The sequence below is a fragment of the Sphaerodactylus townsendi genome, linkage group LG06 (genome assembly GCF_021028975.2).
Source record: "Sphaerodactylus townsendi isolate TG3544 linkage group LG06, MPM_Stown_v2.3, whole genome shotgun sequence".
NCBI lineage: Eukaryota > Metazoa > Chordata > Lepidosauria > Squamata > Sphaerodactylidae > Sphaerodactylus > Sphaerodactylus townsendi.
The window spans coordinates 78,727,798-78,871,976 of NC_059430.1; the positions used below are offsets into that span (position 1 = coordinate 78,727,798).

The 144,179-nt window shown below is 41.5% G+C and overlaps 2 protein-coding genes across 3 annotated transcripts; both read left to right on the forward strand.

The window, feature by feature from the left end:
• Positions 1-1,868: 1,868 nt before the first annotated feature.
• On the forward strand, positions 1,869-38,697 carry TTLL8 (tubulin tyrosine ligase like 8). 2 transcript variants are annotated; one of them, XM_048502470.1, is made up of 14 exons: positions 1,869-2,575; positions 3,360-3,455; positions 8,934-9,025; positions 14,623-14,779; positions 17,055-17,122; positions 19,784-19,912; positions 20,867-20,981; positions 24,145-24,261; positions 26,646-26,826; positions 31,434-31,582; positions 32,272-32,518; positions 34,298-34,733; positions 35,643-36,111; positions 38,573-38,697. In XM_048502470.1, the coding sequence occupies exons 1-14, from the start codon at positions 2,500-2,502 to the stop codon at positions 38,581-38,583; spliced, it is 2,343 nt and encodes a 780-aa protein (XP_048358427.1). In that variant the 5' UTR covers positions 1,869-2,499; the 3' UTR covers positions 38,584-38,697. The 2 variants fall into 2 exon arrangements, 1 of the variants encoding a protein (XP_048358427.1); XR_007244943.1 differs by lacking the exons at positions 3,360-3,455; positions 8,934-9,025; positions 14,623-14,779; ... (8 more) ...; positions 35,643-36,111; positions 38,573-38,697 and adding an exon at positions 2,674-3,285.
• An 8,015-nt stretch (positions 38,698-46,712) lies between these two features.
• IL17REL (interleukin 17 receptor E like) lies at positions 46,713-86,189 on the forward strand. The gene is made up of 13 exons (XM_048501588.1): positions 46,713-46,882; positions 65,681-65,708; positions 69,600-69,749; positions 70,617-70,726; positions 73,144-73,258; positions 76,489-76,533; positions 77,776-77,915; positions 79,845-79,916; positions 80,144-80,198; positions 80,943-81,106; positions 82,878-82,922; positions 84,093-84,150; positions 86,062-86,189. Exons 1-13 carry the CDS (start codon positions 46,760-46,762, stop codon positions 86,187-86,189), a joined length of 1,233 nt encoding a protein of 410 aa, XP_048357545.1. The 5' UTR covers positions 46,713-46,759.
• The last annotated feature ends 57,990 nt before the right edge of the window (positions 86,190-144,179 follow it).

Here is a 144,179-nt window from a genome sequence, read left to right on the forward strand (position 1 = left end):
CAACTGGTCTGAACCAGCAGGGTTCTTCTTATGCCACATGCATGGTAGAAAATCAAAGAAAGATACAAAGGGACTTTCTACAATATAGTAAACATAGATAGATGATAGATAATCGATCCAAATGATTATCCATAATTTTTGACATGTTCTGAACAAGCTTTGAAGGTGAATAAACTCACAAAGTAGGATGACTGTTTCTTCTACACAACCAACTCCTGACTTAAGAGAACAAGATGGGAGTCTTCTTACCAAAAACACACTCATCCAATTATAGCATTTAGAAGAAAAACATGAGGCTGCTCAAACAGAATATGGACTCCTCAATAAGTTGCCAGTCAAAAATTATGTCAGATCTTCAAAGTAAAGCCAGACTTACACCATCACATTGATAATGTTCACTCTGAGTATGTTATCATAATTGGGGAGCATTGAGCCAAGATGAAAGAAGAGGTTGAGATTAGACCAAATGCTATGTTCATCTCAAGATTGTGTCAGCGTGGAAAGAGTAATTCATGCTTTTTCTAGAGTCTGAAATCCTCCTGAAACCTCTGAGCAGTCTTCCTATTGCTTGTTTGCTGTCAATAATTTCAAAGTGTGCAAGTAAAAGACTGACTAGCATTGAAGCTGAAGTAATGAAGTAATCAGTCCATGTTAAAATGGATCATAAACCAGTCTTTACACAGATGCCTGCTTTAGCTACAGCCACCCTACCCAGAATGCACAGGGTTGCCTATCTGCAAAGGTCACAATGGTAGTGTGGGGGGGGGGGGAGGATATGTAGCTCTTTAGTAAAGAGGAGAAGGGACTAAAGGAGGAGCCTCAAGTGTCACCAAGTACAGCAGCTTTGCTTCTCTCAGGAAATATTGGAATTTGGAAGCGAAAAGTCAAGGATTCTATCTGTCATGGTGAGCCTTTATAAGACAAGAAATTAATATTGCTTGAGACCCCATGTAGGACACAAATTCTTGGAATGGTGACTAAAGTGACTCAGAGCAAATGAAAACACAGAAATCTTTGGTATGTTTTAACATGCTCCAAGAAATTTATTAATAGATCAAAAGTTCATGAAAGAAATCCACTGGCTTCCCATATTAATCTACAAAAATCAGTTACAGAAACATGAGCAGAGCTTTCTCTTCTGGAACAATTAGAAATGGTACATAGACAATCCAATTGGTGGTACAATGATTCCATAAGCAAAAGTTGGCTTGAAAGGGGTTGAGCAAGAGGAACTGAATTCCTGGTAGATAGCCTGTGCTTCCTTAGCGAAGACTTCTTCATGCATTAAGAACTGTGGCAACAGATACTGTTTAGTGTTGTGAAGCATTATTTTGCTTCCAATTTGAAATTCTATTTTGATTAAGAGAAGATAAATGGAAAATAATGGATGCATTTCAGTGACATGTTTCTTCCCTAATCATTTTAACTGGTACATTGTCATTTTCACCGGAACTATTATAATGATTGATTTGGATGGTTAATGAAATGCACTTGGATGGTAAGACATGTATTACCTCGTGGTATTTAACAAAAATAAAGATGAATTTAGACGATGCACAAGAATCCATGCCAGTCTTTCTCTCCTTTTGTCTCAGCAACTTAATACAACTTGAATTTGAAAACTTGTTTTGTGCCCAGCACCACCAAAACTCATTCAGTGTACATGTCCATATGAAGACAACCACCTGCAGACTTTGAACTTTACCTTGAAGTAATTTATCCTGCCTTCCTTTTTTGCACTGAATATCTGATGAAGAATTTTTAGAAACTTGAAAGCTCCCACACTATTTTGTGATGTTTTAGTTGGTCCTATTAAAAGGTATTATATAACTTCTCTTTTTGAATTTTATCTGATGACCAGTGCAGCTGCTTGCACCCCTTGTAATTAATTTATGTAATTAATTTCCCAACCTGGAGCTGGCGATCCTATCTGCAACATCTCTGTAATTAATTTATTATCTCTGTGATTAATTTACTATAATTAATTTCCCAACCTGGAGCTGGCAGCCCTATCTTTATCTTAAGATTCCAAAAACTGCAGACCACAGGAGGCCTTCCATCAGCATTTGCATTATCTTTTTCATCATATTTTTTAAAAAGTATGCTGGATATCACACTTGATGAAGCTTGTTTATTGTTCTGTGATATTTTTCCAATCCTAATACAAAATCCCATAAGAGTTCAGTTTTGGATTTTTGGGGAGTGGATCAAAACAAGTACAGTTTCTATCTTGGAAAGGAAAACATTCCTGAACAAAAGTAATCTTCTTAAATTGTATTGTTTTCATCAGGCAACGGATACATAGAGAAAGAGAAAGGGAAAGAGAGAGAGCAAGAACAAAATAAAGTTTTATTCCAAGAAAGTGCATTACTATAAGATTAATCTATTATATTTTATTTGAATGTCAAGACTCTGTTTGTATTCATGGAAGAAAATTAAAATAATTTCATGTTTCTTAATTTGCAGGAGTAAAGCAAGCAGTGAAATCATAATGACAGCATGAACACTTTTCAAGCTGAAAGAAAACCACTCCTGGTACCTATAGATAAAGAAACAAAATATGAAGGAGAAAATCGTTAGTATTTACAAATAATCTTTTAAAAATGATAACAACATATAGAAAAAAACTTTATATTGGTACAGAATGTGGTTTGAAAATTCTTCTTTCCTCAGGAATCTTGGAGAACATAATGTTCCAGTACTGGAAATCACATGCTGAACAATAGGGGTTGAATCCTATGACTACCTTCCCCCATCTTCTCCCAACAGAAATAGACTTTCTTCAGCAAGCAAACATCGGAGGGAACCTTACTCCATCAGAATAAGCAGTTCTCTAATGGAGGAAGACTTTTCCTATTGAAGGAAGACTTAGCAGAAGAGAATCATAGCATCCAGTCCTAGGTTTAGCCTGATTATAGATCAGCATGATGTTCCATAACAGTGACTTTATGTTCTTATGCTTCATTAAGAACACTCAAAGGAAGCTAGACTACCATCTCATGATACATATACTTATAATAATGTTTGTCCAAACTGTACATTTTTAAAGAGTATATCTAGAACGATTTTGTGTGAAAAGAACCATCACAAGATACCCCTTGAATCATCAGAGCACTAATGTCTAAATTCAAATTTATGTTCTGTCAGGAACTGACATTATTATTGCTGTATTGATTTCTGTTTGCAACAAGTCTCTTTCACCAATGTGCTGGATGGTCTTGTTCTCACTGCTGTACGGTCACAAATGAATATGGTATTATATTTCATAAATAAAATATCATGCTGGATCTCAATTGTTTTTTTTATATATTCTATCTCAGTAGCTGTAGTTTCTTCTGTGCATTTTCTTTTTCTAATAGGACTGACAAAGGTGGAACTACCTCTTCAAAAATTTCTGAACATCACAGTGGACAAGTGCCTTCCTGTAGTTTCTTTCCATCAGGGAATGTTTCCTGGTATGTCTCCATAACCTTTTGCTTGGCATTCTTGACTATTTTGAATGTTATGCTATTGATGAACCCATTTGCAATGTACTGAAAGCAAATGAGGAGCAAATAAATGAGAAAAAATGGTTTCAAAATAGCATTCAATAAAAGTTTGAGGTTAACTAATGTGCACAATAGGACCCACTCAGAACAAAAGGGATTCCATATAGACTATTCCACAAGTAATTTAATGGGATAGGACCAGTGGTGGGATACAAAAATTTTAATAACAGGTTCTGATGGTGGTGGGATTCAAACAGTGGCGCAGCCGCACACTCACACCTCCAGTCCCTATTGGGCAGGGAGGTTGCTTTAGTAACCCCTTCTCGGCACTCAGAAAAAATTAGTAACCACTTCTAGAGAAGTGGTGAGAACTGGTTAGATCTTACCTCTGGATAGGACACTCGGAAATTGGATTCAAGCCTTTCTGAAATCATTGAGAATTGACCCTTTGGTTATGCAGGGTGTTTGAAACTTTAACAATGCTATTCAAATGGTAGGGGATGGAGAGGTGCTGAAGCTGTGCTGGAAGTGATGAAAGGGTTGCTCCAGCATTTATGCAAACTGGCATGCCTGCTAGCATCAAGGGACTTACGTCAGACAGCAGACAGCCGCTGCAGCGCCCAAACCCAGAGAAAGCCCCTTGCTTAGGAAACAACCAAACCTAACAGATACCTAACACTGGGCACAATCCAGTCGACATTAAGCCCTTTTGAACCGCATAAATAATATGTCCACATGGACAGGACAAGGGATGCCAGTCTCCAGGGCAGACCTGAAGATCCCTTGGAACAGTTCTACTCCTATTCACAGAGATCAGTTCCCCTGGAGAAAACAGATACTTTAGAGGGTGGACTCTGTCATTGTGCCCCACTGAGGCCCCTGTACTTCCCAGGCTCCATCCCCAACTCTCCAGAGGTTTTCCATCCTGGATCTGGCAACCCTACTCCCCATCCCCTGCCAATGGCCGGGGGGACCTAATAACCCCAGCAGGACATCATCTTACTCACATATGTGTGCGCCTTGTGGGAATCACATCAAACTGAAATGTTTCAGGGCATGCATACGAAGGACACCCCCCGTTGTCTGTATGTGTGAATGGAATGGAAGACCAGCAATCTATATGGCTGATCATCTCCAGGCACCATATCCACAGCACATTTTCATCTTGCCCTTACTCCAAGAAGCTCAAAGCACTTGCCCTTACTCCAAGAAGCTCAAATCATTGTTGTTGACTCTTCCATTTTATCTTCAAACCAATCCTATGAGGTAGGTTAGGCTGACAGGATTAGGCTGACAGGGTGACTGGTACAGAGTGTCATCAAGAGAATTTTTCAAATAAATTACTGTCTTATGCACCATGATGTCACTTCCAGGGAACACCTGAAAATGGCATTAGGTAGCTCTAAGAATCACAGGAAACATCATTGTAAAACCATAACGTTTCCAGCAATTCCTAGAGCTAATCATGTCATTTCCAGGAAACCTGTATACCTCTTCCCCCCTCCCTCCCCTGCAAGCTTCTGCCACTTTCCAAGCATGGCTTGTTAATCCTAGTTGTGGTGTTTGAACTTGGACCTCTCAAATCTTAGTCCAACACTTAAATAATGTATGCTGTCTGAAGCTATATAATCAATCAGGTGCTAATCAAGGGGTAGGGCAAGTGTTTACACCATCCCACTTTGAGTAATGATTGATCCACTTAAGAATTCTAATAATAGACTTTTAAATTCTGAGATATAACAGCATTCATTGGAAGAATGTCTTGTTTTAGAATACTTTTGCTTAAGAAAACTAACTTAGGCTGATTCCGCATGGGCCAAAATCAGCAGTGTGAAAATGGTGTAAACCTTTTTACACCATTTTAAATCCTTTTACACTGTTTTCACACTGTTTTCACACTGCTGTTTTTGGCCCATGCGGAATCTGCCTTAGATATTGGCTCATTCCGCACATGCAGAATAATGCACTTTCAAACTGCTTTCAGTGCTCTTTGAAGCTGTGCGGAATGGCAAAATCCACTTGCAAACAGTTGTGAAAGTGGTTTGAAAACGCATTATTTTGCGTCTGCGGAAGGGGCCATTGAGCTATCTCCAAGCTGCACCACTGCTCTGCCCACCCAGGATCCCTCCGTGTTCAGCATGGATTCTTCGAGATCACCATCATCTTTATCATGAAGTGCTTCTGGGATGAGGGGAACTTTCTTTAGACACTGCAATAGTTCCAGTGATCTGTTAGTGGAGAGTGTTGATGGTTGTGTTTCCCACTTTCCTCTCCCCCACTTCTGTAGTCTTTAATGACCCCTAGAAAGTTAAGGTTGTGGAATCTGCATGAAAAATTAGCCATGCTGGTTAGTGGGCTGAAGTGACGAAGGAGAAAGAGTCACTGTCCTTCCTGCTACTTCCATCCATTGAGTCACAGGTCTGTAAGAGGGAAGCCCCCCCCTTCCTTCTCCTTATTGCATCTCCTTGAAATGCCTGCCTGTTAGTTTACTCTTGTCCTACAATTCTGGGAATCAATTCTCCCAGTGTTAGAGTAGAATGTAAAATCTTGTACATTACTTATGTGAGCATAATCCAATCTACTGTTACTGAGTAAGAGGGTGTTTAAAGAGTTGTAATTTGAGGAATGTATATTTGGTTGAGGGAGATGAACTTAAAAACTTATTAATGTTCTATTCAGCTTATAAATTTCTGATGCTAACAGCATGTAGATAATTAAATGCCTCTTAGATCCCAACCTTTTCTGGAAATGAGGCATTCCCACCTAGCAAGAAAGGCTTGCCTATGGCCCTGTAATCAAAGGGGCGCAACCAATGGCTAGTTAAGGCAAAAACAATGGCTAAAGTCCCTTTTCTGGTAACAAATACATGAATCTAACAGTGCTATCATAGCTTTCCTCCAGTTTTCCTAATGTCTTCTCCGCCTTATTTACTTCTCACTAGTGGATTCCGCACAGCAAATATATAACAGGTTGCAGTTGTTATAAAGGAACCCATTTTCCTTTTTCCCATTTACATGCATGCTGTGCAGGCAGTGATTGGAGCCCATGGAAACAATCCAGATTGTTTTCGTGCCTTTGTACAGATAAGCTTCTTTCCCTTTTTAATTTCCTGTAACACATGCGTAACTTTGCAGGCATACAGAAATGAGCCCCTGCAGCCATGCCGATTGTCCCACAATACAATAGGCTGCACCTGCGTAGCTGCGCATGTGCAACATGCACAATAAAAGAAAAAGGGATCTACCTGCAATGGCAGGGCAATAATGAACATATTGCTGCAACTGGCGGATTCTTTTTGATTGTGGATGGCGTAGTGGAAGGGAGGGAAATAAAGCGCCTCCTGCCTGGCTGTTTGTACAGGAGTGGCTCCAATTTGGGATTTTGCAAAAGAACTGCTGGTTTAGTGATTTTTGAAAATCCTGGGCTGGGGGAAATGAAATGGGGCAAACTCATTTTTGGATGGGACCTGTGCAAAATCCCCCCCCCCCCCAACAATTTGTATTGCGCTCTACACCCATTATATTTGCCCTGTGAGGTCATCCACCACTGTGAAACTAAACCACTGGCTCACAAGCATGACTGTAAGTAAAAAGAAGTTTAGAAACTTACCGCATTTGCGAGGAAAAAATTCAATGTGGGTCTGGACCAAGACTTTTATAGTAAACCCACAGTGACTTAAGATCCTCAAGAAGGAGGTTTGACTGCACCTGTAATTAAGGAAAGCTGATCTGGGATAGCAATCCCACAATAACCTTTTTTCTGAAATAACCTCAGGAATAGAATCTTTCAGCTTCTTCAGCTGCAACTAGCATGGAATGTTTCTCATTGTAAATGTGTTTGTTTCCAAATCTCTCCCTTGGCAACATTCCAAATGAGGAAATGCTCCAATAAAGATTCAGTCTGTTGAGGGCAGTGATGTAGAAACCAGGGAATAAGGCTGGGCACAGGATTTTACCTGTTCTTCAATATCTTTGGAAAAAATGTACATTGACTTGGATCATGCAGTCTTGAAGAAGAAGACACTAACAACTGTGGATACTTCTCTCATCCTTTTTCATCCTGCATTCTCTTTCAATCCAGGAAAAGTTAATTCCTGGGGCTGTAGGAGATAGCCATGGGTTAGGGTTACCAAGTCCAGGTTGGGAAGTTCCTGGAGATAGGGGGAACAGTACTTTAGGAACAGTACAGTTTTGGTAGTGGTCAGAGTTCAGATGGTATAATGCAGTGGTTCTCAACCTTCTTAATGCTGCGACCCTTTAATACAGTTCCTCATGTTGTAGTGACCCCCAACCCTAACATTTATCCATTTACAGATGGAGAACACTGATGCAGAGAGTCCTAGGCGACCCCTGTGAAAGGGCCGTTCGACCCCCAAAGGGGTCGCGACCCACAGGTTGAGAACCGCTGGTATAATGCCATATAGTCCACACTCCAAAGTCAGTATTTTCCCTAGGGATACTGACCTTTATCATCTGGAGATGAATTGTAATTCCATGCCTTATCTGGATATTGGTTAGGGGTTGCATCGAGGAGGTCAAGCTGACACTAGCAGAAGATGGAAAGAGGGTGATTTCACCCCTCCCTCCCATTCTGCATGTCTCTCTGGGTCCCAGGACTTTGGGGATCAATTTTTTCAAGATCAGAAAGGACCGCTGCAGGGAGGGAAATGCAGAAACAATATCCAATCCTTGAATACAAGGATTGTGGGATCCAGCCAACTTATATGTATTTTGACTTTCTATTATTTTATTCATTTACATTTCTATTCTTTTCAATGGGAAAAGAATTTATACCTGTAACTTTTAATTTTTTTAAACCAAACTGGGAGCCCCATTTGGGGGGCAAAATAGCTTGTGGAGAGGTGAAACTGACAACCTGCAGCCGCTGCCAGCCTCCCCTGGTGTGGTGCAGGACACTGTGCCAGCATCCCAGCATCCCTACCGCCATTTTTGGTGCAGTGGGGTGGCCCGGGGGTGTGGCTGGGGTCCTTTTGGCCAATTGTTGAGTTATGCCAGCAGCGCAAAATTTGAAGGGTTTCAGAAGTCTATTCAGCCCCATAGAGGTTTCTCAGTGGTGGGGAGGTTGTTTTGTTTTGCAAACCTTCCCTGCCACTGGAAAGCCTTTCTGGGAGTGGTCAAATGGCATGGTTGCTGCACCACAGCTGCCCACCTCACCACTTGGGTGGGGCTGTGGGATTCTTAAAGAGCTGTAATTCTCATAATGAGATGTTCCACGCAAATTGCCAGCAGATAGGAGAAAGCATACCTATTTTAAACCTGAAATGAAAAATGCCTCTACTTGATACTACAATCTGGCACCAAATTTTGGTGTTTATATAGTTTGTAAATGTTTAGGAATGAGAACCAATTTAAGCCAATTTTAGATTCCTCTTTTTGAATTTAACCCTTTGCAAAAGGTAATCTGCATTGTTCTTTATATTTTTAGGTCTAACTCCGAAAGTTGTGGATGAATTGCCACCACCACCCAAAATAGACAAATACAAGCTGGCAAGATTTTTAACGGAAAAGGCCGTCAGGGTATATGGGATTATGTATTTTTGTTAACACTGCTTTTTTAATTTACTGCATTTCTGCCTCACCTATTGGATTCATGTAATGATTTTATAGCAACAAAGGATAATGATCGTGGGTAAGAGAACTGTCTCTCATGAAGTGACCAGGTAGCAATTGTGCTTCATGGTCTTCTAGCAGTCTCTCTGCTCTCAGGTTTACAATGTGTTATGGACTGGGCCCTCTATTGGTGCCCCAATGTTGTATAAACCTCTGAGAAAGGATTAGAGAGGCACTTATCTCTAGGGCCTTCTGATGGATCTGTAAAACAGAGCTGTTAAAGAGAGCTTATGTGGTAGCTTGAACATTATTGATTTGATTTTTCTGCTTAATAGTGTTTTTGTAGTAATTTTAAATACATTACTTTTGTATATACTGTTTGCTGTAATTAACCACTAGTCTTCAGTCTGTGTTGAGATAAAGCTGAGATATATAAATACCCCAAATAAATAAATAAATAGGTAGTGTATTATTGATCTTGAAATATGAAAACAGAATGAATACATGATTCCACAAAACTCAATTGTAACAAGATCAAGGAAATAAAACATTATTCCCTTTGTCAAATTAAGCACTACTCTTGGCTTATTTTTTTTCTAAATCCTGATCATAATAAGCATTTGCTAGTTTCTTTCAAAATCATTTAACTTTTCTACCATCCTTTCTAATTTTGACTGTATATATTAATTATTTTGATCTTCTGGGGCCTGTCATTCAACTAATGCACACACTAATTTTTAAATTATCCACCATCTTTCCACCAATGAGGATCTCAGTCAATAACTAGACATAATTTTAATCAATTCTCTTCAAATGTTTTTCATGAAATAGCTAAAACACCCATCTCTGGTTTGAACATTCATGGAAGGGCAGAGCAGGGGTGTATCTGCCTGGGGACATGGGGTCAGTACACTCAGGCTGGGATAAAGCAAGCTTTGTAGATTATCTCAAAAACCTGTAAATCCTATTACCCAAAAATTAGAATGAAAGGAAAGGAATACATGTGCATACTATGGAAAAGGATGCCTCTGTCAAATGACTGATACATTTCTCAAAACTATACAAATCTATGCCAGCTCACTGATATTATAAAATGAATGTTGTCTAGATCCAGATCCACCTCTTGGGAGGTTCTGTTGTTTTGCAGCCCCGTATGAGAGTTCAGAGGAATGTCATGGACCCCATAACGGATCCAAAAAGATACAGAAGAACTCTATGCATTGTTGTGCCCCTGATGACATTGCTGGGGACTAGGGGTGACTGGCCATGTGTGGAAACTGGTGGGAGTCTGGTGGGCAGGGACATGGGGAATACGCTATCAGTGATGGAGTGATTCATTTCTGGGGAAAACCCAGAAGTTTTCTTCAGGAACTGCCAGAAACTCTTGCTCACTGTGATTAATTTTTTCTGTCCCACTGGCTCCTGGAGTACTTGCAACCAGTGGCTGCTGGGATTGGGAGATCACCTCTCCCAGTGGGCGTATGGCAATCCCATTGGGAAAACACACCAAGGTCCACAGGTCTTGGGGACTGGTATGGGCCGCTTCCGCACAGAGGCGGAAGCGGCTGGGTCGGCGTAGTCCCAGAAAGAACCGGTGGACTCACCTGGTCGCCCGGTGAACTTACCTGGTTGCCCGGTGGACTTACCTGGTCTCCGGCCCTCCGGCGCGTCGCTGGGGCCTGGGGACACGCTTCTCCTGCCCTGCGCGCCTGCTTCAGCGTCGCAGAGCAGGGGGGCGTGTCCCCAGGCCCCGGCGACGCGCCGGAGGGCCGGAGACCAGGTAAGTGACGGGAGGGAGTGTGGGGGGGGGGAAGCGCCTGGAAGCCGCTGCCGTTCTCATGGCAGCGGCTCCCAGCCGGCGTTTCCAGGAAAGTGCGCTTCCAAGCGCACTCTGGAAATGCCAGCTTGGCGCCGGTCGGGCGGCGCGGCTGCGCAGCAGCTGCACCCCCTGTGCGAATGGCTCCCTGGGGACGGCGTTTTTGCCGTCCCCAGGACGCCATACAACGCCCGTGCGGAAAGGGTCATGTATTTATTAGCCTTACTGGGTCCTTCCTAACATTCCTTCTCCTTGGATGATTTTGTGGAGAGTGTGAGAAGAATGCCAGAAATATGGACAGCTTCCAGGACTTGATTATTAGAGCCCTACTTACAACCTGTGTCTCTACTGACCTGGATGGGATCTTTTAGGCCACCCTTCACTACATCTATTACTGTGGTAGGCTTGCCAGTGCCCTAATATTCTGTGGCCCACTGCTGCTAGAAGTGATGGCAGGAGAAAAATTTAAAAATGGCAATGTTGCATGAGCCATTACATCACTTCCAGGGAAAACATGGACATGAGCTACCCTCGGGGGAGGGCAGTTTATAAATATAATAAATATAATAAATCATCATCATCATCATCATCAAATCCAGGTTTCCTCAGGAAGTCCTATAATGGCAGATGCCTAGCAACCCAAGTGGCAAGGGTAAAAAAGAATCATGTGTTACCAGGAGCAGCAGTGGTGTAGGAGGTTAAAAGCTTGTGTATCTAATCTGGAGGAACCGGGTTTGATTCTCAGCTCTGCCGCCTGAGCTGTGGAGGCTTATCTGGGGAATTCAGATTAGCCTGTACACTCCCACACACGCCAGCTGGGTGACCTTGGGCTAGTCAGCTTCTCAGAGCTCTCTCAGCCCCACCTACCTCACAGGGTGTTTGTTGTGAGAGGGGAAGGGCAAGGAGATTGTAAGCCCCTTTGAGTCTCCTGCAGGAGAGAAAGGGGGGATATAAATCCAAACTCTTCTTCTTCTTCTTCTTCTTCTGGTAGCAGATATTAAATGTACCACATAACTCCATTAGGTTGCTCTGCAGCAGACTAACATGGCGACCCTTCTGGAATTTACAGCAAGGCTGGGACAAAGTAGAGGCATCCAGGTATCACTGAAGGTTTAATTACAGCAAACAGCATGATACCAAAAATTCTTTGGCCATGAAGGCAAAAGTCTATGAAAACATGTATATCTTGGCTTATCACACTAAGACCCACTTAGAGTGCCATCAAACAGGAAAGTTATATTAGCATCTGTCCACTCCAGAGCTCTCTCAGTGATGGTTCCTGTCTTTTTCTGTTCAATCAAATCAGCATCCATTAAACAGCTACACAGAATTGAAGCAATGAATCAATAAACCATCATTTCAATGAATAAGTAAAAAAACCACCCTTCATGGTGACCATGAAACTTTTTGAGAAGGTGAATGCAGACAAACATCATGGGAAGGGGGGTGGGGGGATTGAAAACATTCTGAAAATGTTCTAGGTGGCTTGTGTGGAAAGGTTCTTAAAAGCCCAGGGTAAGCAGAAAACATGTCCTCCAAACATCAACATGAATGTAACTCTTATCTCTAGCATAGATCAGTTTGGTCAAAAAAATGTTACATGATCTACAGAAAAAGAGGAAAAGTCCTCTATCTTCAGATTTACAAGGGATAACTTCTGTTCAAAAAGCTGGACCAGAGAAAGTTATAAGAGTCCCTAAAGGTAATAGTTCCTGTGTGATAGAATTTCTCCAGAATTCTATGGCTCCTGTGGCATAGAGCCATAGATGGTTGTTATACGTTTCTTTTACATCAAGGGCCATGAATTTGTCCCAGCAGCCATCAACGTTTTCAGTGCCAAGGTAGCCCAGCAACTGTTTTATCAGGTATCATTATGGATAGGAGCTTGGAACCACTCAGTTGAGCAAATTCGGTCTTGCTTCTTATATAAGATACTAGGTGTCCCCCATTGTGTGCCATGCTGCTTTGTGTTTTGAAGCTGGTCAACAGCTTCTTGATACTAGGGCATGGTTAGTGACCTTCAAGTTCTGAGTACATTTATGCTTCAAGCTGGAGGTCCCAAGTTTGAAACTTTGCCTGTCCTTCAAAGATTTGAGTGGTGGGCTTGCAAAGAGGCCAAAATATTTACTCTAGGTCAGTCACTCAAGGTTTTGGCAATTTTACCAGCCAATGAAATCCTTCAGAACTTGAAAGGAGGTTTATTGACCAAGAATATCTGAATCTAACCAGAAAAGCCAGTAAGTTCTGTTCCCCACTCTACTTTGGAATATACCCCAAGGTAGCTTGTATAGCAAAACATTTAATACAACTAACAGAGCTCAGGCAGTGCCGAGCCTTTACTCGTGCAAGATGTAACATACTCTCATCAGCTTTGCTGCAATTCAGACAGTTGAAAATTCCCCATCATGAGAGAGTTTGCATATGCATCATGAATTGTGTAGAATCGCTCAAACGCAGGCTTTTGTACTGCCCTCTCTGTGACACAACCAGATTAAATTTTTCTGCAACAGGTTCTGGCAAAGAAAAAAAGTTTGTCAGACCAACAAAAAAATCTTATGCCTGTTAAATAATGTTGTAGCTAATATAACCGAGACAACAGCCACAGTTCTATGTCTCACCATCTTGATGCATTTTCAAACTTAGTTCTATAGCACTGCAGCTAATTCTTAAACTCTGTTATATTATGCATGACTTCTTTTCCCTTGTCTGTCTTTATGCTGATATGCCAATAAAGGTTGACTTGACTAGAGCCATAGAGACAGAACAGCATGCTTGTTGGGAGACCTCTGCATCTTTCACATTTAATTGGCAGTGCAAGATAAACAGTGCAGTCCTAAACACAGTCACAACCTTCTAAACCCATTAGGTTTAGAAGGGTGTAACTTTGTCCAGGATTGCACTGAAAATAATCTAGATGGTTCCCCCAGTAGACAATTATTTTTCAGGAGTTTGAAGATGTTGTGTTACATGTAGGATTTAATTGTTCATGTCTTTTCATGTTTCATGTCTTTTGAAGATAATTGTAACCTTCCTTGAGTCCTTTTTGAGAAAAAGGCAGATGAAACATGCCTCAAATATATCTTTCTGATCTTATAAATTATCGAGGGGATGTTCCAGATGTGGTTGCAAACACTGCCCAAAGATATCAACTAGACACCATAAGTCAAAGCAGCATAAAGCATGCTTCAACCCATTTAACTTAATGGGATTCATTACACTTAACTCTTGTGTTGGATACATACCTAAGACTGCACTTCTCTGATGGGAAAAAATTGAATTAAAGCTCTAAACAAAGTTGAATCTGTACGCAGTAGTTCCACTTTAAGCCATGATAACTTTAGAAGGGGCTATGGGTCAGTGTTGAATGTACATATGAAGCTGCCTTAAACTAAGTCCATCCAGACCAGTATTATCTACTCAGAATGGCATTAGCTTTCCAGGTCCTAGGCAAAGGTCATCACTTGCTACCTGATTTCCTTACCTGGAAATGCTGGGAATTACAGAAATTATAAGTCAGTGTGAATAAAAGCTGCTTAAGGTACCAAACATTGTCTAAGGCATGAAATACTATAATGAAAAGAGACGTTACACAGCTAGAGGACACTGTATTAAAGAAATATCTCTTACAGAAGAGACCTCCTGAGCCTGTTCCATTATATTACTGTTCTAATCTCTCCTGAATATTTCTGTTCTGCACATTCATTGATCTTCTTTCATGTTGACTCAAATGTATTTGCTTTGATTTTAGGAAAAAAAAATATTTTCCATTTCTGGACCGTACCCTGTAATCCGTAATTCTTTAAGGAAAAGAGGGTGGGTGGAAAGAAAGTACCTCCTTAAAAATGACTCTCATGAACATAAAGAAGATGGGAATGAAACAGAATGTGACAATGGTGGGAAAAGCGGTAGGAGTTTATATATCTTTTCATTCACTTTGAAGTTGGGATATAAGCCTTGGAAATAAAATTTTCAGATTTCACTTCCCTGTTCTGATTGATTAAAAATAAGCATGGGTACAGTGATAGTCTTTAAAGCTCACACCTGATGTTTATCAAAATACTCAAAATGCATGTGATTTTTTTACAGGCTTTCCCCTCTACCCCTATATGATTAGATTCTAATGCCGTGGTGGCAAACCTATGGCACTCCAGATGTTCATGGACTACAATTCCCATCAGCCCCTGCCAGCATGGCCAATTCTCCATCTCTTGCTTAATTTCTAATAAAATCTTGTGGGGCTCAAGTCAATAAGGAGGAAAGATGGAGCACTGACTTCATATCCCAAAGGCTTAGGTTACAGGACTCACGATGGTTATTAGAAATTGAGATAAATGTTTTGTATATGTTTCTTACATTGTATATGACTTCTTACATTGCAAGCAAACTCTGGTACTCAGGCTTGCTGAACTTGAGTTAAAATGAATCTCTTCCTCCCTCTCATGGCCAGTCCAGTGCTAATGCCTAGCAGAAGATTGCAGGGGAGTGGGGACCTTCATAATTGAGATCACACTAATTGGAATGCAATGTCGTCTCTGGAGTGAACTGAGGTAACAATATCACTTCCAGTTTGTGCAGGAAGTGATGTTGGAGTGTTGGTGTGGCACAGATTTCCTCATTTGGCTTCCATGGAACAGCATTGGGCCCTGAGTTTGCCGAGTGGGAGACTGAGTTCCCCTAATTACCATATATGCCTTGTTTCAATTGTTTAGTTGCTGGCACAATCCGAGATGGGAGTATAATTTCAGGTACTTTCAGAGAATGTAAAGTAATTGCTCAAACTAACTATTCAAAGTGCTGGTTACTAATTGTAAGCCTGCATGACCTGAGACCCTAATGCTTTTTGAACTGCATTTTCCAAGTATACTCCCAGGGGTCAATTTTGTGCTTCTTGACTACTTGTGCTGACTTACTGTCTTTATAGCAACAGCTAGGTTTAGGATTGCCAGGCCAGCTGATTGTCACTGTGCCAGAACATGTGTGTATGTGTGGTGGGGGGAGAATTGTATCACTTTTGGGTGACACTCTGGGAATCTAGGAAGAAATTGCAAATGAATCTGAAAGTGATGGGTGATGCTCTAGAAATCCCCCCAAATATTTATGGTCTTTTCCATAGCTGCTTGAGGAAATCCACAGAGCATCCTCATTACTTCCCAGTTTAGATGCATTCACTCCCATTTCATCCTGCTGAGACAATCAGTATTGTTGCACGAATTAGTAGATTAGTAGGCAGATACTGGGGGCAGGCAGATGACAACCCTAGCTGGGCTTTTGTGGTGGTAAGTCCAGTCCCCTGAAATGGCCTACTGGAGGGGGTATGGAGGGCACCTTCACTTTCTGCCTTCAGGAAGACATGTAAAATGATTTTCTTTCAGAGGATGTAATGGATCCAATAGCCGTGACAAAGGATTCCTACCCTTTAGCACCACTGTAAAGGAATTCTTGTCCTGTAAAAGGATCCTATACCCTTTATACTACTGAAGAATAGTTCAGAGAGCAACTCAGCAGCAGGGCACAGGCACACCCCGCATACACATGCACACGCACACACACAAGCTCTTTGGGCTGTTCCTGTCAGCATATCTCATGCTGCCACCTTTGAGGGAAATTTAGCATTGTGAGGAGATCTCACTTTCCCCTTCAAATCTGTTTACTCCTGACAGTCTGGTTTAAGTGCTCTAAAAGAGACTCTGTGAGGCTTTTTAACATTAAAACAAAGTTGGAATGTTTATTTACAGGATTTCTTAGATTAGTTGTTAAAAAGATATTTAAGTTTTACTTTTTCTTAGGCAGGAATAATTGGATGTTACAGACAGTTCTTAGTAATTTACTTTAGATGTGTCAGATAGAATGTTGATTCAGTTCAAATAGATCTTCCTTCACTCAGTTACATTCTTCAGGGTAAACCTTCCTACACAGTCCTGAACAAATACCTCCAACTATTCATCCTTTCCATCAAAGAGTATTCACACTGGGCTAAACAGAGTAACTCTGCCGATATAAAATACTCTCTGGTCCCATATCTACGGGCTGTCTCTGCATAGACTATATCTATAAAGTAGGATGTAACTATTTTAAACAAACACATATTCTTTAAAATGTTGTTTACCTTGCTTTGCTGCAACCTGTTTGTCTGTAGTAAACTTATTTCTGTTCTATTGTTTTATATGATTTCCTTTAAAGAAAGCAAGCCTGCCCTGCGTGAAGAAGAAATTCCTTATAACACTTCAGGCGACATCCATGATATAATGGTAAGATTATAAAAGTTATTATTGTAATATTTTGTTCTGGGGATATCATTTCCTTGGTTTCAGAATGATAAAAGACTATGGGATTTGATTTAGTCCAGTGCTCATCATTTTGTGATGACCAAGTACACTTATTCTGATTTATACTCAAAATGACAGATTATTTACTTTTAGAATGTGTAAGAAGATAAATTAACTGCATGTCAAGCCAGATATGCCCTGGAATTTGGTCTCTGAAATGAACATAGATTTTTTTTTTAAAAAAAATCAATTCTCAGTCATGCAGTTATAGATATGGACTCCCTGTCTAGACCTGTAAATTCTGTTCCCCCCGTTCCTTGGCATCCGATTTGGTCCTGGTGCAGCTGAATACTTATTTCTCCTCTCTGAGCCTAAACTCCACTGGTCCCTCTCTTTAGCCAGCTGTAATATCCTGCCTTCTTCTTTAAGACAGGGAAGGGTAAAAAAGGAACCACATCTTGAAAGACTGTGCATTTGTGAGATGCATTGTGAAGAATTTGTGGACCATGTTTTGCATCACTGTCCCCTTTACCCTATCTGAGTGGCACAGATAAATGGATTGACCAGCAAAAGACTGTATATTTATTAAATAACAACTCTGGAGCTATCCTAGAACAAGGTTTCTCAAACTGGTTATTAATAAGCGATCTTAATATAATTAAGTTATATATAGTTTTTATCTTTTTAAACCTTTTTATATTTTCTCTTGTGTACTAATGATATGCCATTAAAGGTCTATTGTATTGTATTGGATATGGACTCCCCAACATATGTCTGGCTTGATCCTACCTACCATAGAACCCATTATGTCTGTTCAAGGTATTTTGAAACCTTCAGCAAGTTAAGGCTGCTGCCATCTTATGCTACATCCTGAACAGCACATCATGGGATAATAGAAAATAATCTACTGGTTACACAACACACTGCTGGTTTTCCCTCTCCCCACTTCCTTCACTCCAGTCTCCTGTTGTCCCTCACCCTTTAGAGAGCATATCTTCCTTATCGACATCCTGTCTTTCCTTCAATATTTGAAAGCAAGCCATGCACAGCCAATAGGGCTCTCCAAGCTCTTAAAATTTCTTCATCTCATACAAGTATGAGTGTCATTTTGGTTGCCTTATAACTGAATCGTATAGGGAGGTATCTCCAGTGGTGGGATTCAAATAATTTAACAACCGGTTCTAGTGGTGGGATTCAAATAATTTAACAACTGGTTGTATACAAGCACCATTTTAACTAATTCTGCTGAAGTGGTGCGAACCTGCTGAATCCCACCACTGGGTATCTCACATTCTCAAACTACTGTGTCACTGTGGCAAAAAAAAAAAAAGTTAGCTTCCCTGTCCTAATACTGAGTGGGCTGTTTGATGCTCCGGAAAGGAAATTAACCTCTTTGTCATGGCTCTGTGCTGGTGCAATGGAATATCAGGCATATATCTTATTGTCCAAGAAGCTTGCTGTGGCAGCTGAAAGGATGCCTTAACTCATGAGGGAAACTCACAAGAGTTTAAGGACAAGTATTGCAATATTGAAAGAGGGATGATAATCAGATGAGGGCACCCATTGATTCTCATCCGAAGGAAGAAGGATGAGAGTGAAGAAGACAAGACAGAGAATGTGTGACCCAAAACATGTTTAATTATCTCCCCTGTGGAATAGATCCAGCCTGTGCATGGATCACCCTATGATGGCCTCCCCGACCATAGGGAAAAATGTGCTGACCTGCATCATCACCACAGCACCCTTCTCATGGTGCCTCAATAAGCTCTTTGAGCAGGGTGCTGGGAGAAATGGCCCAGAACTTATGCCCTATATTTCTGGGCGAGTCACTGATTACTTCTGGATGGAAGAAGGTAAGTTCAGAGCAGTGACTCATGTAGAAATGTTCCTGGTAGCCTCTTCTCAAGGTGAATAGTTCTGTGATAGTTTTAGATGAAGGTTGATAGAATAACCCCAAATTAAAATGACTTTGAGTATCAAGTCCAATTAAAACATGTTGGGAGACTACAAAAATCTTGTAAGGTTTCTAGTCAAGCATGCTGCTAGAATTGAGGCAGCTGTTTGACAATGTGTGATCCAAAGGGGTGCAAAAAGGTGATACCTACTAGGCTTTTGGAAGTACTCTGTGCTTCAGTAAGGGAGAGGAAAGCTTTGGGGGAGACCTAAGTGGATGGCATGCAGGAAACACATTGGCAGGCACCACTATCACATGTTTAGCCTCTTGCTTCTGTTTCCCCAATGATGTCTCAGTCTGATACAATGTGACTGTTTAGTTGCATCAGCTATGGTAGGCAGGGTTTCCTTATTCCATAACTCTTCATCTTTAGCCAGTCTTATGAAGGAATGAAAAACTGTATTGTCAAAGGCTTCAGATCCTCTGAAGATGCCAGACACAGATGCAGGCGAAACGTCAGGAGAGAATGCTGCTGGAACATGGCCATACAGCCCGGAAACCACACAGCACACCCGAATGAAAAACTGCTTTCATTTGGCTCTTGGTTACTAGTTGTAGAGTGTTCATGAACAAATAAACAAACTGCTTTTGTCATAACACAGCAGGGAAAAAGGGCAGTTCAATAATATTGGTTGTCATTGACCATCATTTCCCACGTGGAATCATAATACATAATCTTTTTTGGCCAGTCTAGGTTGGTAAGAAATGAAGAAACTTTCTTCTATTGGACTATAAAAAGAGATGCAGTTGATTATTATAGTCTCCACAGTGATCAGATGCTCAATCATTATGCAAGAACAGGCTCCTTTACTACCAAAGTGAGTATTGTAAATACTGAAGAGGATCTTTAGATGATGACATCCTTCAGCCAGTGGGGTATAGTGGTTAGGGAAATGTCTACATTTGGAAAAATCAGGTTCAAATCCCCACTCTTCATGAAGCTCCCTGGGTGACTTAAGGCCAGGTACTCTCCTACTGCATCTCCTACTACAGTGTTTCCCCAAATATAAGACAGTGTCTTATATTAATTTTTGCTCCCAAAGATGCGCTATGTCTTATTTTCAGGGGATGTCTTATATTTCTGTATTCTGTTTGTCAGGCATGCTTCCAAACAAAAACTTTGCTATTTCTTACTTTTGGGGGATGCCTTATAGTTCGCACTTCAGCAAAACCAATACTATGTCTTATTTTCTGGGGATGTCTTATATTCGGGGAAACAGGGTATATCACAGTCTTGTGATGAATGAAATGGAGAAGTAGAGAATCATGTTCTAGGTATTTAAGCTTCTTGGAGGAAATATGAGACAAAAATCTCTTAAACTAACAAATTATCCCAACGTGGCCAATCTTGTAATCTTGTGTACCAGATTTTACAAGAACCTACTCCCTGATCATGATGGATCCAGACTACATTGGCAATTCCCAACAATTCTTTCTCTTCATTTCAGACCTCCTTCTTGTCTTTTCTCAAGGTCCCCTATTCCACGGGAACACCATTTTGTAGAGATTATTGGCTACAATGAGAGGTTGAAGGGAGGAAAGTTCTGTTGAGCTGATGGGAAATATAGTTTAGATTCAACTTGATATCATTATACTCTACTAAGTTACTTGCTTGGAGCGCATCTAGCCCACCCAGCCAAAGAATCCAACATGCCCCCTTCCCTCACACACAAAAATGTTGCTTCCTTGGAACCATATAACTATGCCTCATCTTGACTTGTATACAATGCTAAAACAGCAAATTGTAACTAATATATTTCTTTCATTTAAAGATTGGAGTTTGTTTGCACATGAGGAATTTGCCATGGTATGTGTCAGCAAACCCAAATGCTTTCTTCCCTCGATGTTATGCCATTTGCATTGATGATGAAAAATATGATTTTATCCGTAAGTTTAATTTCCTGTTTTAGTCTTAAAAATATTACATAGTTATAAATAACTGAGTATTTTATGTTTGCTGCTTAATATGTGTGCTGAATTATTTTGTTGTATGTCCCAGGGTGGGGAACCAATCAGTAAGTGTTTGGGTGGAACTTGCTATGCAAAGATGTGGTTGATAGTATTGTATTGCGAGTGGTTGATAGTATTGTATTGCAATTATGGGAGGTCCCCCAAAGGACCTCCCATAATTGTTCCCGCAATATTGGTTCCCCACCCTGGGACATGGACAATATTGGTTCCCCACTAAACATTCCCTTCTCACTGGACAGTGTGTAACAGACTTCCCTCTGTGATACACCTCTGAAGATTCCAGCCACAGATGCAGGCGAAACGTTAGAAATAAGATCCACCAGACCACGGCCACACAGCTCAGAAAACCCACCACAATCAGTTGAATCCGGCCATGAAAGCCTTCGACAATACATCCCTCTAGAGTGTTTCCAGACTAGGACCCATTATGCAGGCAACCATTCTAATAATAAATAAAATATTTTAAAAGTGTTACATTGCCATGCAATGGTATGAGTGTTTCCATATTCTGTTTTCTTGTCTTGAATTTGCTGTTTCTTCTGCGTGTTTTTAACAAATCTACACATGTTTTGCTCCCTCTAGTGGTTGATTCAATATCACACCTACTTGTATGAAGAGTAAAAACCTGCTTCATAAATCATTAGTGAAATAATATAGATTTAATATTCTTCTATATTAAATCAACCACTAGAGGGAATAAAACATGTGTGGCACTTTAAAAACTACACTGAAGAAACAGGAACTTCAGGATGAGGAAAAAAGATTGCAGAAAAGCTCCATAGCCAGGAATGGGTAGGACAGCGTAACAGCATTTCTGTGACGAGTTATTGTGTTTCACATACATTATCTCTGCAATCCAGTCCAATCTCTTTCTTTCCTTCACTACTAATTTTCCTGTGTCACTAGAAGATTTTGTTACCTCACTTGGTTCAAAAATTTCATGAACCTGTCTTATTGATTTTGTGATTTTTGCCTACTGGTGCCCAGCTTGGGGTTGAATAAGAGTGGTCACTTTTTTCCTGATATTTTTTGGGGTTGGGTTTAATAGCCCCCCAAATTTTCAACCCCCTTCCTCCCCCTATACTAGATATTGGATTTTCAGGATTTTTTCAAAACGTTTTGGGATATTAAATCAAAACCCAAAAAACATGCCTGCCTCCAAACTCAGCATGGGTCTTGGAGGCAGTAGGTGGCCATGTGGAGTTTGGAGGCAAGCACATAGTTAAACACTGGGTCCAGCCAGACTGAGCCCAGCTTTTAACAGAGGTGAAGTCTACAGTTTAAAGCTGGACCCAGCCAGGCAGAGCCTACAGTGTAATGATGAACTTGGCCTAGCCGGGTCCAGTGTTAAACTGCAGTCTCAGCCTGGCTTGGTCCAATGTTGAACTGCAGGCTCCATCTGCAAAGACCAAATGAACTATGACGTTGGTATGCACAGTTCAACGCTGAGCCTGGCCAGGCTGCGATAAGAGAGGAAGGAAGGGAGACAGGAGAGGGTTTTTTTAAAGGTAGTGGGCTAAATGGCCCTGAAAATTCTGAAAAATTCAGCATTTTTTGGGATCTGATTTTTTACTCCCTTTTATTTTTGCCTTTTCCCCCAAAGTGAAATAAACCCTGAAAAATGGCCCCATGCCTCTCCTGTTCTGACCTAGCCACAGTGATCCATGCAATGGTCACCTCCAGACTTGACTATTGTAACTCGCTTTATACTGGCCTGCCTTTGACTGTGATCCAGAAACTTAAACTGGTTCAGCATGCGGCAGCCAGGCTCCTCACCAAAACATCTAGTCGGGACTGCATTACACCGGTCCTGTACCATCTTCACTGGCTGCCCATCGAGTTCCAGATCATGTTCAAAATGTTGGTCTTAATTTTCAAGGCTATAAGTTGTCTTGGGCCTGCATATCTGAGGGACCACGTCTCCCCGTATTGCCCCGCTAGGTCCCTCCGATCCTCAGAGGAGAACCTATTGGAGGTCCCTGGCCTGAAAAATATCTGGCTGGCCTCTAAAGGGCCAGGGCTTTTATGGCCCTGGCCCCATCTGGTGGAACAGGCTCCCCAGGGAGACTAGGGCCCTGCGGGACTTACAAAGTTTCTGCAGGGTCTTCAAAATGGACCTGTTTCACCAGGCATTTGGACAGCTGGGTTGATTGTGGACCCATTACATCTAGGCCTCCTGTGGGCACAGTTAGGATGGGTGGGTTTTTATAACCATCTGCCATTGAATAGTTTCCTTTTTTAGTATTAATTGTGATTTTGCTGTTTTAATTATGATGTTTTAATGTGATACACTTGGATTAATTTATTATATTTTTATGTTCACCACCCTGAGCCCTTCAGGGGAGGGCAGTCAAAATTTTTAAATATAAATAAATTAAATATAAAAATACTGTCAAGGTATTTTTCGGGGGGTGTTGGTGTTGGTTCAGGTTACCAAATGCCCACCTTCCTGCTCATGGATTTTGTTTGCTTCCATTATATTTTTCTGAATTCATGAGTAAAACAAATATTATACCATAACAGTTCAATTCTGAACAGTTACATCCTTCTAAGTCTACTGAAATAAATGGGTTTATAATGGTAAAATGTAGGATTTCACTCCAGTGATTTCTCTATCTCGCTGGCTGCCAAAGAAACTGATTCTTGTAGCACTGCCCTAGGAGCTCCTTCCCCAATATCACATCAGAGCTAAGCTAACAAGATCTGAACCAAAGAAGCTCAGTCAGTCTGTTAAGCCATTTTATTCTTGTTGTAATCCATTATAAATGAACTAATCTTTTTTTGAGATGTTGCATATGGGTTATATTTTAAATCCATTAGAAGAATCTGACATAAGTTGCTTTGAAAAGCAGGATATAAATATTTAAGTAACAAAATAAAATAAATCCCAACCAGATTTCTGTATCCCTACCAGCCTAACCTCAATGGAACAAGCAACCAGCATTATTTTTAACTGATGTTATATGGATTTGGTGAAGGTTTCTCCAAAAGTGTATGACATCTCCTAACAGTTTGTTCTTTATTATTTGCATTATTGAATGGGACATAGTCTAAAATAATATTGTGGCCTTTGTTTTAGAGGACTTCAGGAAAACAGCAGCATTTTCCATACTGAAATGGGTTGTTGATTTGGATATGTCTGATGATCATGACCCGTCAAGTACAGAAAGCCTTGATAAAAAAGCTGGGACAACAGGTAGCATTCATATTGGTTAATCTGACATAGGTCAAAATATCAATTTGACAGAATTGGCTGAAATAGAGAAGGTCTGCCATACCATTCTTAGTAAACAAGCTGAGATACAGGCAAGTTGATTGAACATTTGTGTATCTCTACAAATCTTCATTTAGAAGTACAAAGATTTTCTCTCTTTGAGATGTAGAAATCTATAATCGCATGCACTCCAGCAACCAAAATAATAATTGTTGCTACTATCTTCAATTGCTTCGATTCAAACAAGGAGTTCCTGCCATTCACTTTGCTAGTAGGGACAATACTGTGCATGCATGCTTGGATTGCATATTGGGTGTGTCTGTGTGCGTGTGTGGGGATAGGGTGATGGTAGTGGTCAATTTTTAGCCATAGTTTTCTGCCTACCTGAGAAGTCTCTTGGCTAGATAGAGACTTCTACCCCATCTATGGCTGACCTTGTTGCTTCCATCATCTGAGTGAGGTTTAACAAGTTTACTATTAGGTAGTGATTTTAGGAGCAGTTTATTTTAGAATAAATTAATTTTGTCTTTACAAAAAACTGCTCTGTACTTAAAGGCGTCTAGAGAGGCATTCTCTAATTATTCAGGGCACCTCAGGCTGTGATGCAGCCACTAGCTTCTCAACTTTTAGAAGTGTTCACACATACAGACATAAAGCAGAGTCTTCAGACATCATCTGGAGAGCAAAAAGATGACATAATGAGTTACATCAAGTTGTAATTTAATTTCCACCAATAGAAGAAATTTGCACCAGTGGAATGGAATTTTTTTGTTTGCCTCTCCTTTTCTACCACCACCTCAAATTGTCCCTGAAGCATTGCTTCTAGTGAATCAGGAATCCTGGGACAAACATGAATGGAAAGCCCGAGGTCTGAAGTGGGAGGGGAGAATTGGTAAACATAACTTCCCTTTCCATTAGCAAACATCTGCTGCTGGATCCATCTGATATATTTTGCATTATCATGCTATCAGGTTACATAATGAAACTGCCAACATGAGTTTTCAGGAAACTACTAGCAATTCATGGACCAGTGATTAAACAATGCTCTTGATTGATCTGAGTATTCTTGGATAAGAAGTCTAGACATTCCATGTTTACCCAAACTGTTTTAAAGTGTGGAAAAGCTTCTTTTCTATCAGTACTCATTAGTCCTAATTGCAGCTATTTCTAATTGTAGTAATTTCCCTAGGTATTTCAACATCTTCTGTGGCCCTAACCAAGGAATCTTGATCACAGAAATTTGTTCAGCACAATAGCATTCTCAGAAGCCCTAAGATAACTCTCATTTAGCAAATGTTTTTTCCAACCCAAAAGAAACTTTGATTGTAACAAATTGTAAAATTTCTTTGGATGATAAAAACCCACATTCTAGAAATTTTCTTGAAAGAAAAACTAGAGATGTAAAATTTCTGAAAATTCTGAAGCCTTGGAAAAACTATCCCCCTTCCTAATTTTGCAGGGAGGAAACACTCCAGAAATTTGAGGGATGAAACTGAAATATATGTAATACTTACTTTATCATTAAACCAAAACTCATTTACAGGATTTAACAACATAAAATGCATGATTTATTACACAGCATATAGAAGTGTACTATTAGACATAGTTATGGAATTTAATTGTATAAATATATTTGTTTTCTGTAAGAAAAATTGCAAGCATATCCAGTATTTGAGAAAGAGTTGTACAGTGTTATTGCCTATGCTACCAAATTTTGTGTATCTTTAATTTTTGCAATATGAGAGGTTGGAGAAAAAAGTTGGTAAAAAACGAACTCTGTAATAAAAGACACTGCTTATGTTTCTTGGCAGTAAGCTCCACTGAGCAGACTTTAGTAGGATTCTGAGTAGATCGGCTTAGGATGACACTCTCACAAAAGTAGCAGTTAGGTATTTCCCGATAAGCAGGAAACTTAAAATTTGTTACATGTATAATCAAAAACAGCCCAATATCACAAAAATATAAAAATTGGATATTTTCAGATCTGTCACAATTCAGGTAATGAGATTTTAACAAAATGCTGCCTAGTTCTTCAATACAAAGTTATATGGCCCTCAAAGTGTTTTAAGGCCCCCTCCCATAGGTGCAGCATGGATGTGGCATTTCTACTTGCAGACACACACATGGATCTGTGTATTAACAGTGGATGCCCAAGGAAAATATCTCCGCTGAGGACTGTTCATTTTATGATATATGCATTTATATGCCACTATATTCTTCCTTCTTGATTGCATGCGAACTGCTTTCAGATGTTGTTTGAACAGTGGTTCTCCTTCTGTGGCCCCAACCAAGGAATCTTGATCACAGAAATATGTAATAATAGAAAGAGTATATATTACAGATGAATACTTGGTTGTATTTCATAGATTCTAATGAAAGTAACATTAAGGAACTTCCAGGAGAATTAATAGAAATGGCCCTCAAAGTGAGCGAAACCTACCTCCAGCAACTTGAACATGCCGATATTGATTTCGATGCAGAGAAGTCCTCAGTGCTTTCTGACACAGAATGGGATAAGTTAATTGAACAGTACTATTCCCTCATCCAGTAAGTTTTCTCTTCTGAGTGGAAGTGTTATATCTTTTGTCTTTTTTGATAATGGCATAGGGAAAGTAATCAAAAATAATAGAAGTATGGAAAAGCCAAATTAATAAAAGCCAAAAATAATAAAAAAACAAAGACCAGGAGCTGGGATTAAACAGGCTACCACTTTCTTTACAGAATGTTGTATAAATCCAGTATCAAAGAAGTAACTGTAACTCAGAATTTGCTGTTTGCAAAGAGCCACATTCACAATTACTATCAACTGAAACAGACACAATTTACTATCACAATTACATTTACTATTCACAATTACTATCAACTGAAACAGACACATCCTTGGAATGAAGCTTACACCTCAGGGCAGAGGCGTATGGCCTATAAAGAACATGGGGTCACTATGTTCCCGAGCGCACGCCTTTGTGTTATGTGTGGGGTGCCTGGCGAAACAGCAACTAAACATTGTGTGCCTCAGCCGCACACCACTGAGCCCTGCTCCTGCAGGGAGGTGGAGTGGGATGGGGCATGGCTGTGGGTGGCCGCAGCACCCACCTGGGCCACCTGCAACCTCCAAGCCCCATCCCTGGCCTCCGTACAGGCCAGATTTTGCCCTCCCCAGGCCCTGGAGACAACAGGAGCCGGCTTGCAGCGAGGCATTGAGAGGGGCACTCATTCCAAGCCCCGCCCCTCTGCCCTGAGCCTCATCTCCAAGTACACAGGGTGGGGGGCCCCGGAGGAGGTGTTGACCCCAGGCACCATTTCCCCTCAATACGCTTCTGCTTCAAGGAGGCTTGCATCTTACTCATTCTTCCAGTGTCAGTTGTTTCAAGTTGGAACCACCTGTCAGCCACATTCCCTGCTGGGCAGGCACTTTGTCCACTTGCCTGAAACATGGGATATGTGCCACAATGGGGAACAGTCCTCAGATGAGCCACAAATATCATATTTAAGAGCCCAACCCACTGAGTATCACTACTCTAAGCCATCCACTAGAGATGCCAAGGAAGATTGGGGTGGACATCCAACCAAGTTTTTTCCATGGCATAACACTGCTCATCCCTGAACTTTTCCTCCTGCAGGGAGGTATGCTATTTTATGGAGCTATCTGCAACATTGTTGGATGTACCATATCTTTGCCACCATATAGAGAGTCTCCCTGGCAACTTCCCTGCCTTTCCACAACAGTGGTGTTATTCTTCATTGACACTAGTCTTTTGGCCAGAGGAAGGCATCCGTCTCATGGTCCCATGCATTTTCCTAAGTAAAATACTCTATTTCTTAGGATCAGCACTTGGGATATTAATATTCTAGCTCCGAGGGAGAAGTGAGGGAGATGCTTTGGGCCTTCAGATATCATTCTTTGCTGCCTTTTCTGCTTTTGTGATTGAAAATGTTGCAAAACCAGGTAATAGAACAGGGAAAACAGCCTTAGGAGCACTGTTCAGCAGCTTTTGGGAGAGGTGTGTTAGGGCAGACGGGTTCTTTCTCCTCTCGGGGCCCTGGGATCGCTTGATGGTGGTGTATGGCCAGGGCAATAACCCGTTTCCCCTAGAGCAGGGGTCGGGAACCCGTGGCTCGCGAGCCGCATGCGGCTCTTCCGCTGCTGTTCTGCGGCTCCATGAGCCGAGCCGCGGGTCCCATCTTCACCCGCCCTGCAAGGAGCAGGGCGGGTGCTTCACTTGCCCGGCGGCCGGCCAGGCCGAGCCGCCGGGATCCTCTTCACCCACCCTGCAAGGAGCAGGGCGGGCGCTTCACTCGCCCGGCGGCCGGCCAGGCCGAGCCGCCGGGACCCTCTTCCCCCGCCTGCCATTTTAATCTGATTAGCAGTGGGCACAGGTAGCTGGGCCCACCCACCCTAAAGAGGGACCCCTTCTCTCCTTTCCTCTTGGATCCATTCTTCTACCAGGAGCCTGATAAGATTTATTTGTACTTTTTAAGCACGGCCACCCTTTATTCTTTAGGCAGTGGCCCCAGAGACTGGCATATCTCGGCATCTTTGCTTCCCCTTCACGCCAGGTTTGCTTAGGAGCCGTGGAGTTTCAAGCAAGGCCGTGACGTTCCGTCGTCCCGACCCTCTTAGTTCTAAGGCAGGATCGCCTCTTCGTGACTTCACCCGACTTTTCCTGGTGCCTTAGAAGGCTCAGTTGGATGACTGTGGTGCCCTGAATAGGTATTGATTGAGGCTGTTTCAAGGCCCTTGCCCCCCCCCCAAAGGTTTTCACGCCCCTCCCCACAAGCCTTGGGAGAGAAGCAAGTGATGGCGCCCAAGTTGCTGGCTGTAGAACTTGTCCCGTTTCTCGTCCATTACAGGCGGACGGAAACTATAGTGAGGATGCAGATCTAGCGCGCGGGCCGAAAATCAGCAGGTGTTGTGTCATTTGCAAGGGTTTGTTTTGGGGTGGGGGAGGGATACGGTAGTCATCAGTGCTGGAGAGGGAAGGCACGTGTCGGTTGGACGGGAAACTGTTGAAAGAGAGAGATCAAACTGTTTCTCCTGTGCTGGTGACTATTGGGGAAAACTTTTGTCAATAAAACAAACATTCCTTGCAGGGCGGGCGCTTCACTCGCCCGGCGGCCGGCCAGGCCGAGCCGCCGGGCCCATCTACTCCTGCCCTGTAGGGGGGGGGTGAGCGGGCGGTGGGGGCGCGAGCGAGCAAGTGGGCGGGGGAGCGGGGGAGGGTGAGCCAAATGGCTCTTTGAGGGGAAAAGGTTCCCGACCCCTGCCCTAGAGGACACTATTCCAGATGGACTGGCTGACCTGCAGAAGTGGATTGCGTCCCTGTGCGCCACCTGGCGGATTGTACAGCACTCACTAGCTAAAGCTAATGGGGCTCATTTGACATAGTGACCTCACTAGCTAAAGCTAATGGGGCTCATTTGACATAGTGACCATTCAGAAACTTCAAATTTAAATTTTAATGCAGTTATAGACCAATAAAAACCACACATTACTAATGAAAAATAACATTATTGTGTAACATTAGAGCAGTTTCATTTCAAGGCAGTCAATAATTACAATTAAAATTTAGATTAGGTATTCAAGAAATAGGGTACTTCACACAACTCATCTGAGGTTTCAGTATTCCTCTGAAAATTGCAACCTACAAACTTTGTAAACCAAAGCACAAAATATTAAGACTTGGCATGAAATCTGAGAGTTCTCATCAGAAAAGAAGCCAGTCAAGACTTGCCTTTTTCAGACTGACCCAGGAATTTTTGTAATAATGGATGAATGAACTTGGTGCATGCCTCATTAAAATGTGGACAATGAAAAAATACTTGCTCCGTTGATTTCACTTCACCTGACTGATATGGGCACAATCTTTCTGAGTAAAGAGCAATTCTAAATCGCCCCACCAGGATTACTGTGGGAAGTGCCGAATACCTGGCCAAAGTAAATGTTCTTGTAAGGTTATTAATGTCCCGTGAGGATAAATACACAGCCTGAATAAGTGTGTATCTGATATTTACAGGGGTCTTGAAGCTGGGTGACCTCAAGATATTGGTATTCTGTATCTTCCACTCTTTGTTTAACTTACCAAAAGCACACAGAGTTTCCAAATGGGATCTCCACATTTTGAATTAGGTCCAGAAGACTTCAACCATCACAATTTTATTGAAGCTTTTTGAATATTGTGCCCTGATCTAGATAGGCCAAGCAAGTCTGGAAGCTAAGCAGGGTTGGCCTTGTTCAGAATTTGGATGGGAAACCAAACCACCAAGAAATACCATGTCTATGAAAAGGCATGGAAAGGCAAACCAGCTCTGAATGTCCGGTCCCTTGAAAACCTATCAGCAGTGCTTGATGGCAAAAAGAAAAAATTAATTGGTTTTCTAAAGTATACTTTATTCTGCTTTGCTTTTTGGGTGGACATTACTTTTTGGCTCAACATCACCTCTAATTATTACATCCAATTTATGGTATCTTAGTTCGCTAACTGAGAAATCTAGTTTATGTAATATATGGTTTCAATTTCATTTTTCTTTAATTTCTTTAATTTTATTTTGTTGCCTTTTTCATGCTATGTACTATATTCTATTAATGTCATTGTCTTTTATATCACTGTACCCCACCTTGCACTTCAGTGAGTAAGGTGGATAAACACACACAGACTGCTCAAAATGCATAATTAATTATCCATGTTACTCCTTTACAGCTTTAACTTCACACAGTATGAATTAGACCCTATCGATTTTCCTACTCAATCTTTTCCTGTTCCCTCTTCCTTCCCCTGTTCATATAACTATTGTCCACATAAATCCCACAATCTCCAACACAACCTTTTCACTTTTCAAAAGGGCCTCCTCCTTCTTTCATCAATAGAAAAGCTGGAAGCATACAGTGCAGTACATGGTGTCTTCACTGCATGATTATGAGTGAAATCAAAATTCAGATCTATAATAGATCCAAGTAATGGATGTTAAATCAATGAAAAGAGAACCCAAGTGTGTGTTCCAGTAAAACATTATCAAATATCACTTTTGGAGAATATTTTAAAAGTTAGTTTATTCAGAATTTTCCCTTCTATTAATTCACAAACTTCTTGCTTGAAAAAACTAACGTTTAATTTTCAGCTGCCTTAACTATTTTAATATTTTTCGGTTGTTTGCAGTGAGGGTGCAGTGATTTGCAATGCAGGAAGCTATTTCATTCAGTGTCAAAAGATCTTGCATAAAATCATGCTAGCAAACCCTCAGCATGATATTGATGGTCTCCACAACATCTGGATTATCAAACCTGGAGCAAAATCTCGTGGCAGAGGTAGGCAAACAGTTTTTTCTCTTATGCTTCTACACTATGGTTGTTCTTCATTTGGAATTGGTAAAGAAATGAACGTGTCCCTTATCCATGATATCATCTCAATCCAAATCAGAACCTTACACAGCTGCTATTTAGAAAGAAGATGCTTAGGAGCTTCAAACATAGCACATAAGTACATAGGAACAAATGATGTGCCCTGCTGGCTAAGACCAATGGTCCATCTAGTCCAGCCTATTGGTTTACACAGTAACTAACCAGTTGTCCTGAAGGATGAACTAACAGGAAACCCTTTGCACTGGGTTTCAGAGGTTTATTACCTCTGACTATGGGGATTCCTTTTAGACTTTAGGACTGGCAGTCATTGATTGACTTTTCTTCCATGAACCTAATCTCCAGCTAAAGTGATTTAAGTTAGTGGTTCATCACCACATCTGTTGGTGGAAAATGCCACAATTTTAATTACTTTTTGAGAGAAAAAGGACCTCCATTTGCCTATCCTGAAACTATTGCTCATGAATTTCATTGTGTACCACCAGATTCCAATATTATGGGAGAGGAAGAAAAGCTTCTCTATATCCATTTTCTCCACCATATGCAACTTCCATTCAGTTAGCTCTTCATTTTTTTCTTAGAGTACATTTTGATTTAGATATTAACATGCTTGTTCTCATGTTTTTTTCTTCTTCCAGAAATAGTATGTAAGAAACGACTACAGGATATTCTAAAACTGGTTGAACCAACTGATCAGTTTCCAATAAAGGATCATAAATGGGTGGTCCAAAAGTACATTGAGTCACCACTATTGATTTATGATACAAAGTTTGATATTAGGCAATGGTTTCTTGTCACAGACTGGAATCCTTTGACTGTATGGTTCTACAAAGAAAGCTATCTGAGATTTTCCACTCAGCGTTTTTCCTTGAACGATCTACACAGGTAACTGAGAAAAGTGTGAGTGTGTATGAGGAGAAGGAATTTTTAAAAAATTCATTTGAAATAATTGTGAGGCAAAATCTTCTTTTTGCTTGCCACAGGGCTGCCATTATAAAAAAAATTACAACTTAATATGCTATTTGGTTTTAGTGTCTGAGCCCATGGAAATTGATGGTCTTAGATTGGAATGGTGAATAGGATTGCAATGTACTTTAGTGTGAACAGAATTTGTGAATAGGATTGCAATGTACTTTAGTGTGAACTGGATTGTAACAGAGGAAAGTTAAAAGATTGATCTTGTTTATCTGAAGAGTGCACATAATGTTATTTCAGTGGTTTGCTAAAATCTCAGCTTTAACTCCTTATAACTTATCTCCAACTGGAACAATGACCGAGTGCATGTCGTCTCATTCAACTTCTTCTAAGCATAAATGATGCAACAAATGAAACTGATTCAACCTGGTTATCCAGTTTGGATCAGACTCTTGCCCACATTTGCCTCATTTGTGAAGGATTTTTAATCCCCCTTTTATGTGTGAGAAACTGATCCATACACAAATCAGTTTAACAACAAAGCATATTAGAAAATAATGTAGATACTAGGAAATGAAGACATATACAATAATCTTTTATGATACAAGAATTTCCGCATCCCTTAATTTTACATCACAGAGCAATTTTAAAACAGGTCTCCTCTACTGAACACTATTTAATAGTGCCAAGTAGTCTGGATTATACCCATTTGGTTGACTCCAGTGGTTCCCTTTCTCCAATGGAGGGTTGATTCATTATCATGTCCTTATGGCCCTCCCCCACAAAGCCACCTGGAGTACTGTTGATCAGATATATATCTGGAGTTCCATATATCTTAATTCCTAAGCATGTGCTGGCCTGACTTAGCTTAGGTCCATAGTACTCTGGGACAGGGAGTTTAAGCCCTAGAGAACAGCTATTTGCCCTGTTGGGAAAACTTATATGTATTGAGGGCTACACATAAGTTTCCTCAACAGGTCAAATAGTGACACCTGCAAACATTTCAGACTGGGAAAATGGCACCGAGGGAAGGTTTCAACATCCTTTCCCAACATACTTCAATTCCTACCCAAATCAGGCCTTCACATAATTGTGAATTCCCACCATGGACTACCAGACCATCTCTGGGATCCCCCCATTCCCTCCATCTGGTGGTAACTTTTTATCCTTTCCCTCTCCTTTAAGATTATATGAGCTCAGCTGTAATGGGATGCTTTTGCCATCTTAATAGATAAGTATGTAGAATTTTAAATTTCAATTTACAGTATTTAGAGTCTTATTGTATTTATATGTTTATTTATTTTATTTATTTATTGGATTTTATAGACTGCCTTATCCCCGAAGGGTTGTTCTATATGTATGGTTTCTGTTGTGAACTGCCCCCAGCCTGAGAAGGGACAGATGGTATAGGAATTTAATAAAAAAGTAAATAAAATTTACAGCACATAAATTGGCCCTGAAGGCTCTTCCACTGGCAGAGGTACTTTTTTTTCTCTCCAATGGACCTAACCCTAAGTATTTCTCTAGTGGAAAATCCCTCACTTGGTGGAAAGGAACCATTGCAATCAATTGCATTAAATACTTTAAAGTATGTCAGTATCAAACAAACTAAATAGAATTACATTTTTTAAGAAAGTGGAATATATCCCTGTTACGTTTACTTGTGTGTTTTTCAGAAATATAATAGTTAATTCTTCATTTCTGCTCAGTTTTTTTCATGTGAGTAATTATTGTGTACATTTTTCACAGTTCCATTCATCTGTGCAATAATTCCATTCAGAAAAATTACAAGAATGCCACAGACCGCAGTTCTCAGTTGCCATACCACAACATGTGGTCAAGCAGCAAATTCCAAGAATATTTAAAGAAGAAAGGACTTGGCCATGTCTGGAATAATATTATCTATCCATCCATGAAAAAAAATATAATCTATACAATGAAGGTGGTGCAGGACCAAGTTGAACCACGGAGGAGCAGCTTTGAACTCTATGGGGCAGATTTTATTCTTGGAGATGACTTTAAACCATGGTTGATTGAAATCAATAGTAGTCCAACTATGTTTCCTTCTACCCCAGTAACATCAGATCTATGCACTCAGGTTCAAGAAGATACAATCAAAGTTGTTATTGATCGGAGGCATGACAAAACCTGTGACATTGGGAAATATGAACTTCTCTGGAGACAGGTAGGAATCACTTAATTTTTGCCTGTACTTTGGTAGATTCCAAAATTTTCAAACAGTCAAATCAACTATATTTTGATGTAGATTTTGAAATGCGAATCCTAAAGATCTGGCTGAATACTGTTAGGGAATATCACACTACTACAAAATTCAGAATAAAGGATCAACTAAGAGCCTGTTTAAGAAATCCCATTGTGTATGTGTAAAATGTTGTCAAGTCACAGCCAACCTATTACCTATGGCAACCCAGTAGGGCTTTCAAGGCAAAAGATTAACACAGGTGGTTCGCCATTGCTTTCATCTGCATAGCAACCCTGGTATAGCAAACAAACATCTTTAAAAACAATAATCTTTAAGCACAACAATAAAAAGACATATCCTTAAACCTCAAGATGGCAGAAAATGATTCCATTTAAGCCCACGAAGAACCACCCAGCCCCCTCAGTTGACAGCCAAGCATGGACAAAATCTAATAGGGGTGACCCAGGCTAGCAGTTGCATTGGTGGCAGTGTAGGGAGGCCGGCGGCTGACATCAGGCTACTCCTTTGGTATTCCTTGGAGATTGCCCATGCAAGTACTAAATCTGATAAAATCAGGCTAGCCTGGGTCAGGGAGAGAGTTGATTAGCACCACTGAATCTATTAAAAAATAACATTATTATTAACTGACATGTTGATTAATAGTCCATAAAGTTTCCACAGTCCAAACACTGGTTGTTCTAAGTCCATTATTAGGAAATGAAAAACAATAAGTAATTATGCACAGGAGCAACCTGCATGATTGCTTTAATATCCTTTATAAATCTGTACATCACATGGTTTGGATTTGGATTATTGGCATTTATTACCCCAGTTTATGCTTTTTATAATACAAACATCTCCCAAATCTTTGTTTCTCTTTTTCCTCTATAGCCTATGCTGGAAATTCCCCCATTTAATCCTACAGACCTTTTGGTTGAGGGAATCAGTGTTCGGAGACTGAAAAAGCACATGTCTGCTTTCAATTTTAATTTCCTTGAACCACTGATGGCCATGCCACAGTCTACAACCAACCAGGAAAATAAAAGGGAGTCCATGACACCTGTCAATGACAAACAAAATCCAAGAGTCAAAAACAGAAACAGTGTCTCTTGCAGTTTGCCCAAGACGCTCAAGAAGTCACAAGACAAAGATGTTAAAGTTAAAACTGTCCCCAAAAGGCTGGCCAAGCCAATAGACTTTCCTCGCATAGTTGATGGCCCTGAAGCATCATCTTTCACCGACAAAAAGAAGAATACAGGAATGAAAGAGTCCAGTCATCAGCATGGAAACCAAGGAGCCACCTGTTCTCAAAAGATGCCATCCTTAGACTGGGCATTACTTCAGCCCTCTACAGAGACAGGTAAATGCATATACACGGACAGATCCAGATATAAGCGACACGTTACTTATGCTGAGATATCACTGTGACCTTCACAGCTGTTAGTTCATTATCTGATTATGCAGTGTTATGTAATGGTTAGAGTGTCAAACTAGGATCTGGGACACCCAGGTTTAAATCCCCAGTCTGCCAAGGAAGCTAACTAGGTAACCTTGGACCAGACACACTCTCAACCTAAGTGACCTCGCAGGATTGTTCTGAGGATAAAAGGGAGGCCAATGATGTAAGCTGCTTTGGGTTCCCATTGAGCAGGAGATAAATGAAGTAAGTAAGTAAATATGCAGATAATGCTTGGGAGCTAATCTTGTAAAGAACTGTCTGCACAGCAGTTCTGATGGATTTAATGTTAGTTGTGTGCCTTGTGCAAAACATGGAGCATGACAGGGAAGGAATGGAAGAACAGCAGATTGATGACTATATCATCTGGAACTGCTTTTTCAACTGTCTGTGCTAATGATGGGGTTGGATCCAGCCAGCTTTTTCACCGAACCTTGCTCAGCTTCCCTCCCTATCCCAACCCTGGCTTTTGTATATGCATGGCCCATGGTCCACAACATAGTATTCTTGTGTGGTCAAAGAGGATTTGTCCTTTCTTTCTTTGCCAGAAGACTAACTGATTGGCTTGAACCATTGATACTTTTGTCAATTTTAACTAGTATGGAGCCACCCTAAAGCTTGATGTGATCCCAGTAGCTTTGATCTTCCTTTTTATTCCTCAGTCTTGGGCTATATATAATACTTCCAGCTGAGCAGTTGTGGTATTTTTTTTTCCTTTAAAAGAAATTCTAATAGTTTTCTTGCCTGACTGCAGAAATCTCATGACAGCAAGCTCACTTTCAAGTGTTTAGTGGATCAAATAATTAAATTAACAGATTTAAAAATTTTGGCTCAAAGATCCAAAAACTGCTCCTGATCAACGGAGCTGTTTATTCTTTTTTAAAATTGTTTTAAATATATAAGTACTTATAAAGACAGTAGGTAGGGGGTGTCACCTTAGGAGAGGCCCTTGCAACAGATGGCGATGGCTATACCATGTCCTGATATTGTATGTGTAAAGTGCTGCTGTTAAGTTGCAGCTGACTTATGACAACCATGTAGGGTTTTGAAGACAAGGGATGAACAGAAGTGGTTTTCATTGCCAGCCTCTTCGTGTGACACTGGATTTCCTTAGTGGTCCCCTATCCAGGTACTAACCAGGGCCAGTCCTGTTTACCTTCCTAGATCTGACAAAATTGGTCTAGCCTGGGCTATCCAGGTCAGAGCATGTATGGACATAATCTCAAAACAAGGACAGTATGTTTTCCATTCAAAATTATTATTATTTATGGAGGTACACATATAGGTTAACCACAGAGCAATCCTAAACAGAGTTATACAAGTCTGTGTCCACTGACTTTAGCAGGTGGGTGTCCAGGTGTGGGGGTAACCCCCACCCCCTCCCCGGACTCGCGCCCCGACCCGTGGCCTGCGGGCGGGGCCCCGGCAGCGCAAAGCGCCGGAGAGGAGGCCGGTCAGGCGGTTGACGATGGGCTCGTCTGGCGCTCCGCTCTTCCCCCAGGGGTTGTGATGGGTGGCGGCTCTGGCGGCGGAGGGAGGCGTGTCGTTCCGGCAGCGGAGGAACGAGGTCCCGGGAAGTCCCGTCGCCGCGTCAGCTGGAAGAGGGGCGAATCGGGGGAGGCTGGACAACTGAGCCCAGTTGGGCTGAAGACGGGAGCCGGAAGTGGGCACGGAGGAACAGGGGTGGGGTTTTCAACCCCTCAGCTGGCCCAGGAACAGATAAAAGGGGAGAAGCTCGGGAAAGAGAGGAGGAAGAACGAGGAGGAGGGAAGGAGGGAGAGCGTGTGGGAGAGCGGGGGAGTGAAGCCGAAAAGGGAGAAAGACCAGGAGAGAGGGGGAGGGGACCAATGGAGGGAGTGTTGGAGGTGAGAAGAACGGAGGACAAAAGGGAAGACGGCCCTGGAGTGGGAGAGGAGCGGGGCTGGGACAGGGGGGACACGTGCTGGGAGGAAGGGCGAAACTACTAGCCCAGGGGCTGAGAGGGAGGCTTCCCTACTCACCCTTCCTAACGTGTTGTGGGCCCTAGGGCAGTTGTGGGCAGCCGGGCCATCCTGTGGCTAAAACGGCTGACCCACTTAGTCCACTCCCCGGAGAATGGGAGTGAGGCCGGTAGTACCAGCAGCCAGGCAGGGGAAGGCGGATTGGCAACCGGGGTCCCGGCGGCGACCTCGCACCGGGCGCACGACAGTGGGTATAACTATGTTTAGGATGGCATTCTGAGACAGTAGCTGTAGCTTGCCTACTCCAAATCCTATACAGATTTATTCCAATACATCTAGTAAAGTGTTCTTGGGGTTGCATTGTTAACTCACTCTCGTTAAACTCATACAATTAATCAATTATTTTTGTGTTTTCTGGGTGACAGCCCTAACTTAAATACATGGACTGTGATCCCCTGGACAAGAATCATGAACACATCTGGGGCTTTCCCATTGTCAACTATTGAAACCGAAATTTTCTGGTGTGCTCAAGGAGCTCTGCTGATACTTAACAACCAGCGAGAATCCTGTGCGCTGGTCTTTTGGACTATAGCTACAGACAACTTGGAAAGATGCATTTAGAGAATTGACAAAATGCACACAGATTGTTCACAATTAATGATCACTGATTCAATGCCCTTTGATAGAAAAAGAGGTAGTAGCGTGCAGCTGTTGAAAAATAATATTTTAAATCTGTAATTAATAAAATCTTGTTGTTTAACAAGACATGACATTATCTTTTATTGATGAAATAAAGAGGTTGCAAGCCTTCAGGCACAAAAGGCCAGAGGCAGAGTGCTCATGGGGACATGTGGGGTCACATGTTCCAGGGTGAACGCCAGTTGGTCACATAGGGGGGCGGAGAATCATTCCACACACCCATCCTCTTGCCTCTGCCCACCAGGCTGCTCCTTCAGCCAGCAGAGCCTCCGCCAGCCAAAGGAGCAGCCAGGCTGGGCCACTGCTGGGAGCCCCTCAGCCCACAGCAGGCTCCTGCCAGCTAAGTGGAGTGTGGGGGGTGGTGCCTGGAGCAGGTGTTGCCCCCAGGTGCCATTTTTCACCCCCACACCTTTGCAAAAGGTTATTCAGGTAAAAAATAACTTACCTTTAAAGATCCAGCACAGCTTAAGGTCAGGTATTTGAAGAACCACTTCCTCTTGTACTACCCATCCTTCTCTTTACTGTCCAGTGCCCAAGACTCACTGTCTATTCTATATACCTGCAGAAGTGAAGTGGGTGCCAACCAGAAGCATGGTATTTTTAGTGATGGCACCTTCAGAATGTCCCTTTTTAAAATCCCACCTGGCACCTCTCTTACTGTGGTTTAGGTGGCAGGACAAAAAAACCCCTTTTTACCCAAACTTTTGACTGAGAGGCACCATCTTTTTTTAGCTGTTTATATGGTCAGCTTCAAAGTTGAGGACAGTTTTATGAATATTACTTCAAGGTGCTTAATGGGTTGTTTTTGGCTTGTTTTAATATTTATAATGATATATGCATGATTTTATTGTATCATTTCTACTTTAGAAGACTCCTCAAACTAGTCTTTAAGGAGGAGGCAAATAAATTCTCTATTGAAATATATAAATATATAAAATGAGAACGAGTCTTGATTAACACAGAGGCTTGACAAATGAGGAGTACCCTCAGATAAGAAACGTGTATATTTGTGCAATGTGGAGTTTATATTAAATTTGCTGGGGGAGGCTAAGCTTGTCCTTGTGGAAGGGTCTGGGTGGCAATAAGGTTGAGCAGGCTTTTTAAACATTTTGTCCAGAGAATCAAATTGCCATAGTCTGGCCATGATTAGTTTTGAACAACAATTATTGTCTGAACTACAAACTACAAACACTTTTTCCTCTATTGCATGCGTTTTTAACCAGTTCCCAATAAAGGGACACATAATGGAATTCAGTACTGATGGGAGTTAACATCTGCTCTTTATTTAAAGGTCCCCAGAATGCAAACAGGAAGACTGCATGCCTTATTTGTGGAGATGGTTTCCAGCAGGAGAAATCTTGTAAACACTGCAGCTCTTTTTGTGCAACTGTATTACAGGGAGGTTTATACTTACGTATGGGCACATGTTCTAGCCCTGAAAACATGGCAAAAAGCAGGCAGTCGGTGCCAAGATATAGCCACCCCAAATACTTTTGAGTCTATTCAAAATGCCTTGAACAAGTGTTTTGTTAAAAGCCAACTCCCTAAAACTGAGCTCAAGGACCTTCTTTGTATGACTACTTTCTCTCCCCCAATACTGAAATGGTTATCTGTGCAGAGAGGTTGGTGGCAGTGATCTGTGCAAATTACAGAAATAACTGCCTGCATCATTAACACCATGTCACAGAAGTGGATTCCGCACAGGGCAAATATAACAGGTGTAGATTGCAATACAAACTGGGTGGGTTTTTTTTGGGGGGGGGAGGGGGTTTCACACAAGTCCCATCCCCAAAATGAGTTTGCCTTGTTTTATTTTCCTCAACCTGGTTTTTTTGAAAATTGCTAAACTAGTGATTCTTTTGCAAAATCCTGGGTTGGAGCTGCTCCCCTGTGAACAGCCAGGCAGGAGGTGCTTTATTTCCCTCCTTTCCACTGTGCAGTCCACAGTCAGGGAGAATCCACCTGCCACAGCAGTACATTCATTATTGCCCTGCCATTGCAGGGAGGCCTCTTTTTATTTTATTTTGCGTGTTGCACCTGCGAAGCAACTCAGGTGCAGTCGATCATATTATGGGATGATCAGCATGGCTGCAGGGGTCCATTTCTGTATGCCTGTGCAGCTACACATGTGCTGCAGGAAATTAAAAAAAGAGAGAAGAATCTCCGTGTGAAGACGCAAAAGCAACCTGGATTGTTTCCACAGGCTCTGATCGCTGCCTACACAATACACATGTGAACGGGAAAAAAGAAAACGTGTTCCATTATAACAATTGTAACCCATTATACATTTGCTGTGCGGAATTCACCAGACTTTCAAACCAATTTGAGAGTGATCAGAATGAGCTTTTGTTTCCCTCCTGTTGCAGGTTGTTAAAGCCTGGGATGGCCAGAAATGCAAGCCTTTTGATGTGAGGACAAAGGGAAAGAGTCAAAGGGTTCTTGACCCTTGGTTCTTAGCCTATGGCTTGCAGCCTGTGGCCTTGATGAACCACCCCAACAGTGCACCCCCCAAGCAAGTGGCATCTGGGTCACAAGACCCCACCCCCCACCCCTCAAGGTATACTAGTGATAAGAAATGCTAACAAGCCTCTTCAAGGTTAAGCTAGACCTTCCATGCATGTGTGCAATATAGGAGGCTCGATTCATACAAGCAGAGTGGGTTTAATTATATTTATTGCTGATGTACATCATAAGGCCTCTAGATAAGCAACAACAACATTGATATTGTGTGCGCACAAACAACAACCAGGACAAAGTCACTATGCCCAGGCTACAAAAATAAACAAAAGTTTGCTAACAAATGTGCAAATTTATTCCAACAGTGAATAGAAATGAAATGCAAGGATCAAAATCCTATGTGACAATCTGTTGCCAAAACTCTAGTTTCACACCATTATGGTACAAATAGCAAAAAAAATGTCCAGAGAGTCTAATGTGCAGTCAAGCTCGTTTCGTGAAAATCTTGTTCACTTCATCAGCGACATAATTTAGTGTTGCCCATAATATTCTGGGATCACTTTCATATTGTCTAGCATAAAAACAGGCTAGCGAAAACACTCGTTCAAGAATAGATGTAGATGTTCTACATAAAATATCACTGTACACCACCATGTTCTTTGCTATGTAAAATATCATTCAATAAATAAAGTACATATGGACTAAATACAATAAATATATGGGTCTCAAGAACATATAATCTTAAAAATATTACAAAATATAAATACTATAAATATTATGAAATTACACTAAATCACTAAAAAGTAACATCCTGCTTATGAATCCTCATTACACTCTCATAGATTAATACTATGATGCTGCTGAAAAAATCTTCTGCAATACAACCTCTCAAAGTCTGATATGTGTTCCTAAGCCCCTCAAATATTTCCAAATGTTTCCCAATGTATCCAATGATGCATTTCCAAAGAGCAGGATCATTGTTGCTAATGGAATGGTAGATGGTCACAGATGCATATGAGCAATCACTGCCAGCCTGGAAATCCATTGTGCTACTACACACGACCATGGCTGTGATTACTTTTTATTGTGATAATTGGATCAGTGTGGCATCAAGGAGTCATGACTCATGGTAATGCCACCATAGACAGCCATTGTAGCAGTAAACAAAGCACCTGGAAGATTAAGCGAGGGAAACATCACTACTTTTCATGATAAATCAGTCTTGTGAAAAGTCAGAAGTCAACTATTGTGGAATGAAGAATTGCACGATTGCCCTCAGGTTCCCATAGTGGCACCCTGGGGAATATGCTTGCCACATGGTGTCAATTACTTGACATTACTCACTAGAGTGTCCACAGAAGTCAGGAATGGAAACTGCCTTGGGGGAAAATTGGATGGAATGATGTAGTGATTGTTCACATCTGAGTTCTATGTACACAATTTGGGTTTTTATCAAATGCACAAAGTGGAGTTGATATCATTGAAAGGTGAAGGAAAACAAACCCTTGTGTGGTGCTTATGGAAACAAAGACCAGATCAAAGCTGCCAATACTGGGGAGATGAGGGGGTGGGAGGGGGGTTATGTCAATTGTTGCACAGGGAAAGCATTTTCATGGTCACACTATGAAATGTCCAAGCCTCATGCCTTCCTGACATGAGCCAGTATATTAGGAATGGTGATAGATGAAAGCAACGTCCTTCAACAAGAGATGCCTAAAGGAAACTGGGGTATGCCGGGACTGAAATGAGGGAGGCAGCACCACAACACGTGGAGAATGGGTGGAGTGAAGGGAGGAGCAGGAAGTCATGTTGAGGGAGAAGATTAATCAATCTGAGGCAGGAATAATGCACTCATACAGTTGCAGATTGCAGGCGAATCAAGTGAAAAGGTCAAAATTTGCCCACATTGGGATAATTCATGGTTTTGGCCATAAAAGGCACAGTGACACTTGGACTGTTGCATAAAAATAAAGCACACCCAGATTATTTGGCTAATACATTGCATAATTAAAAATCTGACCCAACCCAAAGATAAGCTTGCCTTAAGGAAAGAACTTGTCTGTAATCAGTCCAAGTTGGGTATGAAAAGTATTCTAAGAGTTCTCCATTCAGATTTGATCTCTGTTCACCTTTGGGATCGTTTATATTCTCTTGCTCTGTGATTTGTTGTTGTGTCTCCCACTGTGGTCTTTAGCACAATGACTGAATTTGGTTCTTGGCTGTAGTTAAAACTATGCAGAGACTTAGCAGAGTCAGTAGTTTGGCCATTGGTCTTGTGGGATGCTTTCCAATTCCTTCCACAGCAATTCATTCAAGCTCCATGATATGTCTCTACTACAGTTCATTATTTTTCCTTTCCTGGTGTATCAAGTATATAAAGTATTATCTCTATTCTGCTTCAATGTATTTGCTGAATGTATTTTTTACTCTTTTCAGGTATATGGTATTTTGTTGAGGTTAAATATAGTTTTTTTTCTGTCCCAATAATTTTGAAAAGTTAGAAAGGGAAATCAGGGTGGTATAGCCTGATCTCATCGGATCCCAGAAGCTAAGCAGAGTTGGTGTTTGGATGAGATTTCTTAATAAGAAATTACTAAGGCTCATTCCGCACATGCAGAATAAGGCACTTTCAAACTGCTTTCAGTGCTCTTTGAAGCTGTGCGGAATGGCAAAATCCACTTGCAAACAGTTGTGAAAGTGGTTTGAAAACGCATTATTTTGCGTGTGCGGAAGGGGCCTAAGATTTTTGTGGTAAACAAAGAGATGAATAGATATTCAGCTACCCATACTCATACTTTTGAAAAAGTACAAGAGGGTCAGATCATGAAGGTGGAAATGCAGAACCCTGAGGCTCAAATGCTGAGGATGCTGGAGCACTTGCTGATTTGGTTCATGTTCTGCTTGTTGGTTGTGAGCAGGTCAAAGGCAGATTGGCCTTTAAAAGCAGGCGACATTCAAACAGTATAGTACAGGACATCTAATAGCTTTTCATTCTCACAAAGCATCATGGAAATTCTAGCACCTCATCTGCTGCTATGTACTGATTGTTTAAATAAATTAGTCAGAGAGTGAGCGATATTAACAAACACTGTGTTTAAAAATCTTACCATCTGGTAATCATCTGTGTTATTTTATTTCATGCATATGTGTTATACGTGTGTTTTCAAAAAGTCTAATGGTAATTGTGGAGTGTCCGCATGCAGGGGCGTAACGAGGCAGCCCTGGGCAAACTAGCCCTGGGCAAAACCTGAGATGGATGCCCCCCCCCCCCCTCATGGGCAGCCACTCCACCACGACCAAATTTCTTTTTTGCACCAGGACATTGGTGCCTACAGGGGGTGAGGTTTTTAGACATATCAGCACCAAAATTTCAGCATATTATCAGGAGACTGTCCTTATGCTACTTCCCAAGTTGGTGAGGTTTGGTTCAAGGAGTCCAAAGTTATGGACTCCCAAAGGGGGTGCCCCATCCCCCATTGTTTCCAATGGGAGCTAATAGGAGATGGGGGCTACAGTTTTGAGGGTCCATAACTTTGGCCCCCCTGAACCAAACTGCACCAAACCTGGGGGGTATCATCAGGGCAGTCTCCTGATGAGACCCTGAATGTTTTGAGACTGTGCCTTCAGAAATATGCCCCCCCCAGCCTGCAACCCCCATTGACAGCAATACAGAAAACTCAATGCAGAACAAAGATTCTTGGGCAAATTTCTGGGAAGTTCCTGCAGGGGGCGCATTTTTGGATGTATCGGCACCAAGATTTCAGGGTATCATCTGGACACTGTCCTTATGGTACCCCCAAAGTTTGGTGCAGTTTGGTGCAGTTTAGGGGGTCCAAAGCTATGGACCCTCAAAGGGGGTACCCCATCCCACATTCTTTGCTAAGGAGATGGGGGCTACCCTTTTGAGGGTCCATAACAAAGTTATGGACCCTCAAAACTGTAGCCCTCATCTCCTATTAGCTCCCATTGGAAACAATGGGGGATAGAGGCACCCCTTTTGGGAGTCCATAACTTTGGACTCCCTGAACCAAACCTCACCAAACTTGGGGGGTAGCATAAGGACAGTCTCCTGATGATACGCTGAAAGTTTGGTGCCGCTAGCGCAGGGGTAGGGAACCTGCGGCTCTCCAGATGTTCAGGAACTACAATTCCCAGTGCTCTTTGGCGTATTGGCGTATTGGCGTATTGGCGTATTTGGCCAATTGGCCATGCTGACAGAGGCTGATGGGAATTGTAGTTCCTGAACATCTGGAGAGCCGCAGGTTCCCTACCCCTGCACTAGCGTAAAAACTGCGCCCCCTGCAGGCCAAAAATGGAAAACCACTAAAAATACCCCAAAACAAACCCAGCATTTTGATGCCCCCCACAAGGTGATGCCCTGGGCAGCTGCCCACCTTGCCCAATGGGCATTACGCCAGTGTTCGCATGTCATCTAATCACCTGAACCTTCTAATCATCTAATCATGTCATTTAATCACATGGCCTTGGGGAAGAATCAATTTCACTTGCTGTGCTCATGCAAAAGTAGCAACAAGGCAGGAAGAAATGAAAATTCATCATCACAACTACTATGCAGTCAGAAAGCTATTAGGCAATAGGGTTTCCAACTTTTAACGTGGAGCCTGGAAATCTTCCGTAATTATAATTGGTCTGTAGACACTTTCTACAGTTATTGGTCTGCACACTTTCTTTTGTCGCATAGATTCCCTCCTCTTTCCCTCAATTTGTTCTAAGCATAGCTGGCTGTGACCACGCAGAGTACACTGAGATCTAACTCAAAATTATTTTCAGATCTTGGTTTCAAGTGAATTAGTACTTTGATGTTTAACAGTTATTCCACGTGTGGAACTGGATGATTTTGGCAAACTTTGATTAGAAGAAGGAATCCTGACAAAAGGGGGCAGTAAGGCAGGAGGAGGAAGGAGTGAATGAGTTGCTGCATGTTCTATGGAAGGCTAGAACAATCATTCTATGTATCATATATCAGTCCCATTCATCAAAATGCTTCAAATAGAACTCATTAGCTTGCTCGTTGTCGAAATCTGTTATTTGTTAGAAGCCTTGCACAATTCCATTTCTATGCTCTCTCTTGTGTACTTGAGGATCACCTTTCTACGTTTAGTCAGACTGAAAATATTTATACACTCTACAACCAAATGCTAAAAAAAATTGTTCTGACTAAGCAAGTTTAATTCAAATTCACTGAGCTATTAAAATCCCCAAGAACTTTTTTTTAAAAAATCATGAGTCATTTGCTGGTCTGTTTTTAAATACAAAAAATTAAAGAAAAGTTGATTTCTAAGTAAGGGGAGGAGTTCATTTGAAGAAGTTTGTGGAGGTGGGACTCCTGCCACAGTATATATAAAAATTTGGCACAAGTGAATGAGTTGTCAGAGTGGAAAAGCTCTTTCTACCGGTGGTGGTGGGAACTCATAGTTTATTTTGAAAGAAAAAGCATGCTTTTTAAAATTAAAAAAATTAAGATGATAGCCAAGCTTCACATTTTTGCAATGTTTTGGGGAACATATGGTTATAAGCTTATTCCTAGGATAGAAGAATGTGGACTCATGTGTTCTCAGGTATGTTACAATTTTGTCTGTATCTACCTTCTATGGATGATTAACTATTATTGCAACAAATGGATTTTCTGATGTGAAACTTTTTACTTTCTCAGTTTTGCCCTGGATTATGCATCATATCACACTGAAAAGAGGCCTAAAAGAAAATTGATGTGTCTCAATATTCTACCCACTAACTCACTCCCCGAAAAATGTAAAATAAAATTATTCAGTCATTTTCATTTCTGCAAAGAATTGTAGCTGTTCTTGAATTTTGATATTTGTAATTAAGAGTGCTGAACTTGTTATCTGTGGTGGTAAATTTAGCAAAAGCTTTCAGGAGTGGACACTTTAGTCTTGTGAAAGAACTGCTGAACTAGTTCAATCATGTCCTAATATTGAAGACATGCAGAAAGAAAGAATTAGAAATGATATCAGAAAGAGTGATAATAAAGTCTTATCTTTGGGTAAGGTACAGACAACAAGATATACACTTATGAAATTACTGCATAAAACGGCTCATAGTAACTTTACGCAACATACAGTGTTTTAATCTGTGATATGGATTCATGTGAAGTGTTTATCAGCTTGTTTTATTCTAGAGACTGTGTACTTTTTTCATTAATTTTATTAATTGTTGTTCATCTAACATCCAGCAGTCCAATCCAAAGAGTGGGGGGGGGGGGAGCTGAAAGGGCTCTAGGGAATGATGGGCCATTGTGCAGGCTTGTTTGCCCTTCCCAGGGTATTTACCCTGGCGGAGAGGGCAAACACATTGGTGGCTGCATATCCTGCTGCTGCAAAACCCTAAGTTCAGGTCATAGCAGGGCTATGCTGGAATCCTACTTGGATGCCAGTGTTGGGGGAGTGGGCTGGGGTACTCCCTTTGAGGGCTTTGGGCCTGTTGTATGGTGCACTGGCCCTCGAACGTATGCCACCCTTTTGGTGGCACATGTTCTTTCTGCCCTATGGGGCTTTTTGGTGGCAAGGAGGTTTCAAGGCTTTCCCAAGCTTCCTGCACTGCTGGAAAACCCTATTGGAGGTGATGGGGCAGCACCACATAGGCGCTGGCGTCCCACTGCCTCCAGACTAGGATGGGGCTGTAAATGTGTAAGAAGCTTCCAGATCTGAGAGCATCAGAAAGGAATGTTTTCAATATATAAATGCAATGTTTAATTGACAAGAAGCTCTGATTGACATCCTTGGAGAACATGCATATGCAATAAATGCAATGAAATTTTTGATCATTAACAGTGCAATCCTATACAGAGTTACTCCAGTCCACTCCCATTGAAATGAATGGGTCTAGATTGAAATAACTTTCCTTTGGATTGCACTGTAATAAGCTTTTTAAGCCCGTTTAAATTAATTGGAGGGCACTCCACCAGAACTATCTCTGAACTGATTAGTACTCATGTGGTGTCATAATGGTATGAATTCTTTAAGAACATTGGCTTAAATGGTGGTTTTAAATAGGTCCACTTGGGGGCAGACTTGTAGATGTGCTGATTTCACATGTGACTTCATAGATACCAAATGCCACTGTCTGATTTATGATAGTAGTTTTCAGTTTAGTGGTGATGGTAGATGTGATTGCTAACAGGAGGCAATAAGAATGCAATACTAAGTGGTGAACAGCAAAAAGTCAGTGTGCAATAAAATAATTGGGGGGGGGGGCGCTTCGGGTCTGGAATTAATGAGGAAGACCCAAGTGACTAAACTGGAAAGATGCAAGAACAACAGCTCAATCCTCTGCAGAGTTACACAAGTATAAGCTACTGAAAATCAATGGACCTAGTCTGGAGTGCACAGAACTGAACTATAAAACAGCCTAAAAATTGTGTTGATGCAAATGGGCTGTACAGAACATTGCATTCATGTCACATGAAAAATAATTTATTTTTTTTACCCATCATATCATCATTTTACCACTTCAGGACATGAAACAGATTTTGATGCCTTTAATAAAATAAGGACAAGTAAAACGAGAGAAGAACTGAAACTACCCTGTATTCCTGGACTTTGCATCTGAAATGTTGTCAATTTCATTTTTAAATATGCAGACTTACCGTTGTAGAAATAGAACTTAAGGATCTAAGGGGGAACAGTACAGTGCTTATATTTACAAGCATCTCAGAGCACTCCTCTGCAAGAATGTCTCCCATTGTTCATATTTCTTGAACATATATTTTGAAGTATAGATTTCAGTATTAATTAATATTACTACATCATCTTATTATCTTATTATGATGATAACATGGGTTTAAAGATTTTTCTTCAAGACAAGTATGGCTGACATCTTCTTCCAATAGAGAAAGCCTTCCTTGGACAGGACAAACGGATTTGCAAAGAAGAAAGCTTCTTTCCATAAGCCCATGGTTCCTTGCTTAGCAGAAGAGAGTAATTGATGTAGGGGTGTTTGTCATGTAATGTGCATGGGATCTGGCATCGACTGTTCAGACTATAGGTCTTTTCTCATGAAGTTGTTCCCATGGTTTGTGGGCTTAGCTGTAATGGTTTTTCCCTGGGCTTCCTCACTGTGGCAGAGTCTGCACAGGTCATAAACAGTAAACCCCCTGTCCCTCGGGTGCTGTTTGCACAGCTGCTGCCTCCAAAGTGAGGCAGCGCCGTGCTTTTTCCAGGGGAATGGCATTTCTCTGCCTCGCTCAATCAGTGAGACATTTGGGAAACAGCGTTTCCCTCCTGGTGCTATGCAAACTACTTTTTGGTGCCTCCATCTTCCCCCAGACTTACCTTCTCTCCCTGCAGAGCTCCGCAGGGACGGGGAGGCTTGATCCCCGGGGGTCGGAGGGCAGCATGGGCATGCCTCCCTGTTCCTGAGGAGCTCCGCAGGGAAAGAAGGTAAGTCTGGGGGAAGAAGATGGAGGCGCCCCCTGCATGGAGGCACCTCCATGGGCAGCGGCCACTCTGGGGCCGCTCGCACTTCAGTGTGCAAATGGCCCTGGGCTCCACGGCCATCATCTATGCTGGTGGAATATTGACATAAGTAGTATTGATATCACATTTAAAGGGCTAAAAAAAGCTGCCAATCTTCAATCTTGAGATGGTTGAGGGGAGTGACCTGGAAGTGAGGGCAGGCAAGCTACACAAGCCACGCAGCAGCAGTGGGGCACCTCCTTGCATGTAAGTACGAGCAGACCCCACTGTAAAGGCACTGTGAGGTGAGGAGTTGCATAATGGGTCTTTCTGAGATTTTAAATCTGTTTCATTCCTCAATGTTTCCTCAAATTGCATCAATTGAGAAAACAGTAAAAATGATAACCAAATCATTGAAGGATTGTAAATGAAAAATGTCCTCATAGGAAAACTTGGAGAAAAAAATGCTGCAGTTGTGCTTCTGAATCACAGGGAAACCTCCATATGAAACAGGCCTAGAACAGGGGTAGGCAACCTTAGAATTATAAAATCTTAGAGTTGGGAGAGACCCCAAGGGCCATCAAGTTCAACCCTCTGCAATGAAGGAACACACAATGAAAGCCCTCCTGACAGATGGCCACTGAGCCTCTCTTTAAAAACCTCCAAGGAAGGAGACTCCACCACACTCCAAGGTAGTGCATTCCATTGTTAAACAGCCTTACTATCAGGAAGCTTTTCCTGATGTTTATGTGGAATCTCTTTTCCTTTACCATTACTCCTGGTCCTAGTCTCTGGAGCAGCAGAAAACAACTTTGTCCCTCACCAACATGACATCCCTTCAAATATCTAAACATTGCTATCATGTCACCTCTTAACCTTCTCTTCACCAAACTAAACATATCCAGCTCCCTAAGTCTCTCCTCATAGGGCATGGATTCCAGACCTTTTACCATTTTTGTTACCTGTCCAGCTTGTCAATATCCTTCTTGCCCAGAACTGTACACAATATTCCAAGTGAGGTCTAACCAATGCAGAATAGAGAGGTACAATTATATCCCTCAATCTAGACACTATAATCCTATATATACAGCCCAGAATTGCATTGGCTTTCTTGGCCGCCATATCACACTGCTGACTCATGTTCAGTTTGTGGTCTACTAAGACTCCCAGATCCCTTTCGCATGTAGTGTTGTCAAGCCATCCTATATTAGTGCATTTCATTTTTTTCTGCCTAACTGTAGTATCTTACATTTGCCTCTGTTGAAATTCATTTTGTTTGTTTTGGCCCAGCTGCCAGTGGTGGGATTCAAACATTTTAACAACAGGTGGTGGGATTCAAATAATGACTGTTGAAAAGTATTAAAATATTTTTAATATCACTTTTTATTTTAAGTATTAAAATATTAATACTTAATAAAATATTTTAAGTATTAAAAAGATATTTTAAATTTTAACAACAGGTTCTACAGAACCTTCAGAACCCCCTGAATCCCACCTCTGCCCAGAACCCCCTGAATCTCACCTCTGTCCATCTGTCCATGTCATTTTGAATTCTGACTCTGTCCTCCAGGGTATCAGCTACCCCTCCTAATTTGGTGTCATCTGCAAATTTGATTAACATGCCTTCTGTTCCATCATCCAAGTTGTTGATAAAAATATTGAATAGCACTGGGGCCGGGACAGAACCCTGTGGCACCACACTGGCCACTTCTTTCCAGGATGAAGGTGAACCATTAATGAGCACCCTTTAAGTTCAATCAGTCAACCAGTTAGAAACCCATCTAATAGTAGCATTGTCTAGTTCACATGTCACTAGTTTACTTGCGAGAATATTATGGGGCACCTTGTCAAAAAGCTTTACTAAAATTGAACAGCCGTACCCCAGAGCATTTTCTAGGCACACAGGACTAATTGTAAATTTTCCCCTCGCAAAATGTTTTTGTATGGCTAATGCTAGAACAGATCACAAAGCACCAACTGCATGCCTTTAGATAGCTGCTCTGACAGAATGGATTTGTATGCATAGTTTCCTGACAACTAAGACTGCAATGTTTAGCTTGCAAAAGTTCAAACAGCACATTGTTAAGAAAGAATTTTATGCTTAGCCTGCGCTCAAATTATTCTCTGTGCTGCATAGATCCATTTTTAGGTAGCCCATTTTAATTTGAAGCAGAAACTATGCTTTTTGCTCTGATTCTATAACAAACATGTGATTTAAAAATCAAATACCTGCAAAAACTGGCAAGAGCAGTCAGCATTTGAGGTGTTGCACTGAAGAAATTGGGTTAGTTCTGGGTGTTTTAAGGTTCATTACCTAAAGCTCTTCAGAAGTGAAACGAACAGGGGAATTCCCTGGTTTTAATTACATCCTTGTGTAACTCATGTAGCTTTGGATTTTTCCAAGAAACAATGGGTGTTTATTGTCATATTTTGAGCTACAGTAATTGGAAACAAAAGATTTTTCCTGTAGTCAAATGAGAAAAACGAAGAAATATGAACTATTTCATTTTTTCCCTCTTTTAGTTCAAGAATCTCAAAGATCAGAGGAGGAAACAGAAACTTCTAAACTGGAATTTCCCTGTCCCAAAAAACAGCCAACAAGCCAGGAGGGCGTTCTCTCCTTATCTGATGTGGCTGCAGCCTCTTAACCTTTGCTGTGGGTTCACCTTAGCAACCTATGGGTGATTTCTTGCAATGTAAACAACTAGGGAAGTGTGTGTGTGTGTGTGTGTGTGTGTGTGTGTGTGTGTGTGTGTGTGTGCGCGTGTGTGTGTGTGCGCATAGCTGCAGTGTTCAAATCTGCCACATAGTGATAAAGGTGTAGAACTCGAACATTTGAGATCTTACAAACAGACAAGGCATTGCTTAGAATTAACAGCTTTGCGAAAGATCTGGTTGCAGGCCTAGAATTAAGCATGCTAGGGATGCCAGCCTACAGGGGGACCTAGGGGATCCTCCAAAATTACAGATTACGAGAGATCAATTCCCCTGGAGAAAATGTCAGTTTCAAAGGGTGAACTGTATGACAGTGGTGAATTCCATATAGCAGAAATAAAATGTCTTTAGGATGTTTTAAAAACCATTTTGGGGAAGAAGTTCTCACACAGCTCTTTTTGACAAATTTCTTCAAAATGTTCTATTTCTCTCAACCTGGTTTTAAAAAATAACTAAACTAGCAATCTTTTTTCCCCAAACCTGAGTGAACAAAAGCAGGCAGGCAGGAAACACTTTATTTTTCCTGCCCAAATCTCTTACTTTCATTTTTGCTGCTCATGGCCACCATTTTGTGTGCTGCATCAGAGATTCTCTGAAGGTTCCCAATGGAAGTTTCCTCTGCTTGCAGCTCATGCACATGCAATTTCGATGTTAAAAGTAGATGAATAAAATCTGCTTTGCCTAGTGATCAAGGGCATAGGTAAGGAGGGGTTTCTCGGGTTCAACCCCCATTACATGTCCGAAGCTCCGCCCCCCGTTTGTGGGGGTTTTGTATTTTTTAGTGTTTTTTCAGTTTTTGGATTGCAGGGGGTGCAGTTTTTAGGCTAGCAGCGCCAAAATTCAGGGATTTGTTGGGGTGCCCCATCCCTCATTGTTTCCAATGGGAGCTAATAGGAGATAGGGCTACACATTTGAGGGTTCATAACTTTGGTCCCCATGAACAAAACTTCACCAAACCTGGGTCGTATCATCAGGAGAGTATCCTACTGATACCACCCAGGTTTTGTTAAGTTTGGTCTAGGAGGTCCAAAGCTATGAACTCCCAAAGAGGTGCCCCATCCCCCATTGTTTCCAATGGGAGCTAATAGAACAGTGATGGCGAACCTATGGCACGGGTGCCAGAGGTGGCACTCAGAGCCCTTTCTGTGGGCACACGTGCACAGAGTTCATCATGTGGGGGGGGGGCGGAAAATCACCTCCCCACACACACACACACACACACACACACACACACACACACACACACACACACACACACACACACACACACATATCTAGGCTAGCTTGGGCATGATCCTTTACCTGGGAGTAAGCTCGGTTGCTGGCAATGGGGCTTGCTTCTGAGTAAACCCTCCTAGGGTCGTGATTCATGCATTTCACGGTTGCTTCACCAAGCTTACTCCCGAGTAACGTGTGTCTCGGAGCCAACCATTTTTTCTAAACTAAAACCTCAGTATTCAGGTTAAATTGCCATGTTGGCACTTCGTGATAAATAAGTGGGTTTTGGGTTGCAATTTGGGCACTCAGTCTCAAAAAGGTTCGCCATCACTGTAATAGAAGATGGGGGCTACACCTTTGAGGGTCCATAACTTTGGACCCCCTGCACCAAAGTTCACCAAACCTGGGTGGTATCATTAGGAGGGCCTCCTAAAGATACCCTGAAATTTTGGTGCTGCTAGCTTAACAATTGCACCCCTGATAGCAGGCACCCCCCAAATTTCCCCAGATTCTCCTTTTAAATCCACCCCCTTCGGCATGGACTTAAAAGGAGAATCTGAGGTCCCCAGTTTAAACATTGAAAGTGATGCTGTTTCAGGGTAGGGATAATCCACCCCCAAACAGCATCACTTTCAATGTTGTTTTAACTGGGGACCCCAGATTCTCCCTTTAAGGTGGATTTAAAAGGATAATCTGGGCTCCCTAGTTTAAGCACCATTGAAAATGATGCTGTTTGGGGGTGGATTCCAGCATCAAAGCAGCCGCCCATGGGGGGGGGGGGTTTCCGCAAAACTCAGATTTTGCACCAGGCTCCATTTTACCTAGCTATGCCTCTGTCTGAAGGGGAGGGCAGAAGGGACTGCTGGCTGGTGGCTGGCAGCCCAGCCTGTGGGGGGGTGGGGCAGAGGAGTCTGCCATCCCTGGCCTCGGAGAGCTGCTTTTATAAGCACTGGGGTCAGGGGCAGGGCTTGGGTAGGTGTGGTCACACCCCCAGGGGCGGGTGGGGACATGTCCCAACCCCACGAACCCCCCCTAAAAATCTATACATACGTCCCTGCTAGTGATCCTGCACATGTGTTATTTTTCCTCTTTTTTGTTTTGAGGGGGATGTCTGTGAAGCTATGGCGATGCAATTAGAGAAGCTGCAATATGCACATATCTGTATCATCATAGCTACACAGACATCCCTCTCAAAAAATAGAGGAAAAACGACACATGAGTGGAATCACAAGTTCAAGCCCCTGGCATTAGATCAGATTTATTTATCATTGTGAAAAGGGTGACGAACACAGGTTCCCGTCAGTCTGGGTCTATTTTTAAGATTTCCTACATTAATAAATCAGGGCCTGACAAGGAAAAAAGGCAGCTCCTACAAGGAACATGTTGATTTTTTTTGATATGTGGAGATATCTCTACTGTTAAACAGACATGGCAGTATTCAATTGAAAAAACTGGCTTGTATCTTTAGGAACCGAAAACACAATAACACCCAGCAAATGGAGAACAGACAAAGTGAGCAAACTCTTTTTAAAAACAATTTCACACACACACTCATGTTTAATCTTTGGATTGTTGCTTTAGTCCAGATGTTTGGTTCATAATCTCTCCTTTTAGGAAAAAATGCAGTTAAGACACAGGAAGATAAACTGTTTGTAATAAGCTTTCCATATCCACGTTTGGAAGTAGATGAGCTCTTTGGTGTATTTATTTATTCCAATATTTATACCCTGGTTTTCTCCCTAATGGGAGACCCAAAGCAGCTTACAAAATCCTCCTCCCTTTCTTCTTTTTAATCCTGTGTTACAGGGCAGGCTGAGAGAGAAACTGAAATAGGTGTCAAGTCCTATGCCAGAATTGCATCTAAAACCACTTTTGCAAATTTACAAATCTATTCTCACAACCACTCTTGGAAAAATGGCTTCTAAGTCACCATAGGGGTTTTCAGACAAGTGGTTCAAATTTATGATGGTTTGAATGTCTACCAGATCCTCATATTTATCTTTATTGTAGTGTAAGATCATGAAGTATTCTGTTTTTTCCCCTTAGTTATTCATTGGATTATAGATCTTTCAGAGAAACTCCTAGCATAGATCCAAGAAGTTGCTATAAATCACCAATGCAAGTCACCCTTTCAAGTCCTCAGGGCAAGGTCAATCCTGCATCAGGATATTCCGCTTCCCTCCAGCATTAGGATGCCTCCCCCAAAACACAAATTGTCCTTCCCAGCTGTAAAAAAAATGCACCCATGTTCTCTGCTTCTTTCCCATACTTAGGGTGCCATAGCATGTGACACTGCTCCTTATACACCAGCAAACCAACTTTCTATATCATCATGCTCTGCCTTCCTTATGAATCTGCAGAGCTGCAGGTGATCAAACAGCTTATCAATGGGAGACCAGATCGGCAGCAGGGGCCATGGCTCAACATATGGACGGTCCCAGGTTCAATCACTGACATCTCCAGTTAAAAGGGTGAGGAAGTAGGTGATGTCAAAGACCTTTGTCTGAAATTCTGGAAAGCCATGGCAAGTCAGAATAGATAATATTTACCTTGATGGATCAATAGCCTGATTAAACATAGAGCAGTTTCATGTGCACATGAGTAACTGCACAGTGAGAATGAAAGAGCTTTGGCTTAACTCTGAGATGATTAAGTATCCAAGGCCATTCCTCTTTCTCTAACAGCCCGCATATGAACCTGCTTCCCCCAAATGCATGTGAAGGCTTGATCCAAAGTAGATTTTCTCAACAATAATCACTACAATGATACTGCTACATCATGGAAAGAATCAAATTACACATTACCTTAAACTTTCCTGGCAACGTGTGGTTAAAATAAACACATGACACAGCATTTCCCAACTAGTGGGCTAGCAGAAGCTTTCTGAGAGCAAAAGATATCACATCATGAACTTGTTTTTCTTGAATATTAGTGTGATGTTTAAGGTAAACTATAGGATGACACTTTAAGTCAACTCATTGGTCCATCTGTGACAGACAACAGACCTCCAAGGTCAAGATATTTCACAGACCCTGTTCAAGGATTCCCTTCTAAGCTAGGGAATCCATACAGCTAACCTGAAATGTGCTTTCTCACAGAACCTGGGGCCCTAAACTGTAAGTAATACAATAATGTGAGTAATACAATACACGTAAGTAATACACATGAGTAATACAATAACACAGCCAAGATCTCCAGATCTCCCACATTTCAGCCAAAGGAATGTTCAGCCTCTGACAGGACATAACGGGCACTCTGACTGAAAGCAGAATATGAGCCTGCCTTTTGTCAAAAGTCTTCATATAAGAAGATGGGACGAGATAACATGAGTAGACCACATAGTCTGGGGTTCTATATTCACACACTGAGGGACCATTTGCCTTGAGGACTAACCATGGCATAGGATTCTCATTTTATTTATTTATTTATTTATTTATTTATTTATTTATTTATTTATTTATTTATTTATTTATTTGTTTGTTTGTTTGTTTGTTTGTTTATTTATTTATTTATTCGATTTGATAAACCACCCTACCCCCAGAGGGCTCAGGGCGGTGTACAACAAATAGGAATACAATAAAACAAATCGAATAGCCCCAATTAAAATATACAAAACCTTAAAACTATAAAACTATAGCAGCAGCAGTAGCCTTCAATAAATAAATAATTAATAGTAGTAGAAGACGTCCTTTTAATACAGTAGATCAACAAACCCTGGGAGGGGAGGGGGTTGGCAGATGGTCCAATTGATAGCCAGTGCGCAGGACAACACGATGAACCGTTGTGTAGTTGAGATCTGATACCTTTTTAATTAATGCTAGATGATCCAATTAATTGTTAATCCAATTAGTCTATTAATATTGGAAGCTGTTTTCCAGTTTAACAATGTGTATACCATAACTAGCTACTACTAATACTAGGAAAACCATAGTTTATAATTTGCACATAATATAGAAATAATGCCATGCTTACTTATATAATTCTACTCATATCCACATGATATAGATATATCAAATGTAGACCTTACAAAACAATTAATGATTTCTACTGAAGCTGTATTTCCATAGATGTGGGAGGTAACTTAGTTCAACAGAAGATCACCTTTGGGCTAGAAGGTCCTTTGGTTCCTACTTGATATCTTTGTGAACTGGGGCTGGGGAAAGTCCCTCTGCAGACATGGAGAATATCAGAATAAACAAAACTAGACTAGAAAAGATCCTTGTTTGTCAGATCTATGGGATATATAGACATTTGATGAAAAAAAAAAAATGGGAAGAGAAGAAAAGGTCCTTGGATTTGTGCACAGCCTGAACTACCCACTCAGTGGACATCACTTTCCACTCAAAGAAAGAACATGGCACATGTGATTGTAAAGATCCTGCCCAGTTTTCTATACTTATGGTTCTCTTAGAAATACTTCTTACATGCCATTCTACTCCCGACCTGCATGTTCATAGGATTTCCTTGGGTGCTTACCAGCATCTGTGGCTGCCTTCCCTCAATTAATCACATGTTGAAGAATCTATCTACTAAAGTTTTGTAGATGAGGGATCTCTCAAATTTATGTCCCTTCACTGTCAGTCCTAGGGCCTGAAATCTTGCCACGTAGTCCTTACCACAGGCCAGAGTATCCTTCATGGCCTCTAGTGGATGACTGTATACCAGAGGTGATGCTAACTTTCAGAACCAGGTTAACACAAGTCAAATCAACTGAAGTTCAGTCACAGCTTACGTTTATGAAAGATCTCCATTGATGTAATCCTTTGCTGACAGATGGCTTTCGTTTTCTTTCTCTCAATGCGAGTGCATTTACTGCTGGTTTAAAATTCCTTATTTCCTTCGCGGCATAATCAGTTTGCTGCTAGAAAAGAACCAGCCACCTGCAGGCAGCAAGTTTATCTATTTTGATAGACAGTTTCTATTATATTTCATAGTTTAAAACACATGATATTTTTGTACTGTATATATTTAGTTCTTCATTTTGCTTGTTCTTCCTTTATCTTAGGCTACATCTACACCTTACTGGGTATGACTTACTATCATAGCATTACGACAACCCATTCTCCACCGTTGTCTCTAGCGTTACAGAAAAATCCCATTGTAAATGACGTAATAAGTGACGTGCGAAACCATCATCTTGCGGTCGGCCTTAGAGCTAAAGTAAACCAAAATGGAGATCAGATTCAGAGGGCCTTCGTCAGTCTGTCTTAGGAGAAATATAGAAAAAGAATCCTCTATCACCTGAGGTCAATATGTATACAGGTGACACGGTATTATAATAATATAACTATAATTGCTTCGCTCTACGGGTGTATAGTCTGATTAGGAAGTTAAAACTGGTCAAAATGCAGCTCTTTGAGTCTGCTTACAGGTAATGCCATCTGGGATCATATCCAGCCTGTACTCGCCAAACGCAGCCAGTAGAGTTCGAATCATTTTCCAAGGTGTTGGTGTTGACCGCGCTAAAAGGCTATACAGCGGCCTGGGACCGGTATCTTGGGGTTGCTATCACCCCACATGTCTGACCGACTCTTAGTTCAGCAGAGGCCAAACACTTCAGTCCCTGGCCCCTCGGTAATCTGGCACAGCCTCCACGCGGGCCAGGGCCTTTGGCCCTGGCTGGCACAATGAGCAGCTCTACCACCAGCTGTCAGACCTCGCGGGACCTGACAGAAATTCCGCCAGGGCCTGTAAAGGTGGGCTGTTCTGCGCAGGCCTTTGGAGGTACCAGCGTTGTGGTGCCCCTCCCAGCAGCGTTACATCTTCGCCTATCATCTTCCAGGATTTACTGCTGCACTTCCCCTCCCGGTAAGAGGGTTTGAAATTGGGACTGCGGATGCCATCTTATAAATTAATTTATCTATTATAGTCAGTTTCTATTTTACCGCTGCTTTTAAAAGTTTTAGTTGTTTTTAACTGTACATGATGGTCATTATGTTGTGCACCGCCCAGAGCCCCTAGGGGATGGGGCGGTCTAGAAATCTGAAAATAAATAAATAAATAAATAAATAATGGGGTCAAAAGGCCTGGACAAAATGAAAGAAGATGCATAAAGGAAAGCCTGCATCAGCAGGATATATATATATATATATACTAGCAGGAGGCCTGACATTGCTGCGTATGATTATTCCATTCTCATCACTGATCCGCATGCCACACGAATGTCCATACAGGTCCAGATTGTCCTGCAGCATAATGCAGGAATTAGTCAAATGGAATTTTGACCTCATGTAAATTTTCCCACCTTCGTTCCATTCACATTGTTATATGGTGAATTATCTTTGTTTTTTAAATTATAAATGCCAACCCTTTCCATTCCACGACAGAACTGTCCAGAGTCGCGAGATCATGCCCATAGGGCTGGATTGTGCTGGTCACAAACTTGGGTAAGGCAGAACGCTAGGGCAAGAAGGCTATCCCAGTCCAGGCAACTTAGAGGCAAGTGATGCGCTCAGATTAGAGACCAGCTCTCTGGGTTGCAAGGGCCATGTGCCAAAGGAAGCTGAGCCAGTAGTATTTGGTTCGCCCCCACCTTACAGATTTTCTTAGAAGAAAAAGGCCGACTCCAGCTTGCTTTTTTGGTAAAAGAGAGCTGTAGGTGAATATGGGTGAGGAAGTGGGTGAAGTGGTGGTTGGATGTAGGGGAGGGCAAGGTAGGGTGTGCTTGAGGGATCAGCTGGATGTGGGTGAAGATATGTGTGTTATGTGGTGGCAGTGGGTAGGGCTGAGTGAGTGAATTTTACCTGCGTGTGAGGGGAGGGGGACCCCACCTGGTGTCTCACCTGTAATAGAAGTGTATGTGTTTCACTTCCAGTACGTATTACCTAACAATTATTACCTATTTACTGTTTTCACTGCTCATCTACACCTTGATCTGCGAGAACATTCCTGAAACCCACTCAGGCCACAGACATGCTGCACGAACACTCTAAGGGTGACAGATAAACAGAGGCAGCTTCATGGCCTGGTGCGCCAGGAAAAAGACATTTTACCTAGCTCAGGTATGGACTTTCGGCGATTTGAAGGTCTGATTACCTGCCCGCAACAGGGAGGAACATCATGTGAAAATTTGGGGGCGATCCGTCCAGCCGTTTTGGCGTTAGGGAGTGACTAACAAAGTCACTGTTAGCTTTTTATATATTTAGATTATGTGCCATTAAGTTGCACCTGACTTATCATGGCTGAAAGCAAGGTACTTTCAAAGGGATATGTACATGTTCCTTTTGCATTTTGTTTTCTTTTGCTGCAAAACGTAGGTGTGCCAGTTTCTCCAGGGGAACTAATCTCTGTCATCTGGAGAGCCATTATAATTCCAGGAGCTCTCCACCCCCCACTTGAGGATTGGCAACATTGCCCAAAATGTGCCTAGCTAGCAACCTGACCTGGAGTTCTCTTGGAATAACAACAAATCTCTACACTGCAGAGGTAGGTTCCCCTGGAGGAAATTGCAGCTTTGGAGGGTTGGCCCTAAATATTTACATTTATTACTGGGAGGACTGAAGAATAAACTTATTTTTGTATGTATGCAGTCACTATTTGACAGTACAGCTTTCTTTTTAGTGAGCCTTTCTGGAGTAATGATTAGAGGTTGGGTTAGGGAGACCAAGATGGCAATTCCTACTTGCCATAAAGCTTACAGAATACCCCGAGCTAGTCATTCATAGCTAAACTTATGTTGTTGTGAAGGTCAAATGAGAGTGCTTTCCTGAACTTTTGAACTCCTTGAGATGAAAATATGAGACACACCATGCCACATCCCGACAGTCAATCAATTAATATTTTATTTCGGTCAAAGACCAGAAAATATCAGATATAAAATATAAAATCCAGATAGTACATTTCCAGACCAGATACAAAATAAAATTGAGGTAACCAGTTTCCAAAGACTGTTTGTCCAAACCATAATATAAGTTCAAGTTAGAAACTGGAATGTTTGAATAAAAGATAAAATCTATTGATCCAAAGTTCCCTATTTTTATTGCCCCTACTTGTCCACGCTTTCCCACTTCCCACACCAAGCACTGCGTTTTACCCACCTCTCTGGTTGCTCTTCGGATTGGCATCACCTACAATAGTGCTAATAGCACAATCCTCAGGGCCAAGAAAAATTGATGTTGGAAGAGAGAGTCAAAACAGTTTTGCCCTCGGGTGCTGTAGTAGTTTTTCAGACTGTATAGCCATGTTCTAACAACATTCTCTCCTGACGTTTTTTTTTGCCTGCATCTGTGAAACAGCATCTGTGGCACATCAGAGGATTGTCTGAAGATGCCAGCCACAGAATTAAAAGTAGCGTCCAGGAGAGAATGCTGCCTGAAAAACATCCCCTTACAGCCCGGAAGCTCCACAACACCCAAAAGATGATGGCCGTGAAAGCCTTCGACAGTTTTGCCCTCATTTCTTTGTGAGTGGGGCATCGTAAAAAAATATGTGTCAGGGTCTCTATTTCCCCCATATCCTACATCCCAGTAATGGTAATTCTAAGGTGAGCAGCTCCCAACCTTTTTTCGCTTGTATGGACACCGTGCAGGATTCCTACTGACACTGGGGGGTGGTTGGCCCAATGATAAAATGGCTGCCCCAGGAGATAGAGCCAATCACAGAAGCACAGGAGAGAAGAGAGTATCTGAAAAAAAAACCCCACTTAGAGGAGTGAGAGAATAAAACCAATACTGTGGTGACAGTTACCACTGAAACATTTTTTTTAAAAAAAATCTGTATAGCTGATCAGATCTCCAGTTACCAATATGATGCCCTACTGGACAAAAGCCCCACCTGGTCCCTCTCACTTTCTAAAAAAAACTTTTTGGGTGCAAGGACAAGTGATGGCAGGCTATATGAGTGCCAAGCTAGGAACCTCTGTTCTACAGGCTTTATTAATGTATCAGTCATTATTACTAGGTATATTTGTGTTTTAGTACAAATGATGAGGAAAAATACTTTTTGTGATTCATGTTTAGGCAAGGGCTCCTTTTGAATGCAGGACAGTAGTTCGCAGCAATGATTTCCCAGATGCAATGTTCCCGAGCCATTATTTTCTTTTTGCATAGCAACCTTTAAAAAACAAAACTGCTCTACCAAAAAAGAATTTACAATAAAAAGGACTCTGGTTGTATAAATCAAAATTCTTGATGGAAGAACAGTGCTCTTTCCCTGCACTGTAGCTAGAGAAATTGCTGACTTTTCTTAGCCCACCCATTCAAGTCAAAGTCTCTAATCCTGCACATCAAAATCCTGCACATCAAAAGATTTTCAGGGAAATCCTATGCAGAGTAACTCCAGTCTAAAGTTCCAATTAAATTAAATTAAATTAAATTAAATTAAATTAAATTAAATTAAAGGCTTTGACCAGAAAACACTGCATAGGATCACACTGTTAAGTAGCCTGCACAGGGTTGTGTCCAAGTGCGTTCACTTTTGCTGAGCAAAACCAAGAGTCAGTATAGTCTGATAAATGAATCCTCTAGTCTGATCAAAGGAAGTATTTGGAAGGAGAAAAGAACAAATGTTGCCTGAGGGACAGGAGAATATATCAGCTTCATAATTTTGAAATGTATTCAGGATTCTACTGGTTTGGTACCAACTAAATAAGCTTTGTTTGAGTTTTGTATCAATACTGAAATTTACTTACCAAACTGTATTGGAAAACTGAATTTTCTTCAAGAAAGCCCTAACCTTGCCATTTGCCCCAGAACATCCTGTTTTTCCTCCTGATTCCCATGTGTAAACAATCTACTTAAAACAGTCACTGTATGGAAACACAGCACCATGCTCCATTCCAGGTGGTAGCCTGTGGTTTTTCAGGGGTTACTCCCACTTTGTTGAAGGGTATTCCCAAGGAGAAGAGGGGGTGTCATCCTTGGAAACGTCCAAAAGGTGGTATAGGGCTATTTTATTCACCAGAGCTGGTAGGCATTTTATTGTTTTTTTTAAATGCTTATTAGGATTTATTATGTTGGGTAGAATTTATGTTTTTACTGTTTCATATTTTGGTTATATATTGTAAGCTGTCTTGAGTCAAGGTGGAAAGGATTAATGTTTTAATTAACAATCAATAAGGCCTATTTTATTTGTGTATTTTTAATTTAAAATATTTATATACTTCTTTTCCTCATGGCCCAAGATGGCTTACAAATTTAAATCTAAAATACTGCTCCAAGAACTCCAAGAATAGTGCTCACAAAAGATCCATGCAGGTTACTCTCCATTAAAAGCCCCAGTAAATTAAAAAGCCTTTCAGCACTATGGAGACAATGCCCCCTTCACATCTTTATGGAGTCCTTTCCACAGAGTGGGAGCTACCATGGAAAAAGATGGGCTCTGCTTGAGGCAAGGTAGACTACCTTAAACGGGGAACCACCAATACGCAGCCTGAGGAGTGCAGTTGGAGTAGTGGCCATCTCATGATACATGAGTATAGAGCTGAAAATGCGGCATAGGCTACGGCTAGTGCAGACAAGCAAAGGCCAGAGAGGAACTGGATTTACTGGGCTGAACACTTGAAGTTGCCTGGTACTATGTCAGATGATCAGTCTATCAAGGCCAGTATTGTCTTGTTTGACTGGCACTGTCTGTCTAGAGGCTCAATGGAACTACTGTTACATCCTTCCTGGAGGAAATGAACTAGGATCCTCTACTGAACCATGCCCTCCCCCCGCTTGTAATGTAATTTTCATGCTATTCAGTATCAGATCAACTCATGATGTATCCCTGAATTAATCTTAGCTGAATGTGTGAACTGCCTGTTGGAAAGTATTGTGTTAGAAGTGAGGCAAAATGATATGAAATTTGTGGATTGGATCCCACAGATCTGTTCTACTAGTGGATCTGTTTTCCGTGATGTAAAAAACTAACTCTTGATGGAAATACTGTTTTCACTGGATGACAACAGTCCACTAGCAAAATGGATCTTCTGGATCCAACTCTCTGTCCTGTGCTAGAATGGAAGCTCAAGATCACCACCAACCCAAGGAGGTCCTGAAAGGAGACCATATCTAGAAAGTCTGTGGGATTCACATTTGAGTAAATATGTAGAGACATAGATTATATTAGGTGCATTGGTCTGTGGAGATGATAAGATGGGATGTGAGAAGCTTGCTCAATTTCAGTTTGTGCTTTGCATTTGATGTATATGATACCACCTGGGATCCCTCTGATTTTATCATCTCTATAGTGAATGCTTCATGGAAGTTATCAGGCTATACATGCACACCTCCAGTTTTAAAAAAATATATTACCTTAGAAATTCTCAAATGCTTTACCCTTCCCAGATACTTTCCACATTCACTTTTATGCACAGAACCCCAGGTACATATGACTTGGAACTTGCAAGTAGCAGAAGATCCTGCAGATAGGGGAGTGGTTCTGTATTCTTAGGTCACACAGAGAGCTTGCCTGGTCTGTTTACCTCAGCTTCTAAACTGCCTAAAAGCCCCATTACCTCTGTTTTTGATCAGCAACACATGCAAATAGTCTCTTCCTGTCTTGAAATAATGAACAAGCATGCTCGAAAGCCATTGGACTGTTTTGGCTTATATTTAGATTGCAATTTACCATGATTTGAACATAATACACAGCGTTAATGAATAGGAGTTGATCTGTCAGCATTTACTTTCCCCCCCAAAAAAACTTTATTCCATTTCATCAGAAAACAGTTAAAAAATAATACATATGGAACCAAACAATTACATTTCCTTACAGCATCCAATCCATATTAATTATTTATATTATAAAAATGAATATTTTCAAATTAACATATGCAACCATTTTCAAGTTAACATTTGTCTTTGGCTTATACAAACTGAATGAGATGTGGCTAGGACATCTGAAATCAATGGGTTAAAGTATATCTTGCTGTTTGTTGGGTTGTGGCTACGGGCTTTGATTTTATGCTACTCCTTTTCACTTGACGGAGCTGCTATGGTTAATTTTTCAGCGCATAATGAAGTTTTAGATTCTATTTTGTTCCTAAATAACAAATATTTTATTAATAGGCCTCTTAATTTTTTCCAGGGATTTCATTGCAAAATACAAACTTCCAGTGAGTATAACTTTTCCATTGTTCTTAATTTCTAGTGAATGAAACATCTGCAAAACTAACCAAACTTCAAAACAACTTCCCCAGAAATTCCCTTTATGATTGGAGGCATTTCTCTGATAGCAAAGGCCCAGTGTAAAATATATGAAAAACAGACTTCTGTTTGACATAAACCTTTAAAAAGGCATATCTTGTTATTCACCTAGAGATATTAACATGGCCAATGACCTTTCTGATATGAAAACAGAGCCAGGAAAGCATTGATATAGGGCCTTTGACAGTTGCTTCTCCTCTGAGTAAATTCTTGATGAAAAGTATCAGTCAATCATAGTGTACAACATGCACAATTCTAATTTCCCAGTATCTTACAGTAGTAATTTTCAAATGTGTTAACCTTCCCAGTTCCTTTCCACAGTTTTAAAGCATAGGTACCTATGCACATCTATCATGGAATGTGGGGGAACATTCTGGTACACATATTCAGGTCATGAATGAACTGAATGGCCTCCACCATTTCCCCACAACCTCCCTCCACACATTGTAAGAGACAACTAGAAATGATTCATATAAATGATTCAGGTGAGTTTTCTTTCAATGAAAGATGTCCTTGATCTTTGCATTGGGGAATATCAGATAGGTTTCTATGTAATACCATGATTTCCAGTTTTGAAAACCACTGGAACTTCCACAATGCACTGGGAAATGACTTAGGAGTGGTTGATGTATTGATGTTCAGATCTGCTAAAGGATATGTCTGGTTGTACACCCAATTGTCTTACCCTAAGTAAGATTTTTTTAAGGGAATAAGATACTATAGTTGTTCAGACAGAACCTTTACATTTTCAGAGATTCACATTTTCAGAGAAATGCAAACATTTCAGTTTCAGTAGTGTATGTGAAGCTCTATCTACAGTCTATGGTAAAACTTCTAGAAGAGAAATATTATACAAATATTATGCACATAAAAACAGCTATGCATTGAGCCCAAATGCTTTGCAGGACTATGGTGCCGTCTTGTATAAAAGCCTTCATTTTATCATAGTTTTTCAATTCCTTGGGAATTAGAATATTGTCGAAGGCTTTCACGGCCGGAATCACTTGGGTGCTGTGTGGTTTCTGGGCTGTATGGCCATGTTCTAGCAGCATTCTCTCCTGACGTTTTGCCTGCATCTGTGGCTGGCATCTTCAGAGGATCCTCTGAAGATGCCAGCCACAGATGCAGGCGAAACGTCAGGAGAGAATGCTGCTAGAACACGGCCATACAGCCCGGAAACCACACAGCACCCAAATTAGAATATTGAATTATGTGAGTTTATCATTCACATAATGAACCCCTAAAACTATTCAAACTTTCATAAAATAGTTATTTCCTGCCTTCCAGACTGCTTAGAATCCAAAATAAAACAATATCAGACAAAATTCACGTGCATTAAGGTATCTTTTTAAAAAGCCAGTGAAAGCCAGCATGCTGTAGTATGGGAATGGGATCTGAGAGACCAGGGTTCAAATCCACAGTCTGCCTGAATGACCTTGGATTCTATCTTAGCCTCAACTACCTCACTGGCTATTATGAGGATTAGGAAGGAAGAATCATGTATAGCATTCAGAGCTCTTATTAGGAAGAGTGGAGAAAAAAAATTGGATGGGCAGCAACAGAGAAACATACCGGTACCATATAATTAGCTGCTAAAAACTCAAGAAAAAAATAGTTTTAATATGTCCCATAAAGGATAGGCGTCATGGCTTCAAGCTGGTGTCAGGGAAGGCTCTGACTAAGGGTACTATCACAGAAAATTCCTTACCACCCAGTCCCTTCAGACAGGGACTCCTGAAACAGAACCTAAGAGGAAGACCTGAAATTATGGGCAGCAGGAAAAGTCCTTCAGACATCCTGGGATCAGACTTTTTGTAGGTCCAAACCAAACTGCACTTGTGTGTTGGTTGGCCGCAGATAGGACCTCTTTATTTTTCAGGAGTGATTTCTCTTAAGATCCCTATGTCTCTCTGCTCTAAGAGGCTAATCCATTCTGCTTGAAAGAACCAGATCTATTTGGTTGTTATTTAGCTGGAGCTGATGACTTAAGACCAAAGTTGCTAGATCAAGTGGAGCCAGAGAATAGAGACAAAAAGCTCTAACCTACACCCCTTTCCAATGGCAAAAGCAGGGAAAGAGGAAAACTGGAAGCTCCTTCTCCCCCTTCACAGTGCTGAATGAACTAGTACTTTTTAAGATGAGTCCCACTAACACACATCTCTGATTATGAGTCTGGTTGTGCATCCATAAAACAGCATGTGTTGGATGTATTATGTCTACCAGCAGACCCCAATTACAGGTCTAGTCTTGATTTCTGTAAGTCAGGAATGGCCAACTACTGTTACCTGACTGAACACAGCCTAGAAAGCATGTCGATGCTCCCTCCCCAGGACATTCAATGTTAATTAATCTGTAGTAAAAATCTTCCCCTTCACTCATAATGTTAAATAGTTCTGTTGTTTTCAGAAGCTGGAAAAGATGGATAAAGTGTTAAATAAGAACGTCTTGATTTCTTCACTTTTCTTGAAATGACTTCATGGTGCTGGGTCACACATTCTCCATGATGATTCAGTTTTTCTGAGCCCTGACTTTATTGGAGAACCTGAATACCTGTGAAAAAATTAGGTTGTGAGACCAAATACCTACCCAGCTCTCTGTCTGAAAAACCGAGTTCAGTATGAATACAGAAGTTGGTCATCCCTTCTCTGAAAGTCAGACCTAATTTAAATGAGATACTGGATGAGAAAAACACTTTCCTGTAGGAAAGAGTATCCACATGCAGAGAATCTCATTTAAACTGCCATCCACACGAAGCAGCTTTAGGTAACATGTCATGGCAATATCTGCAAGGCTATGTATCTTTAGTGTTCATATGAGGAATGTGTAACTGTCAGGTGTGAATTGTGGATTCTCCTCAATGACCATGCATGTGGTGCCTAATTCAGATGGGTAGTGACAAAACATGACAAAACACTGTGTGTCCCAGCTGCATGCCACCAAGCCCTGCCCACCTGCAGGGAGGGAGGGGGTTGAGCTCAGCGGCTGGTAGCTGTGGTGCCTGCCTGGGCCAACTGCCACTGCTGAGCCCCACCCCCGGCCTCTGTGCAGGCCGGCTTCCCAGGGCCTGGGGACGGCAGGAGCCGGCCTGCAGAGCGACAGGGGGCAGGGCTCAGTCCAAACGCCACCCCCATTCCCACACCTGAGCCCTCCCCCCAAGCATGGAGGGCATGGGGGCGGGGGGTACCCAGAGGAGGTGTTGCCTCCAGGAGCCATTTCCCTTTGATACGCTTCTGGTGGGGTATTTTACCCTCCCCTGCTGCCATACTATTGTCCCAACATGCATCAGTTCAAGGGGAGATATTTGGTTTAACAGAGCAAATAACACTGCCATAGCATTTCAGGTCAGGAAATGGCATGAGTAAAGGCTGAAGACCCTTCTCCACGCCTACAGTCCCAGTCTAGATTGGGCACTTTTCACATATAAGAACTATAGAAGAGATCTGCACTACAGGTGCATGTCCTTAGAATTACGTTAGACCCAACCTGTGTAATTCATAATATGTGAATTTATATCAGGTTCTTTGCAGGGGCCACCAATTTAAATGTGCAAATGCAAAATCTCACAGTGAGAGATTTTCCTCACTAGAGTCAAATTTAAAGTAAGTCTCTTTTAAAGCTAATACAAACAGCAAACTTAAGTCACAAAGCTACTTCCAGCTGAGGGTCAAAATCACACATGTGCACTGTTCTGTGTTTATGTGAAATCAAGCTTTTAGGTTGTTTCTTCTTCAAAATACTGTGTTTCTATTGAGCACTACATTTTTTCATTTATGTATATATACTTTTAAAAAATATTACAGGTGGTCTTTTAAACAGTTTCTGCCATCCAGCTCCCGCCTCTCTTTCTCATGTCACACTGAGAAGCATGAAGCTCTTGACTGCAATGAAATGCACAGAAGGACATCAGTGCTCTCTTCACTTAAGCATTAAGGGGACACTGCATCTTAATGGTTAGTCAGAAAATTGGCTGGGATGAGAAGGGGATATGGCTTAATGGTAGAAGATCTGCTTTGCAGACCCCCCGGGTTCAGTTCCTATTCAAAGAATCAGGAAATGGTCTTTCACCTGAGATCTTGGCGAGCCACTGCCAGTTTGATAGAGAACACTCACCTTGATAGACCAAAGGTTGGCCACTGGTTATCCACTGTGTAAGATAGGATGCCAGATTAGATGAACTACAGGTCTGATCCAGCACAGTTCTTTTTATGTTCTTGTGTCCTAATGGTCTGACTCAGTAAAAAGCAGCTTCATGACTTTTATTCTGGATCTTGGCTGAGGCCACTATTGCCATTCTTTTGGGGTACAGGCTTGGGCTCCATTACCTGCATGAAAAGGAAAATGCAGTTTTTCCTAATATAGGGGTGAGAAACCATCTCCCAATGAATTTTTGCTTATTGGGACAGAGATGGGAAATCCCCTCTGCAAAAATGAAAATGTGGATTCAGCTACTGAATAGCAAACAGTTGAGTCAGTAATCATTAAATCATCTGCCAAGCATATTGTGAAATAGCACATGATGCATCCTTTGATAACTTTTCAATTAAACTTTACTTGTCTTCTGATTTAGGGTATCACAACACAGAAGGGATTATTAATGGTACTTGTAATACATTGAGTAGTTTTCTAAGAAAGTTGGCACAGAAAGGTTTCCTGGTGTGTGTGCCTTTTATCTCCCTAGTTCATTCAGAATGCTCCTGATTTCCTACTAGAAAGACCACATGCTGTCAGACAAGGCTAATGTATTTTTCCATGTGTAATTAGGATTTTTAATTTGAAAACAACATGACACAGGACTTATTTTTCTTAATTACTTTCAGAAAATGTGCATGGAATGGAAATTTGCTCTCTCTCAATGAACACTCAGCAGTCCCAGTGTGTAAACATCATCATTTCTAGAAAGACCCATGTAAAACTTAAGGGAAAGAAGGTAAAAGCTTGATTCTGGCTTTGTAAAATATTATACTTTTGAGATTTTAGGGAAAAGCTAAGATTAAGTTTATGTACTGTGTAAGCTGGATCCACTGGGCCTCATCACTAAAGGTCACAGGGAGACAGCTATGGGCTTACAGCCAAAATCCCTTTAGCTCTTGTCTTTTAGTTGTACTGTGTAAGGGGGACCACTGGGCCTCCTCACTAAAGGTCACAGGGAGGAAGCTATGGGAGAAAGAATGCAGCCAACTTATGATGACCTTAGGGTTTTCAAGGAAATAGATATTCAGAGGTCCTTTACCATTGTCTGTTGGTGGGGTGTAGCAATTCAGAGGGGTTGGCTCTCATCTGGAGAACTGGGTTTGATTCCCCACTCTTCCACATGAGCTGTTGACTCTAATCTGGTGAATCAGGTTTGTTTCCCACTCCTACATATGAAGCCTGGTGGGTGATCTTGGGCTAGTCATAGTTCTCTTTGAACTCTCTAACCACACCTACCTGTCTGTTGTAGGGGGTGGGGGAAAGGTGATTGTAAGCCATGGATACAGGGAGGGCAGAATTAGAGAGAGGAGATGCTTAACTCTTTTCATTCACATATTCTTTCTCACACACCTCCCCCTGCCCCAAGCTGGTTTTCCTACGGCCTCCCCAGAGCTGGCCCCAGTTGGCCCCCACTGCTATTAATATTAACCTGTTTGCAAACCTATGTCATCATAAGGCAAGGGCGAACATGCTGAGTGAAGGTTTGCTTGGAAGCAACTTAGGGATGGACTTATCAGGAAATTTCCCAGTGAACCCCTGCCTTAGAAATTTCCCAGTGAACCCCTGCCTCAGAAGGCTACTAGAGGCTAAAAGCAGATCTGGAAGATCTTGAGAAGACACTTGCTTCTCAGCCCATATTGGTAACCATAACTGATGCCAGCTTTCAAGAAAGCCAGGGTGAGGCAAAGCATGTTGTTGGTGACTTTGAGCTAAGAGACTCCTGCACCATTGTCTTGTTGTGCCTTGGGCGCTGCTCAGCTTAGCTTGTTCCTGAGCTGTTTCAATTTACTTTCCAATCCTTTCCTGAAACAACCTCTTATTTGGCTACAGGCAGCTCTTGCATCTTGAATTGTTTGCCCTAGAGCACTGAGTGTTAGTCCCTGAAAGTGTATCTGACTGCACACAAAAAGTGAGACTGAAACTATTTAAGTATGATCCTCCGTGCTGATAAAAGAGGGGAAGGCATTTTGTTTTAATCTTTCTGTCTGTCTGTTGAAAAATGATGTGGCTTATAGCTGCATCAATATCATGAAAGCACCAACAGGACTGTGTGTGGGGCTAAAGCTGTTTTGTGTGTTCACTAAAAAAAACACTTTAAAAGATGATAATCGGTGAGAAAGCAGTTATATCTCCTCCAGCCAAAATGTCTCACAGTTGTTTGATCTGGTCAGACAATTAATTGATATTTATTCTAGTTTTGACTATCAGTGCAATCCTATGCAGACTACCCCCCTACTAAGCAACTGACCTTTGTGGACTTAGAATAGTTTAATAGTTTTGGATTGCATTGTATATTTATGTCTTGGCTATCCTTCTGAAGGCCTGGCTCCCAGACAACAGAGGGTATTGTCACTGCCTTCTCCAGTCATTTACACTTCATCCACAGCAAACTGGGTACTCATTTTGCTGACACAAGTCAACCTTGAACTGGCTATCAGAAACCAGCTTCTGTCTGGATCGAACTCAAGTCATGAGCAGAGTTTCGACTGCAGTACTGGAGCTTACCACTCTACGCCAAATTACTCAAAATTACCTCACAGTACTAACAAACAACATTGTACTAATAAACAAAAGTACTAATAAACAACAATTTGAACAATCACAAGCCAATTGATAATCAAAGAAAAGAAACAAACATAAAATCATATCTTGAATCCAGTAGCCTGCTCATTCAATAACAATGAACTGAGAGCAATAGGGTAGGAGTCAAGGCTAAAGAAAGAGCTCTGGCCACTCAAGCTTTAGATCTGTAGACAGGAAGGAGACAGAAACACAGCTGAGATGTACATCTGGAAAGATGTTCTCCAGCATTTTCCCTCTTAGTGTTTTACTTTTGCTTTTCTTGAAATAGGGAGCACTTGGGAACCATTCAGCATTCTTAAAGACAGAGCGGGGAACCAGTATTTCGAATAAAGAAATACATAATATGCTCTTAGGAACCTCAACATGGAAAAATTGGTCAGGACACTCTTATTTTTGTATATCTTTAATAATTCAAAATTATGACATGCAATGAAGCAGATAGCTTTTTGCAAGTTCGAACAAAGAAGTCAGTGATAACTCATGGGAATCATTGTCTACTCTTGTTCTCTTTTTGTAATCTTCCGGCGTGGTCTGGAATTCACCTAATTTTTGCATATGTACTTCAAACAGGTGAAATTGCAGTTTAATTGCTTTGAAGTCAGTGCTGGGCAACATGTCTACGTGACCATGAGAACAATTCCAAATTACTGTGGGGTCCAACTGAATCAAGAGTATTATGTTGAAGGTAAGAATCCATATTGAGAAGAGTGGTTGTCTTGAGGTGGCCGTTAATACAAAGATTTATATTGATCAGGAAATCGGCACGTTCCCTTGGTTAGATCTGTAACTCTAAAACAGTGGTACTCACTACATTGCATGGGGATTCACAGTCTCAATGACCGCCAACCAGGAGAGCCACATGACAACCATGTGTACTGCCCCACCAAATGCACATTACAGTAAGATATAACTATTAATCTTTTCATGTACCTATAACTTTTTAATTCAATAGAGTGTTGTCCCAGCACTTTTGAACTTTAACCACCTATTGTGTATTTGGATTGAAGGCCCAACAAATTGGGTGAGAGAGGAAGATTGCCATGGTGCCCAGAGGAAGAACAGCTGCCATAGAGGAAGCAGAGTGAAGCTGCCACCCACCACATTACAGCTGGTTTGCTGCTTCCTTGGGTGGTGCTCTCATATGTTTTACTCTGTTTTCTTTGCAGTCAGTTCACTCTCCTCCTAGCAGTTGCTGAGATGAGAGCACAGAAGCTGCAGAGAAGTGGGGAGTGACAGAGAGTGCAGGCCTTTTATTATTTATTTATTTATTTATTTATTTATTTATTTATTTATTTATTTATTTATTTATTTATTTATTTGAGTATACCACCCACCCCCAAAGGACTCTGGGCGGTGTACAATATAATCAAACATTAAAAATCACAACAAACTATAAAACCATTATTAAGCCTTAAAACAGAATAAAACTACAGATGGTGATAAAAACTCAGTCAGTGTCAGTCAAATTCAGCTCCTTCTCATGGGGGTGGTCCGATGATGGAAAATACAGGTAGCAACCAGTGGTTACTCTCCTCCAAAAGCTCAGTGGAACAGCTCAGTCTTTAGGGCCCTACAGAACTGGCCAAGGTCCAGCAGGGGCCTAATGGTTGGTGGAAGAGTCTTTCACCACGTTGGGGCCAAGGCACTGAAGGCCTTGGCCCAAGTGGAGGCCAACCGAATCATGGAAGGGCCAGGGAACACTAGCAAAATTGGCCTCTGCAGAACGCAGAGGCTGAGTGGGGACGTTGGGGGAAAGATGGTCCCTGAGGTATGAGGGCCCCAGGCTACAGAATGCCTTGAAGGTAATCACCAATACCTTGAAGATGATCCAGTATTCAATCTGGAGCCAGCGCAGTTGGCGCAGCACAGGAGAGATGTGATCCCACATAGAACTACCTGTGAGAAGCCACACTGCTGCATTCTGGACCAATTTCAACCTCTGGATCAATCACAAGGGAAGGCCCGTGTAGAACGAGTTGCAATAGTCTAATCTGGAGGTGATCGTTGCATGGATCACAGTGGCTAGGTTGGTCTGGGAGAGGTATGGGGTCAGTTGCCATGCTGGCGCAGATGAAAAAATGCTGCCCGGGCCATGTGGGCCACCTGGGACTCCATAGATAATGACGAGTCCAGGTGAACTCCCCCAGCTACTTCCATCCTGGAATGATGCTTACAGTTCAGGCAGGTCATGTCAAGCCCTTAATCTGTAACTCAAATCAGACTCTGCAACTTGAAGGTCTAGAAGTCTTTGTTGGCAGATAACAACAGCTGGAGGGGAAAAGCTAGTTCTGCTGGAACAATCACACAACCCCAATATATCAACCCCCGTTCACCTCCCCTCCCTTTCCCTTGATTCTCTCTGTAGAGAGATTCCTCTGTAGCTCTGATTCCATAATACAGAAAGTGCGAAATACAGGAATGCAGGATGGACTCAAGGTCAGAAGGCTGAGATAAAGCCACCTGGCCCAGGGTGCCTCTACTTGGTTACCTAGGGAAAACAAAAGTGTTTTGCCATCAGATTGCTCATCCCCCATACCCCCTGGTGCTTCTCTGCTTGATGCCAGACTCTTGCCTGACAGCTCACAGCTTACCTCCACCCCCTAGTCCTTCTAGCTGTTTCAAGATAAGTACCATCTGACAACCACAAGCCTTACTGGATAATGACCTTGCTCACATTCGTGGACTATGGGGCAGGTACCGTATTGGGGAAGAGCTATAGGTAGCGTGTCAAAGAGTCACACATGGCTCTTGAGCCATTATCACTGCCCTATAAGAAGATACTAAGAAATAAAACTCTTTCCCCTTTGAATTCTGGTTCACAATTAGAATGTATGTTGAAGGCACAACCCTGAACCACTTCACAGCCTTCTCACTCATCAGCATCCAATGGCAGAACACTTCCTTTCTGCATCCCGAAAATACAACGGCTGCTTCCACATGACATCTTTTGGAGCCCACCAGGTGAAAGAGAGCAATAACACATTGCGTTAGAAAAAGACAACTACAGGAAGCTGCTGCAAAATATGCGAAAACAAACCCATCTGTCCACAGACAGACTGTGAGGAAATATACTGCATGTCACCCCAAAGTTCACAAATAGGCTGTAAAGAAGTATGTTGAATGTCACCCCGAAATTCATAGAGAGCCTGTGATGAAGTATGCGTAGCGAAGCACGGGTGCCCTGCTAGTTTATTAATAAATACCAACTACATAAGGTACTCCATTTTTTTTTATATTGCTGCAAGCCTGATAAACATGCATTTCCTGTCTGTGCAATGCTCTCCCCATTGCTAAAATTAAAATATAAGTCTTCTGGTATAAAGTCCAGATAGTTGCTAGTGTGGTGATAGTCTGTGCCTTCAATTAGTATTGACATTATTGGTTATCTTTAGTAATTTGGGACCGTAGATATTCAAAGACCATGAATTGGGGTTGAACAATCATGAATCTGGAAAAGGCTAAGTAAATGTTTGCCTGTAATTTTATTCAGGGACATTGCAATTTTGAGGAAGAAAGGGGATCAGTATACAAATTTATCTTGTTTTGAGTTGAGTCAAACACCTTGTTTGATGACCTTGATGATTATTGTCTAATCTGATTGGTGGTGGATTTCCAGGGTGATCATTACCAGGATGTTCATGTGCAGGCCCTAGGGGATGAAAGATTATAGCAAACAAATTGGAGGTAAGCAACAAGAAACAACAAAAATGCATCTCCTAATTTCCTGGTTTTCTCTTGTGCAATCTGAAGAGGTCTCTGACACATCTTGAGTTCTACTCACATTTGCATCCTATTTGTCCTTTTATATATTTCTGAAGTGTTTTCTACTGATACAAGACAGGCCTCACGAAGACAAACAATAAAAATCCTGCCAAAAAATCTCTTACCTGAAAAAATATGTGTTTTTTTTTGCAGATTGCAGAAACAGTGATGTGGGAAAAAATTTTCCAGACTGCTTTGGTAAGCTGAGATCCAGGAAGTATAAACTATAAGTAATGAGACCACAACAAAGGGCAGGCAATAAATGTAAATAAATAGAAAGAAATAGAAATGATTTTAGAAGCCCTTCGGGGAAGAGGCGGCCTATAAATCTAAAATATAAATAAATAAATAAATAAATGCTGCTGTTTCTTCTGAATTCAGCTAGCCTTTGAAATATATATGCTTTGTTATATCAGGAATGGTGGGTGCTGGCTAAATGACCGTAAGCTTTCAAGCAGAGGCTGGATTGCCATTTTGTCAGAAATGTTCTGGCTTTGGATGTCCTGCATTTGTCAGCTAGGAGTGAGAAATCTATTCCTCCCAGCTCCCATTGCCTACCAGCACTCTGGAGACTGGTAGAAGGGGGAAAGAAAAAGCTTTTACACAATGGAGTTATGCCACTTTCAGGAAAAAAGAGAGACGTAATGTCACATCACTCTAGGAACTGCCAGAGCTTGTATAGACTGCTATCCGTGTTCCTGCCTCTTGAACTTTTGCCTATATATTGAACAAAGGTTGGACTAGATGTCCTACAAGCAGACTTCCAACTCAAGGAATCTAATCAACATTATGCTTGATATGTATTACAAAGGAGCAACTCTCTCACAAACAGTATTCTTTCTGTCTATTATTCTTACCATTCAATCAGAACTCTTACCAGAGGCGTAGCTGGGCCAGAGTGTGCCCGGTGCACACTCTGGCTTTTCTTACCCTCCTGTGGCCTCCCTCCTCCCACTCCTCCTCCTCCCACTCCCTCCCTCCCTGGTCCCTCCCTCCCACCCGCCTCCCTCCCTGCTTTAGAAAAGTGTACCCTGGGAAATGTAGTTCCCACCAGAACAGGAAGGCCTGTTCTCCAGTCTGCTTGGTTTTCTAAAGTAAGTGTGTGTGTGTGTGTGTGTGGGGGGGGGGACGCCGTGGGGGGGGGAAAGGGGAAGGGGCCAAGGGAATTTTGCACCCCCCCACATGACCCAAATTCGTGCGCCTGGTGCGTCGCGCCCCCCGTCCCCTGGGAGCTCCGCTGCTGACTCTTACTATAAGTTTGTCTCTTCATTTCCCACATATTGATACATTTTAGAATCATAGCTCAAGGGCCACTTCTGCAATGCACTATAAATGGAGCTGCCCTTCAGCAGTGCTTGGAAAATGTAATTGATACAACGCTGACAAAAATATACAAAACACAAAGTATACAAGTTATAATTGTTGTTATTGTAATTTCAGTTGGAAAATTAGCCTATGAAGTGGACAGAGCAAGACAAACCATATTGGTGAATGTATCTGATATGACCCAAAATGATGATTATTATGTACGTTTATGCCATCAGCAGTTTGTATGTGAGGATGCAGGATCGGTCATCTTGGTAAGTACTTATTATATACTGAAAATTGTTTGGGAAATGATTTATCTAAGTCAGTGATCTTCATTCCATGGCTAGGGATACTCGGATGGAATACCCGGATGGGATCCACCTGGATCAGGTGCCTCACAGAGCCACCCTTTTTATTGTCTTTTGGAAGCACTAGCTGACAAATGAGCAAGAGTATCATGTCTGACTTTTTGCATTTGTACTGAGAGGAAGAGCAGGATGGTGAGGTTCAATTGCTCATCATTCAAGATGATTCCTCTGTAGCTCTGATCCTTGCATTTCAGGGTAAACTCCGACTCTCTTGGTCTCCTGTCCACAGTTATGATCTTGACACCACTGAGGTCATAACTCTGGCTGGCCTTCTTCCTGTCCTGTTTCTGAGATCTCATTCTGAAAGTTTAAAGTGGGTCCTGACTTTTGCCCATTATGTAGCAGGTGTCTGCTGCACAATGGGGGCAAATGTTCATCACAGCAAGATTTCTTGTACAGAAACCCACCACCAGCCCCTTCCATTCCCTCACACTCCTGTCACATCTCTTCCCTTTCCCCTTTTCAGTTTTGTTATTACTTCAGTTTTTGTTATTTATTATATTGGTAAAGCAATATATTGATAGAAACACTGCAAAATCGCTGTCTTATTGCATTTGAAAACCTGTGTGTGTGTATGTGTGGAGTGGGGTGGGGTGGAGAGATATCAGTTCTAGGACTTGTTCCCCTTCTTCTGCAGAGTGTGGTTCAAGGAACTGCTTTGCCTCTTTCTTTGGAGATGGGATTATTTTTGCAAAGGGGCTAAATTATTGATATAACTGCAATAACAGTTATATCAATATAACTGCAATTTAAAAGGCTTTAATAAAGCCTTTTATCATGCAACTACCGAGTGTGATGAGATCTGTGCCTTTAAGAGAGGTGATTGGTGGAGTTAACCAGGAAGAGGCCTATTGAGACTTCAGCAAGCAGTTGTGGGGCATGTCTCCTCATGTGTAAACAGAAACACAAGGAGACCACACTATAGTCCCACTGTACAGTTAAGAGGCCTGAGGTAAGTGTTCTATTAATAATATTCCTCTGAAAAGACTGAAAAACATGGGCATAAGTGGAATCTTGTGCAGACTTTTGTTAAATTCTCTGCTGCCTGTTTTTTTGTTTCTTTGTAACATTCTGGCCTTCCTCACAGGAGTGTCACTATGTGCTTTGAACTTTTTAAGTGCTTTTAAAATGCTATTATGCTCTTTTTGTCAAATGGACCTGCCCAAATCTCCTCGTCAGTTCAACTACAGAAGCCTTGTCCTCTGCCTTCTCATATGGCCAAACAGAGGCCTGTAAATTATCTCTATGTACTTGCCAAACATATTACTGTAGTGTAGACTGATTTGTTCTGAGTCAGACAGAAGACAACATATATTTTGCTTTTAGTTTACCTGGAATTAACCTGTAAACCACAGGCTTTCAAAACAATACACTAGAAAGGTTAATTAGAAAGGTTAAAAAAGGCTAAGATTACAGATCCATAGAGTGATGTCACATCATAATGATTACTAGGGAGACTAGTGGTCTTCCACTGCTTTCCCCAGTCATTTACACTTTACTCCCAGCAAGCTGTTTTTTTATTTTTGGGTACTTATTTTACCGACCTTGGAAGGATGGAAGGCTGAGTCAACCTTGAGCTGGCTAGCTGAAAAGAACTCCCATTGGGGTCGAACTCAGGTCGTGAGCAGAGCTTTGACTGCATTACTGCAGCTTATTACTCTGCATCATGGGGGTCCTTAATGCCAGAAAAGCATAGTTGAAATAGCCCATTTTGTCACCTAGTTTGTGAGAAAAGTGGAAATTGTTTGTAGACTCAAGACAGATAGAAGTGTTTAAAAATAGCTAAACAAACGCAGAGATACTTGATTTACTGCTGCTATTTTGCAATTTCAGATACAAAGGAATGACCCAGTGAAATCAATTTCTTTGCCATTTACCCGGCTATTGCCTTGTTTGTGCATCGAGGTAAATATTTTCAACCTGTTTTGTCATGATGTTGTAATTTTGTTACCAGCCACCCTGGTAACTTTTAAAGTGATTTCAGCGTGATTTCAGCTTTGGCAGCAATGAGCGAATGCTTTGGATTGTACTGTGAGAGATGAGTGAGCATAAACAGGACATGAATGAAGATGACATGAAAACAGATTTGGAATGGATTATTTTCAGTAATGGGAGAAATAATTGAATTATAGGCCTGGCCAGCAATTCCAGATGCACGGCGAATACAGATGTGTCCTTTTGAAAATAGTAAGTGAGCTGTGTTTCCTGGTTTTTGAATATTCACTACACTTTTTTTTTTAATGGCAGCCATGTTTCAGGGTGACATCAATTAGATGAAGCATACTTACTCAGGAGCAGGTTCCAGGGCTTCAGAAGAGAGCTTTTCAGCATTATATAGCATGTTTAAGGGCCAAACATCCATGCCTAGAATTACAGATGTCTAATTATACATTGAAAAGCTGATGTATGGAGGGGTCCAGGTTGATGAGGGCCACAGCTTCTAGGCAAGGGTGAATTAAGGCTTTCCCCTGTGCATTTGTGTGATAAAAAATGCCCCTGAATCTCTCCAGCTATCTATATTGTGCCAATATTTCTTCTACTGGAAATAAAAAGCAGTTCAGGGAGGCTATTTTAGTCAGAGAAATTAGTTGAAGCAAAAGGTTAACACTTTCTGTGCCAGCAGTGCAGATGAGATCAAAATCAAGTCAATCTGAACTTTCCTTCTGTAGGATCAAACATTACCTCTGGGGTTCTAGTCACACTCACTAAATGTGGCATCACATCCTTCCAAAACTCCACTCTGCCATTCATCTCCTCCCCAGATCTCTCAGCATTTGCAGAGGCAGTATTGGGGAACCTATCTTCCCCTCACATGTTCATGAACAGGCAATTAATTAGTATTTGAGAGAATGAATTCAGATCACCATCGCCAGATCAGGAGAATTATGCTGTGTTTTATACTTTGCTTATTTCCTTGTGTGTTGCTTTTAGATACCAAGGCCTTGTGGGATGACATTATTTATAATCCTGTTGCCCATACTTTGACTTGGGAACCTGCCTGTCCTATTCATGTCAATGTCAGCCTTTGTAGGCTCATGAAGATGAACAATCAATGTGTTGATCGGCTGAACTTTCCAAAAACAGCTCAAGAGAAAGTAAGTGCTGATGAGTATGTCACTAGACAGATGGGTATGGTTTGTGCTTGGGCTCATCATCCACCAAAGACAAGAATAGGGTCAAGACTCAGTTTTTGCCATTATAACTCCTGTTATTTTTATTGCTCCATCCTATTGTAGACAATTTAAAATACAGAATGTCAACTAAGATCTTGCAAAATAATGTCATGAAATTTCATCAGCCATTTGGAAAGTTGCTAAGCAACCCCAACCAATATTACTGAGGTTTCCGTGCCTTGGTTAATGTTAGGCATTGTGTGTTTGTGTGTGTGTGCTTGGGCAGACTGAGAATAGCAATAGCCCCCGCACAAAGGCCGCCGCGCGCACCCTCCCCCGCACCACCACTTACCTTATCCTGATGGGGTGGCTGCGGTGTGGGGACCCATGGGGGGGCAGAAAATGCAGAGCCCTCCATCCCCCCTCTGCTCCACAGGGTTTTCCTGCTTCATGCTGCTGGCTCTTGCAGTGCGAGAGCCGGCAGCAGGGAGCAGGCCACCACCGCCATCCCCCCTCAGTCCCATGGAGCAGGAAACTGCCTGCTCCGTTGGGCAGAGGCGTTTTCCCACTCCCTGCTGCTGGCTCCCGCAGCACGAGAGCCAGTGACAGGGAACAGGCCATCGCCGCCATGCCCCCTCTGCCCCATGGAGCAGGTAGGCCGCGGCCACCATTTTCCCACCATGCTCCTGCAGCGCCTGGGACAAGCCACCCCGGATTTCCCCGTTGGTGCTACTCCTTTGTTTGGGAGCAGGTGTTTGTAGATAGATATACTGTAGGCTGTAGCATCACCAAGGTCAGATTCCCCATTATGGGCATGGAATAGTCTCCAATTATTTTCAGCTGGATTCAACTGGTCAGCAAGAGCCGTAATTGAAAATTTTAAAAGAGTGGAGTAGCCTGCTCACCTTCTAGAGGGGTCTTATTAACTTGATACCTGATTGGTTGATTGGTAATTTTTGTGTGTGGCTAGCTAGCTTATGCCATTAATTAACTTCATCTGAATTAGCAGCCAACTTTCTTTTGTCTTTGGTCTTTTTCGCCTCTACTTTGCTTGAAGAACTTTGCTTATGCACTGAGGACTTCTATTATGTTTTCCAGCTAGTATTTATTTTAGTAAGTAAGTTTACTTTATTGTTTTATTGTGTTTCTGTATATGCACCTTATGATTTTATATTTACTGACTATTTTTAAAGCTGTTATTTTGTTTCTTTCTTTTAAATAAAAGATATAATTTTTTTGCTTTGTATTGTTGAGTACTGGTTCAAAACCCAGGGCTTGGCATTGCTACCACCCCACAGTTCTGGATGGGTCTAACAAGGGTGTAGCAGGAAAAAGAGAGATGTTGCAGGCTTTCTGAGGAAAGAAGGAGAAATGGAAAGGGGAACTGAAAATCCAGGATGTAGACAGAGAAAACATGCTGCAGGGCCATGCGTGGGGAGGAAGGCTTGGGAGGAAATTAGATTTAACTTGTGAGTCCTCATCACTCCCACATTTCTACCACAAGGTTCCTCGAGTCTATGGAATTAGTATGCTGTTTTCATGTGGAGACAGAATTGTTCCATTATGTCTACATTGGTGTATACCAAGTTGAGTTTCTTATGCGCCTCATTCAGTTTTTGTTCAGTAAATACAGTTATAAAAATTTTAATCTATGAATAATCTTTTTAAGGTCTCTAAAAATGTGTAGGGTGGATGCTTGTCTTTTTTAGCGGATGTCAACAGCTAATTATCCAATCACTGTATTTTCATTCAGGTAAAATATTCTCGTGTTAATGCACATCCAAGACTTTGTATGAAGGTACGTTCTTTCAAATTAACTTTATTTTTGTCCATTGTATTTGCTTGCACTACAATTCCAAGCTTATTAAAAATATTATGTCCTGGTTGATGGATTGTTTTTTTGGCATGCATAGTTAGACAGAGAACACTACTGTCTTTCTTATCACTACTTATTTGCTGTAATACTGGGAAGGAAAGAGAAGAAGAAAATGTTCTTTCCTCATGCAAGATTGCAGCATAATTCCTTTGTTTTGGTAGAGACTTGGTATATCTGAGTATATCTTGCAATTTATAATTAATGGGGAGGGGGGGGGAGCATAAAGCATCACTGACCTAGTGCTATAATTGTGACCTGTTTCTATAATCAGCAATATGGAGTTATAGAAGATTGAAAACACAGTTTTAATTTTTTTCCTACTTTTCTGTTTGATTTGACCCAGATTTTTGTTAAGGATTTAATACGCATGAGTAATTATCTATGAAGGACTATCATTTTGGTTTAATGGGATTTTGGCTTGAAGGTACCAGAATAAGTCATATGGCAAAAGAGTTTATTATGCACTTTTTGTCTGCCCCACAGTGAATTTATATTCCTATAAAAGCAGACTTTTCCTTATGGATGCCTTTTTCCCACTGCCACACTTACCTCACAGAAGATGAGAGAAGAGCCATATCTTCAAAAAGTGTGGGATGGCCAATTCTTTCTCCACTTGCACAGCATGACTGAAGCAGCCCGACATCCATAGGGCTTGCCTGCATTCCCCCACCCATGCATTTCCCCCACACTTCCGGAGGATTTGTAGAGCAACTCCTGTAATTTTAATCACATTGTTCCATTGAAACACAAAAGCAACAATGGAATGTAAAACAATTTAATTTTTTTAAAAAAACTTTTATTTGAAGAGACAGAAGATTGCAGGGACTTCAATGACCTGGAAGAAAGGGCAGGTGAACACGGCTGCTGCAGTCAAGGCTCTTACATGTGTGTAGCAAGAAAAACACAAGGAGGGCCTGATGTGGAACAAGCAGTCATAAGATAGGCATGGGGCACACAGGATATACATAACCATACCCAGATTTGCAGTGATAGTCTTAATTCATTCAACTTATTTGTACCATTCTACTTATATTATAAATTCAGACTGGGTAAAATTCATGCAATTAACCACTTTTCAAAAAAACATTTCAGTTTTCAACGAAGCATGGCTCTTGGCTTAGATGCCCATTTGCTCATGGAAATGCCCAAGGTAAAACATTAATTATGGTTTTAAAATACATGAATAATAGATTGACTGGATTTACAGTAAAGATAGCATAGCAAACTGCCTAGCTCCGTGGTGGCGAACCTATGGCACTCCAGATGTTCATGGACTACAATTCCCATGAGCCCCTGCCAGCATGGCCAAGTGGCTGATGGGAATTGTAGTTCATGAACATCTGGAGTGCCATAGGCTCGCCCCCACTGGCCTAGCTCTGATAGATTGTTCCAGATTCAATCACTTTCCAAAGTGTATTGGAATGTTGAAAAAAATGATGGAGTTTGATGGTGTAACTGCTGGTCAACTGTTAAAGTTGGGGGTTATTGGATTTTGGTGGGGGAAGGGTTAGGAGATCTTCTGGGTAAGCAAGGAAGGTTTTTTAAAGGGTCTTTAGGTATTTCAAAGACAGGAAGAGTTTAGGTACTGTTCCTGTCAAAAACAATTAAAAGTTAAGTCCTTCTGTTCCTTGTTATACAGTCAGTCAAACAAGAGATTTGCTTTATAATTGCTATGCTTTTGCAGATCCCAGAACTCCAGTAACTTTGTTGTTGTAATATTGACAGGACTGGGGAAAAAGAAACAAAGAAAAACCAACCCACACATGCTAATGAAACAATCCTACTTCTTCATTATTTCCATCAAGCCTACTGTGTGGTTCTTTCATATCTATAATCCCCTTGTAACAGACCAAGTGAATGCTGATGGGAAAGCATCAAATCACTGTCCCAGTCCAAGATGCAGGTAGAAAAAGCATTGGGCCTCTCCCTTTTTGATCTATGGGGATGAAAAGGGCTGCCCACGGGACAAGGTCAGAAAACTGGAGGGGGAACACAGGTCACGGGCTCACAGGTCATGGAATCCAACCCAGCATTACATGTTGATGATAAAAAAATACCTAATTCTTTTGGATCATATTGTCAGTGACACTGGCCCCTTATACATGAAACACTTTTCTTGTGGCTCTAAGCTGTGCAGTGGGGCTAGAGTGCGGTCTCCTCATGTTTATCCATTTACACGTGAGGAGGCATTTCCAGCCACACAGTTTGTCTGCTAAACTATAAATTAAACAGACTTGGGTACAGTTTACAAATCGGCAAATCAAATACTCACCATACCCATCAGGCTACAAGCCATGTATTAACACATAAGGAGACAGTGCATGGTGTTTTAATAAAGTACATAGTGACAAAAGAGCAAAACATGCAATTATAACCTTGACCATAAACATTTCATTATAAAGTTCAATAAAGAACATTCCAGTCAAAGTCCATGATCCCATATCAGGAGAACTCCTATAATAAACATAGGTTCTTAAGGGGATATTCCAAAAAGTTGAAAATAGTTTCCATTCCAAAATCATTCCAATGGGATTTCTCCCTATAAACAGATATCAAATGGGTTCCCTATGTGGTGAACATCTAACTGGGATTCTCCTGCAGCATAGAAGCAGTCTCCCATTTCAATTTTATTCCAGAGGGATTTCTCCCGATGAATTGGCAACTAGTGGAACCCCCCCATTCAATTAGCATCTAATAGAATGTGTTCTGAAGTATATCATACTTTTGGCTAATCTTCAGTATAAATATATGCCTTTTGCCAAAATTACTTGAAAGGGATGCAGTAATATAGAAAAAGAAGGATAAAAGCATCTACAAAGAACATCGTAATCATTTGTTTAAAAAACTCATTGTATATAAGAATTAAGACTTGTATCAATAAAAATAGAATCCTTATCTTGCCATTTTGTGCTGTTCGCTATCAGAATGTTAAATTATTCATTTGAAATGTTGTGATAATTGGGAACAGCTGTTGGCTAACAAGAGTTGATTGTTAAAGGTAAGTATCATAAATGAAAAATGCACGTGTATATAATAACATGATTATTTTTGTCTTTTACAGACACACATGACCATACTTACTGGAACAACCCTGAAGACTCTCACATTTCACGTTTACAAATCAAAGCCCTTGCAAAAAGCATGAAAGATCTACGTTTGAGTTTAACCCCCTTGAAGAACAGCATTTGAGTCTGAAAATCCATTTTGATTTTTCCTGTAATAAATGTTGTTTAATGTCAATTCTAGGGTGTGGTCTTTGTTGAAATTTGAACAGAAAGCATAACCTCATATCCTTACACATATGCTTATTTTGAATGAAATGTTGAACCAATGGCACTTCTATGTGTCCATTGCGAATCTTTAAAGTGTGTTCCAAAATGTGTTGTTTAATGGTTCTACTGGTCATTTCCAAGTATAGAAAATTGTATTTGTGTATTATGAGATATATGCATTGCCTAGTGGTACACGAAAAGTGTGTAAATGTCCACTTATACTTCATGAAGTGAATAACAAATGATGCTAAGCAAGGATTTGCAAGATGCACAATGGCCACACTTAAAGTGTTTCAGATTGCAGGTTTCAGATTACAGGTTAAAAAATCAGAATTGATAAGCATTTGTTGCATATTAGGAACTTTTCCATATCCTATTCTAGGCAGAATTGGACAATCTGGTGTATTGTAAAGCAGAAGCCAATGGTTTTAGATAATAGATTTAATATCTTGAACTCCCAGTATAACATTCAAAGCCATATTGATTTGGTCTTATGGTCTGTCCTCACTTTTAGCATCAGAAAGTCCTTCCTATTTTTCTAATCTTATCTCAGTACTATTAAGTGTAAAATTAGGATTGTTCTCTTTAAGTTTTTGGAAGGCTGCCATTTAGAAGAGGGCAGGGAATTGTTCCTATTGGCATAAAAGGGTAGGAGTGGCAATAATGGTTTTAAGCATGGGTGGAATAGATATTAGGATTTTTTAACAATAACAATAGTTCAGCAGTGGAATTGGCTGCATAGGGTAGAGATAAGCTCCCTTGCAGGAAATCTTCAAGCAGTGACTTGTCAGGGATACAAGGGGTTGTACTTGTCAGGGATAGAAGGGATTGAGCAAGGGATTGGACTAGATGACCTGGATCTATGATTCCTCACTGCTGCTGCCTCCTGGCATTGTGGCTTCATCGCAGTGTCATAACTAAAATTAAACTCTAATTGTTCAACTTGAGTTGAAATGTATAAACTATATATAGGGAAAACAAAACAACTGGGCTGAATGGCATGCAGATTTTTGATCCTGACATAAATATAAATCTCACTATAATTTCCCACATGTTATTTATTAAACTGATTATTTCCCTAACAATATGCAGTACTTGCAAGGAAAAGTGTTCATCTGTGTTTAAAACAAGGCTTCATTAACTGTACAAATGGAAATGACTTTTTCCTCTTTTTTTTTACAAGGAATGGAGTACAGATGTGGATTATTCTGTTCCTACATATGTCTATGATTTGCCCTGTGGTATTGGAAATAACTGCAATACTGCTTAAAAACAAACAAAATGCCCCCCGCCTGGGGTTGCACAGAACCTGGAGACCACCATGGGGTTGCACTCATCCTTTGTTCTGCAGATTTTTATGTGAACATTATGATCAGGGTTGGTTGCCATATGGCAACAGTATGCATGTAATCCACTCAGGAGGGAGTGGGGCTTTGCTAGGTACATGTTTACAACAAGGTGCCACATGAACCGGCACCTCCTTTTGAATGGTGAGTAGAGCCCAAAGACATCCAAAATGACAGAGGCTCAAAAAGACCAAAGCAATTTCAGTGGTCATGCAAAAACTAGTCATGGCACTGGCTGGCAAGCATGGCCTCTCTGGGAAAATGGTAGCTGTGCCAAGAATTCCCAGGTTTTTGCATGAGGTTCTCCATAATCAGTGAATTTACTCAAAGTGAAGTGAATTACACTACCAAGTGTGAGATCCAAGCTGTTTTCCCTGTTCTGCTGAATCTTATTAGGTAGGCCCATCATGCTGGGCCAAAAGGTAGAAAAAAGTAGTTTTGAGAATAGGGTACTCTGGCTCAAAGGAAAGTAGGGAAGAAAGGAAATGAATAACTTGATAGGAAATATTTAATGTTACTAGAGGGGACTACCAGTAATTCATTGTTCAACAATATCATTGGGATCACTAAGAAACAAGGTAGCTAGTATTTAAAATGTTCTAATGGAGAATTATGATATTAAGTGTTTGCTTAATAAACAGGGCAGATGGCCTTTAGACCAGCACAGGAGCAAGTTAAGCTGAAGAACCTTGCCTCTAGGGCCACTTCTCAGTCCTAACTAGCAGCAACGTATAGCATAGTGTGGTGGTTAGAGTACTGGACTAGGATTTGGAAGATCCAGGTTCAAATTTCCACCCTTCTGTGAAGCTCACTGGATAAACTTGGACCACTTGCTCAGCCTAACCTACCTCACAGATTGTTGTAAGACTGTAAGGCAGGATGTAAATCTGTTATAAACTACCCTAATCTCCTTTGAGGAACAGTGAGATGAAAATATAAAGAAACATATAATAGTGGGCATAGATGCATCCATTGCCTTCTCTGGCCCCACCAGGATCCAGGTATAAGTTGAGAGATGCTGGCTCAGGTTTACCTGGTGGTGGCATAGAATGAGATGATGGGAAGTCTATACCTGTCATAGGATCTGCCTGTTGGGTCCACACTGACCATGACCAGAGGTGCTTGACTTGGCTGGCTCCTGGTTTTCAGTTTCTTTGCACAACACCATACTGGGAATTTCTCCAGTAGTTAAAGAGCCAATCTATATATCTTTACTAAAAAACAAAGACTTTAAAAAAGTGTTGCATCCTTTTCCTCTTGGGGTCGACCTCATGAGACTTCCTTCAGCATCCTCTCTGCAGTAGTAGTGCTTGCCATCTTTGTCATAACGAAATCTCACATTGAATATAAATTTTTATGAGGTACTAATCTTTGGATGGAATATGTGGATCCTGAATTCTAGATGGATAGGAGAGAGTGAGAAACAAGAGTTTATTCCCTGTAAGAATGTGATGTGAATTAATAGAAAAAGTTTTGTACAGCTTTAACAAACAACCTACTGCTTGTGGGTTTCTTGTTACAGACATTCTGGGGACAGTACAGCCCTGGCTTAGATCAGTTCTAGATATTAGGGTGGACTCAACCATTCTCCAAGGAGCCTTCCTCCAGTCTAAGGCACCTACCTCCAACATAAATTGGAGGAAAGCTTCAAAGTTTGCTCAGTAGAATGACAGGATAAGGGTAGAATTGACCTGCTTTTAAAAATACCTGGAGGTGGACAAGCAATGGTACCATGATTCTGTCATGATTGCATCCTCCAAAACGTCCAAAAAAGGAGTTAAAAAGGAAGGATACTCAGTTTTTCTGGAAATTTGAAGCTCAACTACTTCCATCATGCAAGTTCTCCTTTGGTCATTACAATGAAATAACGGCACAATTATTCATCCACTCAATATAGTCTGGATGCTTTCTCAGTGGAAAGTCCCATTTATTCTGACTGTTCTGCTATCATTTTGTTATTTTGTTGCTAAGGTCCTAAAGCCACTATTGTGCCCAGTCCATACATACTATTGCTATTGTTCCAGCAACAGTAGGAAAAGCTGATGCATATTAAATAAGAGGAAGTAGAAGGTAAGGATTATTAGAGACAAAATGATAAATAGCCCCCTGTTAGATTTCTTGTTTAACAGAGTAGGATTTGGAGAATTGCAAGCATCCTCATTTGGGCTAAGAAAGGTACCCTCTCTGAGGACAGCTTAACTTGTTAAAGGAATTGCATAATCTTCTGTTTTGCATTTCTGGGAAGGAGATGTGCAAGCTGTGACCTCAATGCCTTGCAAGGAAGACATTCAAATAACCTCTTCACATGTTATAGTGTAACCTCAGAAAACCGATGCTTGAGTCATTTGTTTATTACCTTCTTAAAGGGGAGGGTGCTGTTGTGAGATGCTTTAAATCTGAGAAAAATAGGTATAACTAAAAACCCTGACCTGTACGGCCCAGACTAATCCAGTCTTGTCAAATCTTAGAAGCAAAGCAAGGCCAACCTTGGTTAGTATATTAGTGAGAGACCACCAAGGAATCCCAGGGTTGCTATGCAGAAGCAGTCAATGGCAAACCACATCTGTTCATCTCTTGCTTTGAAAACTCACGGGGTTGCTATAAGTTGGCTATGACTTGTCAGTGCCTTCCACCAACTATGCAAACAATTTTGTTTGCCGGGGGGGGGGGGGGGCTTAAACCAGTTCTGAAAATAATGTTCTGGACACTTCACTCGGTATTTGCATTGTCAGTTAGGAGCTTAAAAAAATATCCATTCAGAAGTAGAAAATGTGGGTGATTCATGCAGACATGACCTGGGCCCAGGAGATCATTACTCAGTGATTTATCATTTGAGTCATGTCTGAAATTGCTAATTTCTTCCCTTCAGGAGCATTGTGGGATGACTGTTTCACACATGCAAATCTGATGGTACTGTTATGAGGGGATGTTAATAGATGAATTAGCATTTTTTTTAAAAAATGTGAAGGACATTGTCATCTTGCACCACATCATGTCCACTATCTTAACTTGTGAGTCAGCCTGCTGATTTCAGGACCCATTTAGGCAAGTATCCCCAAAACTGTCATAGATTATTTCTAACTGGGTTTTTAATGCATCAGAGAACTATATGAATGAATGAATGTGAAAAGGGTATTCACTGATATTTGTTTTTCAGTTCTTCACAGAAAGAGACAGGAAAGAAAAAATGCAGCACATATCAAAACACAGAGGTAAGCATGTATTCTTTTTCAAGACAGCATTTACAATATGAGGTAGTGGGGCTTATAATATAATACCAAAGACAGACAGACAGACAGACATATGTGGTAATGAATGAAACCCATCCATGATGGATTTAGAGGTTCATGCAACACATCCATCCTAGATTTGGAGCTGAAATGGTGTCAGACTTTTTTGGTCAAATTTACAGGGCAGCTTCAAAAAGTCATACATATTAAAAAAAAAAAGGTAAATATCCAATAGCAACATTCAAAAACCTGTAAACCACTTATATAGTACTGGTTTGCAGTCCACTTATAAATGCTTAGGGTAATATTTAGTATGCCCAAATTAATTTATGGAACTTGGAATTCAGGTCTTCATTGCAATTTTCTGCAACAATTAACTGAAACTGAACTGAAACATGCACTGCAGTGATCTCCACTGTGGTGTCTGTAGGTGCCATATAATACCCACATTTCCTAGAACCCACTTGCTTCCTCCCCAGTATATCTCTTCTCTAAAGAAAAGGGCCATTCTTGATTGTCTTTCACTTCATTAAAGTAAGAGGCACTTTGTAAGATATCACCTTTTGGTCTACAGATATCACCCATTCAGAAACAGCTGCATCCATTAGAGAAGGATGCTAGCCTTAAAACCTTCCACCATTTTACAGTTTGTTCCTCAAGGCAACCATTTTGTAGTGGTGCCCTCTATCTGGTCTCAAAATTCCAACAATGCTCAAAGTCTGGGCAACTCTGATACAGATTTCCAGAAGCTTTGACAAAATTGTATACAGGGGGCTCACTTGTATTTGGTTGGTTGGTTTAGGATCTGAATATAACTGATAGACAATCAAAGTTCATGATGTTGATTAAACTACTCTGATGGCATTTTAAAATTTCATATCTTTTCATCTTAATGGATTCTTCTTGAGTTGCCAGATGCCTGTGGGAGCATTGGTAGTGGTGGTGGGGAGAATGTTTAGAGAGAATGTCTGTGAAAAAATTCTCCCCTACTTATAAGAAGTTCCTTGTGATTCCTAGAGCTACCTGTCAGTGATTAGGGAAGTTCTTGCAATCCCTAAAAAACCTCTATGGTGAAATAAACATAGAGTTTCTGGTGAATTCTAGAACTGTAAGAACTGTCAGGACTTTATAATCAGCACTTCCTGTGAGTACCTGAGAACTTCTTTTTCCTTCTCCAGGTCAATCATGTCCCTTTTGGCCCCCATTTCTACCTATTGATTAGATGAGTAGGCAAGGGCTACAATTTCCTGGCAATCTTTTGCCATAGTTCTTCTAATAATAAATGACTATTTTATTTGTAAGCAGAAATTTTCACATGCATTGGAACATTCAAAACAAATATATAATCATGCAACTTTTTACATTGACATACCAAGCACACATGCTGGTTGTTGTAAAAATGTCAGCAACCGTATTTTCTAATAATGCTGGAACTGCATGACTGTTTTTCAAAGAGAGAAAGTGTACAACTCATATCTCCTTTTCTTCATCCTCCAGAATAAAGAGTATCTATTTGTTGCATTGATGAAGAGAAGTAATTAATGTAGCAGAAGATTTCAAAGTCCTTGGCAACTTTCCCAGAAACAGAATTGCTTCTGTACTGCTAATTGTTACTTAAATGTTTGATCATCCCATGCCAGTCATCCTCATGAAATGACTTCCACAAGACTATTTACAAGGTCACATTTTTGCCGAAAAAATGCCTTACATATAGTCCTGATATCTTTAGGCAGTTTCATAGAATCAGAGATGGAAAGTGAATTATAGGACATTTAGTTCAACCCCCGGCTCAGGTAATCCACTAGAATGTTCTTTCCATTAGGAAGTTGCTTCTAATGTTCAGCTGAAATCTGCTATCCTGAAATTTGATTTCCTTCCAAACCAACTATGGTGATCTTTAGGCATCATGACAGTGCCATGGTAGGATTTTTCCCCTTAGGTTCATCCCAAAGTACTGCCAACACATTTAAAGGTTCTCATGAGAGGGCCCAAGGTCACCCAGCAGGCTTTTTGTATAGCACTGGGGAAACAAACCTGGCTCACCAGATTAGAGTCTGCCACTCATGTGGAGGAGTGGGGAATTGAACCCAGTTCTCCAAATTAGATTTCAGCCACTCATAACCACTACACCATGTTGTCCATTTTAAAATTACAGCAGTGCTGTGGGATAAGTACATTTCTGAAATGTGAGAAGGGTACTTAAAGAAGTATAGGTTAGTTTGCAATGTCTATTTTTGCTAATTGCAGACTAGGCCATTCACAATATATCTTTATATAAAACTCAAGTACACCTTCCCAGGAGCTATTGAACAAAACAGCTTTCTTTCTTTTTTTTGTAACATATGTTTGTTTATTGTATTTTTTCCTGTGAGTTTTTATTTCTGAGTATTTGCTACCAGGGAATGATACCCAACCATTAGATAATTCTCATGTCTCTTACAGAGACAGACTTGTGTATCCAGAGGTTGAATGTATTGTCTGTATGGTTGCATTCTTAGACACGATTACTAGAAATTGAAACAACCGTGTGGACAAAAGACTCAGAAGCTGCTGCATTGTTCAATATCTGTGAGCACTGAAAAGTGTAGGTACAACCATTTCTGGACAAAAATTGGGTATTATATTTATGCTTTCTATGTATGATGTTTCATAAATAAAGTTTATTCTCAAAATACATGTAGCTTTGTGGAGATCTTCTGAACTAAAGAAGAAATGGGTTATGTTGTATGGCCTTGTAGGAAAGCTGCACCTTGACCACAGAATGAGGCAATAATAGACAAGGAAGGAAATCAGAGTGGAAACAGGCCAAAGTGGTAGAGAGGTCTCAGAAGAAGGAACAATGTCAAAGTTACTATATGAACAAAGACTAATGAAACTAATAAGAGCTTACTTATTCAGATAATTAACAGGAACACATAAAACTAACCTAGGCTGTTTTTGCACAGTCAATATATCCCTGGGTGAGCACAGAAAATATCCCTGTGCAGCCAGGAATTCTGCATGGTTTCCGAAGCTGCACAGGGTCTGCCCCGGTGTCACCCCCCAATATTTACCTTAGCTTGGAATTTTCAAAAATTGCCTGTTTGGAGGGTCTTTTTAAAAATCCCGGTGTGACCCTGCTTGTGCCTGTACCGTTCAAAAACAAATCAGGACCAGGACCAGTTTATTTTTCCCACCCAGCTGCCTGATCTCCCCACCTGATGTTTATTCAAGCTGCCACTCAAAAATAACAGCCAAACAGAAAGCTGGATGCCAGGCAAGCTCAGAGGTGCTTGCAGCTGCCACTCAAAAGCAACAACCAATCAGAACAATAACTTGGTATATTTTTTTTGGTACAAGCTTTATTTTAAATCAATTAGCAGACCTATTCACTAGTTTTCTCCCTCTGACAGCAAAATCTTACTTTAAACCATTAAAAACACAGACCAATTTCTTCCATTCCCACAGCACATACACAACAAACCAATTGGGACCAGACCAAGTTTATTTTTCCCACCCCCCCATGTGATGTTTATTCAAGCTGCCACACAAAAACAGCAGCCAATCAGAACATGGGACACTGGGCATGCTTAGACATGCTTCTGAAGTAAATGCAGAAGTCTGGCTTGTGTGGAGCAAACTGGAGCATTTCCTACTGGACCTAACTCTGCTCCTGGGCAGGAGTAGGGAGCTGTGCAAAGGGACAAATTGGGATAAAAAAGCCCAGGTATATATCATCCCAGTTCAACCCTGGTGTAATTGTACCATGCAAAAACAGCCCTATACAAGATCAGACTAGTGGTTCATCACAGCCAGTATTGCATACTCAGTGGCAGTGGGTCTTCAGGGTCTCAAGTAAAAGTGTTTCACATTTATTTTATTTATTTTAATTTATTTATATTCACATTTATACTCTGCGCTTCCCAGCTGGGCTCAGGACAGCAAGCAACAATAACATTACAAATTAAAGCAGCTATGAAACACCAACTAATATTAAAACAATTAAAATAACTGATAGATGGCTCTTAAAAACCCACCCCAACCACACTCATGGGAGGCCAGTGATGATAACGGTTGGCTAGATGGGAATGCCTGATGGATAAGTTCCTTCTTACAGGCCCTGTGGAACTTATTCAGGTCCCACAGGGTCCAGATCTCATTGGGAATCTTATTCCACCAGGTAGGGGCCAAGGGCAAAAAGGCCCTGGCCCTTGTAGAAGCCAGTCAGACCTCCTTTGGGCCAGGGATTTCCAGTAGTTTTCACTCCAATGAGCAGAGGGACCTAGTGGGGCAATATGGGGAAAGGCGGTCCCATAAGTATGCAGGTCCAAGACTGCTTATGGCCTTAAAAGTCAACCCTAACACTTTGAACACGGTCCAGAACTCAATTGGCAGCCAATGCAGCTGGTACAGGACTGGGGTGATCTGATCTCCGTGCTCCTGAGAGAAGCCTGGCTGCCACAGCATATAGCGAGGTACAATAATCCAATCCAAATTCGGATCAATTTTATTTCCATTATAAGAGTTAAACCAAGGATTATTAATTTTTAATCTTTTTTTAACATATTGGTGTAGAAATTAAGAAATTCTTGTTTTATTTGGTTGTTATTGTTAATTATTGGTCTTTCACTTTAATATGTTGTATCCATTTGTCTGAATTCCTTTTCTTCAAATGCCAAGCAAGCCATTTCTTTGGTTTGTTTGCATGTTCGAAAATGTTGTCTCTAAGCATAGCCTTTTATGTTAATATCTTCCGTTAAAAGTAAATCATACTGGTGTTTAAGAAAATAAATATTCTCCTGTAGCTTGTTATTTTTCACATTTTTCACAATTTCTCTTTCTTTTTCTGTTATTTGTAATTCAAAATTTCTTAATTTTTTTTTAGCTATGGCTGTTTAGGCACAAACAGAGGCAGCGGTTTCCCACCGGCATAAATGAAGCTGGTGGAGCATTGGGACCGTTCACATTGTCCCATGCGGCCATCCAACCACCACCACTGCCTGCAGGGGCGGCTCCACACTGAGCCGCCCAGTGTGTCTGCGAGGGACTTACCTTGCCTTCCTCTGCAGCTCTGGGCAGCTGGAAAGACACGCCCACGCTGCCCTCCGACCTGGAGCTGCAGAGAAAATCACCCAAGACACCGAGTCTAGATAACTGCAACGTCCAGTCAGCCACCGCCTCCAGCAGCTGTGGCAGGCCATCCCCAGGTGCGCCGTCTATAACTGTATAGTAGACATTGTGGTGCTACAGAAGAATGTTAGAATCAGACTGAGGTCAGTTCAGAGCCAAAAGTCAATTTTAATATTATTTGTATCAAATATCCTACCAAGACTACTGAAGAGGATGTATTCAGGTTTTTAATTGGTTTTTTTTAATGTTCCCTGTGCCACTGTAAGGCCATTCATGCTGTGTAGCTGTATGTTTTGCAGTGTGGCTATGTGTTTGAAAGTGGATTTTTTCCTGTAGTTTTTTCTTTCAGTGGGTTTTTCCCACTGTGAAGTGAACACAGCTGAGTCGATCTACTCTTTTGCCCACTCTGTACTTCCTTGTTCTATTGATGTGGGAGGAACTGCTATTGTGTGGGCAGGGAAAGCTGGGAGGAATGAGGAAACCTGAAGAAACAAAACACATGTTAACTCCTTTTGCTTTTCCTCCAAAGAGGGTGGTGTGGAATTCCCATTTTGCTAGAGCTGCTTTGATCTGTGGCACAAAGAGTTCGGGGGGGGGGGGATGTGTGCAACCAAGAATCTAACCCAAAGATAATGTACCCCCACTGTGGGGCAGACCACAAGTGCATAAATGGCCTAAAACGTGGTTTACATTAAAGGCTTATTTCAGTAGAAGAAATTAGTTGTCAATGACATGATGGACCCTAGGACTATATGAAGGTAGTATAGAATGCTCTTGAACATGTGCACATCTTTCCTGCAGCACTGATTAATCAAGGAAGGGAAGGCTTCCCTCACAGAGGGTTGTGATCTGCGTGCATGAGAAATAAAACTTCAGTTTGTAGTTATCCAGGTTTCATAACCATTTAAAAACATAATTTCATTGAGCTTGCATCATCACAGTGTGGACTTTGCCAGTTTAAAAAACCCCCCAAACTGTTTGCAAGAAATTCTGTAACTCATTTGTATATATTTTGCCACTTCCCGATATTCACCCTAAGGCTACATTTGCTACTGTGACCACCTCCCCCCACCCCCATGTTCTGATTTGGGTGGCAAAAGAATTTCAGAAGTTAATTATTTTCTCTGCCAAAACTTTGTCAGGCTGATAGTTAATCAACTGTTTACACAGCAGTAAATCTCCCCCAGGGCCCTTCATGGAAAGGCTATTGGTGTTCATTTGTTTTTTGTTTTTTAATGCAAGATCTTGCTCTGGTAATCCATGGTCCTATCAAAGTCATGATTATTTACGGGTATAAGGTAGTCAGTTTTCAAGGCTCTCCTTGTCTACTAGATCATTTTTTGATACATATCTAAGTATTTTTTCTTCATTTTAAAGTTCTAAATGGTCATGTAAGATAGGGCCTGTTGCATTCATACAAGCCTACCTATCAGCTAACATCACCACTTGAGGCTCTATTCTGTGTGTCTCTTTGTAAGGCAGGTGGTGATGAAAGGGACTTCTTCTAAGTGGCAGCAGCTCTATGGCAGAATGCTCTCTAGAGCCTAGTCAGGCCCAGCCCAAGGATTTGGAGTGCTAGGCAAGAGTGCCTGAGGGACCCCCTTGCATCCTGTCCTTCATGGGGAGGCAGTAAGGTAGCACTGGCCCTCTTCACCTCCCTGTGTCTTAGGCCACTTCTGCATGGCCACGCTGGGGGTTGGGTCGGCATACATGACGCTGACCCAACCCCCCTGGGACCGTTCGCACGAACGGTCCCGGGAACAACAGGGAAGACGGCGCCGCAGAGTGCCGTTGCCCGATTGACTTACCTTCCCTGCGACCATCCGGCATGTCGCCGAGGCCAGGAGACACGCCCCCCTGCCCTACGCGACCGCTCCGGAGTCGCAGGGCGGGGTGTGTGTGTCCCCAGGCCTTGGCGATGCGCCGGACGGTCGCAGGGAAGGTAAGTTGATTGGGAAAGGGGGGGAGGGATGGCGCCTTCCAGCCACTGCCATTCACACAGCAGCGGCTGGAAGCTGCCCTTTTCCAAAAACCTCGCTCAGGGAGCGAGGTGGGAAAATGGCGGCTTCTCGCCACTGAGGAGGAGCGAGGGCGGTGCAGCTGCGCTGCAGCAGTGCCCCCCATGTGAACAGCAGCGCCCCCCCATGCGTTTTTGCCATCCTAGGGCGCTGTATAACGCCTGTGTGGAAAGGGCCTTAGGGAGGGGGGGGGGGAGATGCTGCCTATCCTCTTCATCTCCAGCAGCAGGGTGAGACCTGGCAGCATATCACACTGGTGTCCATCTTCTTTGCCTCATAACATAGTGATATCATTCCTGGTTTTGCACAAAGAAGTGACATCATAAATTAGTGCACCCCCTTCCCCGTTTTACCTTACTGGCCTGCGAAGCCAAGTTCTGGAGAGCAGAAGGGTAGAAAGGAATTAAAAGGAATTAAGATACTTCCACTAATAGAGCATACATTTGACAAAGTGAGTTCCAGCCTCGAAAAGGTCATGATCTAATAAAAAACTGTTAGTTTTTAAGGTACCAAAAAACCTGTTTTGTTTTGCTGCCGCAGGACAACTCAACCGCTTCTCTGAAATAATTACTAGGGAAGGAAAGTAGTTCCAAAAGAAGGTAAAGTGTCCTTGTGCAGTGAACAGAGATTCTGTCTCATAGTTAGTTGCCGATGTATTCCATGCATAAACTAATATGTCATACTTTTCTGAGCCCTGAGTGACCCTTCAGTTTACATACAACTTTTGTTCTTGGAAGAAGGAAGTAGGAAGTTTTTTTCTGTTTTAAAACTTTGATGAATTACAGCTATCTCGTGACTCTGTTTCAGTCCCATGCTCTATTTGTTTTATATATAGCTATAATTATCATCTCAAGCTCTACACACAGAGAGAGATTATACAGAGAGATTAGTTGCTTAATAATAGATGGTATTTGGCCTTAGGTCTGTGATGTCTTTTTTAAAGGAAAATGTGCAATGCATTAGTTCACTGTGACACAGAATAATTATTTCCTGCATGTAAATCCCTGTTTGGTTTGGGTGAGTCACCTTCTGCTCTTTGAATTGCAATGTCTAGCTGCTTTCTGATAACAAGGGATCAGAAGGGTTCACTTATGTTCAAGCTGGCATGTTTAACAATTAGGCAGAACAAGCAGACTGCCAATGAGTACTGTGGTGTGAGATGCTTGATTGACACTTTTTATGTCACTTCCTTTAGAACAGACATATTTGAAATATTCATACCTTGGTTAGATTTCTGTGACTTTTAAAATGGCTGCATAGGTGACAAAAATACTGGGAAAAAAAGCATTTTCTCCTATTATTTTGCATTCCAGTGAAATTTTTCATTCCAATCCAGTTTTTGTGACTGTGTCAAATGAATAAGCAGACATTGTGAGCAGGGATAGAAGAACCCTGCTCACCTTTGTCACTCTAACTTCATGAAATGGGAGATTTTGCTACAGATGATCCCCCTGATATATGCAGTCATCATTTTGTGTGACTAGAACATGCACAGTTTCTAGCTTTGGTTTATGTGAAAAAGAATGTATCAGTGGCAACCCCCCTGCAACTCTACACTTTATTATCATTGTGAGACAGATTTTCCCACCTTTTCCTTTTTAGTCACTTGATGGTTTTCACCTACAGTTCTAATACTGTCCTACCCTAAGGCATAGAATACATTTTAATTTTCAAACCACACCACCTTAAAAATTGCTCTGAAGAACTGAGGCAAGTTTATACAATGGAAAATTTACAGAATAAACAAAGATGGAATTATGAAGAAAATTAGCAGATGGAAATCAGGAGCAAGCTATGTACAATCTTAGGTTTCTGTCCCAGGCACAGAATTTTATCAAGCTTTCTTGGTTTCTCAGTGTTCTTAAATGTTATATTTCATATATAGGTGCAGTTTTGTCCAGGCATGAGATGAGCAGAGGTGCTTTGTCATTGCTTTGTTCCCCATAGCAACTCAGGTTTTCCTTGGTGGTCTCCAGTCAAGTACTGACCTTGGCCAGCCCTGCTTAACTCCCAAGCCCAGGCAAGCTTGTGCCAATGGGCTACTGGTACTTGTGAAAGAACACTCTTAAAATCCTGTCTGACTGATAGCATATACCAGAACTCAAAATTTATGCATATGGCCTAGCCACACAGCATCCACGTATATTAAAAACATAGTGCAATCTCCCTTTGTGCATGGTTACTAAGTATAGTGCAGTTTTCTTTTATACATGGTTGTGTGTATATGGTTCCATCAATTTTCACTCCACCTTCATCTAATCCAGGTTTGCTTATATGTTTTGCATATAGATTGAAGAGACAGGGAGAGAAAATATATCATTGTGTAACACCTTTGCCAAATGGAAACCATTTTGTTTCTGTGTATTGTCGAAGGCTTTCACGGCCGGAATCACTTGGGTGCTGTGTGGTTTCCGGGCTGTATGGCCGTGTTAAGTGCTGCTAGAACACGGCCATACAGCCCGGAAACCACACAGCACCCATTTTGTTTCTCTTTTTTAATATAATTTTTATTATTTTCCAAAATATATTAAACAGATTGGAAACAAAAAATACTAGAAAATAGTTTAGATTGACTTTCTGGGTCGGCATCATGAGTGATAAAATGTAATCAACTTGTGTTTGTCTCCAAATGAATGTTAATTGCAAAGGGAGTAGCTGCAACAACCACCCCTTCTGACACTGAGGAGAACACAAGAGCCTTCAGGAAAAACGGAGAGAAACTCTGTTTATGAAGAATGGAATTTAAATCATACAGGCACTACCCCTGACAATCAGTCATACCCTCGTACTGGTTAAAGTTTAAAACAAAACTAAATTTTATTTACAGACTGGTTTAGCTTCTTAGATGGAGAGAGATTTCAAAAACATTTTAAGTTTCACAGGTAGATGTTTCTTTCTCAGATGTTACAGCACAATTTTTCAGAACGGACTTATTCACCCACAGTTGCCTCTTGAGGGAAAACTTTCCACCCGCAGTCAAGCACATTCCTTGTTCACCCGCCCTTTATCCCTAAAAGGTCTGACTGTAGAAGGGTCCCCATCACATGAAGTTTCCCTATTCCAGAGATCCAGGCTATCTAGCCTATAACCCCCACTGTTCCTCCCTGACAGTCTGAGATTAGAGGAATCTGGCCACCTAGCCTTCCTCTCCCTGTCTCTCCCTGGCCTCACTGCCACTAGACACAATCTCCAGACTGAAGGAACTATGAGCTGACACGATCTGTGTCTGACTCCTGAATCTGCGTGTCTCTCTGCTCAGACTCAATTCCCCAACCAGTCTTTTCTGACAGGCTTCTTCCTGCTTTTATAGCAGACAGTGCACCCCATTTGTGGCTACCAGCTATAGCCTTACAGCCTAGCCAATCAGGTTGCGCTCTGGCTGTTACTGTGATGTTTTGCTCTGGCTAATTGCATCTTTGCAAATTAACCCCATAAGAGCCTAATCCGTTACAGTAGCCATGGCAGTCTGTTACAGTAAAAAACAACATGAATCCAGTGGCACCTTAAAATACTAATATTGAAATAAATATTATTAGTCTTTAAAATGTCACTCGGCTTTTGTTTTATTTAACCATCTGATAGTGCCATTATTTTAACTATTCTCTAATTTTCAGTCGTTAACCATTGTCTTCTTTCCTTTAATGGTAATTAGAGGCATTGTCAGGATTTGTTGCTATGCCTGCTAGAAGTTTTACTTTTGGGGCTCAAAATACCACCTTCAATAAAAAGAACAGCACTTAAATAAAAAAAAACATTTATACATGATCTCTATCATTAACATATCCAATTCTCAACATGTGTCCGTCTGTGGATAGTAAAATCCAAATATTAGAGCCATGAACAGACAAGACAGATCTTTCTACAAACCAGAGAAAAGCCCTAGGTTTTAAAACAAACAGACAAAACAAATAATCCCAGAAATCTTTAAAAATTGGGAGAATCAGCCCTTCATAATGATAAAATGAGAGCAATAGAAAGGTTACAAGAGGAAGGAAGAAATGAAAACTGAATACCAGGGGAACATATAAAAGAAAGATGGCTGGTGGATGTGAAGGAGATAAGGAAACAGGAAAATGGGGGAGGTTATGGGGGCTTACAGGAAAGGGAAAGAAGAAATAGTGGGCAGGGAAAAACTGAAATATGCCAAACAAGTCCTTTGTGTGTCCCCAGCTAATATATATCGCGCCCCAGGCTTCAGCCTGGAGGCGCCGTTGCAAGGGGGGAGGGACGATTGGAGGCTTCTACCTCCTCCCGCCGGCCGGATGAGGCGGTCACGTGGCCGGGTGCCGGCACGTGACAGGGGCCTCTGGCAGCCTTAAAAGGCTGCGTCGGCGGGGGTTGGGCCTCTTTCAAGGCCAGATCGTTTTAAGGGAGACTGTTTTCGGAGCTTCCTTGCGGCCTTGTGAGAGGAGGATCGGCCTTGCCGAGACTCGTAGGGCTTTTCACCCCCTCCCCACTCACCGGGACAGGCGTTTGTAGGGCGCGCGGCTGCTGCGCCGGCCTTTGGCTGGTGCGGCGGTGCGTGCGTGTGACTGGGCGATCTTCCTTCGGCTTCTCAGGCAGGCGGGGGAGATATTGGGCGGCGCAGGGCTTTCATCGGAGGGCTTTCATCGGAGCCCGTCCGTCCGCCCGACGATCGTCGCGGCCGCTTTGGCTGCCCGGCCGTGAGGCTTGCGGGGATATCAAGGGCTTCGCCGCCAGGGTGAGCCCGCGGCATTGCCTTTCAAAGCGCGGCCTCCCCTGAGGTTGCCCGCCAGAAGCACGGCTGCCAGTTTTGCCTTCCTTTTGCTGCTCGTGAGTCTCCCGGCGTTAATTAGAAAACGCTCCCGGAGGGACCTACGCCTGTTTTAAGAACGAGGGGGTCAGGCGACATTGTCCTTCCCTTGGGACTACTCTGGGGGCTGCCTGCTGACCGGCAGTTTGGTGAGCTCATAGGGACAATCTTTAGGCCAGCATCGCACGAGGCAGTCGCGGCCATTTTGTCCCCTTCCCGGTGGGAGGGACTGGAAGGAGCAGCCATTTTCTTTGATATTCTTCAGATAGCTTAAGGCCCCGCAAGGCAGCGGCCATTTTTGGAAAACTTTTGGGCTGCTTTACAGGCTGCTACAAAGTCCAATCGCGGGTGTGATTTCTTTTAGGCACTTTAACGCTGCAAGAACTCTGCACTTGTGTCAAACTGGAATATACATATATATAGTCATAGATATATATATAAAAAAAGGGACAAACAGCAAACAAGGGCAGAGAGCGGTTTGAATTAACAAAAGCAATTTTATTGGTGGAGTTAGTCAGGGCCATGGCATCGAAGCCTAAAGGCACAAAGAAGAGAGCAAGGAAGGGTGGCCAAACCATGCCACTCAGGCCTTCAGAACAGGGGCAGGTGGGGCCCACTCCTCCCCCCCTTCCGGAATTTGAGTCAGCCATGCCACACCCTGACAGGGAGTTGGCCGTTTCTTTTACTCCAACAGGTGCAATCCCCTCCTCTTCCAGCGCAGGGGCGCCTGCCATGCCTGGAGCACCTATAGTAATCCGGCCAGAGGCCGTAAGATTGGAGCAGGGGTCCGGCATAGAGGTGCTGGGGCAGCCTGGGCCGGGAACTCCAAACAAGTCCTTTGTGTGTCCCCAGCTAATATATATCGCGCCCCAGGCTTCAGCCTGGAGGCGCCGTTGCAAGGGGGGAGGGACGATTGGAGGCTTCTACCTCCTCCCGCCGGCCACAAGTCCTTTGTGTGTCCCCAGCTAATATATCTCTATCGCTGATGGTAAAAATAACAGAAGTGTTACTATTTTGTTACATTGCTCCTTCAGCTCCACTTTGGCAAGTAATTCCCTTATTAATTTGAGAAAATAGGGACCATAGCCTTCCTGTTGTTATCAGCTTCTTTATGCAAATAAGGAAGAATGGTATGACTCCTATGTTCTTGCCACCTATCTTCCAGGGCCATAAAAGAGACATGAGTTGACAGAAATTATATAGATTATGTAATGTGTAATGACACCGTAAGATCTAAGCTTTATTTATTACTGTCAAGATCAATGATTCATGTCACTTTTTGTCCCAGACAAATTAGTATAAATGGTAATCAAAGATAGAATTACAGAGGCACATAGAGATACAAAGCCTGCTCATGGTCAATTAGCATGGTTTCTCCAAAGGGAAATCCTGTCTCACCAGTTTTTTTTAGAGTTTTTTAAAAAAGTGAACAAGCATATAGAAAATAGCAACCTAGTAAACATTATATATTTGGACTTTCAGACTTTTGACGTTACCTCACCAAATAATTATGAAGAGCAGTAGTAGTAGTTTGGCTTTATACCCCACTTTTCTAAACTTAAATGAGTTTTAAAGAGGCTTACAAACTCTTTCCCTTCTTCTCCTTACAACAGATTCCTTGTGATTTAGGTTCTCAGACAACTGTGACTAGGCCAAGGTCACCCAGCAGGCTTCATGTGCAGAAGTAGGGAAACAAATCCATTTCACCAGATAAGAAACTGCCGCGAATGTGTAGGAGTGAGGAATCAAACCTGGTGCTCCAGATTAGAGTCCACCACTCTTAACCACTAAACCACGTTGACTATACTCAAGAGTCATGGGATAAGAGGAAGAGTTTTCTTGTGGATTAAAAGTTGGTTAAATGACAGGAGGAAAACAGTAGGAATAAATGGGCATTTCTCAAAGTGGAGATCAATGGTTTAAAATTAGTGGGTAATTTTCCTGTATTAAATCCCTTATTAGGCAAGAAAAAGTTTGCTTCAGCTAGCACTTTAAGTGATTTTTCAAAATTGGAAAAACTAGACTTGTAAGATTCACTGACTTGTGTGAGCATGGGAAAAATTCAAACATGGGAACACTTTGCACCTACAGTAGAAGTATCTGCTTGCCTAAGATTGCAGTACTTACAGAATAAAAGTTTCATGAAATAGCAAGAGCATAAGATCTAAACAAGCCATTAACTACCAAGAAGAAATTATTATATAAACCACCAAAACAAAAATGGTTATTGTCTGAAATATATAATCTACTACAAGAAACTGAAAATCCCAGATATAGTTATAGAAAAAGTTAGCAAGTAGATCTTTATTCTTGGCTTTTCTGCACCCCATGTGCTATTGCCTGCAAAAGAAGAACTGTGCTAAGTCCATTTCCTTTCCATTCATCCATCACTGAATCCAATCTTTTATATTAAACAAGTGACAAAGAATTGACTATCTGGGTACCATCTGATTATCCAGACCAAGAGAATCTGGGTCCTTTGGGCAAGCATCCCAACTTGTTATGTCTGCAATTCCTTCACTATTTAGAATCCCTGAAAGCTCAGGGAGGGTTCAGTGGGACCTGACAACAAAATATTTTATTTCACAGTAGCACTGTGAAACAGACTTGATTGAGAAAGTGGGACTTCCTAAACAGTGATGACATGACAAAGGGTTTTGCAAAATTGTAAGAAGTAAATTGTTCACAGAGTCCTGATTTGGATCAGTACAGCACAGGAAAGAGAAAGAGGGTTTAACTCTTCAAACCGTTCTGTTATACATTTTTAAAGAAGAAAAACAAATGTGAAATTTCACACAGTTTCCCCCTTTAAAATGGACATAACAGCACAAGGAACTTGATTTTAATTAGAAAAAAATTATGAGAAGTTAAAGGTTGGGATCCCCTCTCCCTTCCCTGCATAGTATCAGTTTGAATGCACAATTTCCCTTCCTCCACATCTGATCTCTGCCACATCTGTCTAAGCCCTCATAACTGAACAGTGTTGGACTTGAATTTCCCACATTCCAAACCAGTATTCTAGGTCTCAGCAAAAGCAAATTTAGTCATCCCTCTGCATTTTCTATGAAAACATCAAAGCCGTATTGTCTTGGTGGAGCAAGCTGCACATCCTATTGCCAGTCTTCTTTGGCTATTACATTGTTGGGGAAGAAAAATGAAGTATGACTTGCATCAGTTTGGAATTACTTGGCAGAATCTTGCAAGACTGGAAATTAAACTGGAACTAAACTGTTAACTAATTATGCATAATTGTCAGCAGATTTGGTTCATATCCTGTTCAGCGGTTGCAAAGAGAGTTTTCTTTTCACTAAGCTGTTTGAATCTGAACAAATTTATTTACATCTGTTTGTATGATTAGACTGCTTTCTTGCTTGATTAGAATGTTTTCTCACTGCTACTGCTGCCCTCACCTGTTTTCTGCTATAACTTGCAATTGTTAAGTTGAGAAATAGCAAAAAGGTGTGTCGAGATGTACTGCTAGACTTTTCTGTATGCCTTACTCAGTGGTGGTATTCAAATAATTTAACAACTGGTTGGTTGCAAGCACCATTTTAACAACTGCAAACCTACTGAATCCCACTACTGGCCTTCCTTCACTGCTTGAGAACACAATAATGTTTGATTGACTCAGATTTGCAACATTATCAAGTTAGGACATGGATTTGCAGCAAAAATAGTGACTGCACTGATGCATAGCTGCTCAAGACAAACTTTGACAAACAACATGAAAACGATCCAGTCAGGTGCTCAGATCATGTATATCTGAATTCACCAGGCAACTTTGTGGTTGATTCCCCATGGTCAATATATCACGTGATACTCAAACGAAAAAACACTGTTTCAGCAAGAACTCCCCACCGCTTAAGTGTCAAACATGGATTCATCCTTGTTCTGGCATGCGCTCCCACCCTTATGCTGCATTTTTTCAGAACCTGCATTGAAGTGCACCTTTTTCCCCACTCATGCTCTGAAGCTGGAACGATGGGGAGAAACAGGGGACAGATGTGGCTTATTCTTCCCACCCTTCGAACCTTCCAGTCAATCAGAGTGCAGTGGGCTGGGAACAGAGTGTGCAGCCTTTTTTTTGTGCCACGTTGGCCATGGCTACGAAGGAACGTAAACAGGAAGCTACAGTATAATGATTTTGATAAATTGTTTATGTGTGGCTCCGTTCAAATATAAAAATGAGAAGAAGAATAACATGCATTTTCAATCAGGGAGTAGTGTTCCCGCTCCAGCACAATAGCCAATCAGAAGGTGGGGAAATTCTGCCTATGCAGCTACATAGTGATGTAGTTGTATGAAAAAAGTTTTTTTAAAAAAAGTTCCCGCCCCAACACAATACAACAGCGAATCAGGACGAGGAAGAACAGACCTGCTGAGCAGATCGCGTGTTCGTGTGGAGTGTTACATTGCTTGAATCTGTGATAGACATTGAGGTCTTCACTAGACACATGCTGCAGTGGGGATGAAAAGGTGCTGTTTCTTTTGAAACCTGGTTGTATCTAGCTTTAATTTCTCAGTGGGGAAATGGCCTGTATCAAAGTTCTGAGCATTTCTAATGGTAATGTATGTCCACAGAATTATCATTAGTTGAAGCACTGACAGAGAAAGTAGGTACTTTTTGACTCTAAAGCAAGTCAGATCAGCTTACCTAACTCAAGATATTTGATTTTCCCTGGGCACAAAATACTCAGTACACCTCATCAGTCCAGGTCTGCTGATCCATGCTTGTCCTAAACAAAACCTCACATATAAAATATGCAACAAAGGGCTACATTGTAAAGTCACACTTGTTGCCCTTTTTTGTGTATGATTTTTACTTCCACAAAGCAAGCTTTTAAAAAAGAGAAATAAGATCTAGTATAATACTTTGAAGTGTTTACAAATAAGGAAAGCTCATTTGATAAGGTCAGTGCTAGCAAACCATTAACAAAAGTGGTTGTATGTTTAGTATTTTGTGCGAATGTATCATTTTTCTTCCCGGTATGTGCAGGGCTTCTCAGAAAAGCACCGCTTGACTAACTGGGAAGAGGAAGTTGCACTTCCTCCTACATGCCTGTATGACAGTTGACTGGCTAGGGTGGTATTTGCTCAGGTTTATGATGCTGTTTACTCATGCTGTTACTGCTCTCAAATTCTTCTTTAGTCTGGCAGCTATTCACAGTGTGCCAGGATTATTGTCAATCTTTCATAATGATTACAAGTAATCATAGCAGAGATATGTGACATAACTGAACATTTATTTTTCTGGAACTGTCAGTGACTTGAAGAGAAAAAGCTAAATACCAAGTAAATACCAAGCTATTCTTAAGAGTCCACTCCACATTTCGTGCTTTTTGAACCTATAAAGTCCATGTAATTTGAAGCAAATAGGTCTGTCTTTGGGGCATGCTGAACACAAGAGAAATCAAGTTTTAATGGTAAAAATGTTTCCCTCCACACTCTCCTGAGAAGTTTGAGAAGATGGCTGCTTGAACCCTGCTGTGATTTTCTTTGTTTTTCAATTCAACAAACCCTGCTGTGTCCATGGGCAAACTGTTAGACACTTGGCTTGGTTGTTCTGGGGCAAATTGTAAGGCAAACCTAGAGTTGTTTATGTAGGGAAAAAACCTTACATCAATAGTTTTCCAACCTCCAGATGGGGCCTGGAGATCTATTATGTAAGAACATTCCCCTCACAAAACTCCTCCTGTGTTCTTGGCCAAATTGATAGTCATGTGCTTCTTCAGGTGGCTTAAATGAGATTGTCTCTTCATTTACAACCCCCCTCCCATCAATAGCTTGCCTACCTCAAGGTTGGTACCAAGTTCCCTGAATGCCTTAGAATGCTATCTGCACTGCCCAGTGCTTCACGAACTGCAAAATCCTAGAAGACCAAGCAAGTCCCCTGGTAAGAACTTTTCCCTCCACAAAACTTGCTGTAACTTGATTGTTCTTGACCAAATTGCTGAGCAACTCCAGACCACAGAAGCAACTCCACCTGAATACAATTACTGCTTTGAAGGGCTTTGAAGGGTGGACTGTATGGCATTATAACCTCCCAAGAACTTTCCCATCCACAAACCCTGCTGTGGCTTGTTAGAAAAATTGCTAGGCAAATCTGGAGTTGTTTCTTTCACCGGATAGGTACTAGGTCCACTGAATGTCTCACAATACTACCTGTACCGCCCTATGCTGCACAACCAGCAAACTCATTGAAGCTTGCCAACCTTCAGTTGTGGCCTGGATATCTGTGATACTTTTATAAACTTCACATGGATGTAAATCGCACACAAAACTGCAAAACTTAGTTGATGCAATTGTATTTGCATTCTTCTTGATAAATTCAATGGAAAATGAGACTTATAAAATAAACAGAGTTATTATTAGTGATACAATTATAATTTGATTCAAAAATGTTAATAAAGTAACAGGTTCCAGATACTCTTGAACAATTGATTCAAAGTGGCTTGATATATCCTCTTTCCCATCCTCAAACCCTTCTTTCTCAAACAGATGTTCTCTCACTCTCAACACACTTATGCATCTGGGGTGAAAACATTATTCTACTGACATAAAGAACGCAATGTCCAAAAAGGCATTTAACTCCAGACAAACAGGCTGATGCTAAATGCCACAAAGCAGAATATTGTAAGAGATGACGACAACTATGCAGTGCAGACAAAAGAAATTCTGAGCTTCAGCATTTTCATGATCATCATTCTAAAATGATGCCACAACAAATTAAGGTTGAATCTCTGCGCATCCATAATGTGCATATTGCAGAAGCACAACATATGACCCCCAAAGAAAGGGCAAATTTCAGCCATCATCAGAGGCAAAGGCGACTGAAACACACACCACAAAAAAGACTTGCACACCACAAAACCTGGCATACCATAGATAATAAAAATGCTGTTTTGAGACACTCATGTGGCACTCTTAACCAAATATGTGGCTTTTGTAATGCCAAACATTTTCCAGGAGAAATACCTTCTGATGGAATGTTTTCAAAATGCATCCTTAATTCCTTGACTTGCAGATCCTAAGAAGAAGGCTAAAACCATTTACATATGGAGTTTATTCCTGAGATGTGACACTTCTGGTCATTGGAGGGAGAGTTTAAGTTATGTCCATAAAAATCTGTTTTTTTAAAAATTGATATGCGTTTTTTTCTTCTTTTAGCTATTCTGATTTTTTTTGCTTTTTAGTCCACATAGCTGGTATAAAATCAGAAATGTAAAGCAAAAAAAAGATATAAACCTTCTAGGCAACTAGGATTGCCAGACTCTAGGTGGTGGCTGGAGATCTGCTATTATAACTAATCTCCAGGCAACAGAGATCAGTTCACCTAGAGAACATGGCTGCTTTGGAAAGTGGACTCTATGGCAACATACCTAACAGAAGTTTCTCCCCTCCCAAAATGCCACCCTCCTAAGGACCAACCCCCAAATCCCTAAGTATTTCATAACAGGAAGCTGGCAATCCTAAGGCTACAGTTTTCCAACATGTGGTAAACCAGGTCTAATTGGAACAGCCTTCCGTGGGCCTTCTAATGAATATACACTCCCTTTATGTGATGACCCAGAAAACAATTTTATAGGAGCTAATTAGATAAAATGCAGTAGGGAATTTCCTCATGTCAAGCTTTTTATCTTCACTTACACTGAGAACTAAACAGGCAATTTTACTTAAAACCCCTCTAGGACTGCTACCATTTAGTTCAGACAGGTGGTTGCTTCTTCCACTTCAATTATATAGTTAGGTATTGAGGAAGCAAATCTATCCCAGGTACAAGGAACCAACAGCGCAGGCTAACATCTAAGGGTGGGGAGGGAAATGAAAACAAGAAGGTCTTTTAAAAAAGAACTACAAAACAAATAGTAGATAAGCAAGCATCAATTTGAACTGGGATGACTAAGATTGGTTTTAAAGATTTATCTAATGTATTCTGCCCTTCCTCCAAGGACCTCAGGATAACAAGTGGGTTTTCCCCACTTCCCTTTTATTCACACAACAACCCTCTGAGGCAGGTTATACTGAGAGTTAGAGGTGTAGTCACCGGGGTGGGGGTAGGGACCAGTGCACCGGGCGGAGCCCTTGGATTCACGTGGGGTGGAACATTTCCACCCACACCCCTCCTCCTTCCCCCGCCCCGCCCATATACCTCTCTCTGTGATCAGCAGGACAACTGAGGAAGAGCAAAGAGGATTATGTACCTTTTCCACATTGAACGCTTGTGAAACGAGATAGGAATTGGCAGACGATCCCTAACAAATCTTTTTTCTGCAGCCGATAGCTTCCGCCCTTAACAAAAATGGCTACAGTAATAGCAAAACCAAACCCTAAATAGCTTCCACCCTTAACAAAAATTGTTACAGTAATAGCAAAAGAAAACTCTAATTTTTTTGCAGCTGACAGCTTCTGTCTGCATTTTGAATGTACTCTTGATTTGTACTTTATAAATGCTTCTGCCCCGAACATGTCCTAAGTTCTGAAAAGATGACCTCCTACTTTCAGTTTTGCACAGGCTTCTGCCTCACGAGGGAGGGAAGGCTGGAAAACTGGCGAAAGGGCTGGGATGAGCCAGCCGGGGAAGTGGGGAAGAGATTTAGCACTATAAAACTACATTATGCAAACAGCACACAGACAGCATAAACCTTGGAGATTCAGAATCTGAAGAGTTTACAAATTAATCTCATAAATGCTAGAATGCATTCAGCCATTAGACTTGAACAATTGATCCTAAAAAGTTTTAATTAGTATTTTTATATTATGCTATTAAATAGAGTTGCATAAGCCATATAGTTAAAACAGTTATGCAGATACATGTATGTGATGTAAGTGTTGCATACTTGATTCCACTTGAAAAAGATCTATCTTTATGACTTTCAGTCTTCCTCCTTGCTATTTTAGTTGCCCGAGGCTATTTTGTTTTTGGTATAGCTTTTGGCATATAATTTTACAATACTGTTTTTTTCAGAGTACATAATGTAGTTTTTCACTATAGATAGTGGAATGAATTTCTATACTGGGCAACAAATGTAGGGATATTCAAAGAGGCTGTTGTTCAGTTAAGAGCTTGGACTGGTCAGAGTATATTGGATTGGACTCTGCTTTGGTGGCACAATGTGAATTGTGTGGCAGTAGTAATCAAAGGGATATCTGGAATTGACAGTGCATTTAGTTTGTTATATTGTAGAAATTAGCACAAATCTAATTCTAGTGTTTCCAGTAGCACTAAGATTTGTTCTATACTGTTGGTGATGAAAAATCAGCTGAGGTGGATTGCACCCTTATGCTACTACTCCATGAGCAAAACTGGAAGCTTTCCACAAGACCTAAGGAGTATCTCTCAAACTTATGTGGTCTTTCAGTGGAAAGTTGAGGGGTGGTTGGAGTCACACCACTGTATGTTGATCCATAAGTACTTGCAGCTTCAGTTGTTCCCAGTAAAATAACCTGACTTAAGATTCTGTGTGATTTGAAATAAGAAAGATAATGCAATACCACCCTCTTGTGTATATCTGTGGAAATTATGTGTTGTATAAATTACAAATAGTGATTTAATCAATGTACATGTACACACTGATAACCTAGGGAGGGAAGGAGATGCAAGTTACATAAAATTTTGCAAGCAGAATTAATTTTAGAAACTCTCCAAGGTAATTTGGTTAGCAAGTGAAACCAAATATGGGGCAGATGATTTATTTTATTTATTTCAAACATCTGTGCAGCCTTTCATTCTCTTCAAGGTCTTCAAGGCAGTCAACATTGAAACAAAATTATAAAATGTTTGACACATAAAAAGCATATAAAACACAGATTACAAAATTTAAACAATGAAATAAAATATAATATAAACATGTAAAAACACACGAAGGAGGTGAGCCAATAGGACTGAGGAAATGCTAAACAAAGCAAACAAGTCTTCAACTGCTGGCAGCAGTCGAGAGAGAGAAATGTATCTCCCAGGAGAGGGACTTTTTGGAGAAGCATTGTAGCAGTTACTGCACATGTTCATGAGTAATTTATCAGGGAAGTTTCCACTAATCCCAGTACACTTAATGACTGGCAGGAAGATGAAAAGTATCTCTGTCACTGGTACAACATATGTGCAAAAGAAAAAAAATGGAATAGGCTGCACTGTAAGTACGTTGGAGGATTGAGGCTGTTACCCACTGTAGTTGCCTTTCATATGTTTGCACATCTTGCATGCATGTACGGGTACACATACACACACTGTCAAGCCTGCTTGAAATTTGTACAAAAATGGTAGATACGGATCATGCATATGGAAATTGTGTGCATATGCCCTAGAGCAGATAGGACTTTGACATGCAGAGATGTTGTGCATAAATGAAGGATGTGGCAAGCAGGCATGATTCTGACCCCTCCCCTCCTATGTACATTAGATTCTAGATAACACTTTCCTGGTAGGAGGTCATCAAGATGCAATGCCATCTTGCCAGAGTTGTAAACCTCCAGGTGGGGCCTGGTGATCTCCTAGAATTACTACTGATCTCCAAACTATAGAAATCAGTTCCTCTAAAGAAAACGGCTGCTTTTGAGGGCAGACTATATCACATTGCATCACTCCTGAGCTCCACCCCTCCCCAAACTCTACCCTCCCCAGGGTCCACACCCAGATGTCCAAGAATTTCTCAGACCCAGAGTTGGCAATCTTACCTGTAAGGAATCCATCAGGCATTCTATAGCTTTGGATTTCCAGCACTGAACAGGATGTTGGACCTGTAAGGCTCCTTCTAGTTCCTGGGCAGTGTGGCATGCAGAACCAAATAGTTAAGCAGGGACATAGGTAAGGGAGGAGGTTTCTCAGGTTCAAACCCCTCCCATTACATGTCCGGCTTGCTTGAAACAATGCATGGAATGGAACAGCCAGAAAGCCCTCAGTCACCAAACCCACCCCATAAAAAATCTATACCTACATCACTATTAGTTAATGAGGTGTAGGGAAGAACTGGTGGATTAACTAATGGAGCAATATAGTTTAACAGTTTGTAGAAGTGTCTGAGCAGTGGCGTAACTAGGCAAACTGGAACCCTGGGCAAACCTGAGTTTGATGCCCCCCTAGGCGCGTGCCCCCTCGGGCCCCTTGTTGCTACACCCAGTGGTGTATCTAGGCAAACTGGAATTTGCCGCCCCGCCATGGGCAGCCACCTTCCCCCACCGTGACCAAGCAATGATTTTTTTACACCAGATTGTTTCAAAGTCACCATCACATTATAGAACATGCCCAACTCACAAATCTGAACACAGCAATAGGCCATGCCGCACAGAAATATTTTTTTGAAAACATTTTCAAAATGCTTTCAAAATATTTTATTACTGCTATGAAAACATTTTATGGTGTTGTATCCAGTCCCCCCAATTGGGGGAAACAGCATCATTTTCAATGTTATTTAAACTGAGAACCCCAGATTCTCCCTTTAAGGTGGACTTAAAAGGAGAATCTGGGCTCCCTAGTTTAAACAAGTGATGCTGGAATCCACCCCCAAACAGCATCATTTTCAATGGTGTTTAAACTAGGGAGCCCAGATTCTCCTTTTAAATCCACCTTAAAGGGAGAATCTGGGGTCCCCAGTTTAAACAACATTGAAAGTGATGCTATTTTGGGGTTGATTCTCCCTCACCCTGAAACAGCATCACTTTCAATGTTTAAACTGGGGACCTCAGATACTCCCTTTAAATACATGCCAAAAGGGGGGGTGTCCAGGGGCGGGCCTGAGGTCCAACCCTGGACTTGACGGGGCGCCGACCCTTGCTGCTGCACACAGCTCAGCAGGCCGATCGGTGGCACCCTGCAGGGCCTCAGCCTTGTTCAGAGGCTGGACGATTGCCGAGGGGGCAGGGCGGAGCCTTGGTGAAGGTGATGGCAGCATCCTGGCTGGCCGCAACCTCGGCGGAGGCCGGCCAATTGCCGAGGGGGTGGGGCAGCGATGAACGGGCTGCCAATGGCGGCAGCGCAGGCCTCTGCCTCGGTCTCCGACTCGGGAGGCCAGGTGTAATGGGGCGGGACAGCACAGGGCGCGAGGTGGCAGAAACCTCGCTGCAGCTGCAGGTCACCCCAGAAGGCCACGCAGGCCTATTTAAAGGAGGGTGTGGTGTGCATGTGAGGAGTCGAACGGCGGGAAGGAGTTGGAGGGGGTGGAAGCATGAGACACAGGAGAAGAGTGGAGGATTGGACAGAGGAGAGCGAGTGGCAGAAAGCAGTAAAGAGAACATGAAGGGAGAGAGAAGGGAAGGAGGGACATAGAGTGGGAGAAAGGACATAACAAAGGAAGGAGAGCAGAGCAAGGAGCAGACAGAGTCAGAGCATTGGTGGAGAACTTCAGAGGGAGGGAAAGCAGGGGAAGTGGGAGCCTGCTGGCTGAGATGAACAATTAAGGAGGGAGAAGAAAACTGGGGCCAGACTACTGAGAAAGGGGGAAGCCTGAGGAACGGGGAAGCTTGACCCCGGGCGAGACTATCAGCAACCTGTGGCTAAAATCTCTAACATTTTCATGGCCCCCTAAGACCGGGGCCACCTATGGGGAAAACATCACCCCTGAAAGGGAAGATGGGACGGTTGGCCAGGCTCAGCCCCTGGCAGGGGACGGAGAACGCCACAGGGGGATTTAAAAGGAAAATCTGGGGAAATTTGGGGGGTGCCTGCTGTCAGGGGTGCAATTGTTAAGCTAGCAGCACCAAACTTTCAGGGTATCTTTAGAAGACTCTCCTAATGATATCACTCAGTTTTGGTGAAGTTTGGTTCAGGGGGTCCGACATTATGGACCCTCAAAGGTGTAGTCCCCATCTTCTATTAGCACCCATTGGAAACAATGGTTGATGGGGCCACCCCCTTTGGGAGTCCATACCCTGAACCAAACTTCACAAAGCCTGGGTGGTATCAGTAAGAGACTCTCCTGATGATACCTCCCAGGTTTGGTGAAGTTTGGTTCAGGGAGTCCAAAGTTATGGACCCTCAAAAGTGTAGCCCCCATCTCCTATTAGCTCCCCTTGGAAACAATGGGGGATGGTACACCCCCTTTGGGAGTCCATAACTTTGGACTCCCTGAATCAAACATCACCAAACCTGGATGATAGCATCAGGGGTGTCTCCCAAAACATCCCTGAAAGTTTGGTGCTGCTAGCCTAAAAACTGTGCCCCCTGCAGGCCAAAAATGGAAAACCTACTAAAATACCCCAAAAACCACAAACGTTCCCTGCATTTTTGGAGCCCTGGGCCACTGCCCACTTTGCCCAATGGGCATTATGCCATTGTGTCTGAGTCCTGCAGGGATAGGGTGGGATACAAACAAACAAACACGAAGAATACAGCAGAACAAAATGACTTAGCTGTCTTTTTTAAATGTCTGCTGGCCAATGGAGCTTTTGTCAATTTCATAGTTGCGCCCACCATTTTGTGTACTGCTGCAGAGATCCTCCTGCCACCACCATTTGGTGAAGATTTTCCTCAGAGATTTCCTCTCCTTGCAGCTCATCTCTGCTCAATTTCACTATAAAAAGTACATGAATAATATTTCTTTTGCCTGGCAATTCCACGCATGCGTCACTTTTACTTTTTTTTGTTTTGAGGGGTATGTCTGCGAAGCTACAACAACACAAATATGTGCATATTGCAGCTTCTCTAATCATGTTGTCGAAAAATGACATGTACTAGGGATCACTAAGCAAAACAAACTTTAGTGATGTACTCTTTACAGTGAAATTGCACATGGATGGGCTGCAAGCAGAGGAAACCTCCGCTGCAAACCTTCACCAAATGATGGAGGCAGGAAAATCTCTGCAGCAGAGCACAAAATGACAGGTAACACTGCAGCAAAAATGAAAGAGCTGGTGGGGGTGGGGGGGAGAGAAATAAAGAATCTCCTATCTGCTTTTCTTTGCAAAGGCAAGCAGGAAACATTTTCAACCCATCTTCAGGAAAAAAAGATTGCTAGTTTAGCAATTTTTGAAAAACATTAGTTGAGAGAAATAAAATGTCCTGAAGATTTTTTGGGAAAGAGAGCTGTGAGAACTTCTTTCCCAAAACGCTTTTTACAACATCCTCAAGGTGTTATATTTCTGTTGTGCAGAAAAACTCATTGTGTTGCTAATATGGGCTGTTTTTGGTTACCATAGTATAATTTTGAAGAGTGCATTAACATAGCGTTCAAAAGGTAAAGTATTTTCAGAGAATTGAAGGAAAGCCAGCATTTGGATGGCAGGTGAATGGGAGAGCAGCTGTCCCAAAATGGATGACAATGCTCTTGAATAGTTTCTCGCAAGCAAAAGAGTCCCAATATTAATGTGCTAAAGGGCCTCCAGTCTATCTTCTGGGCCACTTTTCCAGCAGGTCTGTTCAATCTCTTAACTGTTTATCCCAAAATTCCTGTTAAACTGTTAAACAGTCAACATATCTCCAGGGGCACAGCTATATAAAACGGCACCTGGGGACCATCCTGGACAACCCGCCCCCTCACAGCTGTACCTCACTTGCAACTGCACTCCCAAACTCCACAAGGGGCTTGGAAGTAGGGCCAGTCAGGCTTATCCCACTCCCAAACTCCATGTGGTCTCCTTTAATGCTAACCTCAGTTTGCCCACGTACAGCTTTAAACTGAAGACTTCCAGCAATGCACCCTCTTCACTACACCACTGGTTCTCTACCTCACCAGTGGGGCAGTTAGGTAATTTAAGATCTAGACTTAATGGTACTATAGAAGCCTCCTTTAGAGGTAACATACACTTCAGACACAAAGATATTAATCGTTTCTCTCTCCAAATCTGTGAGATGGGGTCCTAGAGTTACCCTGAAGTCAGCCTCTGATGGTATCTCTGGCTCCATTTTATCCTCCTGGTAACCCTATGAAGTAGGTTAAGGTGGGAGAGAATAAGTGACCTAAAGTGTTAAACCACCAAAGCAAGTATCATATATCCACACGCAGCAGGATCCGATTGTGATTATAAAGGTTTTTTTTTTCACCTTTATTACAGCTTAGCTTGTATGTTTTGAACATCAGTTAAACGTTCTCTGATTTTCGCTGCTAAAAACATGAATATCGCTACTTTAAATGTAACCTCAGGATACACGTCCGCCATCAGAAAGCAAATCCTTCTTTCTCACAACCTGTCAGGCCCGACAGGATATCATTGATATATGTGTTCCGGATAGCAGAGTGAAACGTGCAATGAAGTGTGTAGCGTATTATGTTGTCACACTGATTTAAACTACATCTGCATACACGTAGCTCTTTTGGTGTTTTAGCATATCTCCCCAGTAATTGTTCTGATTTAAACGTCTGATATCTCAGGGAAGTGAATGATTTCCTTAGGTTTGCTTCCTTGAGATTTGTGAGATATTGTGCATAACATTTGTTCTTTTTGACGCAGGAGAACCATGGGGAGTATTTCTGAATGGAAGCAAGTTGTTTGTCTTGTAGAGCATCTCTACTATAGAGCCAGTCACGAATTTTGCTAGCATCCCATCTATGAATAGTTATCAGATCAGAAATTTCGTGAAGAGCTAAAATGGGAGAAATTTGATCATCCCCCCTGTTTGTTCTCGTCATGTGTCTATAGCTCAGATTTACTAATTGGTTGGACTTTAGAGTTGCCAAGGTTTTATGATACAAAAGTATTCTTAGATGGATTCTTGTCCTGATGGAGGGTAGCCCTACTTCCATTCGGAGCAGCGGGGCAGGGGTGGAAGGTGGCAGGGCCAAAATCTTTCTCAGAAAGATAAGTGACCTAAAGAATAAGTGATCTTGAAGACTGTGTGGGGATTTGAATCCAGTTCTCAATCCAGCACTGTAATCACCATACTGCACTGGTGCTTACAGTGCAGCTAACATGAACCACACAGCATCTGTTGTGCTACACAATTCCTCAGCTTGCTAGGGATAAATGACCAAGGCCTCCCCCACCCCCTCACAGGACCATGACAATTAAATGGATAGCTTTGCTGAATCCAGGAAACAGAATCAGTTCAAGCATTAAACATTGTAAAAAGAAATGTTCAAGGAACCATTATCTCTTGCATATAAATGGGAAGAATAATGATTAGGTGTTAAACCATGCACATGTTTTTTGAACCAGAGCTTAAATATCCTATAAAAATCCACATTTATAGTTCTGATGCTTGAAGACAATATTTTAAATCTGTATCTTCAAATTGCTGGGGTGTCAGAAATGGGTTCACTGGCTTTAAATCACAGAACATGTGAATAGGGCTTCCTTTCTCAATTCAGCAGCTTTATCTGTTGGCTGCCAATTTTGCATAACACTTTGTGTGTTTGTGATTTATTACAGAGAGATGTCCACAAAAATTCATGGGCTGCACTAAAACTCTCATAGAAGGCCAGCACATCCAGGACTCCACTAGATGTCCCTCCAGAGCTTTCCCTCACAGTGCAGGTGGTTGACTTTGCTTAGTCTACAGATCTCAGTGGAAAAAGATAACAAAATTTAAGTCCTCTCTGACAGTTGTGCACACAAATACTCCCACAATCCCAAGGAAAGATACTAACGTTTTAATTATAACAGAAGATTGTGGGAGTATTTGTGTGCACAACTGTCAGAGAGGACTTAAATTTTGTATATATATATACACAGTGCGATTGTTCCTGTATGTCAAAACATAAAGGACACATGATCCATAAATGAATACAGCACCTTGCATAATTGGACACTATCCACTTTTTGGGTTTCAAAAAGTTCACATTTGTTGTTCATATACTGTGTATATCCTCATTTTTACCTTGTGCTTCTGACAAAAAAATGATAATCACATTTTCCAAGCAATGGAAGCATAATAAGGTGCAACTGGAAAAATGCTGAAGTCGTTGCTTTTGTGCTACCAATGATGCTGTGTGTGGGACTGTCAGATGCACCTTTCTACTTGCTTAGTTACACCATATCAGTCTAGGTGGGTAGTATGATAAGGAAGAAGTCCTTTTCTGTGGTGGAATAATGGAATGGTTTGCCTGATGCCTGATTTGTTAACATTTAGGTGCCAAAGTATAACTGTGTTGTTCACCCAGGTGTTTTTTGGGAGACCTCCACTTAACCAAGGAAACCAAATGTCCATATTGGATGTACACATTTTAATTGTGCCAGGTCAATCAGCTGTTGAGAAGATTCCCACTAACCAATTTTTTAAGCCATGCTGCTAAATAGCAAGCTTGAGCTTAGCCCCATTGCTATGCTCAAAGCTCTTCAAGTCCATCATCTCAGCCAAGCATCTTCTGAATTATGGAATTTATGGAAACCATGGTAGGATATCTTACCATTCATATGGGCTCCCCAAACCCCTCACTTCAGTAGCAAGTGTATTTCTCTCGCTCACACTGAACATATTGAGGTGCCAGCATTCAATTTTTAATTAATTAATTAAACAATAAGCAAACAAACAAACAAACTTGCTTCACTGACCTCCCACCATTTACGATAATGCTGGAGGAAATATACTGAAATTTTAACAGAACAGAAAATGACCACATTCGGTTGCACAATCATAAGCAGCAGTGAGCCAGCATGTAGCCAAATTTAACTTGCCATGTAACACCATACTGGCATTCATAATTATGATTCATAATTCATAATTCGCTCTTGATAGGCTCACTTCGATTAGTAATCAACTAAAGGGGATATCTAATTTAAATACGTTGAGGAAGACGGCAATAGGGTACAATAGAGAGGTTTTGTAACAACGGTGTCCAGAAACCATAAAAGAGGTGCTTTGCAAATGCCAACTTCTACATAGTGATCCTGGGCTTCCAGGGTGGTCTCTCACAACCCAGCTTAGCTTCTGAGAACTGATAAGATCATGCTATCTCAGGCCAGTAGCTATGTATGGGTCCTTGACTTAATAAGAAGCTGCCTCTTTATAACCAGTGATGCTGGGAACTGAACGGACTAAGGTCTGACGCCTCCTTATTCCCTGGTCATTATCCACTAATTTGGTATCTAACTAGCTGCCATATATATATAAAGTTGCAATAACTATTAATTTATGAGTATTAATATTAATAGGTACCATTAATTTGAGGCAGAGACTGTGCTGGAGCTTGAAGTCCCACCCTGAAGCCAAGCGCCTCAGCTGCTGAACCAAGCACTCCCCATATTAATAAGAATTATTACTTGAATCTTATTATTGGGAAGGAGAGGCAACCCCCCACCCCCACTCCAATATCAACAGGCTCTCTGTGCTCCTGTGTCAGGCAATGGGGGCTGACTGAGTTCTGCCCAGTAATTAAACTTGAACCTCACCGCCCCCGGAAGGAGAGCGGGGGAGGTGGGGAATGACTCTGGAGGCCGAGTGGTCTCTGCCACACTGGCCTAATCTCGGCTGTGGGCATAAGGTCCCCGCCTGCTGCTTCAGCCACCCTGCTGTATTCGTGCCAGTGAGGAGGGAAGACGGGAATGCGTGCCCCAGCCAGATGCCTGTTAAAGCAGCCATGCCGCAAACTGCTAGGACTCTGAGAGTGGGAACTGGCTCCCCATTTTTTCGCCCAGTGCTGGCTGGACAATCCCCATTGCACTGGCCTGCTGCAAAGGGGGCTGGGCCTACCCACCCCAATGAAAAAAAAAAGGGGGGGATTTCTGCACATCACAGGCCAGGCAATCCCTGTTGCACTGACCTGGCACGATGGTCCCCACATTCATGGTGAAGGAAGGAGGGGGGAAATGTTCCTCCTTCCAATCCCTCCCATCACTGGCCCAGCAAAAGCACCCCTCCGGCCAACAGGCCCCATGGGCCTGTGCTCTTCCGACACAGCTGTGGGCCTCCGCCCAAGCTGCAGTGAAGGAGTGAGTGAATGAGCAAGTGCTCCTCTCACTCTCAGGCCTCGGAAAGAGGGTGAGCTGGCCAGGTGCTGCCTTTTGTTGGCACGCCTGGCTCCCTTGTCACATGATGATCCCCTGTCATGTGGCTTTCCAGCCAATCAGCACCAGGGAGGAGGGCTGACTCTCACTCTTCCCCTGCCGCAACGGCGCCCTAAGGTAAGTCTTGGGTCGTGTTTTATTTTTAGCATGGCTTTATATGCTGTCTTAGATAGTTTTGTGTTTTTTGTTCTATGTGATGTTCAAGGATTTTTTAAATGAATTGTACACATTGTATCAATAATATCAATAATGTGTAAGAATATAAAGCAGCCTCTGTTTCAAGTCTGAAAACAGTTTTATCAATATTATTTTAGACTTTTCTGTTTCACGGCTGCTTGTATGCAGTAATGTGTCCTTCCGAAGTATACTATACCATAATATCAGCTTACTGACTCAAAATATCTCTCCTTGGACTAATGAGGAGCAGGCTAATTTGCAGTAAGACAGAGAACAAAAGAGTCTGTCAGAGGAATACCATGTACTAATGTATCCCATTAGACATGAGGACCCACCCAGTGAGCGCTGTCTATGTTCGCCTATGATAGTGATGGCGAACCTTTGGCACTCCAGATGTTATGGACTACAATTCCCATCAGCCCCTACCAGCATGGTCAATTGGCCATGTTGGTAGGGGCTGATGGGAATTGTAGTCCATAACATCTGGAGTGCCAAAGGTTCGCCACCACGGGCCTATGCAGATGAGATCACAGAAATCAAGTTCTCGATGAGAATCTTAACTGGGGAGGTGGAGTGTTATGGGAAGAGGCAATCCTTTGAATATCACAGCTGCATTATGAAGTAAAAGTAAATAAACTATGGCATGACTGTGCATCCCCTAATCTGAATGGCCTAATCTCATCAGGTTTCAAAAACCAAGATTCTAGTTTGTATTTGGATGGGTGACCACAAAGTAGATCCGGGATTGCTGTACAAAGATAGGCAATGGCAAACTACCTCGGTATGTTTCTTGCCTTGAAAACCCTGCAGGGTCATCATTGTGATTTGACCGCACATTCTATCATGATTTCACCCAGTGGGGACATCGGTGTCCCAATCTCTTTGAAAGACTGCTCCCAGCAGTTTGAAATAAATGTTAAGAAGCAGAGACAAGATAGGGGGTGGTGGCATTCCATAGCTCAAAATCCAAGGAGGCTGAACAGTCATCTTGCAATGCTGCTCTGGCATTGACAAGACAGGAAGAGTGAACCCCTGCCAAGCAGTGCATTCATCTCTACTGACTGATCCAACCAAGAAAGATTTGTGATCAGTTGTGTCAAATGCCACAGAGAAATCAAGAAGAATAATTAGAGCTGCATTCCATCTGTTATCAATGTTTAGAAGAGCAGTGCTTCAGTTTGAAATTGGGCTAAAGAGATTTCAGGAACACAGCTCATTAAATTCTCTTTTCTTGTGACCTCTTATGATTTGTATTATATGAATGTCAACTGGTGTTTGTCTGGAAACAAGACTTCTTGACTGAGTCACAAATGACGTCAGAAAATTTTCATAATGTGTACAAAACTGGAACCCAACACATTATTTACCACTTTTCATTAATGTCAGTAAATATGTGATGCAGTGAGAGATTTCTCTGTCAGTCCCAGTGATCAAAGGCCAATGAAATGCTGCTTACGTTTTCAGCATGATAATATCAGAGTAGATGTTTACCTGGGCAGATGGATGTCATTTATCATTTCACAAAGACGGAACAAAACATGCTGTTTTTTTTGTCCCAAATCTCCTGCTTCAACAAGAGGAAAAAAAATCACTTTGTTATTTAAGGAAGTGTTGACTAAAGCTCAATCTTTTATGCTATGCTGGTTTTGTAAACAGATGGAGATGGGACATAGCATCATAGACAATTTAGAGCCCTTTGAAAACAAGGTGAAACATTTAGGTTGAAAAGTCACGGCATCATAATGCTTCCTCAATGTTTTCAGAAAGAAAAGAAATGTTAACATGGGAAAGCAAAGGACAAATAGGGATGAAGCTTAGAAAACTGCCGAAGAAAGAGAAAGGTTTGATCACTAAAGAACAATGTGCCGGAAGATCATGGGACCTGCATGCCGGAAGATCATGGGACCTGAATGGTAATGTGGGATCAGAGCTATAGTCAGGAGTGCAATTTAGAAAGATATGTCCATGAAAATGCTGATTGGATCTAGCCTTTTCACTGTATGGGAGTCTAAGTTTAAATATGAATATTTAACTTGGAATAAGATGCTAACAGAAAGTGGATGTTGCTATTCTGTACAGTAAAATCCAGCTGCAAATTGCATTGAAAGTGGATTGAAAATGCATTATTCTGCATGTGCAGAAGGGGCCTTTGCTTGTAGAATTAAGCTAAGTCCTGCAGGGCATTGGTCACATTAGACCAAGAGTCTGCAACCTGCGACTCCAGAGCTGCCTTATACTGCAACTCCACGTGGCCTGGAGGTCAGAGGGTAGCATGGGTGTGTCCCTCCAGCCCTCCAGAGCAATGCTGGAAGGAAAGGTGTGTGCCTCTCTGGCTCAGTAGATCTTCGGGGCCATGGACAACGGGTCCAAATGGCTCTTTGGGTGGTAAAGGTTGCCAACCCCTGCATTAGACAGAGCATTCTACCAGGTCAAAAAGACCCTGTCCCTGGTTGAGTACGGAAGAAAAATTAACTTCTCTTGATTTTCTAGGATTGGAGAATAAGTGTTTTAGACTAAGAAATTTGTTGGGATCATTCAGTTGTAACATTTTACTTGTTGGTTCCAGGGGTGCAGAGGACAGTAACCAACCAAACTTTTATTATAGAAGTAAATCTCTGGCCTTTCCACAACCTTAGGAATTTAGCAGTGTAAGAGTGAGCTCCTGTTAGAAACTCTTGTTCTTCAATCAGCTTTCCCCAAAAACCAGACTTCCGCACATGCAGAATAATGCACTTTCAAACTGCTTTCAGTGCTCTTTGAAGCTGTGCGGAATAGCAAAATCCACTTGCAAACAATTGTGAAAGTGGTTTGAAAACGCATTATTTTGTGTGTGCGGAAGGGGAAGTTACTGAGAAAGTTACTGTCTCCTCTTTAAAGCTCCCATTAAAATTAGCCTGCTTTTCCTGAAACCCACCCTTTGTAGTAACAATCTCTTAATTACTTCACTGAATTTATCCTTCTTTCTTCCTCAGACTTTGAGACCAAATAGTCTGCTGAGAAAGGATCCAATTACACTTTATTACTGTTTGATGGATGTTCAGAGCAGCTAGTAGCCAATGAGGACCCATGGAATGCTGGAGAAGCCAGAGGAGAGGTGACAGTGAGAATAAAAGTGACAAAAATTCATTTAATTCAGATAGAATTTGAGTTTGAGGGAGATTGTGGGCCAGGCAGAGAGGGAGACTGAGATTCTAAGGTTCCTTTCTAATTCTATTTTGCTTTATAGCAGTTAATGGATGTATAAATGCAAGATCAACAAGTCGCTCTGCTGCCCTTGCCTTATCTAGTTTACAGCACTATCAATGATGGCCAACCTTTCTGTCCACATTGGATCTTTAGGGGGCAAATCCTACCCAGCAGGCAAATCAAGCAGCAGTTAATGGATTTCCCAAATTATACTGGAAGCTGATTTAGTTATACTTGTATCTCTATTTGTATGTTCATTCCCCCAGTCTCCATACAAGCCATTCCTTGAACTTCAAAGCTTTCTCTAACAGTAGCCCAGTCAGTCAGTTGGATACAGATGAAACTGGCAGTGTCCTCCAATTCTACTGCACGAGCTCCATATCATTCTTCAGGATCCCACATTCCATAGGAGCAGCATAGCATGGAGATTTCATGAGCTGCAGTGGGAGGGTAGAGGCAGGAAAGTTCTGTACCACTGATGGAACATCCAATTCAATAGGTGTGAACTTAGCACCTCCTCCTAAAGAACTACTCGTCCTATTTTTGAGCCACAATACTGCAGAAAGCATTATGGTACACCACCAGCTTAAGAAATCATTTTGCACTCATGGGGTGGATAAGTCTGGGAGCTCTAGCATGTAAGTTTGGTATCCCACCAAGCCCACCAAGCAAAAGTAGAAAATGACAGAGAGTTTATCATGCAGGATCTCTCAAGCAAATAGATTCCTGGAGAAGTAGGTTAATTATAGAATTTCCTGCTGATGCCATATTTACAGTGAATCTTGTGCAGGAGTCAGAGTAGCAAGCAACAGCTTCCTTGGGTACATTCCCATGCCAGCTCTGAATTTGCTCCTGGATGAAGGATTACTAAAGCTGCAATTACACATGGGTGTGCTTGTATGTGCATGTGTTTTGGTCTTGTTTAATAAAATCATCTTGCTGTACTCATTGTAATTATGTTGATTTTGTGGCATTGTTGGGGGAGGGGGTTCATATAATCCATTGTGGTTCATTGATAGACTCTCTGAATAAAAATAAAGTTTTCAGCTTTGAATATCTAACCTATTTTAATCACTATCTCCCATTCTGTACTGCTTCACTTCCATCCTATTTATTCATTCTCTGTCGTCTGTGTACATTTTCATAATATTTCTTGCCAATATTAGGGCTTGTTTTGCTTGTGGAGTGCATTCTTTTCATGTGGATAATTGATGGGTATGACTCTATTCTTCATTTTTCCACCTTGACTTTTTCGTGTTGTTTGTGCCCTGCTTTTCCATTTGTACGTCAGCAGAGAGCTCTTGTTACAAGCAGCTTTGCATTTCTTGGAAATTCTGCAACACAGACACAATTTACCCCTGGTGTAAATCTACAGATAGCCAAGGCTTTCCACCAGGGATAAATACTAGTAGGGTAGCTTAACCTAATTACATTAATATCTATCTTAATTTTTGTAGCAGTTGCAATGATGTATTAATGAGCACATAATCCACAGTAAATGAAATTACAGCTCACGTTTCTTTGGCATTTTGGCTATGACAAAAGGCCAGAACATTGTGGGAGTTCCAGATCTAGATAGCAACAGTTCTTAGCTTGGTAACTGGAAATATTATATGTCAGTGAAACCAGCAAAAAATCTGAGCCTAGAGGATATGGGTAGACAGGGCTAGTGAGAACAAAGCTGCAGGTTTAGAACTCCCTAGGTTTGCAACCTATGGCTTTAGAACCAAATGAGGCTAAAAAGAACATGAAATCTTTAAGGAAAGGTATATTGGATGGGAAGGTGGGATGTGAGATTATGCAGTAGATGAAAAGCAATACTTTCAATGAGACTAAAGGGTTTCTTAGACATGCTTTACAGAAAGAAAAATGATAGAAAGGAAGAGTTGCCAGTAATCCAAGTTCAAGCCATATACAGATTTATGCCAGTTTACTAAAACAATTGTGCAGGTTGCTGTTTGTAAATTGATTCCTTATTGTGAGATGTTGTGTCTGCCAATTCCTAGTAAATGATTCACAATAACCAGTGTTTGTGCTGTGGAAACATTATGGATTATTAATTCACATGTCAATGATCAGTAATGTTAAATTGTATATTATCAGTTATGCACCACATTATCTTTCTTATACTAGCTGGTTGCTGGTCTCTTGCTCTGAATTTAGATAATGGTGATTGGAGCTGTGAACAGGCATGACAGGTCTTGCTACAAACCTGAAAAAGGTCTTGCTCCAAACTGAAACCTGAAAAAGGCCCCAAATTGCAACCCAAACGCCACTTATTTATCACAAAGTACCAACCTGGCAATTTAACCCGAATTCTGAGGTTTTAGTTAAAAAAAATCCGAACACCGCTCTGTGCCTCTCTAGCATCTCTGCTGCTCTCCTCTGTCCCCGGGCAGTGATTGCACCTCGAACACAGGCACCAGGCCCATGCTCAATGACCCAGGCCAGCCTAGATTGAGCATGTGATTTTCCACCTCCCACATGACAAACTCTGTGTGCGTGTGCCCACAGAGAGGGCTCTGAGTGCCACCTCTGGCACCCGTGCCATAGGTCCGCCATCACTGTCATATAATGATGTATAACATCATGATGTCACTCAGGTTTGCTCCCAAAAGTGATATCATGACTAGGGGAATCTGCTCATCTCTGTGTTGTGTTGTGATGACATTTCGAAGGGCAAACTGGATATGATGTCATGATGCTGTACATAGCAGTGTGATGTTGCTCCCTGCTCTCACCTTTGCTTTTGCTCAGGTAAAGTGGCCTTTTATTCCTTGGAGGATAGCAACCCTAACTATAGAAATCAGGAGGAGATGTCAGTGGATTGCAATATAGAAAGGACATTTAGAAATGGGAAATTGCTTAGTCATCCAAAAAAACAGCAATTCAACTTTTTATTGTATTATGTCGCTTAGCTTTTCTTTGTTTCACAAAAATCATCAAGGCTACGGAAATGTGTGTCACTGCTTTAAAAGTATCGTAGATATGCTCTTTATTTGAGCTTTATCAGAAGGTGTTTCAGAATATGAAGAACAAAGAGCAAATCAATTTCCTATTTTTCCTATTTTTCAATGTTGCATGTGAACATACAGGTTAGTAAATAATTCAAGCACTGAAGCTACCTGGTTTTCCCCTCCAACCCTTAGCACATTACCTCTCTGTATTTGGCAATGCTTTCAGATGAAAAGCTGGAAGCATATGGCCGTGTTATAGCAGCATTCTCTCTGACGTTTTAAGCCTCGCTTGTGGCTGGCATCTTCAGAGGATCCCTCACCGAAGATACGCCAGCCAGTGTTTTACCAGGCGAAACGCCAGGAGAGAATGTTGCTAGAAACACGCCATGTTACAGCCCTGAAACACACACAGCAATCAAGTGATTCCGAACCCGTGGAAAGCCTTCTCGGTACAACTTCTTCTGTATTCTAAAAATCTCACTCTGCAGGACATCCATTCAAAGGTGGATGATGCTGAATGCATCCTGTCATTTCTAATTACTTACATTTCATCAAGCTGTTCATTGGGAAACACCTGGAGTCCTCATGAGAGAAGTTCATGAGGAAATCAGCTTCTGTTCTGTGAGAGGTCACAAGAGAAAGTATTCCTTACAACCTAGGAAATAGGAGGCTGCAAGTAAGGTTTGCAGGAAAATTTATTTTGGAGTATTTACACCTGATGTGGCTATTGCTTTATTGTGGGTTAATTATTTACCTCAGTGATTACCATCGATTACCATAACTACCAAACAATGTGAATAAAGCTATTAATGAGTAGCTGCAGCTGAGTTGGAGGGTAGATATATAGTGGTAATAGTTCACTTCTGGAGGTCCACATTCATTTACAACCCTTTGCTTAAGGGCCTGTTAAGAAGAGTGCACTTTGGTTGCTAAGCATGCAAAAAGGACTGAGATGAAATTGGGGGCTGGTGTAGTGACTGTCAATATTTTCCTAACATAGGAAGCTTGCAGGCCCATCCAAAACCACTTGCAGCCTGCTCTTCAGTGCCTAGGATTGGCAGTTCTGAGTTGGGAAATACCTGGGGATTTTGGGAGTGGAGCCAGGGGAGGGTGGGGCTTGGGAAGAAGAGGGACCTCAACAGGGTCCACCCTCCAAAGCAGCCATTTCCTCCAGGGGAATTGATTTCTGTCATGCAGATATCAGTTGGAATAGCAGGAGAGCTCCAGATGCCACCTGGAGGCTGGCAACCCTATCAGTGCCTGAAGACCTATCAGATACCAACCAACGCAATCTTGATTATATAGGATGTGATCACTGTTAGATTTCGTTTAGAGTCATGGATATGCCCAGTAGTGTGTGTGAATGCAGTTTTTAGAAACTTCTCCAGAGACATAAATGTAAAAGGTAAAACTTACATTTATTCAATCATCTTCAGTTCACAACTTTGTTCCAAGAAAAGGTAAATAGAAAGAACCCTATCTAAAGAGATTACTTTCCCTATGACAAGTGGGCACAACTAACGCGCCATCACGTGTGTGGAAGTGAGTGGATGCTGCAGTGGGAAAGGCCCCACTGAGCAGGCTGCCATTGACCATGTGCTCGGTTCAAAGGCTAGAGCAGAAGTGAAGCTAGCATGGGGAAGAAAGGAAGTTAGTGGGCGGTCTCCTGGCCCAGACAAGGAGGGCAAACAAGAGAGGCAACATCACAGTTAGAGTGATATACACAGCACCCCCCAGTGTCCAGGCATGCAGAAGTCGCTTATTCCAACAATCACCAATATCTGAAAACAACTTTGAAACAGCTTCTAATTCCACAGCCTAAAAACAACAAATCTGGATAAGGTAGAGCAGCAGCTGTAAATATCTAAGAAGAATACAAAATCTTTATCTGGCATCTGAAGGAAAAAAGAGTTGGCACCAGGCAGGTCTTTGTAAGGTGGTAACTCAGAAGTTGTAGGACCATAGCAGATGACCCTGTCCCTGGTGCTCATCCATCTAGCTTCAGAACAGGGACACACAGAGCAAATGATAACCTCAGCTGTGTACAGTGAGCAGGAGGTGTGTCCTGGTCTCAGGTTATGTTGTACAGTACTTACCCAAAACCACACCAAAATAATTGTATGCAAGAAACATAGGCTATGTAGTGGCCCTAACTTAAAGCTTTATATTTTGATTCTACAACCACATGTTTAGAACAAACCCGTGTTGATTTCAGGGAAAACATAAAATAGCATTTTGGCTGCAATTTTGGATGCTTTTTAAAAAGCATATTCTGCAAGCTTCTTTTGTTTCTCTTTGCCACGTAGCATAATCTCTTCTCTTTGCATCATATCATGACCAATCTCTGTGAATCCCTTTTTTATGTTCCTCTACCCTAAAGGTCTTTTCCTATGTACCCCATCATATGTTGTCTTCTACTTCTCTGGGCCATCTATAAGTTAACCCCTCCCAGTTACTACTTTGTGTTTCCCTGTCTTACAAGCTGTTTTTGTACAATGGTTGGTGGAACATATTATTTAAAAATAAAAATGTATAACTGTGGATAAATTGTTGACATGTATTAGTATAACTTTGTTTTATTTTGTATTTAATAAAGATGTCCAAGTTTTTAAAAAGATACAATTCCACCTCAAATTAATTAGTAGGTGGCTTTTCATTTTAAAAGTTATAGATCACAGCCTCTATTACAGTGGTTCTCAACCTTCCTAATGTCGCAACCCTTTAATACAGTTCCTCATGTTGTGGTGACCCCCAACCCTAACATTTATCCATTTTACAAATGGAGAACACTGATGCAGAGAGTCTTAGGCGACCCCTGTGAAAGGGTAATTCGACCCCCGAAGGGGTCGCGACCCACAAGGTGAGAACTGCTGCTCTATTAGGTCATTAATAGAAGTATAGTTTCCACTGTGTTTTTTTTAATTCACTTGTAGCATTGCAGTTACTGATATTCTGTTTCTGAAAGAACATTCAATAAATTAAGAAGTCTTTCTAGGTTTAAGAACTAAAGGCTGGAATTTGTTTCTAAAAATTGCCCCCTTTCCCTTCTTGACATCTAGTGAGGCTTTCCTCCTTTAGATGACTGATTCCATTCATATTGCCTCCTCTAATAGAATCCATTCCACTTGCTATGAATTATCTGCCTAGCACACAGTAAATGAACAAAGGTGCACTTTGAGCAAGAATTTCCTGTCATAAAAATCTTTCATCAAGTCAAAAAGCTTGAGTAAATGTATACATCTTCTCAACAGAAATGTCAAGGGAATAGCCCAGACCTTAAGAAGATGTTTCTAAGTGCATACATACTGGTTAGAATGCCTTTTGTTTAAACTGACTGCATTATAATCCTGCTTCCCTATAATGTGATTACAGCTGAGAATAGCTACAGAGATGCAAACTGTCGGCTTTTAAACAGGTCATAACTGAGGATTCTCCATGGCCTGTTGCTTTGGAGGCATTGATAAGGTTAACTGGGTACATTTTCTTACTTCTTATCACTGGGAGCAACAGACACTCTGGCAGGATATGAGGAAATTACTCTTCACTGTCAAGGATAATTCAGATGTTCAATCCACTGAACTGTGTGTGTGTGTGGGGTGGGGGTGGGGGTGGGGAGGTAGCAATTCAGCATCTGTCTCTGTTTAATGGCGGCTGTCAAGCCGTTTGTGTCTGGACATAAGGTCCACCTTCTCATGGCTCCACCTTTCTTCTTTTCTTCCTTTGTATTCTTTTGTTTCACAGGCAGCCATATATCATCAACCCCCTGAAGAGCTACCCTTAGAGTTTTATCTTATTAGTAAATCACTCCATATTTGAAACTGAGACTGCAGCTCATCATCATCATGTGCATTATTACAGTCTTTGACCTGCATGATTACATATGTAAAAATACATATTCATGTGCATTAACTACTCAGACATAAATCTGCACAATTAAATTAAAGTAATTTTAAAATTCTAACCCTAAAAACCAGAATTAAAGATCTAAAAATTTCCATAATTCAATCTTTGTTATTCTTACAGATTTTCTGTACTTGCAGACTTGAGAGCAAAATCTGGCAACTTGTGTTGTCTGATGGTTTTTATCCAACAAAAGATATTTAAATCTAATTTTGTTTGACTGACCTGGGAACCTTTTAAGCAATGGGTTGATTGTTTTCATATGAATCTTGCTATAAATAGGACAACTAAAAAACATGTGCACCATTGAGTCAATTTTCTCCCGAGAAAATAGGAACAGATAAGGGATTTTCTTGTACTTTCCCTCCATAACTGCCAAAGGCATAGCCATACTTTCAGCTAGTGTAAATGCTCTTTTGGAGTTACTTGATTCAAGGAAATACAAGTAGGTAGGAGCAGCAACGTACATGGTTCCACTGATGGAAAATGGTTAGTCACATTAGCTGAACAACTTTTAAATAAGTCACCACTTTGTAGTAATAATCCAGACAAACTTCAGCACTCTAAACTCACGTTCATTTCAAAGTTAAATCTCATCCATTGCAAGCAAAGCAGTGTCAAGCTTCATGATCATGTCCATTCTAGTAGCACTTCATTTGACATTTTCTGACATTTGGATTATCATCTGTATTGTTCAATATTTAAATTATACTGCTAGACATTTTCTCATGGTAACAAAACAATCCTCCAGGAAGGATACCTCAAACAGTCTTTTTAAAAAGGTGTAAAAAGTTGGATGCTGTAGGGCACATGTTATGAAGCACTCGCACATTTAAAATAGATGTTTCCTGTAATTTGCACGTCTACCTCTCTAAGGTGGTTTCCGCACAGCCAAGGGAGAGACCCTGCATCAGCATTAATCATGCCGATGCAGGCTCTGGGGCCATTCGCACAAACGGCCCCATGGGATGCGCAGCTGTGGGAGCAAGCTCCGCACAGCTGCATATTCCCCTCCCCGGTCCCAAATGCCTTGTTACCTTCTGCTGGCAGCTGCGTCGCTCTGAGGAGGGAAGGGGACACACCCCCATGGCCACAGGGATGGCTGAAGCACTGGAGACCAGGGGGCGTGTCCCCTTCCCTCCTCAGAGCGATGATAGAGAGATGCGGCTGCCAGCAGAAGGTAACGAGGCGTTTGGGGCCAGGGAGGGGAGGGGAAAACGCCGTCTTCCACCGGCATTTTCCACTTCTCTATAATTCCAAAATTATAGAGATATAATTTTCTGGGCTTTTGTAAGTTCACTGTACTTCCTTCTGAAGAAATCAGTTGGTTTGCCTTTACATTCTGGTTGGACTGCTTCGAAATAATGACGCATTTTTCATGGGAACATTGCACAGTTTTGCAATACTTTGCTGCAAATTACGCACTGTGGTTTGTTTTCACTGGTCTGAATGAACCCAATATCCAAGTAGGAATCATGGTACTTCCTTTTTACTGTTCTTTCCCTTGTGGCACTATTCTCTGAAGAAATAGGCAATCAGTTTAACACTTCAGGAGGCTCTGGCCCACCCATTGTCACTGATTCATTCAAAAAACCCTTCATCCTGTCCAACAATTCTAGCACTAGCAACTGTTCTATCTTATTCTGCACTACAATTGAAAAATAATATTTGTAGCAGCTGGTTAAATAATAAAAAACAATAAAAAATAAGGTAAATAAGAAAAACAAATAAAATTATATCTAACATAATATTTGGACATATCTGTTAGTTGTTGATTTCTTTAAGGATTCAGACTTCAGCCAGTCATCCACTGAAAGAAAATTGATGATATTTTCTGAATCACTTCATAGGTGTTCCAAAAAGCCTGGTGAAACCTATGCCCATAGGATGAACTTAAAAACCTAATATAATTGGAAAATTTCTATAAGCATATTCCCTCACAGTTCAGTTGATTCCTGAGGGATAAAACCCCAAAACAGTTGAAAAAGCCACTACTTTACTTGATGAAATAGAAAGGGGACATGGGAGAACTCATATTCCCAAAATCCAGCAAGAAAAGCAAAGTTTGGGGCCACACAGAGAAGTTTGATCCATCTGAAACCAACCTTCTGAGGTGGAACTTTCCCCACAAAGCAGAATGGGAGGGATCACTTGTTGCAGGTAGTAGTATATAACCCTTAATGGCATAATAAATCACTGATAAAATAGCAGATTAAGAAGGAAATAATACGCTTATAAATAAGAGCATAGATAAAATTGTGATTAGAGGCATTTGGAATGAATTGAAATAACATAGCAAAGAAACTTGGCCATTGCCTCCAGGATATGCCAATCTTCATTGTTGAGTAAAAAAATAGTCTTTTGCTGCTCAGTTAAACAATCAGTGCCCACAAGTAGAGGGAGTAATATCTTTGCCCTAACTTGACTATACAGCGGGCAATGGTACAAGGTATGCATTACAGATTCCTCACAGTTCATAGCGCAGATGCAATATCTTTCATGATGTGGAAGTTTTCAGGTCCTCCCTTGCTGTAAGGCAGAGGGTAAGACATTGCATCATGCGATATATAATGCATGGCGAAATCTGGGTTCGGCTAATGCGTACAAATATTTTGCTGTAGCAAAGGGACAAAGAGGAATCCAAGAAAAAGAGGAGAACAAAATTTCTCTGCTTTGCTGATTAGGGTCTGGTGCTCCAAATCAAATAGTCTTTTCTTGTTCGTACAAAATATTTCACTGGAAGGCAGTATAGCTAGTGCTTCAAGGGATAAACCCAGGTCTGCAATTTTGGTTTCAATACAGGCCCAACAATCGGTAGAATGTACAACTGATTGTACCTGGGATATGAGACTCATATCCTCCTGATGGAAATAGAGATGAATTCAAAACTTGAATGGCCTTGTTTCAAGCAGGTGTTGACTTGATTCGAGGCGTAGTACGGCATAGGGGACTGAATGAGGCAGGCCAAAGATTTTATAAAGAAAGCGGGGCTGAACTCATTCAATGTCTTGCTTCCAGGCTCCTATTCAGAGTGGTAGGCCATATAGGGGCTGTTGGCTCACCTTGGCATTAAAGGCCTTTAATGCTGTTGGTATATACTCATGCCCCCTACTATAGAAAAATCGAACGATGGCCCTGATCACTTGTTATCACTGCCAAGAAGAGGGACATATAAAATCTCATTGTCCAATATTAGAGAAAGCCATATCACCAACTACTACAAATCTGTCAAATTTATTAAAAAAGCAGATCCTGTCACAAACCAACCCAATAACCCTGTTCAATCTGAGAGACCAGCCAAAGTCTTGGAGGTCTGGAAAGTTAAAGAAGATCTAAACATGGATTATATGGACAATATGTAGCAATAAATGAGGAGCTGGTAGGTTTGGGGCAGAAAACACTTTAATTAAACCCCATCTGGTACAGAAAGACCAGAATGTGCCAGATCAGTCCTATTGTACTAGGGATTAGCATGCCTGAATTTGAAGTGAAACTGGCAGAAATTCCCATTAAGTACAAAAACTTCCAGTGAAAATTAGAGTCTGGGATAAAATAGGAGTGTCTGTTTTACTGGGAAATGATAAACCAGATTAAGACAGAAAATGTAGGTCTCAGCTTTCAGAAGGGCAGACACTATTAGCAGAGCGTCAAACATCATGAGCTGAACCCAGTGAAAGTAATGAAGAGGAGTTAATACCATGAAACCATGCAACAAGAGTTCTAGCAGAACAGGGCAGGATGATTCTTTGAAAGAACCATGACAGAAAGCACAGAACTCTCCAGATGAAATGACTGTGGAGAATTCTTGCACCTTTCTTATTATAAGCAGAGTACCCACTGTCTGAGTAGGAGACTGTACCCACTGTCTAGGTAGGAGAAGAAAGTGTTCCATGCTCTGGGAGAAAAGAAAAAAACTAGTAATTCCCAGAAACCACAGACTGCAGATACTACAGCTAGCCCATGAGACAACGATGGCTGCTCATTTGGGCATCAACCAAAGAAGAGACAGAGTACATGAAAGATTTTATTGGCCAAGTACGGGAAAGGACATAAGAGCCTTCTGCAAGTCATGTGAAGCATGTTAGTTTGTGGGCAAAGAAGGTGCAGGAGGACAAAGCTGACTGAGCTTACACTTGACATACACTTCAGACTATAATACTTGTTATCTACACTGCTTCAGGAGCTAAATAATTTCTACTCAGTACTTATCTATACACGGTTCATGGCTGCACAAATTCACTATTTTGGTGTCTTGTTACATCTTGCGGAGCATTTGAAGCTGCTTCATGCAGCACCAAGTGCTCCTCATAACACAGTTTGAGAACCACTGTACTAGTGTATATTACTAATGGGGGGCACTGATAAAACTACAAACAGTCTTGAGCTGATTGCACATTTGGCCATGCCTTGTTTTTGTATGATGTTTTTTAGCAAAGGACAGGAGTGGATGTTCAATCAAGAACTCATGACACAAACTCATTTTTGATCACATTCAGATTGCTTTATTGCCATTTAAGCCTCCCTAAGAACATAACCAATGAAAGGTCTGTCTGCAATGCAGATGTTTCTTACAATAGTATTGTCATTTTGAGATTGCACTTGTCTTGCAAGCTTCTTAGTCAATCTGCCAGACATCTCCCTGTCTTGAAACTTGCTGATGAAAAGTGAAAAATCTGGGTTGGCAGGATACATATGACCTGCTGACAGGCTACGCATATATTTCATTCAATTTCAGAAGGAAGGTATCAAATAAATCCTCAAGGGTTTATAAAGAATTGTAGTAAATGTCAGTGGCACAATGTACAAAAAAGACAATTGGGGAAAAACCAGTCGGTGAATATGACTTCTGTCGTCTTAAATAAGATGTAGAAGTTTCCGTATATTATTACTCAACCAAGTGGAAACACAGCTGCAAATGGAGAAATAAAGCCAATGGAAGGCTAAGGGGCTATATTATAGGCATGAATGAAAGCTGTTTGGAGGATTTTTTTTAAGCAGCTCTATTTGAACAGCAGATTTTAGTAGATTATGTGGCTGCAGATTGAAATTATAGTGGGTTTTAGTTACATACCAGTTCATTTCATGTTTCCAGTTCCTTGCTTTAAAAAAAATGCCTTGGGTGTTTTCATACATGTATGTTTTACTCACAATTTTGCTGCCTCATGGACATTCCCACTTTATGACTTGTATATTTAATTCTGAAGCATAATTCTGAAGCACACATTTCCTTTGTCAGATATTTTGGCCCAACAGAACAAAATAACATAATATAGTTATATTGATTCCAGTCCATTTTCATGTATTCATTGAACATATCCTGGAATTCAGAATGGCTGGCAATTCTATTTTTAAAAATAAAATAATGGTAGACAAATATTTTGCATAGTGAATAAGTGCTAGTGCTTCTTTCATTCAAATGTTTCCTGTTCAAAGAAGCTCACCAAATGGATCATCTGGACCTCAGGAAGTTTCACTATGAGAAGACATCTGTTTGTGGACTAGGAGTCTAACATGATGATCCATCATAGATGGATAAATGTATTTAATCTCACCTACCTCCAAGGAATTCTGGATGGCACGCATGATTCTAACACAAGGTCACTCAGTGAGCAGGAATTTGAACTGGATTTCCATGTTTCTAATTCAGTCCTACAAACACTATACCTACTATCTCTAAGGTCCATTACTGTCAAGTAGAGAGATCTAGGAGTGTTTTTAAGTACTCGAAAGCAAGTACTTAATACCCTATGAGATTGCATTTTTGGGATCTGAATCTTTATTAATCACAAAAGACCACCACAGTCATTATAATAATACTAGCAGCCCAGCCCATTGTGGGGGAAATGTAATGGTCCCTAGCAAGGGGTGGAAGAGGAAGCATATCCCCCCACAATGAGCTTTACTGGGGCCGCAGCACCCCCTGTTCCCGGTGTGATGCTTACCTCATGAAGTTCATGAAGAAGTTGTAATTATGCTGTTCCTTGGATCATACTTGGATGTTCCAAGTATCTACCAGTGAAAAACAAATTTGAAATGTGATATGTAGAACCAAAGAGTACAGAAGGGTTTGCTCCCTTGTTTGTGCCTGCCAGAATTTGAGCATATAGCTGAAGCCTACTATACAATCAGCATTTGCAATGAGATGAAATATAAAAACTGCCAGGTATGAATGAAACTCTGTGCTGACCATTATTAAGTTTCTTTTTTTAAAGCCATGTTTAGATACTCAGCATGTCCTGCATGGCTGCCAAAAAGGATCATAGGAGAGACTTACAGTTAGTGCGTGTATTTCATCCATGATTGATGTGGCAGCTCAGAACAGCTATTGTTTCAAGCCATTTCCCTTCTTTTTGCAATTGAAGCAAGTACGCCAAGCGGTTTTAATGGCTAGGATTGAAAGAAAGAGTTCATACTGTTTTACATTATCTTAGAATGCCTATTGCAGCATCTGTGTTTCTGTAGTGAGCTTGCCTTGCAGTTTTACAGCATTTCTAATGTATGTTGGCATTGAGTTGGATAGGACTTGAGTGAGATGGCTCTAAAATAAGTGGGATATGGATGGCAGCAAGAAGCTGTTTGAAAGAGTTAACTGTGAGTAGTAAACAAAACATATTACTGGGAGCAGAAATAGCCCTTGTTCTTTGTCTCTAGCTTACACATTCTGAAATATTATGCATGATTCACTTTGTTTAATACTGATTGGTTTCTTCCTGGTTTGAAAGCTGTCTGTGTGACTGTAGTTCCAAACACTGGAGCTCTGATGAGAACTTGATTAGTTCAGACTAAATTCAGTCCAAGGAAAGCATCAGAAATATTCCACATATCTAATATTTGAATAGTTACATGAGGCAGGAATGTCATGTACACAGACATATGGATGACATTTTCAGGGATTGCATCCTTCACCCAAGGGATTATCTCAACCAAATTTCAGAGACCTGGGAGCCAGAGACCTAATAAAGACTAGCAGTTTTATAAGGAACTAAAAATTAAATTTGCAGGAATAGAGGCAGACATTTGGCAACCCTAGGCAGTCACTATTACAGAGGGGGGGGGGGAGGCAGTCACTAGTACAGTCAGTCACGATTACAGAGCGGGTGTGGGGAGGCACTTGGCACCCAAGAAAAGCCAGCAAAGTTATGTCACAAACTTGCAGATGTGTATGCATCCCAAGGATGGTTGATAGCACAATCAAATGGGCACAGGAGCACATTAAGCTCCTCAAGGAAGGCACAGTTGCACCTTAAGTCTGAGGAAATGACCCAAAATAGAAATCTTTTAGATAAAATGATAAATAAATAGATTCACAGGTGGTACAAAGACTCACATTTTGACAGCCTTGGGAAGGTGACTGTGATTTCTCAATGGGATTGCCTGGATTTTCTGATCAAAATGCTTGCTCATCTCTGAGAGAACTGATCTTCCTGGAGTCAGGACCACAATGTTGTTGGTTTTAAACACCACACAGTGTTGAATAGTGAACAGAGTGAGATATTACATCCAAGACAGTGTCAAAAGTGGGAAGGCAGTCTTGCAAAAACCCATGCCCGAAAATTATGCACACAAATATTTGTGGTGTGTAGCATGCTTTGAATCTTTTCAGATACTTAAAAGTGGAAAGCTTCATGACAACCGTGGATACACTGGAGAAATTTGAATTGTAAAATGCTTCCCCCCTGTGCCTGTGTTTTCTTTTAAAATGAAATGTAAAGCAGTTTGCACAGTATATGACACTTACGTTCTTACATAGGATTCAAAGCAGATCCTGCATGCAACTAGAATTCATTATACCCTTGTCTAAGAGTTAATTTAAGAGTTTGTTTAGGCTGAAAGCAGCAAAAGTGGCTAGAGTGGTGAAGCTTGGTGTATTCATAACCATGCCAGAGTCTTGATCATTCAATATCCTTTCACTAAATACCGGGATTCCAAAATGAACTTGCCAGCATTCCATTGCAACCAGCCCACCCTTGCCAACCAACCAACCAACCAATCAAAAATCTCCTCCTAAAATGTATGCACTAGAAAATCCTATCTAGTGGAAATGATTGTGCAATGTCTTAGAAATGACCCTTCCTGCAAAATAGCAAGAATAATTTATTGACACTGTTGTTTTTCTTATAATCAGTTGAGATGACAGTCTCCATGTATTTGGGGGAAAAGGTGATCATCGATTAAAAATGTACCAGCAACTTCCCATTCAGCAGAGGTTACTTGCTACTCTTTCAGCAGGATTTTGAGCCCAGTACTCATGTTTACTTGGAAATCCTCCCACTGACTTAATTGAAAACATTTGTCATATGATGCCCACATCTCACCAAAATATGTGACATACCTTGTTTCCATTGCAAAACTACAGTTCCCAGGATTCCTTGAGGACAGGAGACATTCTGTAATTGTGTATATGTGCAGCCTGGGGTAATTCTTTTTTTATTTCAAAAATGCTAACATACTGTCCATGTTGATGCCCCATTAAATGGGCTCACTATAGATTGTCATAAGCAATTATTTAGTGCTGTATCCTGCAGACTGTATCATCCTCAGCTATTACAAATGTTAAAGAAGACATAAAAGGGGAAGAAATATGTTTGGAGCCTTAAGGGAAAAAAATTTAAAAATCTGCATCTCACTTAATGTGAATGTGTCTTGGAATCTGCCTAAAAGTGATGTTCTACCAGTTTTTGTAGCATTCACAAATTATTTATAGAAGGCATCATGAATGTATGGGCTACTGTGGTCTTAAAACATTTTTCTGTTATTCTTTGTTTGGACAGTAGGGGGGAGGTATGTCTTTCCTCTAAAGTCTAAACCATCTGTTATGAGAGATTGAATTTAGGATTTTTTTTTTTTAAAAAAGGAGCTGTCCAAATGATTTTTTCACCATTTCTTTCACATTGAGCTCCCTTTTAGGGTTCCCTGGAGTGACTTGTAAATGTGTGCCAAAAATAAACTGCTGACCTGGGTAAGGGAATTCTTCCTCATGAACTTGCTTGGGTTATGGGTTTATGACTGTAATGAGTTGTGGAAATCAATATTCTATAATCTCTGCTCTTTCTGCTTTTACTACAAGGGCTATCTTCACATCTATAAATAATCCATTGGTGACTTTTCTTGAAGATAAAAAGAGATGGCATGCAAAAGTTCGGGAGGGGGGAGGTTGCTTGTGTTGAGGTGGTGGTTTTGCACTTGTTCTCTGGTTATTCATCCAGGAGTAAATGTGAAAGCCACAGAAAAGATTTGGATTAACCTTATCAACTGACTTTTAGACTCTTCGCTAAAGCCTGTTAAAACTGATAGTGCTTTCAAGATTGGGCTTTCAGCAGAAGCAGGAATCCTGAGGCATATTGATTGTTTAAATCTAGTGGAAGAGGAATACTCTGGGAGCAAATTAACCAGCTATTAGGACTGCATGAAAGAATAAATAGTAACCTGTACGTGAGGTACTTTTCTACTTTGTAAAGGGAGAACAAAGAAAAGACCACCTCCTAATGCAATACCAAGTTCATGAGAAAGAATGTCTTTCTTAGGTCAATAGTTTATATCTGGCACATGTTTCCAAGACCCTCCAAGGAGCCCTAAACATGTATTATTGAAGGCTTTCGCAGCCAGAATCAATCTACTGTTGTTGGTTTTCCAGGCTGTGTGGTCATGGGCTGGTAGCTTTTACTCCTAACGTTTTGCATTTTCACGGTAAGATGTGTTTCTCTGTGCCGCTGAAGATGCTGGTCATAGATGTGGGCAAAATGTTAGGAGCAAATACTGACCACACAACCTGGAAAATATGGATTACCATGAAAGAACTGGAACTGGTTAAAGAATCATTTAGGCCCCTTCCGCACACACAAAATAATGCATTTTCAAACCACTTTCACAACTGTTTGCAAGTGGATTTTGCTATTCCACACAGCTTTAAAGAGCACTGAAAGCAGTTTGAAAGTGCATTATTCTGCATGTGCGGAATGAGCCCTAGATTATTTTCCCCTATGTTTTGATTAACAGGACAGCAGCCCAGTCCAAGGGGCGGGGCAGTGCCTGTGCACAGCAGATGTAGGCATAATCTCCCAAAAGTATGTTCAGACCATGGCAAACACTTATGCTCATCCATCATGTCTGGCAATGCAGGTCTCCACAGGCCTCAAAATTAGGTTGATCTAGCCTGGACAAATTCCATGGCTCTGGCGCAGAGCCTTTCTATTGTCAGCTTTTTCTCTCCCCACCCAGCTCTCTGCCATTCCCTCTTCCCCACACCCAAGATATGTTCTGGCTCTGTCAGGCTGGATCCTTTCCCCCTGTTTCTCCAGTGAGGCAGAAATGACTGGAAGACCTGGCCAGCCTTGAGAGATTTCCTCTTCTGACCTATGTCTGGGATTCCTTGGTGCTGGGGGATGACTATCAACTGGTGATGGAGAACAGTTACAGTCATTGGCTGTTACTGTGGCCAGCTCCTGCCTGCATGGTTTAACATGGTAGCTGGTGCTGAGGCTCGACTGTCACCCAACGCCATCCACAGTACCCACTGTAGCTCAGGAGGTTGGCAGCAACATTGAGCCCAGGACTTCCTGTCCCTTGAACAACAGTGGTGGAAAACAAGCGGAGTTGCTCTTTGCCCTTTGGGTATATCCTCCTCCCATAGAGGTGGCTCCTGACCAGGTGAGTCAGATTAGTCTGGAGGATTACCTGTGCTGCAGTTGCCCCACCATATCCAAAGGAGCTGCAGCAAGCAAGGGAAAAGGGAAGTTTCCCAGACCTTGCTGCAAGGCCCCTATGCAGCCCAATGGGCTGTCCCTGCCTATTTGCCAGCAAAAGACTGTACCAGCAATAGGGGGTGTTTCCAAACTGAAAGGACTCAGGAAGCTGATGAAAGTTGGCTCCGCTCCTGGAAATGTCCCTTAAGTGTCAACATGGACAACAACTCCTGCACCTTATTAAAAATATGGAAAGATTTAATGTATTGTCAAAGGCTTTCACAGCCGGAATCACTGGGGTGTTGTGTGGTTTCTGGGCTGTATAGCCGTGTTCTAGTAGCATTTTCTCCTGACATTTCACCTGCATCTGTGGTTGGCAGATTCTCTGAAGATGCAAACCAGAGATGCAGGTGAAATGTCAGGAGAAAATGCTACTAGAACATGGCCATACAGCCCAGAAATCGCACAACACCCTTATGGAAAGATTGTTAAGTAAAATCAGGGAATTTGGAGAGGTGGCTTGATTTAATTTAATAGGAATAAAACTAACATATTATCTAAAAACATGGATTTAAAATCACAATTTTGCTAGACTCATATCTGGGTTTATAGTGGTGAAAAAATAAAATACCTTGTAATGTGGGTGACTAACAAAAATTGTATGTTATATCAAAACAATTATGTTGATCAATTAACAATTTTTAGTACCACTGCAAAAGGAGAAGGGGTTTAAAGAGATAGGATGTTCTAACAAATCTGTGAATGTGGACTGAGTTTAATGCCTGATATGTAAGGGGGACAATTTTGTATTTTTGAAAAAAATGTTTTGAGAATGCAACTTTTAAATGCAGAAACAGGAACATAGGAGTAATTAATCCCCATATTGCATTATGAGATCAGAAAAAGTATTGACAAGACCAGGGACTGTAAAAATGCATGGTGTCCTCTGACAACATTAATATATCACTGGACATTTCAAGGTTATTAAAACAAATTCCATTCACATCACTGAAGCTATTTCAAAGTACTTGTGTCAGCAAATTGCTCCTTCAATGTTTTAGAATCCAAAGTTCTTCTTCCCAGATTATTGCTGGACTCTAGTGCCTTTCCTCCCTTCATGTAGAATAGATGCTGTTTTATGATAATTGTGAATTTTTTAAGCAGAATCAAATGAAAGCAGAACCAAATGGAACATAATAATGATCTAATGTTTTATCATTTGGATGGAACAATGGGGTTCTGAAAGAAACAAAAGTATTCAATGCTTTAATTAAAGCTAAATGTGCTGAAGGGAAATGCAGGGCAAAAAGGGAAAAAAAATGAAAGCCCTGGACTTGTTTGGGATGTTTTGTAGCCGCCAGAGAGATGGTCAAGAATGAGGAGGCTTTCCCTTCCTTGCTATGTTTGGGCAGGGCTGTTGTGTTGTAGGCAAGGGATCTTTTGTGCAGGCCAGGCTTCAACCCCAGCCAGCCAATCATTGGTTGTCTGGGTTGGTTTGGAGGAGTAGGGCCGTAGCAGACCTGGAGAAAAGGCTCTTTCTGGTTCACCCCTCCCTCTTCTTTTGGCCATCTTGGACATGCGGCCTGTATTCTGTTGGCCATCATGGCAATGGCCGCAATGATTCTCAAGGCTTTTTGGCATGATTGTGAGGTTTTAAT

What these genes read in the sequence shown, in the direction of transcription:
- TTLL8 (XM_048502470.1), top strand. Translation starts at nt 2,500, where the DNA reads ATGAACACTTTTCAAGCTGAAAGAAAACCACTCCTGGTACCTATAGAT. An exon ending in CCATCAGGGAATGTTTCCTG is followed by an intron (nt 3,456 to 8,933) that starts GTATGTCTCCAT and finishes TTATATTTTTAG; the next exon opens with GTCTAACTCCGAAAGTTGTG. An exon ending in TGACAATGGTGGGAAAAGCG is followed by an intron (nt 14,780 to 17,054) that starts GTAGGAGTTTAT and finishes TTTCCTTTAAAG; the next exon opens with AAAGCAAGCCTGCCCTGCGT.
- IL17REL (XM_048501588.1), top strand. Translation starts at nt 46,760, where the DNA reads ATGCTTTTTAAAATTAAAAAAATTAAGATGATAGCCAAGCTTCACATT. An exon ending in GTGGACTCATGTGTTCTCAG is followed by an intron (nt 46,883 to 65,680) that starts GTATGTTACAAT and finishes AATTTTTTCCAG; the next exon opens with GGATTTCATTGCAAAATACA. An exon ending in ATGCAGGATCGGTCATCTTG is followed by an intron (nt 77,916 to 79,844) that starts GTAAGTACTTAT and finishes TTGCAATTTCAG; the next exon opens with ATACAAAGGAATGACCCAGT.